General features: G+C 36.1%; 1 protein-coding gene across 2 annotated transcripts; it reads right to left on the bottom strand.

The window, feature by feature from the left end:
* Positions 1–31,680: 31,680 nt before the first annotated feature.
* CHD1 (chromodomain helicase DNA binding protein 1) lies at positions 31,681–110,668 on the bottom strand. 2 transcript variants are annotated; one of them, XM_014867161.3, is made up of 37 exons: positions 110,230–110,668; positions 107,988–108,187; positions 84,743–84,944; positions 83,568–83,684; positions 82,677–82,741; positions 78,028–78,177; positions 77,614–77,888; positions 75,799–76,024; positions 75,303–75,403; positions 74,906–75,084; positions 73,926–74,053; positions 72,710–72,926; positions 71,958–72,047; positions 70,717–70,907; positions 69,813–70,001; positions 68,326–68,488; positions 67,324–67,476; positions 64,663–64,734; positions 64,049–64,198; positions 61,262–61,410; positions 60,784–60,880; positions 60,574–60,669; positions 58,622–58,798; positions 55,196–55,356; positions 53,605–53,646; positions 52,351–52,481; positions 51,497–51,635; positions 51,125–51,275; positions 50,007–50,129; positions 49,065–49,193; positions 48,348–48,608; positions 47,855–47,995; positions 42,398–42,576; positions 38,168–38,264; positions 37,110–37,161; positions 36,379–36,589; positions 31,681–34,541 (listed from the first exon to the last, which is right to left on the bottom strand). In XM_014867161.3, exons 2-37 carry the CDS (start codon positions 108,038–108,040, stop codon positions 34,196–34,198), a joined length of 5,403 nt encoding a protein of 1,800 aa, XP_014722647.1. In that variant the 5' UTR covers positions 108,041–108,187; positions 110,230–110,668; the 3' UTR covers positions 31,681–34,195. The 2 variants fall into 2 exon arrangements, with proteins under 2 accessions (XP_014722647.1, XP_014722657.1); XM_014867171.3 differs by lacking the exon at positions 48,348–48,608.
* Between the last annotated feature and the right edge of the window lie 13,812 nt (positions 110,669–124,480).

Raw genomic sequence — 124,480 nt, 5'->3', positions numbered from 1 at the left:
ACGTGTAACAGTTCAGAAAAATGAAAAAGGAAAGTTATGTCAGCTGAACCCACAAAATAGGCTGACAGTCATAGAGCCACTGAGTACCTGGTGCTTATGTCTGTACTGAATGAACACTAAGAAGTCATCTACATACAATGAAGTCTATGCTTAAAAGGCAAAAATTCTTCAGTATGCGCTATTCATGTCTAGACCTCTAGCTTTTCAGGGATTGAAACTTGAGCAAAAGTTTTCAAAAATCTCAAGGGGAAGTCTTCATTGTCTTAAACAGCAAACAGTGATTTTAACAAACCCAAAGAATTGTGATTTTCTTTTTTTTTTTTTGGTAGCCACAGCATTTGGCAGTATTCTGTTGCCTGGAATCAGCTGGAATAACAGTCTTGGATTGCTGCAGTCCTTTCTGAGCAAAGATACTTTGCTACAGTTTTTTCCCCTGTTCCTATAAACAAATGTCTATTTGTACGTGAACCAAGGAACATCTCCTTCCCTCACAGAGAATGTAAGCAAGATGTTCAAGGAAGAGGAAGCAGTTCACAGTTTTTCATTTCACTGCCTGGCCCACCATGTTGTTTCTGCTTCCATCCATTTTCTGTATGTCTTCTAAATGGACAAGTCGTATTTGCACCATTATTAGTCATGTGCCACATAATGACGTTTCAGTCAACGACAGACTGCATATATGATGGTGATCCCCTAAGGTTAGTACCACACAGCCTAGGTGTATAGTATACTATACCATTTAAGTTTGTGTAGGTACGCTGTATCATGTTCACACGGTGACGAAATTGCCTAATGTTGCATTTCTCAGAACGTGTCCCCATTGTTAAGTGACACATGATTGTATTTAGATGGTATTTTCCTTTGAATTTACTGCTCTTCTTTTCCCAAGTACCTCTAGTAAGCAAGATGTTTGACACTATCAACTAAATAATAGAATATACACTCCTCCTTTGTACCCAAAATTTTATGTCTGTGAGGTACGTGCTTGGAGTAGGGATGTCTTTGTGTTTCCTCTCCCTTGTGAGCAGTGCGCAGATTTACAAGGAGACCAGGGCATCCAGGGTCCGGGAGCACACACTAAAAGATCTCCAGAGATGGAATGTATGCCCTGGGCCTCATTAGAATGATGTTCAAACAAATGGAATAAACCAGTCCAGGCAACTAAAATACGTTAAAGTAGATCCATCAGGCTCCAGCAAGAAGAAAGCAACAAGGCGATATTTTCTCACTGAGAGTTCTTCATGGGTAACAGTTCTGTGATTCATTTTTTATTTCAATAATGAAAACTCCCGACTCCAGAAGGAAAAAAAAGCCCTCTGCTACCGGATTGAATATACAAGACCAAACCACACCTGTATTAGCCGAGTAGGAATTGCACCTGCCACCAAGTGACGTTTTAAAAAAACAGAATTATCTCAATCAATAACGTCGCACTGACAAGGAAGATGGTGCTATTTGACAGTGCAAAGAGCGTCTGCAGCCTTCTAACGGGGAGCAGTAACGTAGGAGGTACTGACGGGGAGGGGAGGGGCACAATAAGTTTATTTTCTAGCAAGACCCTCTTTTGAGCTGCCAAATAGCAGTGCCATTAGCACATTGTTGGCCCTCGGTGAAGTAAGGACAGTAGGGAGAGCTATCGATTGACTTCCTCTAAGTACAAGGGATGGATTCTGGGCCATTGTCACCGCCCAACTGAATGTTCATCTTCCTTCTTGGGAAGGAAGAGCAGTGAAACAACTTGGGATGGCACAAAATATAAGACTCTCCGTGTCCTGTCAAACTGGAAATTTGGGTGGGATTTAGAGGTTGGGAAAGAGGCGAAAGTTTATCTGGGGAGCAAGAGGACAGGAAGAGCTCACAAATCGGAATGACAAATATGGAATGCATACTGATTCCATTTTAGGCCACAGGACCATTATTAAGGGTTCATTTGTGTGTAAATATTTATTTTCTATAGTCTACTTTAGAGGAGGTAGCATAGTGTTCAAGATTATGGATTATGAAATCTCACAGGTCTGAGTTCAAATCCACCCACTTTGCTAGTTGTGTCACCTTAGACGTGCAAAGCCATGTTGTCATCTTTAAACTGGAGATCTTAATAGAACTTGACACCTCATTCATTGTGAGAATTAAATGTGTTACCACATCTAAAGTTCTTAGCACAGTCTAGTGCAGACCGTGCTCAACATATGTTACTGAAAAATGTGCCTGAGATGGAGAACCGTATGTTCACTTTGGGGAACTGGTAAACCCTTGAGCTATTCCTAGAACTAAATTTGCATTTATGCCCCATTAGGGCTGAGTCAAGGTTCTGCAGATACCTGAGTTTAGACATGAGTGACATGAACTCTGTCCATGGCTCCTAGGAGAATGGGAAAGATCAAATAAAAAGCTTTACATACTGGGTGCCTCCTGCTTGCCTCCTCACTGCAGCTGCCCCAGAAATCTCAGCATCAACTCCTGAAGGCCCCTACTAAGAGCTTAATCCTGACTTGTGAACAACCCTTTGCCCTGGAGAGAACTTTGGGGATTAAGGGTGGCCTGGAGGTAGGAAGATCTCTGAAGAAAAGTGGCTACCAGTGAAATTATTGTTCGAGATTTCTGGCCACGTGTTATACACCTCAGCAAATAAGAGTCCCAAGGGAGAGAGCATCCGACTTTGGGCAAGGACACTCTGAAATGTTTTCCTAGATTGGAGTGCACATGGAAGGTTTGGAAGCAGGGCCTCCAGTGCTCACATCATACCTTTCACTCTCATCCATAGATCACTTCTAGTTGTTCAGTCCAGGCCTGTTATAGCATTCCTGTCTTCTCAGAATTGCTTGTAGTGGAAAATGGAGAAAGGAAAGAGAAGAGGGCTACCACGGCAGTGGACAGACTTAGATTCGCCCCATTGAATGAGTCCTTCCTCTTTCTAATCTTAGGAGTTTTTCAAATGTAAGAAGCAAGAAGAGATGAGTTGTGAGAAATTGCACCCAAACACTCAATAAAAAGCTAACATGGAAAAAAGCTAATGAAAAGAAAAGACGTTCAAAAAAGCTTACAAAAATAGTAGAAATGGGAAGGGGAAAGTGACAAAGAAGTAGAAGGTGAAGGTGGGATGATTGAGGAAAGTGGTACACAGCAAATGAAAACATGGCGGAGATACAAAAATGCAGGCAGCGCTTGATGTACTTAGGAGAAATAACAGTGGCGTTGACTAATCAGATATCTTCTGTATTAGGGTTCTCCAGAGAAACAGAACCAATAGAATATATACAGTCATGCACTGTGTAGCAACCTTTCAGTCTACAACAGACTGTATATATGATGGTGGTCCCATAAGATTAGTACCATATAGCCTACATGTGTAGTAGGCTATACCATCGAGGTTTGTGTAAGTACTGCAGAGGAGGAAGAAATTTCCTTTACCCTTCTAGGTTCCTCCAATGGGTCTAAGAATTAAATCAACATGAAACAGATTAACAGGAGAAAAACAAACAAAGCTTAATAACATGTATACGTGGGAGAAACCCAGGAGAACTGAGTAACTTGGTAAAATGGCTAAAGCCCTCACCTCAAATACCATCCTCAGCTAAAGACAAAAGATGTTGGGGGTGCAGAGAGTCAGCGTCTTCAAAGGGAAGGAAGGCAATTTGCAGGTAGGTGAAGAGGAGCAAACATTTGGAAAACAAGTGTTTGTTTGGCCACATAGAAATAGAAGAAGACAGAGGGGAGCCCAACAAACAAGTTCCTCCCTGTCTGTCACCTAGTTCATGTTATGCTAAAGTGCTAGCTTGTTTCCTGAGACAGGCTTTTTAATCTGAATTCTTTTAGGCAGTTAAGTGGGAGGAGGGGGGTAACAAGAAAACTTTCTGAGTCTTTTGTTTCCTCAAAATAATCAGCCTAAAATAATCCTCATGTTATAGGCATTTGGGGGCAGCAAATTTTGTTCCCCTTCAGTACACTCTATATACAACAAAATCGCCTAATGACACATTTCTCAGAACTTAGCCCCGTTTTTAAGCAATGCATGACTGTATATAATCTCATATATAAATATATACACATATATGTATATGAGAAGTATTTATATAAATATACATATACATATGTATATATATGAGAACTGTATACACACACACACACACACACACACACACATATATATATATGAGGAGGTTTGTTATAGGAATTGGCTCACGTGGTTATAGAGGCTAAAAAGTCCCAAGATCTGCCATCTGAAAGCTGGAGAACCAGGAAACCCAGTGGTGTAATTCAGTCTTGGTCTGAAGGCCTGAGAACTGGGGGACCCCTGGTCTAAGTTCCTGAGTGAAACATCAAAGAACCAGGAGCTCCAATATCTGAGGGCAGGAGAAGGTGGACATCCAAGCTCATGAAGAGAGAGAGAATTCACCCTTCCACCAGCTTTTTGCTCCATTCGGGTCCCGACAGATTAGATGATGCACACCCACATTGGTGAGGATGGATCTCCTTACTCAGTCTACTGAATCAAATGCTAATCTCTTCCAGATACACTCTCACAGACACTACCAGAAATAATGTTTTACCAGCTATGTGGGCATCCCTAAGCCTAGTCAAGTTGACATATAAAATTAACCATCATTTCCTCCTTTTATATAAGTATTTGCTTTTAAAATTTATTACACATCCCTCAGGCATAGGAGAGGGTGATAATTGATCAAGACTCTGATTTCATCAACAAAATCCGAGTTGAAGTACGTCAAGCACAAAGAGGGAAAAGAGGCATTTATCGTAAGGTTACAGAGTGTCTTAAGGAATGAAGGGCAGGAATGGAGCCAGGCCCACAAGGCTGGAAACAGAGTCTGGAAAGCTGTTAGGGTCTCATCTCTGCTTCTGACTCTACAAGCACTTTCTTCTCTCTCGCTCTGCAGGCTAATTTCTCTACTTCACAGGCACTCTTGGTGGAACATGGCGACCTTACCGAGTTATGGTTCCATCAACCTACAGAGAGTTCGTATTCCTAGGGGCATCTCTTTGGCCCAGCTTAGGCCAGATAAGTGAGCATAACAAAATAGGCAGTGGGCTTCTCCCTCACTTCACCACAAGCTTCTGTGAAATTTTGGCACCTTGGAGCTCTAGGACATTTGTGGTGTGGCCCACTTTATTCAGGCTCTGAGAGGCCCACCAAGACTACCCTATCTAAAATGATGGCCCCCTCCCTCACTCTCTACTCCTAAGCCCTACTTATTTATTTCTTCACTATCTTACAATATTTTGCCTTTCATGTTTATGTGTTTATTGTGTATCTCCCCTGCTAGCACGTAAACTCTGTAAGGGCAGAGATTTTTTTCCTATTCGCTGTTTTGTACCCAGAAAACACAATGGTGCCCACTATGTATTAATAGAGTATTTGTGGAAGGAAGGAAGGAGGGAGGGAAGAAAGGAAGGAAAGCAAGCTGAAATTCAACTCAGTGATGCCTCGTGAGTAGAACTCGGACTGAAATTAGAAGAAACAAAGAATGGAGGAGTCAAGAATAAGCTGACAGATGTGATTATTGTAATCAGAAAGACTTCAAGCTTATGGTAACCACTTTTTCTGAAACTTACCTATTAGGAACATCAAGATGGAGGCTGTGTGGAAGGGAAGGAGTTGAGTGTGGAACTGGACTGATCCTGCATCCAACAGAAGGGAAGCAAAGGGATCTAATATTTGTTGATCATCTGTTATGTTCCAGACACGATGCAGGCACCTTGCAAACCCTGACGTTTGAAGAAACTGAGCAGAGAGGTTGAGTAATTAGACTGTGATCACCAAGCAGTGAGGAGTGGAGCTTACATTAGCATCAGGCTCCCTGGGACTGTAAAGCCCATGCCTGCCATGGGAAACCATGCTCCAGCCCAATAACGTTTTACTGTTGCTGTGTGGTTGACATTACACTATAGTACCTACTTGAAAGAAAATGCTAACAAAGTCTGGATAAATAGCTTATTAAACAGACCTTCTTTTACGAATAAGTAAGTACTACAAATTACCATTTTAACAGTTTGCTAACAAGGCATCTAAAATATTTGAGAATATTGTCATAAGCAGGTAAATAGACCTATAATCTTACTTATTGAACACTTAGTTTAGTTATTATAAAAATAAACTTCATCTTTGAATCAGTGGGGTCAAAAATTAAAGAATGTTTAGCCTATTTGATGTGTAGATACCTATATAAACACATATGTATGTGGATAACATTAATAAAACCTTATAGAAGTTTCAGCATCCCTAATCAGCTTACAAAAATGTGCCGAAACTTGTCAACTCATCCAAACCAAATTCTTTGGCAATCACGGGATAGGATTATGAATTCAATTTATAAAATAACTCACTACAATTGAAGGGGGATCTCAATGAGCAGGAAAATTGGATTGAGTGTAATAAGAAAGGGAAGAGTTATTCGTTTAACAAACATTTATTGAGTACCTACTAAGTATAAAACACTATTGAATTCTAGAGATTCAAAGCTGAATAGTTATATTTCCTTACCTAGAGGAACTTCTAGTCTAGCAAAAAGATTACGTTCAACCCTCAGAGCTCAACTTTAAAATGAAATGTTTTAAAATGGGTTCATATGGTTTTTATATAGTAAGTGTAATTCATTTCTATAACGTCTGTCCACAATTTCAATAAAGTACTCTCTCTCATGGTTCTATGGATTTGTTGGGCTCAGCTGGGTGGTTCTTCTTTGAGATCTTTTATGCAGTGGTGGTTAGAGGTCACCTGGGGATGCAGTGATCTGAAGGCTCAATTGGGCTGGACATCCAAAATAGCCCTCTCAAAGGGCTGACAGTCAATGGTGACTGTTTGCTGGGAGGTCGGCTGGGGCTGTGAACTAGAATACTAGCACATGGCTTTTTCATGTGACTTTGACTTGGGCTTCTCATACGTGGCAATACAGCTCTAAGAGGGAGCACATCGAGAGTGAGCATAGTGTAAAAGCAGTCTTTTAATGTCCATGGAAGATAAATACAGCTAAGGGCTACCACAGAAACTAGCACAGCATCACTTCCACCGCATTTCATAGGTCAAAGCAGTCACAGGGCTTATCTGAATTTAAGAAAATAAAGAGATAAACTGTATCTCTTGCTGAGGGAGTATCAAGATCGCATAGTAGAAGATAAGGTGGGATTTGAGTTATCTTTACATATCTTTCAAAAACACCATCTGCCTCAGATAGAAAAATCATTGTTTTGATCGTTTTATTTCAAATTATTTTAACCTAGTATTAAAACTTTTAAATGCAGTAAATCATCATCCATCTGGGCAACAGAGTTAGCCTATCTATACTTTCCTAAGACAAAGAAGGAAATGCCTCATTTTGGGGGAAGAAATGCCCTCAAATGGTAAGACAAGTACTAATTCAGGTCTAAGATGTCCGCCTCACACCCCACACCCTACGCAGCACAGAAACAAGTCTTTGCTATTCATGGCAAGCTAATAAATCCAAACACAGTCTTCAGTGATAATAAATGTAAGTGCTTATCTTAGAGGGTCATATCCTTTGAGCTCTTCAACAATCCAAACAGAAATTAATCTTTTGAAACCATCTATATGATATTGTTAAGTGTTCTAGGCTGTATAAAAGCCTATAATCCAGAAATCATGTCTTCCTGGAATTTACAACCTACGCCAAAGGGCAGGGAATACTGCCGCTTCGTGGTGAGTTTCAGCAGCGGTTGACGAGTCCCTTATTAAGTGGTTTTGGTTTTTGGCTTTTTCCCCCAAAATGGCTACCAGAATAAGTTGCACAAAATACAGAATTCATTTTGAGTAGGCTGCCTTTTAACCTGCATTAATTTCAAAACAAGTTCAAGCATCTCTTGTTTGCCCATCAATAGAGACAAGATCACTGAAAATTCTCAACATTTTTCTGCAGTGCTCCATATAAAAGAGAACTATGAATAATTTTCACAATAATTAGCATAAATTAACTCTAGGAAAACTGTTACCAACTCTTCATGTTTGAATAGGATCATTAGGTAGGCTTGGAAAATCCCAAAAGATTCTCTTGATGCTCAACAATTTCTCAGTCTCTGTATGTTTTAGTCTTCTTACAAAGACAATTTACTTAAGGAAGGGCTTAGAAAACCCAAGATGGTAAATATACAGGTTCTGGCGTAGCAGGAAGAGAGAAAAGTATATTAGAAGGTTGCAGTTTTTCCTGACAACAACTTTCTCCTACCTCACCTTTTGGTACAATGGAGAAGAGTGCTACCTTCACCTCACATTCTCCACAAGCAAAGGCCCAGTCCCCTTACCTAACTGCCATCCCCAGCGTAAACCTTGCTGCCATTTTTCAGGATGCGAAGTCCTGATGCCTCCCAAGCTCTCTGAATGATGAGGTTACGAAGAAAGTAGCAGGAGGCTGGTTCACTGAAGGGCACTTTGAATCGATTGAGAACATGTGTTTGGTATGTGGGTTAATGAATTCTGGGAGTGGGCTCAGGTGGCTCAGTGAAGAAGGTTACTTCCTTGGGCTACGTTTGACCTGAAATTGTAGTTGGGATAATGTAGTTTTAACTTGATCTTAAAGTAAATTGAACAAGCCAATTTACAATGAAATGATCATCCCCAATGAAACCCATTTTTTACAGAAAATAGATGCACTTAGATCTTTGGAAAGAACTTGGTAGGGCCCAAGGTGGTGGGAGTGTGGGAAGAAATTTCAGAAATAAAGATAAATGCTTTGTTTTTCAGAGAAGTAAATGGATCAATGTTCCAAATACTCCATCTCATTAATCAAGTTGGCAGCAGCATCAACAAGCTCAATTGCTAGCAAATAATTATCTGATTAAAATGAGAAGAAGAATATGCCCAAATAGGTAGAAAGTGTGGGCCAAATTTTATCAGATTTAAAAATACTCAGTGCATTCTTTCCTGACTGTGTCAGTAGTATGTTATATAACACTTTTTTGCCAGAAAAACAATCTCAAAGATTTGCTGCTTCTTTACAGCTTACATTCCTTGTTCTCTTGAGAATCTTACTTACTCTACTTCTCAAGTTTACTGAACTACACTGATCCACCTAAAAAGCTAAACTGACCTTAGTTATCCTTGTTCATGCTGCAAAAAAGGAACTCCTTAAGGTCATATGGTGTTCTATTGTCCCTGCATTTTTTGTGTCATTCCCACATATCTCTAGGTACCTAACAATGTTTAGGGTAAATAAAGAAATCACTAAATGAAAATTGGGTGCAACATGCCCAAAGTTCAGAGAAGAAAGGAGTGTTCTTTTCACTCCACCCATGGAATGTGAAAATGATAAAGAGGCATTGACTAACCCGAAACTCTTGCTCCAAGGGCGGACAATTGACATTTCAGATGGGTACAGATGGATATCTAGGACATTCAAGCTCTAAGCCTTGGGCCTTCAACGCCTCTGGATGAGTCAGTACTACAGTCTGGTTTATCTGGTCCCCACTCATCAGGAGCTCTTGGTTAACTAATCTATAACACAACACTCTCTTATGTACAAGATGACTTTCCCAGCAACACTTCTGCAATCTCTTTCTCATGAAATATGTTGCAAGAAAGCTCTCCCTTTGACACCATACTCAGCATAATACTGTAGCCTGTGTAGATTAATATTCCATTTGTCCCAAGATCAGTTATCTGGCAAATTCAACCAAGCAGAACACAGCCAAGAATAAATAGGAAGATAAAAAGTCATTTGACCCACCAAAGGAATCTTACAGAATATGTGCACAAAATCTTGTGCATTTGACTCACAGAAGAATCTCTCTGGCAATCACTCGGGGTTTATTTCTATTTTAGATACAATTCTTACATGCTAATCAATCAACTTCTTATTCGACATCAGAAGAAAAACAATAAATATTCAGAGGGAAGAAAGAAGGCTACTGGAAGCAGACACACTGGCCATAACCAAAAATAAACCTGACAACTGCTTTGGATGCGGAAGCAAGAACTTCAAAACATACATCAGAATAAAAGATACATCACTCTAAATTGGAGTGTGGGAGCAAACAAGCCTATGCATCTCAACATCCCCTGGGGCCATCACTCATGTTCATCACAGTGGAACTGAGTCATCAAGAAAAGGTTACATTATATTTTGAATAGACCAGATAAGAAGGCAGAATGTGTATTGCCCATTATATAAAGTTTTTAAATAAAACGGCTGAAATAAAGGATTTCATTCATTCACTTATTAAATAGACATCGAGTGCTTACCACGTGCGAAGCTCCACTCCATCCTCTGCCTTTTGTTTTTAATTTTAGACCACTGAAGCCTGGAAGATAAGCTATCTACTCATTCCTAATGACTTTCTCAGTTACTCCTAGACTAAGCCAGGCCGTAAAGATAGTGAGTGACTGACCCGGCGCCGTGCTCTGCCTTCTGCAGGTTTGCTGCGGCCCCAGATTGCTCTCCGTGGATCCTTTATGATGCGGCTGAAGTGGATGATGAGACACAAGGCCAGTAAACCTGTTGCTTTGTTAACTACGAGAAACTTAGCGGAAATAACAGATATTAGGACCTGGGGATGCATTTCCCTCTGTTCTTAATATAAGGAATAATGCTCTCTCTTGCTTTTAAGTTACGGACTCTATGAATCAGATAACCTTTCCTATTTTGCCCTGGTACCAGAATGTTCAAAGCTAACACCGGGACCCACTTCTCCTCCCTGTATGGGATGTCGTGGCATTATTTTGTGTACTTCATTTTGTTTCTGTACCTTTTGTTGTGTAATTGCCTCATCCTTCTCACTTATCTTGAATTTACATGCCTTTGCTATATTGTTTGTTTTAGTTTTAAAAATTCATATGGAATTTATCATGTGCTAGGCATGATTCTAAGCACTTTACAGTATTAACTCACTTATTTCTCATAATTACGCTATGTTGTCGGTACTATTATATCCATTTATAGATAATTAAAAACTGAGGCATTGAGAGATTAGTTATCGTATGTATCTTTTAATCTACATAAAATCTTTTTGGAAAATAAGAAAATGTATAGCAGTCCATAAACAATTAATAAAGTCAACTGGAAAATTTACTTATATGTATAACCTTATTTCCCAGCAAGGCCAAATATACCAGACGTACATATATATATATATTTTTTATATACACTTAAATTCACGTGATTTTAAAATGTTTTCTGGATTCCTGAGGACCTTAAGACACCTCGTGATTTGATCAAAGCCCCCGGGTGAGAAATCTGGGCGGTGATCTGATGCTTCCTAGGACCCTTGCTCCGGGCCTTCTGAGGCCTTTCCCACCTGTTCCTTTAGCGGGCTCTAGTGCCTGGACATGCCCCGCAGCAGTGTTCACTCAGCATTCACCTTGTGTGACGTCACAAGAGTTAACGACCATCTGGTGAACTGCCTCAGTCTAGTCGTTCAGCTTCTTGGTTAATAGCACTGTCAGCTGCCTGAGAAGAAATAAGCCAAGTCCCCCCAAAACTCCTGAGAACCCAGGAGCAGCATTTCCGTGACTGTTTCAAGGCTCATTTCAGGTTTTTAGTGCGGCAGGCTGTGACCAGCTCCTTGCATTATTGAAAATCCCGGGACATCTGGGTGAATTCACTGAGTAAACTTGAGTGGGTGAGTGAGTCCTGTACTCCCCGCGCCCTTGACTTTGGCTCTGGAATTCCCAGGCTGACGAGGCATTGTCAGCTCAGAAAAGACTAATCTCACTACTAGGTCCCAAATGGCAAAGAAAATACCTTTTGACCCCTTATTCACTTTAAAATCAGCCCCAAAGTGAGAAAGAAAAGAGACAGAAAGTCAATTTTTGATGATACTAAAAGAAATCCATATTCCCTAAACCTCATGTAAATAGCAGTGAATTGGGGCTGGTCATTCATCTACCAGAGGGAAGCAGCACCCGGTGCAGGTAAGGGGAGAGGAAGATACGGTAGGAAGCAAGGCAGTGTGCTTGCAGCATGTCTGAAAGGATCCAGAATGGCAGGAACCAGGTACCAAGAAAGGCTTGGGTGATTCTGGCTGCTGAACCCAGAGAGACTATATATGAAGCAGTAAGACCCCAGGTCTCCACTCAGAAACTGGCCCATAGATACTATGGCTGGGAGAGACGGATTAAACTAACAGCTGCACACGCGCTGCCCTGTGGTGAAGCTCCCCACTGGGGTACTAAGACCCACTGTGCATCTGGAGCTTTCAATGAGCCTCTGAGTGCTCACACCCGAACATGAATGGGAGACCTAGGATCACCAGCAAGCCAAGGGACACCCCTACTTCGAGACCAACCCCAACCTCTATCCCCACCCCAAGCTTAAAAAAGAGAAAGGGAGAGAGAGACAGAGAGGAAGCAAATGGGGGCAATGCAGAGAGGATATCTTCAGATGTGTGAGGTATCACATCCACAGCCAAGGAATTGGATTTTATTTATTTATTTTTTGGTGAGGAAGATTGGCCCAAGCTAACATTTGTTGCCAATCTTCCTCTTTTTGCTTGAGGAAGATTGTTGCTGAGCTAACAACTGTTACTGATCTTCTTTTTTTTTTTTCCTTTCTGTTTTTTCTCCCCAAATCCCCCCAGTACATAGTGGTCTATTCTAGTGGTGTGTCCTTCTAGTTGTGGCACATGGGATGCCGCCTCAACGTGGCCTGACGAGTGGTGCCATGTCCAGGCCCAGGATCCAAACCAGCGAAAACCTTGGGCCACCATAGCAGAGTGCGCGAACTTAACCACTCGGCCACAGGGCCCCTCTTCCTCTGTTTGGTATGTGGGATGTAGCCACAAGGTTGGCTTGATGAGCGATGTGTAGGTCTGCACCCAGGATGTGAACCCGGGAACCCTGGGCACCAAAGCAGAGCACGCTAACTTAACCTCTATGCCATCAGGCCAGCCCCCAGATTCTATTTTTTTAAATCTTGAAAACAAATATGGAGCTCTGGGAAATTAAAAATATGATAGCATAACTAAAGATATCACTAGGAGAACTGGAAAATAAGTCTAGGGAATCTCCAAAAAGGTAGAACGGAAAAACAAAGTGATGGACAGTGGGAGAAAAAAGGGGTTTTTTTGGTGTTATTTAGAACATCAATCCTGGATGTGAACATTGACTCTTAGGAGAATGTTCCAGAAAGGCTGAACTGAAAAAGCAATTTGAAGAAGGGATCTGAAGAATGCCAAGCAAGTGAAAACAAGAGACAATTAATTCCTGGGGGTGTAGGGAGGGGTGGTACAAGAAAAGTCCTAGTGGCTACTTGGTCCATTGAAGAGAAACATTTGAATATACTAATGGAAACATTATATGAATTTAACTAAAACTTATCATACCATATTGGAAAAAAAGACACAGAGGAAGGAAGGAAGAGGGCAAAAACTGTTATCTGCTATTAGAAAAATTTAATAGAAAATGCTTAAAATTGATGAATTATGAGAAAACAATAAATATATAGAAATATGGAGGTAAATACCAGAGGCACAAAAGCTAAAAGTTGACAGTGGTTACTTTTGGGGAGCGGGATTTGGGTGTGAGAGGGTTATCAGAACTATGTGTGGGGTTTAAGCCTTTTAGTACTTCAAAAAATTTTAAAACAGGGATCGTGATTACTCTGAAAAATTAAAAATATGATTAAAACATCTACACTAACTTCTCAGATCACAAAATATAACTGTCCTTTGAGAAATGGCTGTTGTTCACCAAAAGCATAGGGATAGTCTGATGACACATCATGGTTGATCTCCTGGATGACAGAGTGAAATTTAAGGTGATTCAGGTCAGAATCAAGATCTGGCTACACCTGAGGTTGGTATAAGCTCTTCTATCACTTACATGTCTTCAGATTGTTAAAGTTCTACTTCTCTGAAGTGTAGCACAAAAGCTTTTAAACTCTGATGTAACTGCTTAGGACAGTGCTTTTCAAAGTGTTTTCCTCAGACCCTTGGTGGTTCCTCATGTTCCATGAAAGATCCTTAGTCTGTTTGGTAATTAAAACATTTTATAAAACTTGCAACTGTTTGCATGTGTTTCATAAATTGAAATGTCAGATTAATTATAATGTTTGCTAAAATCTCGTTATGTTCTAATCATTTCTAAGCTTTTAGAGGTTGTCCGTGTGCTATTTGGACTGTACTGATCAGAAACTCTTGCTTAACGTTCAACTAAAGTGAAATCTTGTCTCTTTGTTCATGGTGTTTTCAAGTCAATTGAGTATCATCCTTTAAATTTGTTAAATTTGCATTTTTCATTGTTATCCTGATTAAAAGAAAATATATCCATAGCTTAAAAGCAGTTCATTAAAGATTAAAAGAGTGATAAAAATGATAATGTGAATACTGTGACTGAAAATAAAAATGGAAGTATAAATAGGGAGCAGAAGTCCAGTGTAAATGTAGAGTGTGAATGAGCAAGGAAATCTGTGTGTAATGGTTTTGCACAAGCAGCCAGTCAAGAAAAGTGTAAGTAGATGATGAATATACAGTCAGTGAACTTTATTGGAAAATTGATCCACTGCCACTGGTGCCAGCGCGTTATCTGTTAAAACACTTGTCTGTAGGGGCAGATGGCCCTGGAGGATGTCACGCACAGTGACTGTTCTTATAAAATCAATCACAGTTTTACAAAACTATGCAAAATAACGCTATTCAATACACAATTGCTTAAATGTTTTTCTGAAGGCAGATAAATGGCCAAAATTCAGACTATTTATTCATATTTGTACACCGGCTACCCTTTATTGCTGTGAAGACTTTAAAACCAAAAGAGGCCAACATCATGCATTATTTTGGAGAGAAAGCAGAATAATTTTGAGGAAAAACATGTCCAAACAACATGTCTCACCAGATATTGATAACTTACATAACACCATAGCAATGAAAACAAGGTGACACTGCCTCAGAAAGAGAAAGATAAGCTAGTGCAACAGAATAGAGGCCAGAATAGAGACCAAAGCATACACAGGAACTTGATATATGATGGAAGTGATCATTGAAATCAGTGGGAAAAGAAGGAAGTATTTAATAAAGTGTGCTTAACTGTTGCTTATTCATATGGAAAAATTACCATTGTATCCTTACCTCACTCTACATGAAAATAAATTCCAGATGGTTTGAAGATATGTCACAAGAAAAACCTTTTTTTTTTTTTTAAAGATTTTATTTTTTCCTTTTTCTCCCCAAAGCCCCCGGTACATAGTTGTACATTCTTCGTTGTGGGTCCTTCTAGTTGTGGCATGTGGGACGCCGCCTCAGCGTGGTTTGATGAGCAGTGCCATGTCCGCGCCCAGGATCCAAACCGACGAAACAATGGGCCGCCTGCAGCCAAGCGCGGGAACTTAACCACTCGGCCACGGGGCCAGCCCAGAAAAACCTTTTTAAATATTAGAAGAAAATATAGATTGATTGACTGATTGATTGATGACTTTAAATTAAGTGAGAATTTCTTAAACAATATACCAAAAGCACAACAAGCAAACTACATGAAGAAAAAGGTTGATACATGTGAAATATTTAATTTTGATATGAGATTTTAGGACACATTTATGTACAAAAATATAACAAAATGAATCATTGTTAACTTGGGAGAGGCAAGAAGCGAAATAGATTCAGAGAAGGCATCCAGGGAGATTTCAAATATATCTCTAATATTTTCTGTCTCAAAAATATGTATAACTTAAGCATATATGGCAAAATGCTATGGTTTGACAAAGTTGACTTACTGATGTGGGTTATATTGTTTTCTATAATTTCTCTATTTTCTGCTTAAAATAGTTTTTGGTAAAAAAGATTAAAGAATGTGTAAGAGACATGGCAGATAGAATGTGAGGTCCATAATATATAAAAATAGGAGTTCCAGAAAGAAATGTTAGAGTGAATGGAAGAGTGGTGTATTTAAAGAGGTAATGGCTGAATATTTTCTAAAACTGATGAAAGACGTGAATCAGGATTTAAACACACACACAACTTCTTGTGAATTCTCATGAATACACACTTTTCTTAAAAAGCAATTGAGCTTGAGCTGAGATCTTTTTGGCTACGATTTGTAACAAAAGAATAAAAGCTGAGATGGAACAAATTTATTATGAAACTTGAATACCAATAATTAAATAGTCTGCCTGCCAATGAACAAATAAAAATTAAGCCACTGGTAAAATTGCTTTTTCAAAGGACACTGGTAGATGTTATATGATATAAATGGCATACAATGTGGAAGAGTAATCGTTTTCTTCTGTGTGCTGGTAGATAATTTACTTCATTGTTAATCACTGATGGTCAAGGTGTGTTCCAGATTTTGGCATCTATGCGATACATGTAAGGTAGAAGTATTTGATGAGTTATTTGTTTTGCGTGTCACTGAAAACCCAGACCCCATGAGAATAGACGTTCTGTTTTGTTGATTGGTTTTCTTCTTGAGACATCATATATACCAGGGGTCAGCGAACTACGTCCCACAGGCCAGCTCCAATCCACCACCTGTTAATCCATAATAGCTTTTATATTTTTAAATGATAAAAAAAAAATTGTATACAGAGTAAATTTCCTGATATGTGAAAATTATATGAAATTAAAATTTCAGAGTTCATAAAGTGTTTTTTAACACAGGTACATTCATTTATAAACTATTTTTTCCTACTTTGATGCCGCAAGGTCAGAGCAGTTGCAACAGAGATTCTAGGGCTTGCAAAGCCTAAAATATTAACTCTTTGGCCAGTTACGGAAAAAGTTTGTTGACCCTCTGATACAGACTATAAATGTGTGTCTCAAAACACTCCAGCTGATATGCAGGAAGGAAGAGACGTAAATTGCAAATAATTTATATATTAATGCCAATTTACACCCTACTTTATTCGCAGAGAACGGTTATGTAGAAAATATAACAATCGTGATTCAGCACTAAGTAAAATTGTGAAAATTATTCATATAATTAAATTGTGGTGATGTCTCTAACTCCTGTCTTCATGTTATGTGAAGAAATAATGAGTAAGTAAATGACTTAGCTTTTACATACCACACTAAACTGGCTTTTGAAGGGAAAGTTGCCTATGTGAGTTTTTGAAAGGAGAGATGAGATTAAAACACTTCATCACGACATTGAAAACGCCAGTGAAGATGCTATTTTTAGTTTCGTGTTGTGTTACTCTAGTGAATAGCCAGAATCTAACAGTTCAAGACCAAAATCCCACAAATTTTAATGTTAAAAATAAAATATAAATTTTCCTAAGAAGATAAAATTTGGTTCAAATTATTACATTGAGGAGTTTGACTCTGCAAGCCCTTGATTTTTTTTCATTCTTCAGAGAATAAAAATCAATGACATATTATTGTGCAAACTTTGTCTCCACCTAGATGCTAAAACAGAACATGAAGCAAGATTCCAGAGCTAAATGAAACCTACAAGTTCAGTTGTGTATGTGGAAGCAATCAACTTTAGAGGCTTTTGTTGTTGCTATTATTGTTTGTAGTGTGATGATTCATCTACAGGCTGTTCGACAAAGTGATGAAAGTTGCTTTCAGTGAGCAATCTCCAGCTTCGAGCTTCATATTCAATACAGACATGGAAAACTAATTGTTATCAAACAATTGTTTCCATTCTCAATGATACGTAAATGTGATTTTCTAGTTCAACTGAAGCAGGGATCAAGATAAGAAATCCCCCAGATGTGGACCGTTACTGTGCTACCTTCATGATGACAGCACACACTGCCATTCCTCTCCATGGCTTGAAACAAAGATTAGTAATGTTTAAGTATTGCTCCCCCTTTTAAAATTGTGATGAATTCTTGTTTTTTGATCTGCGTAAAAATCGGTGGTTAACTTTGCACGTAAAGTGGCCCGCAGTCACTGGAAGTTTGCATAAAATGTTCAAAAATCGAATAAATATCCTTTTTTTTCTTAAGAAGTGAGGAAAATGTCATGAAGAAAATAGGAAATCAAGTGGAAATTGAAGGACAAGTAAGACTTTGCTAATAGATATATTTCAGGGCCCGGAAAATTGTACGAGCAAAGGCACAGCAGAGTGAAAAGTGAGGTATGTTAGGGGTGGCGATGGACCAGTTCCTGGGAGGGAAAAATTTGTATATGGAAGATAGAAAATGACTGTAAAAGTAATCCAAAGGGCAGTTCTTTGTTTCCTACAGTGATGACATATAAAACTCCATTTATTCTCGAAGCTTTTGAGCTTTTTTCTATTCCAAAGCTCTCCCAAAGGTAGAAGCATATCTGATCTCAAAGAATTTCCAGACGAGATTGTGTGTCTGACACAATGGATTAATGGAGAAGGAGATAATAAATATGGACATAAATATGGACAAGGATTGGAAAGTAACATGTTCTGCCAAACCACATTGATTAGAAGAAAGGAAAAATGATTTCCAACCTAGAATTTTGAAGCCTTCCCTATTATCAATTAAGTTGGAGTTTTTAAAAAAGGACATTTTGGGAAACACACTCTCAAAAACTTAATTCCTATTCATCCTTTCTCAGAATGCTGCTGGAGAATATGCTCCACCAAAATAAGGGGATAAACCAAGGAGGAATATATGGGATCCAGGAACCAGGGACTCCAAGGTAGGAGGGAAGCCAGCAGAATCCCTAAATGAGGGAAAGGAAGATCCCAAGGCAACGGCTGCACAGCAGGCTAGAGGCACACCCATCCCATGTGGGGAGGTCAGAAGACTTTGGAAGAGACTTCTTAAAGAAGATGAAATTGGTAGATCACCTGATGTGTTTGAACATGTTAATTGAGGATTTATGCAACTTGGAGAGAGTTTGGAACTGAACTGAATACATAGAAAGCTATGTAAATGAAAAACAAGACACTGACAAATTCCAAGGGACACAAAATGCTGTGCAGGCGGGACAGAGGACTTGCAGGGTACCACCTGGCTCAGCAGCAGAGAGTGTTCACATGGTCATCATAATGAATTGTTCCTGTTAAAGTTATATCTCTACAGGAAGGATCAGGGCATGGGAACTGAGTGTTGGGTGCAGATAAAGGCAAAATTAAACTCAATTCTCATCTTTCATAATGGAAAGTTATTAGTTAATGCCTAAAACTGTAAGGTTGAAAAGTAGCAATGCACATTTTATTTAGGAGTATGTCCATTACAACCAAAAGATCAGGCGAGAGAATTAAAAGGGAAGGTAAACACTGCTAGTGGTGAGGTGGCTAAGACACAGGACTGCTGTGTTTAATTAAAGCCTTGTGGAGGTATCTCTGTCTTCATATTGTGTGTATTTTTAATTTCAATAGAAATTTAAAACTATACTTCAAACAGTTAAAATGCAAAATACAAAATCATATCTATGATGATATGAACAAGAATTAGAACAAGGTATGGACTAATAAACACACTGATTTGGAGGAAGAAATTCCTTCCTTGAGCTTTAAAGTCATATGTTTGTTTAGATAAAAGTCAAATTTGGAGTTTGCATACTTCTCAGTTTTCATCACATGTTCTCAACACAATTGATTTCAAAGGTCCAGAGGTAAGAAAAGTCCTGTGTTCTTATTTGTTTTAAGTTAGTTAGGACAATGACCTTCCCACTGGCTTACATGAAGACCTTCCGAGGGGTTTGTGCAGAGGCTCTCCAAACCCTCGTTTCCTATGTGGTGTTTCTCAAGTCTGCTGGAAGCCGTCCCCGGGGTTGAAGGTCGTGCTGGTTTCCCTTGCCCACTCGCCCTTCATGATCACCTTTCTCCCAGTTTACGAATGAAATGCATATCCCTCACCCATCCCTAGACTTACCATGAACAATTCCTGGATTTGAAAAACCTCTGGAGCAGCAAGCCGTGGGACGATTCAAAATATTGCTTAAGCAAGTGAATGACTCTAACAAAGGGTAACAATTACTGTACAAATCAAGTAGTTTTCAATTATTTCTTACAACAAAATAGGAGAATCAAACCATTCATCAACTAATAAATCATTCAAACATTTCTGATGACAAATCACGATGTGACTTTGGGCATGAAACACAGGAGGAGTTCAAGGAATTTTATGATATTGTCTGAACCAAACTCCTTCTATTTCCATTCACTTATTTATGTGATCAAGTTTGTCAGAATAATAGAAATAAAATTGATGCCAATTCCTTTCTCATCCTGAAATAAATACATCCTCATCCATCTCATTAATATCTACATTTCAAATACAATTTTACTTTTTTAGGTTTAATAATTATCAATGTTTATAATACATTTATGCTACTGTGATTAATTACATATTAGTAATGACTGCAATACTTGTGGTCACTTGAAATTCTTTAAAACTATATTTCAATTCATATACGTATTTTTGTTGTGGGGAAGTATGAGAGGGTTATCCAAAAACTCTACAAGTATATGTGTTGTGATGGAAGTGGAATTTATATACAAGTTAAGAAGAAAGTAAAAAGATACAGATTTTCCAATTGCTAAAGAAACCTTTTCCATATAATTTTTTTAAGGGTTTAAAAAAGGGGTTGTTTAATGAAATACAATCACGAGGCCAGGCCAGGCAGGGTATAGGGACATCACCCATGGAAACCACAGATCGCCTGGGGGCCTCCTTCCCCTGTACCCCACCATATAATTTTTAAATGAATGATGATGGGTATCGCATTGCCACGGTATTTAGATTCCTTTGGCTATATGGAAAAGGTCATATACATTTTATTTTTAAATAATCAATATTTAAAATATACCAGAAAAGATATCATTTGTTTTACAAAAATTATGTCCTAACATTGAAAATTTATAGATATCAACTTAAACTGTTTAAGGGGATTCATAGCTTTGAGATTATTTCCGGAAGTCCGAGAGCAAAGATTTTGTGGAACACCTGTCAAAAGTAAAGGTCTTTTCTGTGGTTCAGTTTATTGGATGGATTCATACTGCCCTCTGGTGGTTACAGTGATTGGAACACATGAAGTACAAAGTTGGACTTGTGGCGTTTTGGAAACAGGAGTTCTGCTTCCTTCTTGTTGCATTGAAAAACTAGCAACTTGTTGTAGAGATGACTGCGTCTCATATATTTTCACAAGTTTTATGAATTGTGGATATAGTAAAAGAATTTTGAAAATTAGGATTTGACAACATAATGGATCAAAAAATCAGCTTGTCCGCTTTTAATGCTTGTGATTTGGCGTTGACTAAGCTAGAAGATCTTTGCTCAAGAGTCCAGACATGACGCAGACACTCCATCAGCTGAATGCAAAATCGGCCTGTAGGTTCTAGTTGTTCTCAGTGCAATTGTGGAGACTTACCTTTGTCTGTCTCCCAGACTGCCTTCTCTCCTTGCTCACCTCTGCCCCCAGGGACTCGGTGCCCTGATGCTGGCTGTAACTAGGATGTATATTATGGAGAAAGCATGGCTTAGTGGAAAGAGCAGGGTATAAGGAAATTTGAAAGAACTATATCTGAATTTTATCCCCAGCCATCACTAGCTGTGATCTTGGGAGAATTAACTTCTCTTGGTCAGTTTCCTCAACCGTAAATTGGTTGAAATACTGGGCTCACAGGTGCCATGTAAAACTGTAAAAACTCATAGATAAGGTGCTCAGTAATAGCAACCAACTGTAATTATTGCTTTTTTTTTAACATCTGAAAGATGAGCAGGTCTATTTGGAGAATATAGTCACAGGGAATCACTTGTTGCGGCATGTTGGTGATTTTTATTTATTCAGTCACAGCAATGCCATCACATATTTCTTCCTAAGTGTTTTCTTTCCCATTCTCTGAACTATTTCACTCTTTTTCATCTTTATTAAATTTCCTCTTTCTTCTCCCTCTTGCAGGTGACTGGACTTGATTCATAGTAAGAAAAGAGATGCAGCCTCCAAAATGGCCAGGCTGTGAGCAATCATACCCATATGCTACCCTCACTTCTCTTACAATGGAGACTAATTATCAAGGACCAACTCCTCCCCATGTTCTCTGAACTCAATTATTCTTACCTTTATAAAGGCTTGATCCTTGCAATTATACCTTCTCCACTGCCATCATGTTTTTTCTCTCTACTGGATCATTACCATCAATGAAAAATATCCTCAAGTATCTGCTTCTCTTTCAAACAACCTCCACTCCCTAAAAACAATCTTCTTTGTACTTCACATGCCCCTGCAGATAATGACCTATTTCTCTGCTCTCCTTTACCATTAAACTTGAAAAAGTTTCTATTTCCTTACCTCACATGCTGTCTTCAATCTACTCCATTTGGAATATATCCTTCCACTTGGCTGAGACTTCTCTTGTCAAGCTCAGAAATTTAATTCTTTGACATGAAATCCAATAAAATCTTCTCTGTTCTTATCTTAACTGACTCTAGCACCTTTGGCAGTTGACCACTTAAATGAGAAAAAATATGGTGTGTGAAAATCGTGTCTTAGGAATGAGTTGGTGATACAGAATATAAACTCACTCAAAGTAACTTAGATAGAAAAGGATTCATTGGAAAAAATCTAATATCTCACAAAATCCAAGGGCAGGAAATACAGCCAAGCCCCGGAAGATAATTCCCTGGGCTGCTCCGGGCGTACGTGGTCTCTTGTTCCTGCTTCTCTCTGCATGTCGGCTTCGTTCTTATGCTCCTTTGAAGACTACCAATGTATAACTTTCTAGGTCAAGGAATCAACAAAGACCCACAAGAGTCTCTAAGTCCCTCACGATAAATTCCCATGAGAGAAACCTTATTAGTCCAGCTTTAAAGTGAGCATCTTTTCCCAATTAGCTATGGCCAAAGAGTGGCAGGGTCACCGTGATGGTTAATTTTGTGTGTCAACTTGCCTAGGCTATGGTGCCCGGGTGTTTGGTCAAACGGCAGTCTAGATGTTGCTGTGAAGGTACTTGTGGCCCACCCTAACTGGCAACACAAAGGAAGGGGGATTCTGGGGAATGTAATGTAGCCTTGCCAAGTTGACACATTACAAAGGTACCAAAACATGCCAGTCTCCTATGAAACAGAGTCTATATTATCGTGGTGTTACTTTTTTGTAATCTAATAAGATGGCCTTTGGGAAGAACACTGAAATATAGACATCCATCCTTATCAGACCCTTTTAGTATCATGTTTTGCAAAATACCTGCATCTGCTCAAGCATCTTACTATTTTCACTCAAAGTTATAAATAAGAGCATATATCACCACCAAACTACACCCTGAACTGGGTAAATATGCAGATAGTGAGAATGTACATTCTGAAAGCAGTTGCTTTTACAGACATATGTTTCTTGCTATAATGGCAAGAGACTTCTACCAAACTGCCATTCTCTAGCCTCAGTTTTGACCAAATTTATCAAAACTACTATTGTCGCCACCCAGAAGATTTAACCCCATAATGAGGGTCATGCAGGAACAAAGTAATGTGAAAAAGATTTGTTTAACATCTGAAAAACGCATGCTTCCAAATATGTTTTCTGTGTCGTAATTGAACCAAAGACTCAGCAGCAAATATACTATAGATATGTTCAGAACTATATAATAAAGGAAAGTTAAGAAATCTGTGTTTACTACTGACTTCACCAATAATTAACCTGTATCCACTTGGGCAGGTCAGTTTACCTCTTTGTGTCTCTATTTTCTTATTTACTTAGTGAAATAAATAAAGCAAATTCTATGATTAATTTCTCTGTCTGATTCTATGTAAATAAAAAGCTCTAAATGTATTCATATATTTAGTTCAAAAATACTTTAGGAGTATAGAATAAAACAATTTAAAATATAAAAATACTTCTAATTGCTCTGACATTGACATAAATATACTGTAAACATATCATACAAAGGCATTAACTATTTTATGATGATTTGCATAGACCAAAAAATATAAATCCAACCACAGAAATTTTGCATCAAATGTATCATAGATTTTTAATTTGTACAAATTAATTAGAAAGTTTAAGGCCTAAGTAGACACTGTAGAAAGAGGAAAATATGCAAATCCCCACATCAGCTCTGAGAACAGCAGGGGGTAGATGTGGCTTGCTACATAGCAACACTGTTGTGATATAATACAGTGTTCAGACAATGGATGATTGAAACAAAATAGAAAGACAAAATTAGACTCAGGTATACACAGGAACTTGATATATGTCAAAGGCTATGTACCATGAATCAATGAGAATAGAAAGGAGTGTTATTAGATTGTGTTAGAGGAACTGGTTCACAATATGGAGAAAAATAAACCTATATTATCATCTAAAACCATGAACAAAGTAGCTTCCAAATGAAACCTTAAATGTGAAATCTAAAACTATAAAAACTGAATAAAATATAATGTAGGAAAGTATTTTGTGACCAACTCTTTCAGAAAACAGAGGAAAGGAATATACTGCTCAACCCATTTTATATCAGCACTATCTGGACACATAAGAGCTAAAACTATAACCCTTCTAGAAAAAAACACAAGAAAATCTCTGTGACCTTAGGGTTCAACTAAGCTTTCTTGGATGGGATAAAAAATATATGAAATATTAAAGGAAAAATTAGAAAAAGAAAAAAATTTTTCATAAAACTTTAAGCTTCCACTCTGAAAATTACTGTTAAGGAGAAAAAGGCAGGTCATAGATTTGAGGAAAATATATATATATTTTTTAATGTTTTTCTTTTTTTTTTTCTTCTTAAGATTGGCACCTGGGCTAACAACTGTTGCCAATCTTCCTTTTTGTTTTAAGGATTGGCACCTGGGCTAACAACTGTTGCCAATCTTTGTTTTTTTTTTTTCTGCTTTATCTCCCCAAACCCCCTCTGTACACAGTTGTATATCTTAGTTGCAGGTCCTTCTAGTTGTGGGATGTGGGACACCGCCTCAACGTGGCCTGACGAGCGGTGCCATGTCCGCGCCCAGGATCCGAACCCTGGGCCGCCACAGCGGAGCGTGTGAACTTAACCACTCGGCCACGGAGCTGGCCCCCGGAGAAAATATTTTTAATACACATATCTGATAAAGGACTGGTATTCAGAATATATTAAAAATGCTTACAGAGGATGTTGATAATAGGGTAGGCTATGCATGTGTCAGGACAGGGGTATATGAGCAATCTCTGTAGTTTCTGTTCCATTTTGTTGTGAACCTAAAACTGCTCTAAAAAAATCTATTAAAAAATACAACAGAAAAAAAAAATGCTTAAAACCCAATAACAAGAAAACAACCCAACTACAAAATGGGCAAAAGATTTGACAGGTACTTTACATAAGACAAATGGCCAAAAAGCACAGCAAAAGAGATGAGTATCATTAGTTATCAATAAAATGCAAATTAAAACCATAATGTGACTGCATTACACAACTATTATAATAGCAAAACATTTGACAATAGCTAGTGCTGGCAAGAACACAAAACAACTGGAACTTTCATATATTCAAAATGGTACAGCTACTTTGTACAGTAGTTTGGCAGTTTCTCTAAAAGTTCCATAAGTACTTATCACATGAGACAAAAATTCTTTTCCAAGGTATTTACTCAAGAAATGAAAACGTTTGCACAAAAAAACCTGTAAAACAATGTTCATAGAAGTTTTATTCATATTAGCTAAAAACTGGGAACCCATTCATTAAGTAAGCAGTAACACAATGGAATATTACACAGCAATAAAAAGGAATGAACTATGTACGCAAATGCAGTGACACAAACTAATGTCCAAAAAACTCTGTTGAGCAAAAGAAGACAGACAAAAAAGAGTGCATACCTTATGATTTCATTAATTTACATATTAAACTCTAGTTAGATAAACCTAATATGTAGTAATTTAAAGCAGATCAGTAAGTGGTTTCTGGGCCACAGTGTAAATAGGAGGACAGACAGGGAAGGAGCACAATGTAAAGTTCTAGGGTGTCAGAAATCTTCTATACCATGATTATCTTAGTGTATACATTTCTTAAACCTCACCAAACTGGACAATTACAGTATGTGCATTTATTACATATATATTATACCCCAATAAAATTGACTAAAAACAACACCCATCTGAGAGTTTCCTTTCTTCTTAGGATGTAGATGGCTGTAAGAGAACATTCCTCCTATCCTAACTAGAAAAAATACAGTTAATCCAAAAAATCAAAGTTTTTCTTGAACCCATTAGAGAGCAGAGATCACCAGGCAACCAAGTGAGCTGATACATATGAACTGTATACTATATTTGACATAGTATGACAGGAAGAGAGCGCGCACAAAGCAGGTAAGAATAAATCAGTTAAATCTTAATGAATTCTTAAAGGCTGAGTGTGGGCTAGTGCTGTGGTTTGCAAATGCAGTGTAAACACAAGTTCGGCAGAAAATTTTAAATTTTCAAGGAAAACACGGTGATAATATCCATTGGTCCAAAACAACAGCAACGACCAGCTTGAGATAGTTCAGTTTCATTGTTAGATGCTACTACATTGCGAAGTTGTTTTTTGGTGGGTTCTTTGATAAGAAGCAAGTACTGTGAGAAAATCAGTGTGGAACAGGTAATGAGAGTGGCAGTCTCCAAGCTGATTCCACAATTTAAGAAGGTGTACAGCAGGTACACATATCTCATAAGTACTTATGGTTATTTTAAGAATAAAAGATATTTTTCTTTTAATACTCAGAAAACTAAGATTAGAAGGTCACCTACAAAAAACCTACGACTAATACCATACTTAGTGGTGAAAGATTGAATTCTTACCTCCCCCAACCCCACCAGGAAGATGGTAAAGACGCCCATCCTTACCAACATTAAACTAGAGATCCTGGAAAGTACATTAAAGCAAGAAGAAAAGCCATAAAGATTGTGAAGATACAAATAAAACTTTTTTTTTCCCACAGAAGATATGATGATCTATGTAGAAAATCTCAAAGGAACCTGGAACAAGCTATTAGAACTAGTGAGTTTAGCAAGATCATAGGATAAAGGTCAAATCCAAAAATCAACGAACACTTAAAGATTGAAATTTTAAAAAATCATTTATCATAGCAGAAAAATATGAACTACTCACAGGTAGATCTAACAATATATGTGCAAGATTTGTACACTAAAAAACCACAACACACTGATGAGAAATTAAAGACCTAAATAACGGACATATATACCGTGTTCATAAGCCGAAAGTCTCAATATTGTTAAATTGTCAATATTCTCCAAATTGGTTATAGATTCAATATAACCTCAATATAATCTCAATCAAAATCCCAGCAGGCTTTTTGGTAGAAATTCACAAGTTGACTCTAAAGTGTATGTGGAAAAGCAAAGGAATCTAGAAAGCCAAAACAACTTTGAAAAAAACCAAAATTTACAACTTACACTACCTGATTTCATGATTTACTATAAAGTACAGAAATCAAGACAATGTGATGTTGGCGTAAGGACAGAAATATAAATTAATAGGACAGAATAGGGAGTCCAGAAACAGACTCACAGATATATGGATAACTAATTTTCAATAAGATGAATTAAAAATTCACTGGAAAAGGATAGTCTTTTCCATAAATGGTGCTGGAAAAATTGGATCTCCATATCCAAAGAACAAATTAAAAAACCCACCCACACACACAACTTTGATCCATACCTCACATTATATACAAAAATCAACTTGAAATGAATCATAGACTTAAATGGAATTCCTAAAAGTATAACCTTACTAGAAGAAACCACAGAAGAAAAATCTTTGTGGCCTCAAGTTAGGTAAACATTTATACACACAAAGAATGAACCATAAGAGAAAAAAATGGATAAATTGAACTTTGTCAAAAATTGTAAAATCCTGCATTTCAAAAGACACTGTTAAGAAAAATGAAAAGAGAAGCCATAGGAGAAAATATTCAGTTTATCTGATAGATGACTCGTATCAACAATTCTGTTTTAAAAAATTGGAAAAAATTTCAAGATACTTTATCAAAGATAAGGATGGCAAATAAACACATTAAAAGATGTTGAATATCATTAAGTCATTAGGAAAATGCAAATTAAAAGTTACCACTACACACCTATCAGAATAGCTAAAATGAAAAAAAGCTACAATACAAAATATTTACATGGATACAGAGTGACAAGAACTCTTCAGTTACAGCTGGTGGGAATGTAAAAATGGCACATACATTTGGAAAAGTTTGGCAGTTTTTTATAAAGTAAAACATATACTTTACCACACAACCCAGCAATCCCACTCCAAGGTATTTACCAATGAAAAATTAGAATACATCTGCCCGGAGACCTGTACATGAATATTTACAGCATCCTTATTCATAATAGCCAAAAGACTGGAAACCCAGTTGACAAACAAATTGTAGCACATCCAATACAAAGACTACTACTCAGTAATAAAAAGGAGTAACTACTGATAAATGCAAAAACATGGATGAATCTCAAAAACAGGCTCAAAAGCCTATATTCTGTATGATTTCATTTATATGACATTATGGAAAAGGTAAAACTACAGGGACATATCAGAGGTTGCTATGGGCTAGGTGTATGGAAGTGGCATAACTTTTTTGGGGTGACGGAAATGTTATATCTTAAATACATTCTTGGTCGTGCAACTGTATAATATGTCAAAGTTCATCACACTATATACCTAAAAAGGATGAATGTACCTTATGTAAAAATTTGGGGGGTGTTGTTGTTGTTGGGGTTTTTTTGAGGAAGATTAGCCCTGAGCTAACTACCGCCAATCCTCCACTTTTTGCTGAGGAAGCCTGACCCTGAGCTAACATCCATGCCCATCTTCCTCCACTTTGTACATGGGACGCCTACCACAGCACTGCTTTTGCCAAGCAGCGCCATGTCCGCACCCGGGATCCAAACCGGGGAATCCCAGGCCACTGAGAAGCAGAACCTGCGAACTTCACCACTGTGCAAGTGGGCCGGCCCCCTAAATTTTTTTAAAGGGGAAAAAAATAGCAAGTACCAGCAAGAGCGGAGATTTTTCGCTATTTCACTTTAAAAACATTGGAAATGAAACATACTTCTCTTGCATCATAGTGTCTTTACAAGTTGTGTTCTTTACTTGTGACAAGGAAAAGATAGTGTATCATACCACCTAAAAACATATTTCTTTTCAAAAGATAAAGGGATAAAGTAATCACAGTTTTATATTTTCCTCTTACCTACCACATCTCTGAGTATCTCTTCGCAAAGTATCATCATATTACCTAAGTAATCATAAGTTACAGAAAATTTTTCATTTATATGTAAGCATAGGTGTATTATTCATAATAGTGGAATTAACCTCTGTATTATCCAAGTCAATAAAATAAATATTAAAGTCTTGTTACTTGGGGTCTTTCTCTGCCAATTCTAATTCCTAGAAATGAGACTTTGGAGTTTCTATATTTCTCAAGTGTCTCAGGTGATTTTTATTAGTCCAGTTTAAAAACTGGAAGATAGTAAACACTCTAGTAATAGATACTGATAAAGCATCCCAAAGTTTCTAATAATACTAACAGATCAGGTAATAATGGCAAGACAAAAAGTTTGGTAATGCTGGCCATTTATGGGACATAGCATTTCTGGGAAAGACACCAAAATAATCAAAAAAATACAGTTGATACATGAGGCACTGTTTTAGGTGCTGGTGATACAGCAGAGAACAAAATAAATTCCCCACCCTAAGGGAACTTACCTTCTAGTGAGGAGGCAATGACAAATGAAAAAAATAATAAAGTCAAGTGATGCTAACTGCTAGAACAAAAAGCACAATAAGGAATATAAAAAAGACAGGGGCAAAGTACTAATTTGGAGACCTGAGATTACATTTGCGCTGAGACCTGAATTAAGTGAGGGAACAAACTTTGTACAAATCAGGAGTAAAAGCATTCTTGATAGAGGGAACAGTAATGCAAAGACCCAGTAGTATCTTGTACAGTTTTCTAAGAGCAGTGGGAGTAGTTTGAGTGAGGCAAAAAGAACATAAACAGTAGAGGCAAAGTGCCATAGGCTAGAGAGCAATGAATGCCAAATCCATTTATTTATCAGAAATTACGGAACATTGAGAGTTTTTAAAATCTCACTGGTGGAGAAGGGTTGAGTCTGATTTTACATATTTTATGATTAGATACCTATTAGACAGGTAAGTGGAGATGAGTTCAGGGAGTGGTTGAAGCTGAAGATACTCAGCACAGAAAAGGAAAGAGAAGGAAATAGTAAAGCTGTTGAAACAGAGGACAGAAGTCGAAAGTCATCTGAAAGCAATACCATAGGAATTCTAGAAAGTAAAAAGAATTGGGCAAGAGGCAAGACCTGAGCAAAGAAAATAAACAAATAAAACACATCTAGACTCAGCATAGTGAAACTGCAAAACACCAGAAACAAAGCAAGGATTTGAGAAGTAAATAGAAAAAACAAGTAAAAAGTGCCAGTTCAATTCCACAGCTCACTCTACAGATTGGAAACCTAATAGTAGCCTATAATAGAGAAATTACAAAGCATCTCACATTTCTGCCAGATAAAGTATGCATAACATCCATGCAATCAATCCTTAGCTCATTTAACAGAATCGTTGAGCTGGTGGGGGGAGGGTTTAGACTGTTTACACCTCTTCAATTTAATATTTAGATCCAGACTCAAATGTAGAGTCGGCTGTGGAATTAAAAGCATCTCATTCATTTGCGAGTTTGAACTCCCAATCCTGTTTCGAATAAAGGTTATTTATTTATTTTCAACTAAAGGACAAGGTAGCTAACGGTCTCTTAGAATAGAAAATCTGGCACATGAAGCGCCACTGGAGAATTTGTACACTTGGAAAAATCTGAAAAGTATGTTTTTAATCCTACTTTACCAAATAATCTCACCTTGCATTAACATAGCAAAATATTTCCTATCCCTACGTCTTTCCTTACAAAGAATCCAAAGATTTTCTTTAATAAAATCAAACTATTAGATTCTAAAAAAATGAAAAGAAAAAATTAGCATGAAGTGTTCTACAAAAATCACTTACTATATATAGTCACTGCTAGAAGAAACATAATTTCAATTGAATTGTTTTCTTTTAAATATGTAAAATTAGATGCCTTAACGATTCTAACACAGGAAGTGTTGACATTTTGTCCCCAGATCTTTTGGTTGTTGCACTATTGCCTAGTTGCCTCCCCTTAAACTCGCTCCACTCATCACAAATCTTGCATAAGGTGCTGCAAGAAAATGTAATAGTTTTGTTTGTATTTTTAAACTGAGTCTTGAATTTAAGTAGTCTATGTTTGATAGATATCTATATTAATATGCTTAAGTATCTCAATTTACAAACACAAAATACTTTTTGCATTATTTGCTAAGTAATGAACTACTCAAAATTTTAACAATTAAGTCATATCTACCAGTTCACATTTAAGTTTCAGATGGTGGGAAAGTCTAAAAAAATCCCATATTTTTAAAGATCAGTTGCTTTTCTAACCTCCCCTCTACCTAAAAACTGTCATAGTTATAAATCTATGAGTTATTATTTATGGTCCAAAGATCATCTTCTAGTCAGAAACAAAGTTATGTGGTACAAAGACAAGAATTATGCCATTTACCCCTGGTGCATGTTCCTGATAAATCTCAAGGAAGTAAAATCTAGGTAAATCAGTATATAATCTACACGACCCTTTCATTAGACTACGAAAACATTACAAAAGGTAAATGATCATATATGTAATCTACTCTATTTTACACAACTGTAAATGATCTAATTTTATTAAGCCACTCACTCTGAAATTAATGAACAAATCATTCATACTCCAGTTTGCCACAGCTTTCCAGTCTGAAAATTATTTTCTAACATATCCTAAACAAAGAATATTTTCTTTATAAGCAAACAGGCCATTGCTTTTAGTAAGAATCATTTATTTATATTATTAAAGTGGAGGATTAATTGGTACAGTACTATGCATAATCTCTCATCCTTGAAAAATTAAACACAAACGGATAAAAGGAGCAAAGCAGAATGAGCATGTCAAAGACAAAAATTAAGCATATTTTTATAAAGAATGTTCCCTGGTATATCTATGTGCTAATACTAATGTTCTTCTCAACTGTGTCTTAATAAATGTATGGCTTGTTCCTTTTCTACATAACTGCTGGCTTCTTACAAATAATGAACATATTTTCCATCAATTAATTAATAAATGTTACATACAGTTTTAGATTTTTCATTCAACTCAGCTAATTAGTTGACTGAAATATTAAACTAAATGTAGCATTAAGAAAGTTAGAGCCCATTCCATTGTCTCAAAAATGTAATATTGTTCTTCTATGAAATTGACACAATAGGATATAATGCAAATGTCCCAGCTACAAAGTGAAGAATTAAAAATGCAACCCTGATCTGTTTACTCTTAATATTATGACTTCATTAAGCATTATAATGTTTCGTTAAATACTATCTTGTGGAATGAAATAATCATTTATACTAAATGTTGAAAAAAGTGAAAAAGCTTAAAAAATGTGTACTGGCACTAAATTGTTTTTATCACTTTTATATTTAATTATAAATTAGATGTTTAAAAATTGAGTTATTCCTCATGTTACCTGATATAGCAGGAAAAAACAGATTATCATGCTTCAGGGTAAATATCTAACAGAGGAATCACTGCTTTTTAAAAAAAACAAAAGTGGGGGGAGCTTTGTTTTGTACACATAGTGTAAATTTTAGACCTAACTGTATAAAAGGAAAATATTAAAAAATACATCTATGGACAAATTTCTGTAGACTTCTCCTATAACTAATCAATATGGGCACATTTAAGAATATTAAAGGAATACATCAATATACTTATATTTTTCAAAGTTAAAATTCAAATTTGTTACATCACAGCACACATCCAAGAATGTATGCCACACGATACAAAAACTCCCACTGAATATAACAAAATAAAAATCTGTGAATAAATATAAGGCATTCTAAAATAATATCTGCAGAAAACCAAAAAGAGTCCAACTAGATTTCTATGATCTTTTAAACTTTACTTCATAGATTCATATAGTCTTCAAAATAGATTTAATTGTAGTGCTACACATTAACAATATTCACCTGCTTACCAAAATATCCTTTTTCTGGCAGCTAAATGTTACTACTTTAAAAAAAAAAAAAGTTAAGTGCTTGAGGGACTAAGAATGCAGCAGAAAATTACAGGAGCCCACATATCCTTTTTTCTTAAATTTAATTTGTCATATATAAGGTTTTTATGTACAATCAGTGTGCATTGTAACAGTTTATATTAAAAGTCAATCAAGTTTATCTAAAATGTTACCTGGCTGCATAGCACATTTGACATTATTGCCCACATGAAAAGGGAAAACAAATGGATTTACAATAACTTTTGGCGGTTTTGGATTCTGAAAGTGTTCATACACCTACCCTTTTAAACCAAATGCATCTGAAAAAAAGGTTTCCAGAGCATGCAGTTTAGATTCTACATATTCTCTCACCATTTTGTTACTACAAACACAACAGTGACTAAAAGAGAAAAAAAAAAAGGAAGAAATAACACGTATCTAATAAAATAGTCAATATAAAAAGAGGACTAATGGAATTAAGTGGCCCCTTTCCCCATTTTTACATTCTAAACAATGATTCCATCAAGACAAATCATTAAAAAGTGTTATTACACTGATATTTTTTTTAAATGATAAGAAGGCCTGAGTTGGTAGGGAAAGGAACAGTCAACAAAAGCCTGAGAAGGGGAAGGAAATAAGGAAAGCTCATTTAATCCATTTACAATAATTTACAGCCATTTTTTGTGTGTGTGTAAAAAGGCATAATAATAGATCACAAACAGGAAATTCCTGGCTATTTTACAGATATAAGTACAGAATTTAAATATTCAAGCTTGTGATGAAAAGCGGCAAGGTGGTCGCAGTGTACAATGTAAACAAGTAGCTTTGGAAAGTGAACAAAGTCCTTGAGTGTTTTTTCTTTATTAAGAAAAGAACTCTCTTTCATTCCTTCCTGAAACATGATCACAGGTCAGAGTAAAGTTCATATACAAACATAATTTAAATGGAGGTCAGTCTAAAATCACTGACATAAAAACAGTTTTATCCAGCCTACATGGAAGGGCAGTGTTGAGGTCCCTATAATAGTAAACATTTTCCATTTCTTTAAAAAAGAAAAAAAAAAAGTACTACAATATTTGTAGTACAGTGCAGCATAATCCTTAAATATAAAAATATTTTCTCTTCTGTTGGGATAATAGACCTTGCATCCTGGAAAGAAGTAACAATACTGCTACTGATAGAAGATCTGTTTATATCTTTCAAGTCATGTAAGGCAATTACTGTGTTGGTTTATGATATATGGCTAAAAGAAAAGTCCAGAAAGACAAAGTATCAGTTTTTGTTATGTTTTCCGACTACTCCAGGTATGCTCAGGTGTACTTTTGTGTTCAATTGAGTGTTCAAATGGAGATCTGGAGCCATACGGAGACCTCTGATCTAGTGGTGACCTGGGGCCACTACTGGAAGCTCTGTGGTCCATTTGCCAATCTGAGTGATACCTATAATCCCTGGAAGATTTATGGTGCGTATACTCAGAACTCGACCGATGGTCTGAATGTAGCCGATGGTCTGAATGAGAACGATGGTCTGAATGAGATCTATCTTTTAAACTTCCTTCCAAATTTGACCTGTGATCTCTACTCCTGTGATCATCCAGTTTTCTGTGTTTCTCTCTATCACTGTAATATCTAAAACAAGAGAAATTAGGAATTTTGGTTAAATTAATAATGCAAATTAAATGCTTCCAAATAAATAAAATCTTATCAAAAAATAAAACACAAAAATACTTTAAAGGATACTCTTAACTGTATACAAACTCAGTGTCTTATTACAAAACTTCCTAAGTGAGCTCAAAAATCACTGGAAACACCTTCTGTGTGCCTTTGGAAAAACTATTTGATTCATAAAACTAAAGTAAACCATACAAAGCACCGCAGATAGCATCTAATTTCACATGCCCATTTTAAATTGGCTGCTACTTTTTATTCTATGCATCATGTGTATTAATGCATCTTAATTATCTGGAAATTGGAATTAAGGTAACTACATACAACAATCTAGAGTACCCTCAAAATCAGAGCCTTTTATGAGCTTCCAAACAGGAAAAAATAAACTCTCTAAAATGCAGACTATGAAATAATTTGTAAAAGAGAATATGCATTGATTCATGATGCCTTTTAAAAGCTTCCTTAAGTTTGACTAGTTGTATACATATAATAAGACTTGACACATGAATCATTATTGCAAAATTTACTCCATACATAAATGCGGCTGTTTGCTAAAAAATAATTATGGCAGTTTAATAAGTAATCTCTAAAATGTTGGTCTTTTCAAATAAAACACACTGAACGTAATTTGTTTTACAAAAGATCGTTATTATAAATGATATAACTATATTCTATAAGCCTGTGAAATTATAAATATTTACTATTACAAATATGGCTTTTCCTTTTCATCTTGTGCCCTTTTCTAATTTTAGGGGCCATTCTACAATTGATGTGTTTATAACGTGACAGTGCGTCTCAGAAGAAATTATTGCAGTGAGCACAACTAAAATACAAAAAAAACTATTACTTTATTCCTATCTTTACATTGTTTTCTCAGTTTTTTATTCTGCTTTTAGTAGTGGTCATTAAACTAATGAAAATATTCCTTTACTAATAAAAGAGTAAAATGTCTTTTTATTATATTCAGGTTAAGCAGTAAAGCTTAAAGGCTTCAAAAACAACAATAATAAACAGAGAAAACTTCCTGACTTCAGGACAATCCCAGATTGCTATTGCTATGATTAACTTTAACTTCAACGGGGAGTTTTCACATAAATTAATTTCCCCCATGAGTTTTTTTAATGGAACAGAATACACAATTCCCCCCACCAAATTTCAGCCATATTCCATCGAGCTTTTATTTGACTCTATTATTATATTTTGAAGAGCATTTAGGCCAATATTCTCCCAAACCAACAATGAATCCCATGACTTATAATTATAAAACTCCTTACACTAACTTTCATCTCTTATTGCACACTTAGATCTTAAATTTATAATTAAAAAAACATTTTTGTGTGTCTGTGAGGAAGATTGGCCCTGAGCTAACATCTGTTGCAAATCCTTTTTTTTATTTTCTTGAGGAAGATTGTTGCTGAGCTAACAGCTGTACCAATCTTCCTCTATTTTATGTGGGATGCTGCCACAGTGTGGCTTGACAAGCAGTGCTAGGTCTGTGCCCGGAAATCCAAACCTGCAAACCCTGGGCCACCAAAGCAGAGTGTGCAAACTTAACCACTATACCATCGGGCCAGCCCCAATTAAAAAAGCATTGTATAGAGAAATTCAATTCTTAATATTAACAAAAAAGTACTGTAACATTGGTTTTCCTTATTTATAAGCAAACACCTTATTTCACATAAGACTTGTTTTGATTATTTAAAAGATTGAATTGGCTGATAAGGTCAAATACAGCAAATAGAATCAAAAAGAGGAAGACATGAATGAGCAAAATTTCAAAACGGACTGCCAAGTTTACCTGCTGTCTTGCTTGTAGTGATCCCAATCACGATGATCTTTACCATTACTAAAGGAAGAATAGGGTCTTTTCCTTGAGTCACCCTTTTTGTAAGAGTCTCCCTGATGCCGGTCTTTATGATGATCATGATACTGAGATAAGTGTCTATCAGAAGAGTAACTGTCCCTGCTGCTGTCATCATGATTTGTGTTCTCTTTTAATCTCTCCACATCTGTTAGATATGAAAGAGTTCAACTTTTGTTAAAGACTTAAAAAAAGCCATGGTAAATAAAAGCCACTTTGCTGCTATATTACCAGAACTCCTGATTCAACTCCAGCTAAATAAAATCAGTCCCCAAATAAGGCAGTTAAATAATTTAGAAATAATCTATAAAAGCAATACTAAAGCTTACAACAAAAGGGTTACTTTCTTCTGAAAGGAGAAAAACTACAACCGAAAAAAATAAGGCCCATTTCCTTCTCAGACTATACTTTTGTGACTCTAGAACAGAAAGAAGGCACTATTATTCCAAAATAGTATTTTTTAAAAATACGTCCATTTTAACAATTATTCTACAATTTCGAGAAACTAGTAAAAGGTTGATTTATGGAAAGGTTAATGATAAGCTAAACAGGATTACTGTTTAAGATAATAGATTTGATATAAAAACATGGGTATGTATTATCTAAAACAAAACAAAAAAGAAAATCAATTTTTAAATTTACTTTCCAAAGCAATTAGTAAGACTTACCTGGATTTCTAATCACTTGAGCATTCAAGTTGCTGTTCTGGTCATTATTTTGCTAAAATAAATGCACATACATAAGAATCTTTTAAGTGGCTTCAAATATCCTTACAAGACAGGAAAAAAAAATCCCTAAGAGGAAAATTCTGATGCTGAAAGAAGTCCTCACATAAGATATTAGAATGTATAAATGTAACATTGGCAAATATCTTTTCTAAAGCATAACCTATTTGTCTCATGATTTTTTAAAACATTTGACTTTAAAATAATTTTAGACTCACAAAAGCTGCAAAAATAGCATCAAGTTCCCATTCTTTCACTCAGCTTTTCCTAATGTTAATATCTTATATGACCATAGTACAGTATAATGATCAAAACTGAGTAATTAACATTGGTACAGTACTAATAACTGGACTACAGACTTTATTCAGATTTCACATTTTTTTCACTACGGTCCTTTTTCTCCTCCAGGATCCAACCTGGAACTCCATATCACACTTAATTTTCATGTCTTCTCAGTTTCCTGTAATCTGGGACTGTTTGTTATTTTTTTCTTATCTTTCATGACCTTGACACTTTTGAAGAGTACTGGATATTTACTTTGCAGAATATCTCTCAGTTGGGATGTATCTGCTATTTTCTTGCGATTAGATTGAGGTCATGCATTTCTGCCAAGAATTCTGCAGAAGTGATGTCCCTTTCTCAGTGCACGTAACGGGGATTTATGTCTGCTATGTCTTATTACTGGTGATGTTAACCTTGACTTCTTGTTTGTAGTGGTGTCAGGCAGGTTGCTCCTCTATAAAATTATTATTTTCCTCTTTATAACTGATAAACATCTTGGAAGAGACACTTTCAGATTATGCTAATATCTTATTTTCTTGCCCACTAACTTTAGCTTCCTTCACAGGATCTTACGTGCAACAATTTTTAATGTGGTGATCTAATGGTGATTTTCTATTTCTTTCATTCTTTCTACATTTATTAACTGAATTCTTCTATAAGGAAAATGTCTCAGTTTTAATAATATAAATTAAAGGAAAAAATATGATGTGTTAATTTACCTGAGATTCCTGCCGTTTTTTAATTGCATGCTTATATAATTTATGTAATTTTCTTGCATCAAACTCGGTAAACTTAGATACAAAAATCCACAGGTTTCTAGAAGCAGAAAAGGCAATTAGTCTGGTGGAAAATATTTAGCTTTTTCATGGAACCCCTTCCCTCCAGACAGAAACATAGGTACACACATACTTGGCCCTCTGTGGAACAAAGTCTAAGGAGATTATTTTCAGTATTTTTTAAAATTGCATATATGGAAAAGACTCCAAATGAAAGCACATTATGAAGTTTTACTTTTCTTCCAAATCCCTTTATTTTATAATCTCTGGAGTGAAAAGTAGTAATCAATCTTAATTCGAAACTAAAGAGGTATAAATTTACAAACTCAAGAAGGGACTCATATTGTGATTCAGATTAGATATAAAAGGAACAAGCTAATAAAGCAGTTTGAGTAAAGATACCACCAGATAATATGGATTAAGCTTGTGAAAGAAGGGTCCCAAATAATGCATTAAAAAGCAACTGTCATTTTATGCTTGTGATGTAATGGTCATGAGAGTAACATGACCAAACACTATAAACCAGGGACAGCACGGTGTCTTTAGGCCTGTCTCACCACAGCAGAGATTAGTAATTGATCATAGTACTCTTTCATGATAAATTCAGATGCAGCCTATGAATCCTTCCCAACACAGCTTCCTCGGCAGCCACTGATAATCAGTGACAACTGCGCTGAAGTCCATCTGCCATCACTAAAATAGTAATGGCTTCTATATATTTACAATTTTTCTTAGACCACTAATTTTTCAGTAGGTATAAAGTATGATTTTGAATCTTGCTTATATGAACAGCATAAAGAAATTATTAGCCAATGATAGAGGTTAGTGGACATCAACATCTTTAATGATGTCAAGCAATAGATTTTCAAAAAAATAATAAAGCTCTGTTTATGAATAATGGCTTCCCAAAGGAAAGCCATCTTCCAGTGACAGTGATGGAAATAAGAAGGTCTAAGAAAGTGAAAACTCTTAACTAGAAAATAACTTGCATCTATTGCATATCACTACAAAGCATACATTAAGTTACAAAGCCTTGAATCAGATGTTATTGATACCAAGTACTTTATACAGCTTTTCATTTTCAAAACTCTTTTCTATTATTTAATTCCACAAATAGCCATCCTTTAGGTAGGCACAGCTAAGTGCAACAGACAATTTTTAAAACAAACAAACAAATGAGGTAACGAACCAAGTCACTTTCCTACACTCATAACTATTTAAGCAAAGCTAGAAGACAGGGCTCCTAATTCTTTCCACTAAGATGAGTAATTCCTAGCCTTTTGACTTTGGACGTTGATACACATGAAAAGCTGCTTGCTAGTAAACTACTAAAAAACTGCTATGTGTTAGTAAATTTTAGAATGTGTTAAGTCTTTGAGTTATGCATTAACTACAAAATTATCCCAACTTGTGTACATACAGAGGTGGTTATCTGATGATTTTCGAGAAGAATTTTTATCAGTGTTAAGTCAGGTGTGGCTTTCTCAAGTGCTTTCTTTCCTTTCTTTCTGTTTTATTAATTATAAATTACCATTATTATTATCAGTTTAGTTTATGAGAGTTGTTTGCTTAACTGCAGCATATAGTGATACTTATTCTTCATCAATATTTTGGCCTATAATTTTACAAAAACTAGACTGTAAAAATGCAGTTTAAAAAGCAGTCACCCATCACCCATCCCCTTATATTTAATGCACATATATATATATGCATCATACTCTCAAAATTTGCTTCTATAGTGATACTTCATAGCCTGTAAAATTGGGCGATTTAAATACATGACAGCATATCATCAAGGCATATCAAGACTAATATCATCGTCAGACTATTTTAAACTAATGGGACACTTTCATAATACATATGCATAGTTTTTGTTTCTTAATTTTTTTCATCATGAAAACTTTCAAATATTCACAAAGATGAAAAAATTTCACAGTGAACACCCATATACCTCCTACTTAGATTCTATTATTAGCATTTTACTGTGTTTGCTTTATCAGATATCATTCCATACATTCATCCCTCTGTCAATCCATCTAATTTTTGTTTGATGCATTTCAAATAAAAATGCAAGTATTAGTACAACCCCACTAAACACTTCAACATACATTAACTAGAGTCAATACCTGTTTGGTTTTTTCTTTGAAAACAAAATTTATATACAATAAAATGCACAATTTTTAAGTTTATACTTGCTGAATTTTGCAAATTAATATACTGGACAACCCAAATACATATCAAGAAAGTTCTGTTTTGCCTCTTCACAATGTCTAAGTTCTTATACCAAGAGTTTTAATATATGATGGAGGAGGTAAAAAAAATGGTCAAAAAAATTGAGCAATATTCTCCAGACTACAATACCCCATGTAACCAATTATCAGTGAAATGGAGGAAGGAAGAAATAGCTAATGCCAAGTTATGAAAGATAATTCTTTAAACAAATTGTAGGAAAGTTTGTTATTAGACTGCAGTTGGAAAAATTAAATCATTCAACAACTTCAATACTAAAAGCACTACGTAAAAATCTCTGTAATTGACATCTAATTAGCCAAATCCTATTATTATCTGGTATTTGCCATTAAATTAAACCAGCTTACTTTAAAATTAAAATGATGACTATATTGTTCATCAGGTTCTATTAGCATATGAAACAGTTGAGTATTTATTAAAGATAAATGTATTCTGGTTTTTATTTTGTTGTTACTACAACAGAAAGCTAAGTATGGGTAGAGGTCACCAGAAGACAAAAATATACACTATAGGTATGATATTAAACCTTGAAATAAAATTTAAAAGCAAACTTAGTTGAGAAAACTAATTGAATGATACCTGACTGAAATGAAATCCACAGTAGCTGAGAAAATTCATCTAGCCTTTAAGTGAATTTACAAACTCTAACATATCTAATATTCTACAGTTAACTCATAGGAGTAAAAGGTAAGAAATTAATAAACTTTTGGTTCATAATTAATTCCTTTTTAAAAATGCTTCTTTTTCCCTAGAGAAATATGATCAGGAATTAGATTCTGGTCCTAATGACATCCCCTGCTGAACTGGGTGATCCTGTGCAACACCAGAGCCAAGACTAGCGGGAGCATTCCCAGAAAGCTACGGGCGAGCACCACTTTCAAGTTGCTGCTCTAGGAGCCTCCTTTGCCATACTCCAGTCTCAGCCCTACAAAGCTGTTCACCTGAGTCATTGTTTCTTCTGTAAAATGGAAGTGATAACTGTTCAGATTTCCTAAACATGACATTGTTAAAAGGATGAGTTAGAATGAGGCATATGGAAGTACTTTGAGACAAATGAAACACAAATATACACTATATTATTATGGTTATCCCTTGATTGCAAGCGATCTTTAAATAAAAACTATTGTTGCATTTCCATACCAAATATTCATTTGGTCAATATATATGTATAAAAACTTCTATGAGCAAGCTATGAAGCAGATAATTATGGTTACGGTAAAAACCTGCTTAATGTCAACTGCTCCACTATTTTATGGGTCAAGTCTCTATAATTACAGGTAAAGTCTTTATCTTCTTTCATTTTGTAAAATCAGAAAACTGATACACTGTTATCCACAACTGGTTTGTTCTCATTATTTTCTACCTTGTCTAGTAGTTGGCTTAACACTGATCTGGATCTGGTAATCATTAAATGGTTTATATAATATTATAGCAGCTCAGATTTACAATTTTAAGATCACCTGGGTTGCTACTGCATCACAGGGGAAAATAAAAGTCTGCATTTTACAATGCTTGAGGATGTTAATTTTTCCAAGCCTTTATATTCATACCCAGAAGACGAATTGCTAAATTTATGTAACAATAAATTTGTTTGGCACAATTTCTAAAGATATTACCAAGAATAATTTGGTGAACTGAGATTTTTTAAAACTAAAATGCAATCTGAATTTTAATAAAACAGCTTTCACCATTTCTTACTTAAAGGCAGAAATGTCACCTGTGGTTTATATTGATGCATAATTAAGCAATCAATCATGAATAAAATTCTTTAAAGTAAAAGAAAAAGATGAAAAAAATCATCTTCAGGTTACCTCTTTAAACATTATTTTGTTGCCTAAGAAGTAGAAAAACAAATTGAAATACAAGAGACCAGATGATTACATAATTACAAACATACCACTTCCTGAAAGGCACATTACTTACTTTCTCCACTGCTTGATTTGATCAGGATTCGTATACTCTTTCAGACATTCCGTGATATGGTCTCCAATTTTTATTAAACACTGTCTAGTATGCTCCAGTTGTTCTCTTTCTGAAAGGCCTTTCTCAGGCCTATCAAGTTGTTTCAAAGCTGCTTTGACAGGTCTCATTCTTTCTTTACACTGTAAAATGGGAAAATAAGAATATAAATACATACATTAAAATTTTTACATGAACCACAAAGATCAACTTCTTTCAATGATATTTACATGAATACAGTATTGCTTGAGGATGAAATAAGCATTAAATCTCACCTCACAGCTTGTAGATATCAGTGGTTTTTCCCTCTTTTGTAAGTAAAAGCTTTGGATTTTACCTGCCTTCAGTATAAATTTTTACATTTTTTTTTCCCCCGAGGAAGACTCACCCTGAGCTAACATCTGTGCCAATCTTCCTTTATTTTTTGTATACGGGTTGCCGCCACAGCATGGCTCATGGCTGACAAGTGTTGTAGGCCCATGCCTGGGATCTGAACCCATGAACCCAGGCCACCAAAGCGGAGCATGCTGAGCTTAACTACTATGCCACAGGGCCAGTCCCTAAATTTTTACTTTTTATGGTTTTTACTTTTATAAATTTTTACTTTTTATACTGTAGCACACCATTCAAAGCAGTTTCAAACACAGAATATTAAAGATAATAAGCTATTTCAGAGTATAACTTAATATCCTATATTCACTATAATATAGAACATGTAAAAAAATAAGAATCTTTATATAATAAAATACACTGGCAAAGCTATTAAAATCAATACAGCCACAAGTATAAATTGTCTATTTGAAAATCTCTGAGACAAAACAAAGTAGCTAATGATGAATTTTGCTACTGTCATATTGTGGGTGGTCAGGGAGGTGGAGGTGGTTGATAGAAAGAGACCTTCTCCTTGGCCTGCATATCGCTGGCATGCTAATAAAAGGATGACATATCAATAATTGTATGATTCACATACAGTCTAATTTGTGTAATAAAAACTATAACTTTATAACAAAACCAGAATAAAGATTACCAAAAAAACAAATTGTAAATTTTATGTGCATAAATGCAAAAACAAACTTAAAATTAACAGTAATTATATACACAAGTAGCAAGTTGGGTTAGTTCCAGGAATGTAAGGATGGATCAACTAGAGACAATATATTTAGTTGATCCAACACTATTTAAAAAAAGAAATCTTCACATCACTGCTGTGAAGGGCCACTCTTACTATAACTTAAGTGTTTATCTAAGTGTGGATTTATTTCTTATTACTTTATTCTGTTTTATTAATCTATTTGTCAAAGTCAGTTGGGAAGTTTTCCATCTTTTGTCAGGAATAATTTAAGTAACCTTGGAATTAGGTATTCTTTAGTTAAAATTAGAACTCATCCAGGTCTGATGTCCGTTTTTTGTGGTTTTTTTTTTGTGAAGAAGATTAGCCCTGAGCTAACATCTGCTGCCACTTCTCCTCTTTTTGCTGAGGAAGACTGGCCCTGAGCTAAGACCTGTGCCCATCATCCTCTATTTTATATGTGGGACGCCTGCCACAGTATGGCTTGACAGGAGTGTGTAGGTCTGCGCCTGAGATCCAAACTGGTGAACCCTGGGTCACCAAAGTGGAGCGGGCAACCTTAACCACAATGCCACCGGGCCAGCAACCTGATGTCTTTTTTAAAAAGGCAAAAAATCTCTAATTTCCTTTCTAATTTTTATTATTATTCCTTTCTGTTCTTTACAGTTCCTGTTTCTTGTTCAATCTTGGTTGTTTATACTCTGATAGAAAATGATTTATTCAACATATCTAAATTGAGCACATACTAGTTCTAGGCATTGTTCTAGACCCGGGAAAGAGAGCAGTAAATACCCTGCTTTGATGGAATCTGTACTCTAGTATAAGACAGTCAATAAATAAATAGGACATCGTGTGGTAGATGGTTACAATTGTGATAAAGAAAAAGCAAGAAAGAGCAAGGAGCTTTCTACTTTAAGATTTCAGAGAAGGGTGATGTTTGAGCAGACATCTAAAGAAAATGAAAAAGTATGCCTTTTTTTGTGTGTGTGACAAAGATTGGCCCTTAGCTAACATCTGTTGTCAATATTCTTCTTTTTGCTTAAGGAAGATTGTCGCTGAGCTAACATCTATGTCAATCTTCCTCTATTTTATGTGGGATGCTGCCACAGTGTAGCTTGACAAGCAGTGCAAGGTCTGCATCCAGGATCCAAACCTGCGAACCCCGGGCCGCCGAAGTGGAGTATGCAAACTTAACCACTGTGCCACCAGGCCAGCCCCAAAAGTAAGCCATTTTGAGCAGAGGGAAGAGCAAGAACAAATGTCCAGTGTGGCTGGAACCAACTGAATGAAGGAAGTAGCAGGAGATAATGGGAGTAAATCAGGTGCTATATCTTTTAGGCCATTGCTATGAATCTTTTATCCTAAATAAGAGGGAAAGCCAATCGAGGGTTTTAAGCAGAAAATTAACATGGGGTGACTTTATTCCCCTTATAACAGTCATTATCACTCTGGTGGTTGTGTGGAGTATAAACTGGGGTATGAAGAGAGTAAAGGGTGAGATGGGAAGGGTAGAAGGAGTGAAAACAGCTATGAAGCTATTAAAATAATCGAGGAAAGAAATGGCTGTGGCTTGACCAGTGTAGTAGAGCCAATAAAGTCTGCTCGTTGACTGAATGCGAGTGGAGGAAAAAGAGAGAGAGTGATGACTAAAACCTATGCTAAGGGCAAGGCCTGAAGATGGGTATTGAGCAATGACAACTAACATTTATAAAGCACTTATTAGGTACCAGAGGCTATGCATTGCTTTAAATGCACCTCATTTGATTGTGACAATAAACCTTTACAATACTATATACCCTCTTTTATAGAAGAAATTGAAGCTTAGAATGAAATGACATCTCTCAAACCTAGGTCTGACCTCAAATTCTGCACTCTCTCTTGACTACTAAATTATACGGATATTTAGGAAGACAAATCAATAAGACACAAGGAAACTCAAGAGCTGTGAAATGAAGCAAATATGTCAAGGAAAATAAATATTGAGAAAAGGTCACTCAATTTCTTAATAATTGGAACTATTCCCAAGTAAACTTTTTATATAGCAGTAAAATCCTAATCATGCAAGCTCAGAAAGTCTGGCTCTGGAGTCCATGTTTAAACCTATTCCATTCTTCCTCTCCATAGTACAAGAGATTTTAAGATCATTTATGTAGGTTAATGGAGAAGAAACTTGTGCATGGGGCACAAATGGAAATTTTCCATTTCAGCAGTTATACAAACAAGTAAGAAGGCTAAGGAGAAAATGTGGGCAAAGAAAAGAGGCAAGAGCTGCAATTTCACCTAACACAGTAACGGAGCAGGTAAAGCAGGGGGAGCGGCTCAAGCAAAAGCACACCAAAACTCCCCCCACTCCCACCCAAAACAGAGAGGGTAAAACAATCAATAGAAAATGGATAGAGAGGCTAGATTAATATCGAGGTCACAAACAGAAAGGTTAGCCTTAAAAAGTTGCTGAGGAATCTCTGCATGTGAACCTGGAGAAGACATAACAATGACAGTCCAGAGATAAGACAGAGTTTGAGTAAATAAGATGGAAGGCAGGAGCAAGAGTAGCTTGCTTTAAATGTTCCCATATTCTTAAGGATTGAAGGGATGCCAACAGCTAAGAGTGAGCATACAAGAAAATCGTGGTAAGAACTCTTTTAAAGACCATGAAAAATATCTGAAGCTATATTAGCACATGTCATGGAAACGGTAGGAAATGAATAAACAGGTACATTAATCAACACTGTCTAGACAGCACACAAAATAGGAAAACATGGGACAAGAAGGTGACTGGGGATCTAGAACAGCATAGTAGGCCAAACAAACAATTTTAGAAGGTGAAAATTTTCATCTGCCAAGTATAGCATTTGATTAATATCAGTGATAAAAGTGACTTAAGATTATACCTAAGTCTAACAAGTGACAGAAGGATATTAATAGCTCCAAGCAGTATAAAAGATTCAGATTCGAGAAATCTCTAAAGACGAAATATTCTTATATGAATATGTATTTAAATATACTTGTGCATTCTATAACTATATATATATGTATCATTTATATATAGACTATAAATTTTCCCTTCAGTTGCTACCTGTAATTATGTATTTCTTTTTCAAGCTCTGATAATTCTTACCTGTCTCATATTATTCAGTCTTTTTTCTCTAAATTACTCCTTCCTGATTTTGCTCTATACCTGGCATTTTGGTCATCTAGCAATCTGCTGGCACGTCTGAATTCCGTAACAACATCTCCCACAACCACGACCAATTTTTTGAGCACAGCACTGTTCCAAAAACTTTACATGTATCAACTCACTGATTCTCATACTTTCCTACTACTAGCACTCCGGCTCCAGAGCCAGTACACTCAGCCACTACCCATACTGCTTTCCCACACTGCAACCTCATTATAAAGTTTTCCTCATAATTTATATCACAATTAATTTCACAGTTGAGACCACTTTGGGTTCCTGATTATATCCAATAAATAAACCGTTTGGAAAAAGGCCAAGAAAGATGTTCCCTTAACTTTGACGAACATAAAAGCACAGTAGCATTTAAAAATCAGTGTATTTTAGACTAGTGTTATTCAAAGTGTGGTCTACGAACCTATGCCAGCCCACAACAGGATAGGTACAGAAAATTTAGAAATCTATGTATCAATTTGATGGTATAAATTTTATGCTACTGAATCTACTAATAAAACATCAGAGCTTGTATTCTGTATCTATTTTTTTTATTTTCACTTTTCTAGCAAAACATTTTCACTTTTCATTTTTATTGTATTTTCTAAAAGGCTTGGTCTGTAAAAGACTGGAAAAGAAGCTAGTCGTTCAATGTAGATAAGAAGCACTGTTATGTAGATAATGGGTTCAGGAATTGAAAAGTTTAAAATTCTAAAGCTGGAAGAAAAAAGTTCACTCCCAGTACTCCCTAAATGCCTCTCCTTAAAGTCTTTAAGTTTTTCCAGGGTCCAGCCCGGAGCCCAGTGGTTAAGTTCGCGCGCTCCGCTTCAGTGGCCTGGGGTTTCACTGGTTCGGATCCTGGGCGTGGATATGACACCACTCATTAGGCCATGTTGAGGTGGCATCCCACATACCACAACTACAAGGACCCACAACTAAAATATACAACTATGTACTGGGGGGATCTTGGGGGAAAAAGCAGAAAAAAAGAGAAGTTTTTCCAAGCTGACTCTAAATTTAAGATATTATATTCAAAATTTAAATCTATTCCTTCTATCAATCTGAATGGCAGTTCTATCAAATTCAAATACATGTCTAAATTAAAAGATCCAAAAGATGAAATTAAAATTTAAACAAAACGTTATATGAATTATTAGTAATAACCAGCAAGTCTACTACTTACAATGCTGAATGTCTTCTGATCCAGCTCTTCGGATTCTTCAGATATGGGAACTGGCTCACCGCTTGCAGTGATATGCACTGGAGCATCCGACATTGAAGATTTCTTAGATCTTTCCTTGCTATCAGACTTGGATTCACTCAACTGAAGAAAAAAAGAAAACAAAAATCCAACAACAACAAAGGCACAATGATTATACTTCCAGAAAACAGTTGCTGTCTCACTTTATTCTACAATTGTTTATTCATTTAATATTCTTATCTATTTTATCTTTCTCCCAATTTTATTTGGGGAAACCAAAAATAAAGTGACTCTGTAATGTTACCCTATAGGTAACACATTTAAAAAAGGATTTTTCTCCTCTACTAGATATGCACATGTATTTTTAAAGAACTGAGTTATTCAGACTAATTTGGGCTGATAGGCATTTATTCTCCTAAAATGTAAATATGCTGATTGTGTCACTTTCTAAAGTTTTATATTACGATTTGCATACCTTTTCTTCCTTTATGTCTTTTTCTTTCTGCATAGCTTCTTTTACTTTTTCTTTCTTTTCTTTAAAATCTTTTTCCTTTATATCTTTCTTATCCTCTTTTTCTTTTATCTCCCTTTTAAGTTCTTTTTTATTCTCCTTTTCTTTTGCTTCCCTCTTTTCTTCTGGTTCCTTCTTTATACAAACATCTGGCTCAGGTTTTTCTTCACTGTCTCTTTCTGTTTTAATTTTTTTATTTGGATGTTTCACAGAAGTGATCTCATCCTGGAAAGTGCAAGTATGGCCAATGGATTACTAACCAAATCTTGACAAAGACTAACTTCTTTTCTTTGCATGACTATAGATTGCATGTATGTGGATTCTGAAAGAAATAACCCAGAATCCCATTATTAACGATACACGCAACGTTTATCTTCCTATAAAAACTAAGGTAAGCCAGTCCCATTCAAAATTCACAATAAAATTAAAGGAGACAGAACCTCATTTGAATGGCAAATGTTTGAAAAGGAAGGACCTTTGTTCTATCTCTCTAGTGATATGTAATATTCTATTGGATGGGTAGAATTCTGTTGTGTAAACGAGGCTACATAATGAACTATAAAAAAGAACGTCAGTATCTGAAAGTAAAATTTTCGGACTTAGTGTAAATTTCAAATGTAAAGTAAAACATGCCATGTCCCTTTCCACATAACAGATTGCTTTTCTAAAACACATTCTTACCTTATCGTCATCTTCATCAGACTTTTCCGAGGGTAGGGGAGAAGAATCACTCTTTATTTCTTCTTTCACTTTTATAGACTTCATTGCTTTATTCTTCTTAGCTCTTGCTTTTCTCCTCTTTGAACCTCCCTAAAAATAATTATTTTTATTTTAACCAACTCCACAGATTTCAGTAAAAGAAAACCTTCCTAAATACTAAGTCTAAAAGCTAAAAGAACACATATTCCTACCCAAGCCTTAGTTTATTGGTAATAAGCTACACTAATCTTAGAAAGTCAACAAAAGTGATACAACTTAATGAATCAAATACATATTAACGTGAATAATAAATACTAACCAACTATAATTAATTACTCCTTTAAAAAATGATTAAAGCAGAAGTAGAGAGAAATGGAGGGCTTTTCACCTTCCTAAATTATTATCATCTTCAACTAAATTTGATGCTGCCAAAGATAGCACTAGAAATTATTTTTAATGCTACAAAGGTAGTTATTGACATTATGGTCATGGGTAAACTTTTAAATGTTACTATAGTTTCCAATCACCTCTCTTTTAGTGTCTTTTCCCACTTTTTTGGAGCCCCCTCATCAATAAGCTCAGTGATCTTTAATGCTGTCCCTCTTGCTCTCCAATGTCTCCAAATAAAACAGCAAGAGGCTTGACCTCTCAAAAAGCACTGCATTCTAAACAAGCTGCCCTGACTTCCTCTCCAAATACTAGAAAAAAACTAGGATCCCACTTCTAAAAAACATGACTCACCAGTTTTGCCACCAATGCTCAGATAACTGGAGGCAAAATATTACCATATTCAATTAAAGCTACTAAATTACAGAAAAATACACTATAAGCTCATATTAATCACAGATGTCTATGGTGATTTAGTACACTAGAATTATCTTACTGAAAAGTAAACTGCCCTTAAGCATCCAAATTTTAACTTACTACACCAGAAAGTCTCTGAGCTTCTTTTCTTGCAAGATCTTTACTAAGTAATTTGATGAGGTAGTCTGCACGTGTCTGCAATTGTTTTGCTTGTGGTTTTTTATCAGGATCATCTGGAAGAATCTGAAAAGTAATTAATTTTTCAGGTTGTCTTTAATAAATAACGTGAGAAATTTATTGGCTAAAAAATGCTTACCCATTTAAAAAAATATATATAATTCACTAACATGTCACAATTCTTAAAATTTTAAGAATAAACAACTTAGAATGCAAATTACAATTTTTTATACCTTTGGCACGGCCAAAGACTTAATTTTCCTGGGAATGAATTCTAAATAAACACACAAGAAATGAGAATTCGACGTGTGAGGTTAGAAATTTCTTTTAAATATACAATAGCGTATTTAGCATCCAGTGTTATTAAACATCACAGTATTCTTAGATTTCCTTCCTCTCTCAATAACAGTATACTAACTATAATGTATACAAAAATTCCTAGAATACAAAGTATCATCTATCTAGAAGATGACCCAAAGCATTCATTGTGAGGAAACTTTTAAAGTGGGAATCTAAACTATTTAAGTTTTGCTTCATAGTAGCAAATGACAGAGCATCAATATCTGAAGCTTCCCGTTTGTCTGTGAAGAAGTAAAATATAGAAAGATAACTTTTAAATACTAAGAATAAGGCAATGCTTCCAGGTTTTCCATTCTAGGCAAAGAAATGATTTTAGCTAGTGTGCTAGCGTCAAATCACCAAAAATTCTAAACACTGTTTGATATTAAAAAAAAAATTTGAAGTGATTACAGAATCCTTTTTTGCCCTTCAATAATATAGTTAATGATGGAATGAGAGATTTACTTTTAACCTAATAATATGAAGAAAAACATACCTATGCCTTAATAACAAAAATATAATTTCAGAAGTAAAGCGAAATCTCAGAGATCATTTAAAGTCAATCCTTTCATAAAAACAAGATTCTAAAGAAGCCAAGGACACACAGCTAGCTAGAACCTTGGTTTCCTGACTCTCAGTTGAGTTTACATCTGACATAATTTGAAGGCAAAAATTAAATTCAACATTATAATAGTCAATAGAATCCAGAAATATATACATACCTTGTGTGTTAGACTGAGGTCAGGATCCATTTTAATCATTTCCCAGCTTCCATAGCCATACTCGTAGATACCAATTAACAAATTGGAATCATCTTCTTTGCCCCAGTCTATATCAAAATGAGCTGCCTTTGTGTGGCATGGGATAGTATACCTAGCATTAAAGTTAATAACCACTGTCAAGTTTATAATTGCCTTATTAAAAATTAATTTTGAAAAACACATTTGAGTCATCAGAATTTCAAAATACTATGCTTTATTTTTAAAACCATTTGATTCAAACTAGCCAGTAACATAAAAATCTTTAACATATATTCATATTTAAATTATTGAATAACCATAAATATTTTACAATGGAGAAAGTAAATAACTCACTGCTTTCTTTCTTCTGGATCTGAAGGAATGGATTTGTGCAATGGTATTAATTCTTCTTCATGGGAGATGACTAGTTTGGCATTCACCTGTACTCCTGATATTCGGAATGTTGGACCCTTCACTTTTCCAAGTCTACCACCTTAGTTTTTTTTAAAAGAGTGTAAAAAAGTATAAAATACATAATTCTACAAAATACAAAATAACATATGCTTTTACTTACATTAGTAAGTATTACTTATGTACCTACATTAATAAGTGTTATTTATTTATATTATCAAGGGGAGGCTTGCTGAAAAACCTTGAATTTCACAAGTATTTCAGTACACAATAGTGACTGTAATATAGCAGATGTGGATTCACAAAAAGCCTTTCACGTAATTAAGTGTTTTATCAATTGCACAAGATACATCCATCTATTAATACTATCAGCCTCTAAGTAACAGTTCTAATAAAATTTTTTTCCAGTACATCTGATTACTAAATCTTCTCTAAATATTTCTATTTAGGTAGATGAAGTGTAAAGTAATTATAATGAAGTAACTAGGCCCAAAACCAACATCACATATGTATGCTTATAATCTTTTCCCAGTCATCTATACTAAAAAGTAGAACTAACCATAATTCCTGATATATCTCCCAGCCAGAATACATCAGGTAGATAGATTCTACTGCCTTCGATAATACAATTCTGTTCCCCATTTCCTATTACCCAGGAATGGCCTTGCTTTGTTTTATAGAACATCTTTAAGACTGATGAATAGGTAACTTAAGAGACAGTACCTACCTAACTCAAGGAAAGCATATTTTGAAACTTCTATTTATCTCTCTTAAAACCCCTCTCATTTTAATATTACCTGTTCGTTCTGTTCCTGAAGAATTATCCTTTAAAGCTTTAATGCAACCATTATGTACCAATTCTCCTAGCCGTCTGAGGTCTGTCTCTGACTTATCAACTAATTCAGCATCTCGAGCAATTGCATCTAATCTGTAATAAAATAATACATTTTTCAGGTAAATATGCAGAATAAAGTAGAGTCATATAAGACAGACCAAGTTTCACTCTATCTTAAGCTCTACAAGTAACTATTGCATGATCTACAAATTCTAGTTCACATAACTGGCACAAGACACCCAAGAACCAGGATGATTAGGCGGGGAAAAAAATTCATTTATACATTCAAAGATAACAAAGTTGACCAATTCATTACAGAGCAAATGGTATGCTCCAAATTTGAAGATTATGTAACAATTCTATAAAAGCTTTTCATAACTGATTGAATCTTGAGTTCAAAAGGAGGTGGTAAAGTATCATAATAATTATAAATGAAAAGATATTAAGATTAAAGCTATATAATTTTTATTACTATGCACTGAGTAAATAATATGAAGAATGATTAATGTTCAAAACATTTTTTCATCATCTAAAATAATTATGAAAGTATTTCATTGTATTTCATGCAAGTCGTCTCAAAATAAAACAGAAAATACCTCTATCTTAAGAGAAGAGTTTGGGAAGAAAAAATAAAATTAAACCAATGTGAGTCTTTTGCCACTCTATACTCAGTGGGTTTGCCACAACAAAAGACAAAAGAATACTCAAATCACCAACAACTATTGAGATTAACTAATAACTTCAAAAAAACCTGACTTGACAATTTGAATTTTAATAGTTTGTGTAAACAAAGCTATAATTAGGAAAACTTCACAAAATTCCCCTAGTAAGGGAAAATAGAACTGGTCTTTAAGTCAAAAGGCTAGGTTACCAACTCAACTTTTCTAAGGATAAATCTCTAAGGATTTTAGAACTTTGTGATGAAAAAATGAGCCAGTATTTGAAAAGTACCTTATAATTATAAAAATGCAAAGTAATTTATAGACATGCATTGTATAGAAAACTTTATTTGTAGATAAAATTTTAGAGACTAGAAAAAATTAAGGATAGTACAAAAACCTTTCAGAAAAGTCTACTTGAAATTTGCTTTCTACAGAGTAATTATACTGTTAAAGCAAATTTAACAAAGTAGCTAAACTGAATATTAGTATAAATAAATAAAGCTGACAGCAAATAACACATTCAATAATTCTATGAGAATGATAAATGTATTTACCTTTCCAGGGGGCCACCAAATTTCTTGTAACTCTTGATAAACCTAACAGAAAATAATTGTTTGGTTTAAATGTGGGCTTAATTATCCATTAAATAATAGATATATTTATCAATGTATAAAAATAAGAAAATACTTGTTAGTGCAAAAATTAATTCAAGGGACTAACAAAAATGAATAAACTATGCTAGAAACAAAAATATTAAAAGGTTAAGATATACCAAGACAAGACATATTTTAACACCCAAGATGACATTTAGAAACCAATATAAATAAAACAATAGAAGCTAAATTTTATTTTAGAAATTATTTTATTTTTTTCACAAGATAAAAAAGGTTCAAGGCTAACACAGGAAGTGTCTCCAGACTTATCAATCATATTACACCTCCTCACATTCCAAGTGTTGATAAATGTTTACTGAATACAGCTTTAATTCAGATGTGTGGTATTATACCAACAATGGAAAATAAAAGTTTTACTTAAGAACAAAGCTACCCAAGTGGTTGATGGATGAGGGCAAATATCCAGAAAAAGTAGAAGTTGAAATGCTTCTTCAACTAAAGACAGAAAGTCCAGCAAATCAGGTGGTCATAAAAGCACCCTTAATTAAATCTAAGAGTGTATTTAGTTTTCTGGTAGAAAGAATGAGGAAGAACTTTATCAGTCAGGTCTATGATTTAAAAGAAAAGAGATACAATGACTTGAAACAAAAAACTCTCAAAACACAACAATGAACAACCTTTTTACAAACTTCATAAGCAAAAATATTACATACACAAAAATAAGCTGTTATCCCATTCTCCTTAAATAAATCTGACTATACAAACAAATATATTTTGAAAGAAAACTACAACTTCCCTGCATGGCCAATCTTATGTCGATTCCTAGCTTGACGGAGAAATGCTTTTAACATGGTTACTTTCAAAAAGCAAATCATCTCAGTGTTAAAAAAGTAGGAAAATATGAAACTTCCCACACAAAAATAGCAATGCTGGGAGTCATAAATACAATGAAAATTTTTAATAAATAAATCTCATGTACTGAAATAAACATTCATTATTCAAAAGGGCCACTATTCTGAACCACATTAATAAAACCAAAAAAAATTTAGCAGTCTGAATAAATTAACAATAAGTAAATAATGTGCAAAGATTAGATGTCAAACTTTTTTTTTCTTTTTCTTTTTTTTATTTTTTAAAGATTTTATTTTTTCCTCTTTCTCCCCAAAGCCCCTCTGGTACCTAGTTGTATATTCTTCGTTGTGGGTCCTTCTAGTTGTGGTATGTGGGACGCTGCCTCAGCATGGTTTGATGAGCAGTGCCATGTCCGCGCCCAGGATTCGAACCAACAAAACACTGGGCCGCCTGCAGCGGAGCGTGCGAACTTAACCACTCCGCCACGGGGCCAGCCCCTCAAACTTGGTTTTTTTCATAGTAATAATGAACACCCAAAAGCGGAACCACACAGTCCCTATAAAATTATATATTTGCCTCCTCTAAAACTTTCATCATAATAATTATGGGATTTCCACATTTTAGTTTCAACCTATTACAACAAAAGCAAGTTGAAGTAAAATGGTCTGAAGTCTCTTACCGCCGAATTTCTGCATCAGTAAATCCTTTAATAGTCTCTCGAGGGATAGTCCGTGGTCTTCCACGTTTCTTTGGCCTTTTCCTTTCTGAGATCGAATCACTATCAGATCCAGAGTATCTCCTACTTCTACTGCGTCTCCCTTCACTTCCATTGAAACTAATCTGGAATTTGAAAACAAAAAATTTACCCCACCTTAAAGAAGCCTTCTATTGAAAGAGCTTAAAAAAATACTCTAAGAGGAGAGCTTGACAGAATTAACAAATTCAGATGTTCTCCTATATGTCAAAAATGTTCTACAAACAAAATTATGGAAGCAAACAAAAGAAAAATATAGCATGTTAATGACAAAGAGTTATTAAAAGCCTTAATATTTAATGCATTCTTATAAGTCAGCAGGAAAACACCCATTGTCCTTTTGTAAAAATATGAGAAAGGTTATTAACAAGCAATCAAATAACATAAACACAGAATTATACAACCTCACTGACAAATTTTTTAAAATGTGAAGTAACAAAGAAACACAATTCTTTTTTTAATCCATCAACTTGAGTAATATCAACTAAGCAATAATAGCCAACATTGGTAATGGTACAAAAAATGGACAGTCATACAACTCTGCTCAGTATTTAAACTGGAACAGAAGGCAATTTGGCAATACTATATCAAAAGCTTTAAAAACTATGATTCTGCTGACAGAGCAACATCACTCCTAGGCATTTTTCCTGAGATCAGAAATGTACAGAAACACTGGCCAATAAAATAATTTATATCATAAAAGTAAAAAAAAATTGCAATTTACATTTTCATCAAAAAAGAGAATGGACAAATAATCTAGACAATGGAAAGTTAAGAAGCCATTAAAAATTGTGCTATAGAATAAATAACATTCATTATATACTGTCAAAGGGAAGAAAGTAAGTTCCAAATATGACTCCATTAAATCTGGCAAATGACATGTATTAAACAAAATACTGGAATTACGTACACCATAAAAATATTATTACTAGTGATATCTCCAGGTGGACAGATTGACTATGTGTCATTTTTTTCTGTTCTCCTAAATATCTACTTATGGGTATTCTAATTAGGCTGACCAAATATTTAAAAGAGAAAAAGGCCAGCTGAACCTACATAAAAGCCTATTTGTAACATCCATTAGAGTTCTTTAAGAGATGCATCAAAACATATTTTCTGTAAGTCTTTGGAATTTTTTTACAAAGTCTCAGTACATATTCTAAATTCCTAATATGCTGAAAATTAAGTGAAAGTCAAGGATGGTATTCAGTTCTTCCTCATTCTAACCTCTTCTCATCCATTCACAAGATCTAATACAATGCTGTGCCTCCCATGCACTATACAAGGAAACTATTATGGGGTTTAAAGAAGTAAATATGAACAAGGAACTACATACATGGTCACTTGCAGGCCAAACACACATTATTTGGCTTCCTTTTTGCTAGGATGTAGACAGTTGGTAGGCTGCTCCCACTCTAACAATAGATCTAATCTACAAAATCTTAACTTTTCTTAAATGCATCAAAATCACAAAGCAATCTAGTAGTCTAAAATATAAGGAAATATAGCATCTTGTAAGAAGAGATGGGACTTGAATGCTGGCTCACCTGTGAAGAGCATGAATGGTAGACATCAAGTACCATATGAGCAGGTAGGAGGAAGCTGGCTACAATTTTCTAAAGGCTGAGTGTGGGCTACCAGGAGAGTATAGGATCCCTGGGAACCAAAGACATAGGACCTGCACCTGCCCTCAGGCACTTCTCCACCAGGTGTTCAGGAGAAAGACTGGAAGCAGGGTGGAAGATGAGAGAAAACTTTCCTTTGGGGTACAGGCCTGGAGAATGGGAGTAGTCACCTTTGAGGAGACAGGCAGGAAGCCTTGCCAGACCATTCTTATCTACTGAACTGAGGGCACAGGTGAAGACTTGATATGGTTGTAGAAGAAGAAAAGGAAAACAAAAAACTCAACCCTTATCACGTTAAGCAAAACAAACCAGACAAAGACAAACACCACATGATTTCACTCATATGTGGAAGATAAACAAACACATGGACAAAGAGAACAGACTAGTGCTTACCAGATGGGAAGGGGGTTAGGGATGGGCATAAAGGGTAAAGGGGCACATACGTACGGTGATTAACAAATAATAATGTAAAACTGAAATTTCACAACGTTACAAAGTGTTATGACCTCAATAAAAACAATAACAACAACAAAAACTCTACCCCTGGGGGAAGGGTAGCAGGACAAGGATGAAGGTGAGGCAAGTCCCTCACTTGCTTCAGACTCAAAATTTAAGGAGGCACCAGAAAACTCAGTAATCAAGACAAATCATCTTGTAATGCAATATTCTACAAAACAAAAGTTAACGTAAAAAAATCTAGTATTAAGGTTTTTGTCCTTTTGCTGCAGGATCCAATATAGCTTGGCATTATACTGTTACCATTATTTAAAAATCTGATTATTTTGTTCATTTGGGCCATAAAATAAACATCAAGAAATTTTTAAAAATTCACATCACATAAGGTATGCTCTCTGACCATGACAGAATTAAACTAGAAATATTTGGAAATCAAACAACACACCTCCAAAAAAATCTATGGGTGAAAGAGGAAGTCACAAGGGAAATTAGAAAATATTTTTAAATGAATGAAAAGGAAAACAACAGATATCAAAATTTAGGAGATTCAGAAAAGGCAGTGCTTATTAAAAGGAAACTTGTAGCATTAAATGCTAATATTAGAAAAGTAATAGCTTGATTCAATGGCCCAACCTCACACCTTAAGACACTAAAAAAAGAGCAAATTAAAGCAAAAGCAAGAGGGAAGAAATTTTAATAAGAGCAGAAATCAATGAAAATAAAAAGTGGTTTCTTTGAAAAGAAGAAAAAAATTAACCTTAAGCTAGAATGATCAAGAAAAAAATTACCTCTATTAGGAATGAAAAGAGCGGAATCACTAAATATTCAATAGACACTAAAAGGATAACGGGACATTATGAATAACTTTATGCCCATAAATTCAACAACTTATATAAAACGGATAAATTCCTTAAAAGAAACGAACTCACCCAAGAAACAGATATTCTGAATAGTTCTATATTTACAGAAGATATTGAAGTTATACTCAAAAAATCTTCTAACAAAGAAAACTCCAGGCCTAGATGGTTTCCCTGACAAATACTGCCAAACCTTCAATGAAGAAATAATAGCAATTCCACACAACCTCTTCCCAAAAACAGAGAGGAAGGAACACTTTCCAACTCATTTTATGAGGCAAACATTATCAAATCAGATGAAGACATTACAAGAAAAGAAAACTATGTACCAACTGCTCTCATAACCAAAAAAAGATCAGCACAGGTGTGAATACTCTTAAATTACAGAAGTATCTTTTCAATTAAAAAGTCACCTGTTTTGCACAGTTTCTCATTCTTGGGAGCATATAAATTTCTTCAAGTTCTTTTTGTCTTTCCTCCTCTTCTAATCGTCTTCTTTGATCTTCTGGAATGATTTCTTCCCAATTCTTTGAATTTCTTTCGGGTTCCAACTCAATGTCATCCTCATCCATATTTGAAAAGTTGGCAACCTGATAAATTCCAGAATTTTAACAAAATAAGCACTGAAGAACTCATTCTTAAATCATATTTTTCTTCTTTAGGGAGAGAGTAAGTGGCATACTAGAATAAGACAATAAAACTTAAATATCCTCAGGATACTGAATATGACTATGGATTAAACCAATTATGACTACTAAACTATCTAAGTTCATTTCTTCATTAGGCCATGTAGATCAAACCAAATGAGGTCTAAGAATTCTCTTTCAAGAACAATTCTCTTTTGCCTTGCTGCTCAGCAAAATTATTACTACAACAGAATGAGAGGACGTCAACAGAACAACAACAAAGTAATTTATAGTAGTAACATGCTAAATCCCCTTCTGCAGGAAGTACCACACCAGTCCATTAACTACCAGGTGCTATAGAGCAATTCAATATTCTAATTTTTATGATCATAAAAATAGTACCCAGAGAGCTACTGACAAGACATAAAGAGCTCTGAGACCATAGATAAATTTATTTAGGTTCCGTAAACCCTAGTTTCTTCATCTCTAAAAGAAGGGGATAGTAACAGCACACTTACTTTTGTGAGGATTAAGTAAGATAATACACTTAAGGAATTGTGCAGAGTCTGGTATAAAGAAAACGCTCATTAAAGCTAACTTCCAATATTAGTACATTAAAACTTATAGTTAATTGGATGAAGACAAGAAAACTAGGCTTATGCCACATAAGGAACAGGGCTAAAATGTAGTGTTTATTCTCTCATGTCTGTCATTTAAATGTGATGATAGCCTTAAAGGAATCTGTGTATGAGTATCAACTCACTCGTATAAAAATAATCAGTATTTACTCTAGGTAACTTATCAGTGACTTTTTTCAAACTGCCAAATAGTCAAATTAAAAGCAAATAGTATAACTTGATGTAAAGAAAAAGAGCGAATTACATCACACGCAGAGTGAGTGCCAGTTCCAGAAACCTTCACCTCTGGTCAGGATGACTGAAATAGTCTTCTAACTTATCCCCCTGCTTCAACTCTTGCCTTTCTGTAGTATATCCTCCACATTACAGCCAGAGTGATCCATTAAAATTACACAAGTTTATTCACTGCTCTATCCCTGTGTGTGGCACGTTGGAGGTGCTCAATGCAAATTTGCTGAATGAACAAATGACATAAACTGAATTAATCCTCAAAAATCTTAGCTTGTAGAAAATGGCTAGGATATAGAGAAACCTGCTTCTTTATACTAAACAACTGGCACACAACTTACTCTATGGGGTCAGCTGACTTGTGTTGCTTTAGGACTCCTTGCAACCTTTTAGTCTTCACCAAACCAGGGGTATTTATAAATATTAATAGGAGCTTATTGCTTACTTTGTCTGATCTACTTGAGTTTTCTTAGTTGTGACACTGTTTAAATTAACCTAATGTCAAAAACTGCTCCAATAGAAATCATCTAAAAGCCTTCAGTTGGGGAAATCTAAATAACAGATCATATTCATTCCTTATCCAAATATCTGAGGACATGCTATTTGCCAAGCACTACTGTAGGTGCTAATTAGGAAGTAACAGCACTTCAAATCCCACTAAATGTAACTATTCATAAATGATTTGGTCCCTTTCAAATCAGGTTGCTACTGCTCTGTCAGAATAAGGGAGAAAAATTTTTATACAAAAATTATCTTGCTAGTTGTGCTTAAAGAACATATTTAATAAAATACTGAATGACAAAAAAAAAAAAAATCAGTCCCTCTCAATTTATATAACTACAAAGAAAAATTAAAAAGAAAAAGAAAATCTACCTTGAACTGGGAAAGTAATTCATCTCCTACTGTTAAAGGGCCTGGTTCATTTTCATGAGTTTCAGCCCTCTTCAAGATTTCATCTATATCCATTTCCTATAATCAGAAAGAAATCTTTATTTTAAATATACTTTAATATATTTTAAAGTAAGTATACTTCATACTTAGAGTTTAAAATAGACGACACATTTTGAGGCAAGTTATTTTTACCTGAGGCTCTTGTTCTTCTCCTTCAGGTTCCTTAAAAAGTTCTTCAGCACCAAATTTTAAAATGGCTGATAACTCTTCTTTATTGAAAGGAGTAGAACTAAAATCAGGAAAAACAAATAAAAATACTACATACTAACAGTTAAAAATTTAACATAGCACTTGTATTAATTATTGACACAGTCACCTTTACAAGAGTTATACGACAAAGATAGGTCAAGTACTATTCATATGCTCATTTTAAAACTAAAGAACTTGAAGCGTAGAACCTAACAGGACTTCTCCCAAGATTACAAAACTAGAGTGGTGAAACCAGATACTGAATGTATGCCTTTGACTAGAAATTAGTCCAGTGCTTAAAAAAATAAAAAAATTACAACACTAAATATAGTACAATGACCTAGTCACAGTATATAACATTTCAGAGAAATGAGTATGCTATGATTCTAAAATGACTTTTTTTTTATAGTAAAGTAACTACCTTGAGGGGGCAGAACCTGTGTGTAGCACTGTCTTCCCAGTTGTGTCCATTCTCTGAATCACAAGATGATCTAAAACCATCTTCTTTTTGGCCCTTTCAAGAATATCCTCTTCAACTGATCCCTTTGTAACTAGGCGATAAATATTCACCTGTAAAGATACATGTGATGAAACATACAATGCCGTAAAACAAGATTTGTTTTGCTAATCTGAAGTGCCCAAATATTGGTAAATAGACTGAAGATTATCTTAAATGAAGTTTTCACTGGTCAAAAGCAAAATGAAAATAAAAAAACATATAGCAATGTTTAAAGCTGCGTTTCTCCAATTTAAAGATTCTTTTGAGGGTATGCTCTTCCTTCTTGCATTTTGGATAGAGGATTTTATTTGCTTTTCTTTTTTTAAGGAATGACAATAATTTTTAAATTATCTTTTTAGCTGGGAAAGAAGGAAAAAAATGTTGAACTTACAACAACCTTACACCAGTTCCCTCAATTCTGATTAATGTTTCATCATTCCACATAATCCAAAATTCTCTGCACCACTCCCTAAATTAATGATGCCCTTCATTAGAAGAAAGCTTTCCAAAATAGACAAAAATTGATGTGTAGTAATTTTGCCCTATTTCTCAAGGCCAGCCTGGGTTCTATATCAAATAGTACCATCATATAGGGATATTTTGAAAAGTTATGGGGACAGTTTTAGTTGTCACAACAATTAGGTGGGCTTACCAGCATTTAGAGCGCAGGGACCTGGGATACTAGACATTTTATATTAAACTGGACATTCTGGCACAATGAAAAATTATCCTCTGTCTTTCAAGTCTTTAAAATGTTTTTTAAAAACCCTTTTTAAATATCTTGAGTCTAAATTCTAACTCTATTTTAATATAAACAAAAGCATTTTTACAAAGTTACAATACACACTAATTTTTTCAGGATTTCAACTATGGTATAAATCAGTAGATAACTGGATATTGTTTTATTTGCATCTTTATCAAGTGGTTGCCAAATGCTTATACTGACTGGCATCACCAATAAAACTCATTTGTATTAGTCATCTACGACGACTCATTCTGTAGTTGTTGCATGCAAATATTTAACATTAACATGAGATCTGAGACTCCTTTTTGTCAGATTTAAAACCAAATACTACTAAAATAGCAGGTACATGAAGCACAGGAATCTTACTATATTTCATTAATAATGAAATAATAAGGAATGTATCTAAAGAAACATTAATAATAAAAATGCATTTCATATTTATATCATGTTTATATTTAAAAAAACCTTTTAACATAATGGTAAAAAAATCGGTATTGCCATTATTTTGTGATCTTTTTCAGATACTTTTCCCAGGTCTACTACATAACTTTCTATAGTATCTTGTCTTACTGGTTCTTCTCCTAATGAATCCTCTATTTTCTATCACCAACTAGAAAATGTGGTGGCCGAGGTCTTTAAGTAGTATAAATGAAATGTAAGTCTCACTATGTGTTGAGCATTTCAGTACAGGAGGCATCTGTTCAGTGCAATTAATCACTATTCCCAATCTCATTCATAACACAGGGAGAGGGATATTTTGACTCTTCACATATACATTAGACCCAACTCACCTGTGAAAATATCACATTTCCTCACTTTCTCCTCTTTGATAGTCTGTAATTTATCTTGGCACGTTGTTATCCCTACTTCAAGTTTCCCTTTCTTTATAACGTACAAAAAGTCTGTTATTATCTAACCTAATACTAATTTTTATTCTTTTACGCACCAATGCACCCCTGCTCTTTTGTTCTTTTGTACTTATGAGTCCTGCTCTTATTCTCTCAACTCTAAACTTATTTTTTATATCCCAGTAGAGTGATATATATTGAAATATATATTACATGAAAAGACGTCTCTTTTTTGCCTAAATCATGGTTAGGGCATTAGACTGACTTATCAAATGACACATATTCATTTCAAAATAGAAAACAGGGTTCTAAGGGTAGTTTTCATAAAAACGGGTTCTGGGTCTGATGAAGTTAAGAACCACTACTCTAAATACAAACTTTCACTTATGGGTATGAAATGCTGTTCCAGAATATAAAAAAATTATAAGAAGATGTATGATATATTCCTGATGAGGCACAGTTTTATGAGAATTATTTGGGTAAAAAATTTATTTAGTTTTAAGTTATGGATATATGTTTCAGTAGAAAACATGAATGTTTAAAAAGGTAATATAAATGAGCTAAGTCTTTTTGTGCTACTTGTTCATATCTCCTGCTTTGGATACGTTTGAGCAACACTACTTTAGATGGAGGTAAATGAATTAAAATACAAAGACCAAGGCATTAAAAGGATGACAAATGGTTTTTCTCAAGGCCTGTTACAGAGAGCTGTATAAAGACTATAACATAAGAATGGCTTTTTTGCATGGAGAATCTTGTACACACATGGATAAAAAATACAGGCTAACAAAAAGGTAGCAATGTACTAAGCAAAATCTTTAGTTAAAATAAGCAAATGAAGACATTTTAAAGTTTATATATTAAATGCAAAACTTTGTACTCTACAGTTGTAAACAGAATGTATAATCAAAAGAGACTGCATAATCCTAGTTAAGTATAGTTATTTCAGTTCTGTCAGACTTCCCAGGTGATTCTGATACATTTGAGCTCCTCAGTATCCTATCTGTTAAACAGCAATATGACTGTTCCAACAATCTTACCAGGAGGGTAAACCAAATCACTTATTGATCATAAAAAAAGATTCTAAAAGAATAAAATAAGGGGAATAAAAAATACCTGTTTCTTTTGCCCAATTCGATGAGCTCTAGCCTGTGCCTGAAGATCATTTTGTGGATTCCAATCAGAATCAAATATAACAACAGTGTCAGCAGAGGCTAAATTAATTCCTAGACCTCCAGCTCTTGTGGAAAGCAAAAAGCAGAAATCCTGTAAGGAATTACAAATAGGCATGATTTTAAATTCTTCTTAACTGTGACGTTGGATGATCAATATGAGAATTTCACAACTGATTTTTTTAACTTAAAAAGTATTTTACCAATAATACTGAAAGGTAGTTTTTAAAAATACTAATAAAATACATAAACCTCCAGCAAAACCAATCAATAAGACTCCAAAATACAAAGAGATATGGGAATACTAGACACCAAATTCAAAAGAATTCTAAATGAAAGTGGGCTAATTCAGTTTGAAGAAAATTAACTCTCATATGCTGAAAAAGTATTCATAAGAGAGGGCAAAATTCTTCAGATTTACTGTAGAATACTGACTTAAAAACCTCACTTGCAAGTCAAAACTGGCTAGCACCGGTAAGATTTTTTTTTTAACAAATTACAACTATGACTAAAATAATGACTAAAACAACTTATTTACAATTTTAAAAGCAATCATACCTCTGATCCTTCAGCATTAAAATGATCTAGAGCTTGTTTCCTCAGCTCCCCTTTTATTGATCCATCTAATCTCTAGAATAAAACACATTAAAATACTGCATATAAAAGAATAAAAAATTTTAAAAGGAATTAAAATCAATTACAAAATTAAGTAAGTATGAAAATGCAGCACTGCTTTTGCTAAGACTGTTAAGAGTCAAAAGCATTTATTAGGCAGAAAAACAAAGCCCAGGCATTCTGTCTACAGAGTCTGTGCTCTTAACCACTAGGACTGCTTTCCCTAATAGTAAATAACAGCACTGTCGTCATTCTGCCTTAGAATCAGTGTAAGAAATACATTTTACATGTGAATGAGAACACAGCTGTATACCCCAAGCAAGTTTCATGATACAATGTACTGTGATATACCCTCAATATTTTATAATTTATTTCATTTTTTTAAAATATTGGTACAACCCATTAAACCAATTCCCAGATCCATTACTAGGTTACAGCCCACAGTTTAAAAAACACCTATTGAGTCCAGTATGGTTACTGGACCAACAGCATCAGTATCACCTGAAAACTTAAGAACGTAAATTATCGAACCCCATCCCAGAACTACTGAACCAGAAAGTCTGAGGGAGGGGTCCAGCAAAGGCCCTCTGGTTAATCAGTGACAATCAGTGATCTGGGACACTGCAGGCTCTAGTCAAACAGCCCAGATCTGAGTGTCTTGAGTATTCATGAATGCCTTGGGCAAGTGAGGTGACTTTTCTTCTTATCAGTTTCCTCCTCAGCAAATGGGCTAACAGTAGTACTTCCTTCATAGAATACAAGGGATTCAGTGAAAACAAAGTGAAACACTTAGCACAGTGGCTGACATATATCAAGTGCTTACTAACACTAGCTAAAACAGATGTTCAATATCGAAAAAAATTTTAAATAGTGTTTTGTTTCCCACTAAAAACTGCAATTAGTAAAAACTTTTAAACAATAATGATCTATCATTTATTGAGGCATGACCTAAACCAAAGAATGTTAAAAATGTTTCTCTCCGGGAAGCGGTCTGGGAAAGAGGAGGGATTAGGGGCAGAGAACTGTTGCTTATAACAGTAAACTGTTGCTTATCTAAAAACAAATCTACACAGGGCTGGGGTGGGGATGGGGGGAAAGGGTGATACTTAAAGGGTACAGTTTCTTTTTGAGGTAATGAAAACATTCTAAAATTGTGGTGACAGCTGCATGTATTTGTGAATATATTAAAAATCACTGAATTGTACACTTTAAATGGATGAATTGCATGGAAAGGAAATTCTATCTCAATAAAGCCGTTAAAAAAAAACCCAAACGGGGCCGGCCCCATGGCCCAGTGGTTAAGTTCGTGCGCTCCACTGCAGGCGGCCCAGTGTTTCGTTGGTTCGAATCCTGGGCGCGGACATAGCACTGCTCATCAAACCATGCTGAGGCAGCGTCCCACATGCCACAACCAGAAGGACCCACAACGAAGAATATAATACAACTATGTAAAAGGGGGCTTTGGGGAGAAAAGGAAAAAAAATAAAATCTTAAAAAAAAAAAAAAAACCCAAACAATGGTACTCTTTCTACTTTTTCCCCTAAATGACTACATATCTCTCAATCATGTTCATATCATCAAACACTTGTCTTTCACAGCACCTACCAGAGTTGTAATGTTGTATTTATTTGTAATTACCTGCTTAACGTCTATCTCCCACACCAGGTTGTAACCTCCAACAGAGCAGGGATTATGTGTGTTGGGGTTTATCACTATAATTCTACTTCTCTTTTACTGCCTGCACTAAATATACATCATTTACTAGCTGTACATACTGTGTTTGCTATGTTCCAGGCACTGTTCATAAAACTGTTGTAAGGACTAAATAAATTATTAGAGGGGGCCAGCCCTGTGGCTGAGTGGTTAAGTTCACGCACTTCACTTTGGCAGCCTGGGGTTTCGCAGGTTCACATCCTGGGTGCGGACAGGGCACCGCTCATCAAGCCATGCTGAGGCAGCATCCCACATGCCACAACTAGAAGGACCCACAACTAAAAATACACAACTATGTACCCAGGGGCTTTGGGAAGAAAAAGGAAAAAAAAAATAAAATAAAATAAAATAAATTATTAGATGTAAAGTACTGAGACTAGCACCTGACTCTAACATTAAAAAACTCATCCACAAGAACTTTAATTATACTGAATAAATTTCAAAATGAATATTGACTAGATAAAATATAAGCCCATTTTGGTCTCTGGTATCTACCCTAAAATCATCTAGTTTTATTCAGCAAACTATGCACTAGAATAATTATGAGCACATAAATGTTCAGAATCTGCATCAGTCCTGGTAACATTCACAAGGATTGCAGTGCTCTCTTTTTTCCTTCCTCAGACTAAAAGCCTAATACAGAAAGCTGTCCCTTTAGATTTGATCATAGAAAAGAAATACAGAATTAAAAGAAAATCAAAACTTAAGGTCAAGAAGAAAAAAAGGGAATAATGATGAATAAAATTTTTTAAATAGATATATTTTCTTAAAAGTAGAGGTTATATGAAAATCTGTATTTCATTTACAAAAGAATTTCAAAGGTAATTTTGTAGAATATGCTTAGGAATTGGATGAAATTTAAATCAACAGAGAAGAAAATGAAATGCTTACTTGAAAAGGGAATTGACGATATTTCAAATATTCCGCAAGTATATCTAACATCCGCACCATTTGAGAAAAAATAAGAACTCTATTGCCTCGTTCTCTTAGGCGAATTAACAACTTGTCAAGAAGAATCAATTTTCCGCTACTACGGATTAAGTGCTAAGGAAACAATAAATTACAACTGTTACAACACGTTAAAAGAACCAATCAAATGAAACGAATACCTCACTTAACACTTCAGTTTAATTACTTTAAATTGAGATTTTAAATTTTCATGATGTTGGAAAACATTTTACTTCAGTTTACAAAATTTTCTAGGACATTTATCACTTAGCTTTATGACTTAAGCTAAAAAAAAAACCTTGCCATTTAGCACCTCAGTTTTTGCTACATTTCTAGGAGGAAAAAAAGCACTGTTTTACACTATTTCGTAGTTATTACACTGTTTCTCCAAAAATCGTAGCTGAAAAACAATACACTGAATAAAGCAGCAACTAAAAATTCAAAGTTTTTAAAAGAGTAAGAAAATGTATTCTAATTTATACATACCAGTCACTGGTCCTAGCACTTCAAAGCACTAAAGTAGCTGGATGGCAAGAGTGCCTTCCTCATACTTCTGTCTTCCAGAAGTGATAGGAAAGGTAAGATCTGAGATCAAGATGTCCTTCTTAAGACTATCATTTGCTCTATCATGAATTCAGCATAACCATTATTAGTGAATTTTTTCCACCATTAAGAATACACCAAGGGATTTTTGCTGGATAAATTATGACAGCCCTCAGTGAGAGATCAATTTTTAGAAAAATGATCAAAATAATTAAGTAGATAAATTAAAATTTAAAACGTTTTTAATGAAGACTAAAAAATAAACACCATTATTTAAATAAACCATTAACCAAAGAGAACTTCTAACCAACATATTAATGCACTGTGCCATTTTCAGTTATAACCAAAATAAACATTTCTAGGATTTTGCTTTACCGTAAAGTAACATTTTAAAGTTCTTACTTGTAAGGCCTCCTGTTTATTATAGAATTCATTATTATCTGGTGGTTTAATGAGGTAGCAATGGTTACAACATTTCTTTAGCTCCATCATAATATTCAAAAAGCCTGAGGTACTGCCCTTGGAACCTTTGCTGAGGGCTTTGTAATTTCTAGTTAATATCCATCTGTTTAAAACAAAATCATGAAGATGATGTTTAGTAGAACAATTACCAGGATGAATTATAAAACTATAAAAAAGAATCAAGCACCAAAGCAAAATCACACTATTATGAAATTCACAACTTCATTGTTCACAACGGACCAAACCTCATTCACCACACTGATGAGAACATAAAACTTGTTATCTAAACCATTAACTAAACACAGTAAAGGCTTAATTAACAGAGTATAATGTATTTAACTCTTTTCCCCAAAAATTTACTTTAAAAATGGTCAACTGTATTATCTGTCTTAACCTTCCTACAAATTTCACATCAGGCAGCTAATGCGCAGACATAAAAGAAACCTCATGAGGATACTTGGTTTAGCCACACTGCCTTCTCTAAACTACAATTATACGATACATATACAACTTACAGAAAAATTATGGGTGTTTATTTTATTATTCCAAACTATACATAACCTTGCCTCTCACCATGATCTACTTTGTCTTCTACCACTTTTTATTTTCTTCCTTTTTACAGGGTTAGTCTTTGAAGGGACATGAAACAATTATCTCTCTGATTTGCCTCAAAATGATAGGGGGTGGGAGGAAGTGGGATGGCTAGAGATAAAATAAGACTGGCTATGAGTTGAAAACTAAGCTGAATGATGGGAGTTTACTATATTATCCTCTTTTTGTAGGTTTGAAATTTTCCATAATAAAAACCTAAAATTTATGCAATAAATGTATATTTTTAAATGTATGGCACTTAGAATTTTTACCATAAAATATGTTTGAGAATTCAAATGCACGTAGCAGTGTGTTTTATGCAATTAAATGTTTCAATGGATATTAAAACAGATATTCCTTTTTGATTCTTTGAAGTGTTACTGTATAGATCTGACACACAATTTATACAAAATATGATTTATTAATATTCTTCAAAAAGTAAGTGGGCCTAAAATTTTGTTCTAAGTTTCTTTTTCTGGCCTCTACCTCTGTCAATTATATAATTATCATAGTTACATAATAATGCCTTAGTATCATGGAAATCCTAATACTTAAAAGAAACCCTCTATAATGTAACAGAGTATGAAATAGAGAAAAGCAATTAATGATGTGTTGGAAGATAAATTATTTAGTCTTATGTCACCCATGATCTCGAACATGCTATTAAATCTTTCTTTTCCCCAGTATGCCATAGAATAAACCTATTCTAAAATTCAAGAATAGTTACTGCTCTAAGACCCTAGTGGCGGGTTGGGGGAAAGAGACTTTGATGAGACAGGAACAGGGGAGTTATTTAGAATTAAACATTCAGAACATGTGCTCTGTTTACAGCTTACTTGTAGTATTGTTTCTGTAAAGCACTCATTTCCATTCTTAAAATCTGCTCAACCTTGGCAGGAAGAGATTTTTCCACATCTTTCTTAACTCTGCGTAACAGAAACGGCTCAAGTTCCTTGTGGAGGCTGGCATAACCATATTCTCTGCCTTTGCCATGCTCTTCTTCAAAATCTTCCCAGGAAGAAAATCTTAAAAATTTAAGAAAATGAAAGAATCACTGGAAAATGTCAAATTGCATACGAGATTTTTCAGGGTAGTCACATGTAAACAAAATACAGATTTTTAGGGAAAAAATTAGCTAAAATTAGTCACTTCTAATAACTATCCTTCCCAAGAAATCCATTTTATATCTACCTAAATGTGAAACACAGGGAGTTGTTTTATAAAAATTATGATTCTCCTTGAGTTAAATAAAGATGGAGTAGTTTCAAATATGGGAATAATTATCACTAAAATATTTCTCAAAGAATATAATTCCCAAGTCCTGAATCTACTGAAAGAGAATATGTATGTGACCTTGGACAAGTTATTTATCCTTATGTAGTCTGATTTTCCTCATTTAGAAAACAGGATTACCAGCACCTTATCACTGTTCTTACTACTATTATTAAATACTAAGAATGATACTGGTTTTGTTTTTCAACAAGATATACTTTAAACATGGGCAAAATCAAGTGCTGCAATTTATTACAGGACTCAAATTTGTTTACTTACAAAATTCAAAAATTAATATTATATATGAAATATTCCATCCCATTTTTTTTTAAGTTTTTAATAATCTGTGGTCCAATGTTTTAGGGCAATAAAACCTCTTACTGACCGTATTACCTACACTAATTATTTTCCTGCTAAACTTAGCATAGAAAACTAACATTAAAAATTGTATATCCCAATTTATCTTACTTTTCTGGCATAATGAAATGTAGCAAAGACCAAAGCTCTTTGAGGGAGTTTTGTAGAGGAGTTCCAGTGATAAGGAGACGGTGATTGGACTTGAAGTCTATTAAAGTTTTATACAGAAGAGAGTCGTCATTCTTTAATCGATGTGCTTCATCCACACCTATAAATGCCCAATTTAGACCTCCAAGGAATGCCTTAAAATGAACAGAGGAACATAGTTAGTATTTTGAGAGAAAAACAGAATTCAAATTTAGTCTTCCCATTTGATGTGAATTCAAACTATTAAAGTGAGACTAATTAAAGACAAATTTTCATCTAATTTTCAGATAAAAATTAAGTATTATTTCAAGATTCATTGGAATCCTCAAATTAAGTAACTCAATATGCAATATAAAGTCCCTTCCGTTACGAATTTAGCCATTAAAAAGCAGAACAGAATATCAAGTGACAAGTTTTACCAGCTTACACAATGAAAATAAAGGAAGAAAAATAATAACATCATTTAAAAAGTTTACAAAAGAATTTTGGCTTAAGCCCAGTAGAAGTCTCTATTAATGCCAATATGGAGAAAATATGATAAAGATTTAGAACGGTGTCTTACTCCAAGAGTAGGTATAATTCAGCGTATGATTTTAATGAACTATAGATCTATAATATATAAATGGGGGTCTCTGACTCAAAATAGGGACAGGCCTGATTCTGCTACCTAACCCTCATATGACTTTAGGCAAGGTCATTAACCTCTGAGATTTGATCTTTCTTTCCAATAAAGTAAACATGGCCATACCTTATAAAGTAGATGGGGTTTACTTGAGGTATTAACTATAAAGACTTAAATAAGACAACAGCTATAAAGCATTTAGCACACACTGCTTCACCCAGTGGTAGCTTAATCCTCCTAGGTGTCTTCTCACTCTTTAAAGACCCTGCCGATCAATGGAAACTATACCAAAGTAGTTACATCTAAGTCAGGAGTGGGCAAACTTTTTCTGTAATGAGCCAGATGGTAAATATTTTAGGCTTTGCAGACAAACGTGTGATAGTCTCTGTCACATATTGTTTTTATAACCCTTTAAAAATGTAAAAATCATTCTTAGTTCAAAAGTGATAAAAATTAAGCCAGAGTTGACCCAGAGGCTGTAGTTTGCTGACCCCTGATTTAAGTTATCTTCTCATCCTATCCACAACATACAGTGAAAGGAAAAGTGAACCACGTCTAACAAAAAAATACAGGGAATACACACCTTGTCCTTCAATAAAATTTCATAAGTTGTTAGCAGTATATTAAATTTTAACCGTTTGGTCTGGGGATGCATCCATTCATGAGTTCTTATCTATTAAGAAATTTATAGGCAATTTTAAAACAAACATTACAGAAAGTATACTTTTACTTGAATATCTAAAATAAAACTCAAAATACATGAAAAATTATGTATATATGTTTATGTAATAAAAGTTTCTAAATTATTTTTTATATAGTCCAATAAACTACACTGATCTTATCATAAATAAAATGTAAATACCACAGCATATCAAGACCTTCTATAAAAAATAAAGCAGACATTTTTCACTGAAGGAAGTTCTCATTTAACAAAACACAAGTGATTAACTCATTTAATAACATAACATTCATGGATGAAATACGTCTTAAGTTTGCTTCACAGTAATTGGGAGGAAATTACCACGCAGAGGTACAGATGGGACACAACTGACAATGAGTTAAAACTGTGAAGCTGGAGATGGGCACATGAAGGTTTATTATACTCTTCTGTCTGATTTCATGTATAATTGAAACTTTCCATAAAAGATAGGAAAAAGTTTATATATAAAGTAACACTAAACCAAAAAATTGGTTTTTATTACAGCCAATTAAACATCTATTGGGCACTCTGTAGCAAGTTCTATTCTAGAATCTAGGTCTATAAAGACAAATAAAATACTTGTCCTCCCAAAATAAGTATGTCCAGATTTCTAAATTTGTGAAGAAACAACTTACCATGTTTCTGCTGTTAATGTCACCCAAATAAACCACAGCATTCATCTGAGAAGCCCATGTCTGAATTTCCCTTTGCCAAGAAGTGAGAGTGGAGAGTGGTACTACTAATAGAAAGGGTCCATATAATTGATGCTCATGAAACAAATAGTTCAGAAATGAGATCGTCTGTATTGTTTTTCCAAGGCCCATTTCATCAGCAAGTATGCAACTATTTCCTCTACAAAGTTAAAAACAAAAAGCACGCATGTAACCAAGATTCAAATTTACAAAGAAACGTTTTTACATAACCCATATGGAAGTTTATATGAACAGTTAAAACAATCTGATAGGTATAATATACCATTTTTATTAGCTATAAATAATAAATGTAAAGGCCTTTGTAACAGTCTTAGAGAAGCGGAGGAAGTCTACTATTTTAGGCCAGAAGAAGCTTAAAAATTGACAGTACTATCTTTAGTCAATTATGTAGCCAAGAACACAATCCATCTACAAGTGGTAGAGTTGAGCTATATTAAATAAGGAATAAGTAAGCAGAAAGAACATACAGTTAGGGTGAAGTTAAAAAAAAAAAATTGCACCCTAGAGTAACCTATATTGCCAAGAATAGAGTAGGGGACATAGGAGAGAGGGGGAAAAAATAGAGGCCTAAATGGGTATTAAAAATAACTGAAAGGGACCAGATCGGTGGTATAGCGGTTAAGTTTGCATGCACTGCTTCGGCAGCCCAGGGTTCACCGGTTTGAATCCCAGGTGCAGTCCTAGCATCGTTTATCAAGCCATGCTGTGGCAGGCGTCCCACATATAAAGTAGAGGAAGATGGGCACAGATGTTAGCTCAGAGCCAATCTTCCTCAGCGAAAAGAGGAGGACTGGCAGCAGGTGTGAGCTCAGGGCTAATCTTCCTCAAAAAAACAAAAAAGAAGTAACTGAAAGGAAGAGAAATAGTCTAGGACTAGTGTAGGACAGAAATGTATATATATTCTGATTTTAAATTCAGTAAAACTTATTTAAGTACTGCAACAATCAACCAAGCTAAACTCCAACTCCAGCGTATTTTCTTCTGAGTATGTAATATGTATTGTTTATATACTAGAAAATTCAAGACTTGCATATAAATAAAAAAGGGTCTTATTCTTAAGTTGGTGGAAATCTTTTCCAAATCCCGTATTTGTAAAATTCTTACCCTCTCATTATTAGACCATTTAGAATATACTTACTTGCACCAAGAGTGAGCAAGCCAATTTAAACCATTCAGTTGATAATCTCTTAATTCTAAACCCTCATGTCCTCCAATATAGGATGGCTGTTTCTTTAGTGCTACAAATCTTGGCCTTTGTTTTAATACCTTCAGCAGAAATAAAAGGTAATATGAAGAATTATTAAATATAAGAAATTATATTAAAGGTGACAATCTCAGCTTTTACCATAAATTTTGAAATTTCACCTCAAATCATCAAGCTCAGAAATTCTATAACTCAAAATACATCTAAGGATTCAGCCAAAGGAGAAAGTTTTCAATTACTATAGTAAGAATGTACAGTTTTGTCCTCTTTTTTGAACAAAAAGGATGGAGATAAGCAAGTTCCTGCTGAAATACTTGGGTCTCATGTACTTCACAAGCAAAAGCTATGTTCCATTCATTCATTCAACCACTGCACCAGGCATGATCTAGAAATAAGCCATAACACTGGCTTAACTTTCCACTTGATTTCTGATTTCTATATTACCAGTATGAATTTAATTCAGTCTTATAATAAGAAAACAAATTCTAGCAGTACATAGACCCCAAAACTATCACTTTAAATGCCAAATCTTAAATTAGGCAAAGCAGTCCTGGGTACTTTCTTATGGCTACATCCCTCTTTTCCTTTTCTACCTTCAAAGAAAATATTCACTGCCTTTTAAACCAAGCACATATATCTGTTTCCAAGGAATTTTCCCTATTTGGTCTCCCCAACCGACTTCCCACAACAACCAATGCCAATTTATCATCTTTCTGACACAGATTCACTCACCAGGGATAAAAGACTGTGCCACATCTTTGATCACACAGCAATTATAGGACCATTTTCTTACTACCAACCAAGCAATTCTCTCCCTTAGCCCATCTGAAATCAGGATCCAACTCTCTATTTGGGCTTACAAATATTTATGATGAATGAATACATTTTGAGTAACTAAAAATGTCAATACTCACTTTGCAGTCTTTAAAAGGAGTGGTTTTTGATTGATTCCTGCTAAAATACTCATCTATGCACGCTTGAAACTTTTTGGAAATGAGAGCTCCATCCTCCCAGCTGCACTCTGAGTATGGAAGGCCCTGCCATTTGCAATAATAATCAGGATAACCAGCTGCAGACTTTTGATTGGAATGAGCTGTGAGATAAATCAGGTATTTATTTTTTTACATTGAATCTTATCCAAGGAATAATTCTTGGTAAAAAGTACAAATGTAAAAATTAGTCGTCTGGTTTACAATACTCTAACAAGAACAAGCTACTGTATTTGATGTTTAAAGAGTAAATTTAAGATTTTTTTCAGATGATTTCAAGCATGGAAAGGTAAAAGTTGAATTAGAATCATTTATTACTAACCAATTATTCGCTCCACTATTTGATACTGCTTATGTAGATCATCTGTAAGTTCTTGCTGGCAATTATAATATTCCACATCTTCTGGAGAAGCATTTTTCAACCTGAAAGATTATTAATCCAGGAATAGACTTCAAAATCTCCCCTATATAACCTATCCCCCCAAACACTATCTGTAGCACAAAATCTCCCATTTTACCACTTATCATGTGAGCCAGTCTGAATAATGAAGAAAATGAAACAGAAATAAAGCATCATTAATTTTTAACTTTAAAAATTTGTAATTTGTAATATGTGAGACACATTCTATGTGTCTATTATCATGGAGAAATTTAGATATGGGTATTCCTAAGAAGTTTTACCTTGAGATGAAATACAAGTAAGTCTAGAAACAGTTATTTTAGGTTATCATTTGATTCCTGACTATGCACTCCTTATTAACAAAAAAGCTCAGCAATAATCTTTGAACTATTAAAAAATAAGTATAAGACATATTTACCATCTTTTTGTTTCCTGATCTTTTTTCTTATAATTATCTAATTTTTTCATTCCTCTAACATTCTGCTGCTTAAGGGTTTCTTCTGTCTCCCAAGTATTGTGGATATGGGACCATCCCTTCCATTTAATTAAATACTGGATCTCTCCTGGTTCCTTGTTTTTTTCAAATCCTGCATTTGGGTCACCATCTGCTTCAACTGCATAGATGGTTGTAGTAGCACCAGTAGCTGAAAAAGGAAGCACAATAAATTCCATGTATGTCTATTATAGGAGTATTTCCTTTCAAACTCAAAAATTGAAGAATATGAATAGAAAAATACATGCTCTCTTAAATCACTAAAGTATTAGGGTACAAGAATTTATGGAAAATTATATTACACACATATAAAAGAAACAGAATTTTAGAACAGAAAGATTATCTAATTTAATCTCATTGGTTTTAAAATGAGAAAAAACAAAATCAAAAGACAACAGTATACCTAACATTATACAAAAATTTATAATAACTGACGACTGCAACACTGATAACTGAAAACTAGAATAATGGAAAATCATTTTTTTTTTAAAGACTTTATTTTTCCTTCTTCTCTCCAAAACCCCCAGTACATAGTTGTATATATTTTTAGTTGTGGGCCCTAGTTGTGGCATGTGGCATGCCGCCTCAGCATGACTTGATGAGTGGTGCTAGGTGCCCCCCCAGGATCCGAACTGGCGAAACCCTGGGCTGCCAAAGCAGAGCAAGCGAACCTAACCACTCAGCCACAAGGCCAGCCCCTGAAAAATCATCTTTAAAAACTGCATGTTTGAAATCACTACGTTGAAGAGATATCTGCACCCCCATGTTCACTACAGCATTATTTACAATAGCCAAGACGTGGAAACAATCTAAGCGTCCATCAACAGAGGAACAGATAAAGAAAATGGAGAACATATATACAATGGAATACTAGTCAGTCATAAAAAAGAGAAATTTTGCCATTTGCAACAACATGGATAGATCTTGAGGGCATTACGCTAAGTGAAATAAGTCAGAGAACGACAAATACCAGATGTCACTTACATATGGAATAAAAAAACACCTCACAGAACAAGAGATCAGATTAGTAGTTACCAGCAGGGGGGATATGATGAAGCTGGTCAAAAGGAACAAACTTCCAGTTAAAAGATAAGTTTAAGTATTGGGGATGTAATGTACAACATGATGACAATAGTTAACACTGCTACATGGTATATTTGAAAATTGCTTAGAGAGTACATTCTAGAAGTTCTCAGCACAAGGGAAAAACCTTCTTTTTCTTTTTTTAAATTGCATCTATATGACATGATGGATGTTAACTAAACTTATTGTGGTAACCATTTTGCAATATTTAAGTCATTACGCTGTCCCCTTAAACTTACACAATGCTGTATATCAATTATATCTCAATAAAACTGAAAGAAAAAATGTATGTTAAGATAACTAAAAATAACCTACATATTTGAAATGAAAGAAAAAGACATTTTTAAAAAACCAAATCGTTCGTGAAATTTAAACTACTTAAATAAGAACTATTATTTAGGCATGGCGACAGAAAAACTCAAATACGCAGGATGAAAATTTTCTAATTATCTGCAGAAAGAAGTGGGATCAAGTGGATATTTTCTGGGAAGAAAACACTCAGGCTAATAAGCAAAGAATATTTTACAGCAAATAAGCAAAACAGAAGAAAATCCACTCTCTTGGCTTTCAAAATGGAAAAGTCTTCAAAAAATACTTTATTCTAGCAAATATTAGTGAAACAACCAAGCAATAAATATGCTTTAAAAAAAAATTCACCTCCTTTTCTCCCAATCCGACAATCCATAAACCGTTCTATTGTTTCAAATTCTTCTTCCTCAGGTTGAGGAACATCCTCTCCACAGACTTCCAGTAGGTCATCAGAATCTGTTTTCATTTCTTCGTCTTCCTTATAGCTAACATTGACAGTTGCTTGGCGACGAGAGCTCCTTTTATCATTATCATAATCTTCATCATCGTCATCTTCCTCCTCAGATGAATCAATCTGTCTCTTTTTTTGTCCAAGAATCTTCTTTCCATTTTTTGACTTAGATCTAGGGAAGACCAGGGACAGAGAGGTGTTCTATAGAAACACTGGCATAAAACAAGATTTGAGAAAGTATATACAAAAAGGATGAATATCTTCTGTAACTAACATTTTTCAGCATCAAACAGAGAACATACTATACTTACCTATTTTGAGGTTTTCTGCTTTTAACTTTGTTTTTTGGCTCATAATCAGATTCTGTTTCATCACAACTGCTTTTATCTCCATCTTCTTCAGATTCTGAATCTGAACCAGACTGAGATGGAGATCCTGACCCAGACATCTGCCAATCTTCACTGTACATAAAATATATAAGGTATGTTTGTTTATACATATATCACATAGTAAATTTCATCTCCAATAAAATACAAAAATAATCAAATAAACTAAATTACATTCCAGTTAATATCAAAGATATTGTTGCTTTCACCTATACTAAGAATATTAAAATGTCTGTAGAATAAGAAAAATACTGGAACACACTCCTGTTATCTCCCCCATAACTCTAGAGTTTTGTTAATCATTTAGTTATTCCTCAATTATCAGCAAATAAGTAAATGTTATTATTACTATTTTTTTGTTTTTGGTGAGGAAGATTAGTCCTGAGCTAACATCTGTTGCCAATCTTTCTCTTTTTGTTTGAGGAAGACTGTCACTGAGCTAACATCCATTTCACATGTGGGATGCCGCCACAACATGGCTTGATGAGCAGTGTGTACATCCACACCTGGGATCCGAACCCACGGAGCGTGCGAACTTAACCACTATGCCAATGGGCCAGCTCCAGTAAATGTTATTTTGATGATCATTATGGATGAAAATATAACAGGCTAATTTAAAGTGTTTACAGGATTTAATTTTGAAAACCGTATATAGTTGTCATACTTACCCTCTCAAAAAGAGATTCTAATTCCTTTCATTTTAATTTTCTGAAAACTGTGATTTTTAAAAATCTACCCTTCAAAACTGATTTTTAAAAAACGACACATTCATTAAGAAGCTTACAATACAGTATATAAAACTGTAAAAAAAAAAAATCAGTCCACCTTAACCAACATTAAATGATTACCTTACCGTTCTTACTATTTTTAGTCTATTTAGTCTGTTTAATTCCAATGAACATGTAGAGGAGAAATACTGCATACACATGTTAACATTTTGCTATAATATAATCTTCAAATGAAAGCTACACATGAAGTTCTTATATATACACTATATCCTACCTCACAGCTACTGCTGCTACTCCACTGCTCTGTATCTCTTGCATAAATTATAACTATGTTAAGGGTTACATAAGCAAGCACATATGATAAAACCTGGCTTATGATAAAAACATATCAGAGAAGCAAATTCTTTTTTATCTTGAGATCTTTTCAGAATTTGCACATTTAGAAGTAGCAATAGGCAGGATATATCAAAAAGTCTCCATTTTATATTTTTATAATATAAACTACAATGATTTTTATATCCAAGAAATACTACCCATCATCCCAAATTAGTCTTGTTTTTAAAAACATTCTTTGCACTTGTGCTAAATTTAGAAATTACTAACTCTGTGGAAAAGTTACATAGCTGATGAGGCACAGTAGTTGAAAATGCACTTAGTAAACTAGAAGACAGATCTAAGGAAATTAGCCAGAATGTAGCATAGCAAGAAAGGTATAAAAAACATGATACAGTAAGATTCACAGAGGATAGGATGGATGATCCAACAGATACAAACAACAGATATGATCCAAAAAGACAGGGATACCTCAGAGATACTGCAGGTTCAGTTCCAGACCACTGTAATAAAGTGAATATTGCGATAAAAATAGTCACACAATTTTTTGGTTTCCCAGTGCATATAAGTTATGTTTACACTATACTGTAGTCTACTAGGTATGCAAAAGCATTATATCTAAAAAAAAATTTACATACTTTAATTAAAAAATACCTTACTGGTAAAAAATTCTATCATCTGGTAGAGGGTCTTGCCTTGATATTGATGGCTGCTGACTGATGAGTGTGGTGGTTACTGAAGGTTGGGGTGGCTGTGGCAATTTCTTAAAAAAGACAACAATGAAGTCTGCTGCATTGACTGACTCTTCCTTTCATGAATTCTGTGGTATGCAATGCTGTCTGATAGCATTCACCCACAGAACTTCTTTCAAAATTGGAGTCAAGCCTCTCAAACCCTGCTGCTGCTTTATCAACTAAGTTTATGTAATATTCCAACTCCTTTGTTGTCATTTTAACAATCTTCACAGCATCTTCACCAGAAGTAGCTTCCATCTCAGGAAGCAACTCCTTGTCTGTTAAAGTTATCATAAGATTGTAGCAATTCAGTCACATCATCAGGCTCACTTTTAATTCTAGTTCTCTTTCTATTTCCACCACATCTGCAATTACTTCCTCCACTGAAGTCCTGAAGCCCTCAAAGTCATCCACCACAGGAGTTGGAATCAACTTCTTCAAACTCCTGTCAATGCTGATATGTTCACCTCTTCTCATGAATCACAAATTTCACTAATGGCATCTAGAAAGCTGAATCGTTTCTAGAATGTTTTCAATTTACTGTGCCCAGATCCATCAGAAGAATCACTATCTATGGCAGCAATAGCCTTATGAAATGTATGTCTTAAGTAACATGACTTAAAAGTTGAAATTATTGCTTGATCCACCAGCTGCAGAACAGATATTGTGTTAGTAGGCATGCAAACAACATTAATCTCACTGTACATCTTCATCAGAACTCTTGGGTGACCAGGTGTATTGTCAATAAGCAGTAATATTTTGAAAGAAATTTTTTTCGGAGCAGTAGGTCTCAACAGCAGGCTAAAAATATTCAGTAAACCATGTTATAAACAGATGTGCTGCCATCTAGGCTTTGTTTTTCCATTTATCGAACACAGGCAGAGCAGATTTAGCATAATTCTTAAGGGTCCTAGGATTTTCAGAATGGTAAACCAGTGAGCACTGGCTTCAACTTTAAGTCACCAGCCTCACTGCATTAGTCCCCAACAAGAGAGTCAGCCTATCCTTTGAAGCTTTGAAGCCAGGCATTGACATCTCCTCTCTAGTTAGGAAAGTCCCAGATGGCATCTTCTTCCAGTATAAGGCTGTTACATCTACATTGAAAATCTGTTGTTTAGTGCAGCCATTTTCATTAATTGTCTTAACTAGATCTTCAGCATAATTTGCTGTAGTTTCGACATCAGCACTTCACCTTGCACTTTTACGTTACGGAGACGGCTTCTTTTCTTTAAACCTCATGAACCAACCTTCGTTAGGATCAAACTTTTCTTCTGTAGCTTCCTCACCTCTCAGCTTTCACTGAATTGAAGAGGGTCTTGCTCTGGGTTAGGGTCTAGCTTAAGGGACTATTGTGGCTGGTTTGATCTTCTATCCAGACAACTAAAACTTTCTCCATATCAGCAATAAGGCTATTTTGCTTTATCATGCATGTGTTCATTGGAGTAGCACTTCACATTTCCTTCAAGAACTTTTCCTTTGCATTCTAAACTTGGCTACCTATTTGGCACAAGAGGCCTAGCTTTCAGCCTATCTTGGCATTTGGCATTCCTTCCTCACTAAGCTTAATCATTTCTAGCTTTTGATTTAAACGGGGACATGTGACTCCTCCTTTCACTTGAACACCTAGAGGCCACTGTAGGGTTATTAATTGGCTTAATTTCAATATCGTTGTGTCTCAGGGAACAGGGAGGTCCAAAGAGAGACAGGTATAGAGGACCTGTCAGTGGGTGGAGCAGTCAGAAAACACACAACATTTACCAGTTAAGTTTGCCATCTTATATGGGTGTGGTTCATGGCACCCCAAAACAACTAGAACAGTGACATCAAAAATCACTGATCAAGATCACCATAACAAATGCAGTAATAATGACAAAGTTTGAAATACTGCAAGAATTACCAAAATGTGACAGAGACATGAAGTGAGCAAATGCTGCTGGGAAAATGCCACTGATACACTTGCTCAATGCAGGACTGCCACAAACCTTCAATATGCAAATAATGCAGTATCTGTGAAGTACAATAAAACGAGGTAGGCCTATAGTACAGAGAGATTTACAGAACAAAAAAGAGAAAAGGTCTGGACATAAAATGACTGAATTTTCAGAAACTAATAAAACACAGAAACTTTCACATTAATGGTGCACAGAACAAAGTGCAGAAAGTGGAATAAATAAATCCAAAGCTAGAACAGCAAAGTAAACGTGCAGAATATCAAAGACAAATAGAAAAATAAGAGATAAGACAATGGAACAATGTTTCTGAAGAAATAAGAGAGAAAAAAACTCAGATCATCTAAATATCTGAATTGGGAATCTGAAATACTCTTCAGACTTTGTGGGTCAAGATCTTTAGGAAACTATAGTGAGTTTCTAAATGAGTTCTACAGAGGAAATAAATTTCAAGTGTAGATGAATAGTAAGGAAAGGTACTGACATAAATTAACAGAACCACCCAAAATTCATCATCCACTGGTCCTTACACTCCTATATAGGTTTCCCAAGTTATTAAGATTTTCTGATATTATGACTATGTAGATCTTTGAAATTTAAAAATATGTAGGGGAACAGGGTTACAGGAGACAAACAAGTGGCAGAAAAACCTCGGGTCACCACAGAAAAATAAATGTTAAGGATTAATGGTTTAAATTAACCTAATAAAATGCCATGAACCAAGAATTCACAAAAGTCCGCTTTTGGCAACAATTTTTCATAAAGGAAGAAATATAAAATCATTAGGATTTGCCTGCTATGAAGGTAATCAGTTGAACAAAATGACATACTCTTTATGTTTTTTCCTTTTGATCTCACTTGATGAATCATCAGAATCTTCACTGCTAGAGGAATCCTGCAGAGAAAAATAAAGTTAATGTTATTAATGATTAGAATTTAACCATTACATAAAATTTTTGCTTGCCATACTATTTTTCGCTTTGCTAATAAGAATAACTGTAAAGCCTATTCTCTTATTCCATATTGTTATATTTACACCATTAATTAGCACACAAAGTAATAACACTTTCATTGCAAATTTATAACCCAACCAGTGAAATTAGGTAAATATCACAATGTCAGAATTTTGTACAAAACTTTAAAATCTACCATCTCTGGGAACCATTACTGTTGCCTAGCATGGCCTTAAAAAGGAATCATCATTTGTCAAATTTTACCTATTATTTTTCTTTCCCAATAGACAATTTTTGATATAGTTCTTCCTGAATGGTTTTGTGCAAACACACATGCATGTGAGGTCATGTGCACACAGGAACTACAATGTTTACAGCTGCAGCCTATTCTTTTAAAACTACATTGAGAATTCTATTATTCTTCCATATAAATGATTTAATAGTACAATATTTCTTCATTCATATTATGTGTGTGCATACATTGTCTTCGTGTATGTATATTTCCTTTGTACTCATATTTATTTCTAGCTTTGCTATTATGACTAAGTACACACAAATTACCATTGCTTGTTTTGGATTAATCCCTGAAGGTGGAATTATTGGATAAAAATGTGTCTATATTTTAAGGCTCTTGACACACATAGTTAAATGCAGTTATTTCCTATCTATTCTTTCAAAACACTTAACTGTTTCTAATAATTTCATATATACCTACCCAGTACAAAAGTGTCTTCTTTTAAAATAACAGCTTTCATAATGAAAACTCACCTCTTCTGATCCACTATTAGATGAAGCTTGATGTTGTTGCTCCTGCTGCTGCTGCTGCTGCTTCTTAAGCATTGCAGATCTTTGAACAGCCAGAATGCTAGGGCTAGATTTCCAAAACTTTAACAGAAATATTAATCAGTGAAGGAGAAAGGTTTGAGAGAACTGAAAAAAGATTAATTTATTGAAAAGCAGTATCAACTTTTTCACTGCCTCCAAATAATGAATTAAAACTATTTCAATATTCACATTATATGTAACACACTATTACTGCAATATAATTAAAATGCTGAGCTTTAGTTGTATATAAAAAATTTATGGTGTGGTGAGTTTCACAGACAGACAATATTAAGCAGTATGTTCTTTGGTGGTAAGAGTATTATTTTCAAAAACAAAGTGATAACCTGAAATACTAGTGCTACTCAAAGTGTGGTTGCCTACTTTTTTAACTGGTGTGAGATGAAGAGTTTGAGTGAGAAAGCAAATCAACTATGTCACTAAGCACAGTTTTAGTTCAGCTGACTTTCTTTTTTAGTAACAAGATTTTCTCCATGAAGGAAGTTGTGTGTTCGTTTATATTCTGGCCCAAGCATCTTATCATTACTGGTACTCTAAGTAACATTACTGTATATTATTATGAGGTACAGTCAAGTTTTAGCAAATCTCGCAGTAGCTTTTTTCAAACAGAATGGCCCTGAGCTTATTATATCAAGTATCTCCAAGGAAGCAGAGCTCTGTGGAATCTTCTGCTATTAGCAATCAAGTGTCTCCTTTGAAGATCTTGAGAGTAGAGATCAGACACTGTAAGACTAACAAGAAGACCTTAATGGCCTTTAATTTTTATCCACGAGACACTGAATATTTATGAAACTCAATTTCTGCCTCAGAAAGAAGAAAAAGTTTTATTTGTGTGTGTTTATTTTGTACTTGCTGTTACGAAGTTACAGACTGCTTCTCTTGCAAGCCAATCAGCCCATACATATTTAACCACAAGTTTGAGAATAGTTGAAATGCTTAAAATTAATGTTTTCTAAAAGCTAGATTAACAATGCTATAAACCAATGCTATAAAAATGTATACGGGACAGAAAGAATTACAAGTAACACAAAAGTATTACAAAATATTACAAAGCAATACAAGTAATACAAGGATCTACTTTTCATTGGATACTTTATTACCTCAGCTCCATCAACTTTCGGGGGTTTTGCTTGAACTTTACTTTCTCGGGAAGTGTCTGACTCAGACTCTGACTGGCTGCCCGATTCTGATCCAGAGTCAGAGTCACTGCTACCTGACTGGCTACTGCTTCCATCACTACTGCTTCCAGAACTCGAACCAGATCCAGAGCCTGAAGCTGACCCAGAATCATCATCCGACTGGCTACAATTTGAAAATAAACAGATTTCAAACAAAATTCATCAGGAATTTAATTTTTCTTAAAAGTCAAAAGAAAGCTCCAAATCATTAAACTTTGCATATTTCATATTTCAACTTTCTATAGCCAAATAGAAACAGGAACTAATGTTAATCTACACTAATAACAAATACTTGATAGATTCAGTACAGTTTTGGTTAAAACATTAGCAATCAGATCACACTCTTCCTCCAAGATAACGAGCCAAATCTATCAAGTACAGAATCTTGGGCTAGAAACTTAGAAAGAAGTTTAAGCCACAGTCCCTACTCTTAAAAGGCTATTTAGCTGTAGTAAATAAAAAGTAGGAACCGTGTAAAGAAAAGGTTAAATGTGTTGAAGATTCTCAGAGTAACAGGTAGAAAAGAAACTTATTAGCAGTTTCTCTTTGTTTTCAAGTTTATACCTATGGTCTATCATTCCAGCGGAAGATAATTAATTAAGCTATGAGAAAATACAATTTACCAAAAAATAAAATCAGTAATTGCTTCTCTGAGAAAATCACTGCATGGTTCCACAGTAATAAATCTAAAATAATAACGGGTTCTCACAACCTTTCCTAACCTCTACACATACACGTGTGGAAGTTCATTGGGAAACTACCCTTTTCTCCATTACCCATTTTCAGCCCAAGGTAGCCTAGAAAAGGTTTGGACTGAACACCTAATTGTAAATTGCTATTATCCCCAAGGCCATTTGTTCACATGGTGTTTACATTTGAATTGTTGAAAACTACGGCATTAAATTTTTGATACAATGGTAGACTCAGCTTTTGATGTAATTTCATCTGGCTTTATGAGAAACAACAGGTAATGTTTTATGTATATACAGCAAAATTAAAGCTTCATGTCCACTGCTGTAATTTTCAGAAATACCACCAGATGGAAGTATTACTCTAAGAAAACATCACAATATTAAAAGTAGTAATTCCTTTCTAAAACTAATTTCTCTTTTTCTAGAGCAAGGAATTAATAGTTTCTTCATGAAACACAGACATAAAAGTTTGAAAGAAGACTTTTGATTCCAAAAGTTACATATAAATTAAATGCTTAAAGTGTGAACAAAAACAATTTTTTTTTCTTTTTAAAGATTGGCACCTGAGGGGCTGGCCCCATGCCCGAGTAAGGTCAGTTTGCACAATCCCCTTTGGCAGCCCAGGGTTTCGCCAGTTCAGCATACTACAACTAGAAGGACCCACAACTAAAAAAATATACAACTACGTACCAGGGGGATTTGGGAAGAAAAAGCAAAAAAACAAGATTGGCACCTGAGCTAACAACTGTTGCCAATCTTTTTCTTCTCCCCAAAGCCCCCTAGATAGTTGTATATTCTAGTTGTGAGTGCCTCTGGTTGTGCTATGTGGGATGCCACCTCAGCATGGCCTGACAAGCAGTGCCATGTCCATGCCTGGGATCGGAACCAGTGAAACCCTGGGCCGCCGAAGGGAAGCACACAAACTTAACCACTCAGCCACGGGGCTGGCCCCCCAAAACACAAATTTTTAAAATCTAGGGATCTAGTGTAAAAAACGTTTTTCTTCTTAGAAACAGTAAACAAAAATTTGCCTCTTAAAGACTACAATATCAAGATCATTTTTGCCATAATTTCTACCCTCTGGTCACATGGTTCTGAGTTCCAAAAACAACATTGTGCCTTTTAATTTAAAAAGAAAAAACACTACCATATTTTACTTGGGTCCCTGGAGAGAAATTTCAGCAAGAATATTACAGAAGATATTTTCCTGACACACAATTTTATTTCTCCTTAAACCCACTAGGTAAGAGACATCTTTCATTTATTCAATAAACTTTGAGAACTATTAGGTATTAGGCATTGGAAGACTGAGATGAGACAAAATCTCTAACATTAAAAGAATTTCTGGGACCAGGTTGGTGGCATAGCAGTTTAAGTTCATGCACTCCGCTTCGGTGGCCCAGGGTTTGCAGCTTTGGATCCTGGGCACGGACCTACGCCCCACTTATAGAGCCATGCTGTGGCAGGCATCCCACATATAAAGTACAGGAAGATGGGCACCTATGTTAGCTCAGGGCCGATGTTCCTCAGCAAAAAGAGGACTGGTGGCGGATGTTAGCTCAGGGCTAATCTTCCTCAGGAAAAAAAAGAACTTCTAACCTAGTATGGAGAGAGAGTCATGTCAACCACTAAATATCATTCTGTGCTATGTTTAAGATAATTGATTCAGGTGTATGGGGAGCACTGAAGATACAACCGGTACAGCAATCGAGGAACATTTAGAAGAAGGTGCAGTTGAACTAATTCTTTAGGAAAGAAGAATTAAGCAGAAGGGGTATCACTTTAATTGCTTATAAGCTTCTTGAGGGTACTGTTTATTTTTTCCATAGTACCTACCACAGTACCTTACACAGTGGTACCATGTAAGTGTTCAATAAATATTTGAAAAGTAATGAATGATTGAATTTAGGGGGCTATCTTGGGCCTATATTCTTAATTATATCATGATTAGTCATTCCAGATGAATAGCTAGCCAAAAGTCCTCGTCAATAAATCAAAATTCTTAAGTGAGGGGCTGGCCCCGTGGCTGAGTGGTTAAGTTTGCACACTCCGCTACGGTGGCCCAGGGTTTCAACGGTTCGGATCCTGGGCGCAGACATGGCACCGCTCATCAAGCCACATTGAGGTGGGGTCCCACAAGCCACAACTAGAAGGACCTGCAACTAAGATAAACAACTGTGTATGGGGGAGGTTTGGGGAGATAAAGCAGAAAAAAAAACAAGAAGATTGGCAACAGTTGTTACCTCAGGTGCCAATCTTTAAAAAAAATTTAAAAAACAATAAAAAAAATTCTTAAGTGAATGTAGGAATCTTTCCTTTCATAGGTTCTTTCAAAGAACCTTTCAGAGATTCTGCTTTTTGGGAAGTAGTAGTTCTGGCTGAAGACAAAAGCAAACAGCCGAAGTCCAGGCTACTCTAATGGCACAGGTTTATTGTTAGAATGGCTTTACATCAGGTATTAGAAGCATAAAGTCTTTACTCCCTTTATTTAGTTGTTCTTAGTAGGATTAAGAATATACAAGGAATAAGTAAGGTATCTTATATACTGCCGTAGAACGATCTCCAAGATATAGTTAGGTAAAAAAAAAAAAAAGCAAGATACAAAACAACGTTTATAGTATGCTTCCTTCACATAAGAAAGGGAAAATATTTATACACACTTGCTTATACTTTTTTTTTTTTTTTTTAAAGATTTTATTTTTTTCCTTTTTCTCCCCAAAGCCCCCCGGTACATAGTTGTATATTCTTCGTTGTGGGTTCTTCTAGTTGTGGTATGTGGGACGCTGCCTCAGCGTGGTTTGATGAGCAGTGCCATGTCCGCGCCCAGGACTCGAACCAACGAAACACTGGGCCGCCTGCAGCGGAGCGCGCGAACTTAACCACTCGGCCACGGGGCCAGCCCCACACTTGCTTATACTTTTAAAAAAGCAATAACAGCAGCATAAACCAACAATTAAGTTAAAAATGGTTACCTACAAAGGGAGGGAGGAAGGTAGAGAACGAAGAGAGGGCATGAGGATTGAAATGAGTGGTCACTTTTAGAACCATGTAAATGTTTTACAGAATTTATCTTAAAAGAAATTCCTAAAAATTCAAAGAAAGATATATATAGGTTGAGGAGAAAAAAATCTCTATTGACATAAAATTTTGAGCTGAAACAGGTGAAATGTCTCTCCCTGATAAAGTAATTCTATTTCAGCTGCTGCTCCTAAAGTTCTTTCTAGAATAAAAATCTGAGAATGGGCTAACTTTTTAAGACGTCAGTGTTTCAGTAACAAAGTTCAAACATCCATGAGGCCATGCAGGAATTTCTCTGCCAACCTATCTCCAACCAGTTTTCCACTTAAACCCTTAGTTCTAGTGATGGCAAACTACTTGTAATTCTCTGAGAGCCGGTTTCTCTTTCCACTTCCTGCTTCTGCACAATTATGTCCCTCCTCTGCCCATTATAAAATTCTTACTTGCGCCTCACCTCACATGCACTTTTCCAACAAATTATCTCCTGACTCCACTCTCAATCCAACCTTAAATTAGGCATCCTTCCTCAGCGCTCCCAAAAACATCCTGTGCATACTACTATCTGAGCTGTGAGCACACCACGTAAAAATCATTGTAGTTTTGTTTTGTTTTTTGGTATCCTACCTTTGGTATTCTACCTTATGTTCCTAGACTGCTGGGGTCTTCACTTGTTGCCCTTTGTATGCTGAGTATTAAATCAAGAACTCTATGTTTGAAGGGTGGATGGATGTATAGATCAACAAACCACAGATACATACGGGTACAAATTCTTGTATAAAATTCACAAATATAATTTGGCTATGAGAAGTATTTCTGAGCTCCAACTAACATTTTATTTATTTAAGTAATAATCAATACGACTGATCTTCTATATAACATAAGTATCGAACACTACTGAAGAGTTATCCTTATTAATTATATTAAATCTTACTAGCACAATAAAGCAAACACTGAATTCTTTTCCTCATCTTTCTCAATTCACAAAAGAAAACCCATCATCATATTTATGGGTACTTTGATAAAATTACATTGTTTTCTTACGGTAAATTAAGTAGAAATATCACAATTAAAAGATAAAACAGCAATTCAAATTAAAGTTTCTTTTCAAGCTTATTTTTACATTCAATTTCAAATATAAACAAGACAGTGATACAATGAATTACCACATAGTATCACCCAGCTTCACAATCATCAACTTATACCAATCTTGTTTCAAATAATCCAGCTTTCCCCCCCACACAATCTCAGACATTTTAAAATTTCATCCAGGGCCAGCCATGGTGGCCTAGTGGTTAAGTTTAGTATGCTCTGCTTTGACAGCCAGGGTTTGGATCCCAGGCGTGGACCTACACCAATTCTGTTAGCCGGCATGCTGTGCTGGTGGCCAACACACTAAAAAAGAGGAAAATTGGCACAGACGTTAGCTCAGGGCAAATTTTTCTCAGGGAAAAAAAAAATTTTCATCCATCACGTATTTCTTAAGTCTTGTTCATTAATCTGACAGTTCCCTCTCCCTCTTCCCCCACTCCGCTTTGCAATTTATTTTATGGAAGAAATTAGGTAGTTTTTCCTGTAGACTTTCCTGCTTTCCAGATTTTGCCGACTGCATCTCTGTGGTATTATTTAAGATTTTTTTCTGTCCCTTGCATTTCTTGTAAACTGCTGTTTAGATCTGGAGTTCAGCGCTTCTTGGCAGGAATATATTTAAGAGTTGTTGTGGACTTCTATCAGAAGGAACTTAATGTTTGGCTGTCTCTTTTTTGTGAGGTTAAGTTTGATCTGTGGGTTCAGGTACTTTCAGCCTTATCCATCCCTTATACAGTTCCCCATAAGCTCTATTCTTAATGTTTTTAGCAGCCACTGATCACATGGCTTCCCATACTATTCATTTGGAGGCAGTAAAATGGTGATATTATATCATTTCTTCACTAGTAACGGTGGAATCCTTGTATAAAGAGAAATTTTCCCTTATCATATTTGTTATCCTGTCACTGTTCACACAGGAAAGGCATTTTCAATCTTTTCCCTTATTTCCTAGTTTTGAAAATGAGTTAAATTGCTAGCATCCTTTCAAAATAGACACATAATTTTTAAAGTCTCATTATGAACTCATGGATTTGAAATTATTTGATGAGATTTAATCCACTGTCAGTATCATTGGTGATTCCCAAACTGTCCTATCTTTAGCCAACAGGAAACCCTTTATTAGTTCCTGAGTCCTTCTGACAAGACCTCAAGTACTCTTTAATAGCCTCCTCACTTTCTGGTCTGACAAGATGAACCAGGCTCATTTTTGTATTTCTTGTCTCAGACTGTAACACAGACATTTCATCAAAAAGTCCCGCTTCTGTGTAAACTGGAAATTTTAAACTGCAATCTGAGCACTAGGTGAGCTGCCTACTACTACTACTACTGACTCGGTCATTGTCTTTTTTAAACACATGGCCTTTTTTTCTTTTTAAAGATTGGCACCTGAGCTAACAACTGTTGCCAATCTTTTTTTTTTTTCTGCTTTTTCTCCCCAAACTCCCCCAATACATAGTTGTATATTCTAGTGTGGGTCCTTCTAGTTGTGGCACATGGGACACCACCTCAGCGTGACCTGATGAGCAGTGCCATGTGCACACCCAGGATCCGAACTGATGACACCCTGGGCCGCCAAAGCGGAGGGCATGAACTTAACCATTCGGCCATGGGGCTGGCCCCTGGTATTGTTTTTAAGATTTTTTTTTAAGGGAATGAGCTAGGATATGTGTATTTTTACAGACAATGCATTAAGAATTTATACTAGTATTCCCAATTCAAACTCATTGGTGTTTTACTTCTGTGATTTTATATTTATAGCATCACTCGGGTTCAGTTGCTTGGTTCCAAATGACACTAATAAATTTGGTTTATCTTAGAATAAAAATATAATAATTTCAAAATAACAATACTATTATTATCAACAATATGATTACTGAATGGTAAGATTTCTTTACAATTCTTTCTGTCCTCACACCCATAATCAAATTATTGCTTTAAATTCAACTGAAACAATTTATTTCTGCATGGCCAGCAATTTGGATTAACTAGGGTCATTGCATTTTTTCATTTTTAGGAACTGCTTTTTACTCATTTTGATTTAATGTTGTTTTATTACTTACTTGGATCCAACTTGAAAGCTACAAAAATTATAGTCAAAGTCCAGCTTCCATCCTTGTCTGCTCTACACTATGTCTTCTCTCCCCTACAATAATTATTTTTAAAAGTGTTTATTTTCCCTTCCTTCAACACAAGCAAATTATGAATAAGAATATATGTTTATATCCCCCTTTCATAAATAACCATTAACATATTTAGACTCATATAAATGATATATTATACACATATTGTATCCTGGAGATCATTCCACAGCAGTAGATATATTCTCCTTTCCTTTATGCAACTGCATATACTCTATTTTATAGATACATCACAGCTTCAACTTGTCCCTGAAAGATGAACATGCTTTGTTTCCAGTCCTTTGATACTACAAACAATATACAAAAAACGGCCCTTTGGATATCTTTTGGTATTTATGGCAGTGTTTCTCTTGATTTGCTATTTACCAACCAAAGTAAACATATCCCCTTTGAAGTTTTAAATTTATAACCACCTAGCACCCAGATCTCGATTTCTAAATACTATCCCACACTTAAATAAACTAGGAGTCCTTTGAGACATGGCAGATTCCAGGGCTGGAACAGGAAAGGTACAAGACGAACCTAAACAATCTTGCTGTGCTAAAAAACAAAATACTTAAAAAAAAAAAAAAAAGATGAGGGCATGTCAAAAGGACACAGAAAAAAAAAAAATAGGACACAGGAGCCAACTTGAAGGGGCTTCCACTGGCCAAATCTGAGTTCAGCATCAAAATGGACAGTGAAGGATTATTACCTAATAGAAAACAGGAACCCTTGAGTCCATACTGATGATAGGTAGTCAGACAGACAGACAGGGGAGGGCTCTCATAGAGCTCTGAATGCCAACTGGTAAATGTGGACAGGGTGATAGTGTTAGAAAGTTATCATTTTGCAATCATCATCGAAATACTGGTTTAGGCAAGAAACATCAAGAGATGTTAAACCTAGGGGAAGAGTATGATGCGTAAGATATCTGCACAGTCTTAAAGTATCTTCTCACAAATTGCTTAGTAGCTACAATGGGTAAATTAGAAACTACAGTGGAACTACAGACACCACCTTGTCGTGGTGATCAAAACTAATGTCACCAAAAGGGACAGATAGACAATATGAGCTGCCAGATATGATACATTTGAGAAAGAAATATCAGAATTTACACAGTACTCCAGCCAAGGATCCACAGGGTAGCGCATGCACAAATTGAACTGAATCATAAGTGAACAGAAGACAAACCCAAATTGAGAAATATATTCTGCAAAATAACTAGCCTTACGGCCTTCAAAATGCTAAAGTCATGAAAGACAAAGAAAGGAACTGTTCCACATTAAAGAAGATTAAAGAGACAGGACAGTCAAATGCAATGTGATCTTAGACTGGACCCTGTCCTGAAAGATGACTGGGATGACTGACCAAACTGGAATACAGACTGAAGGTTAAAGTACTGTTTCAAATGTAAATTTTTCCGAACTTATTAACTATATAGGGTTTTGTTCTTAGAAAACATATGGTGAAGTATTAATGTGTAAAGGGGCATGGATTTTTGCAACCTACTCTCCAATAATTCAGGAAAAATAAATATATCATATATACAAGTATATAAAGAAGGAAGAATAACAGGGAAATGGGGCAAAAAGTTAAAAATTAATGAATCTGGGCAAAGGTATTAAATAAGTTCTTGGTACTGTTCTCGCAACTTTTCTGTAACTTGAAATTAATCCAAAATAAAAATGTTAATGAACAAAAAAATTATTCTTCCAATACCACATGCTTTTACTAATATTCAGTATTGTGAAATCTCATTTGCAGGTAGTAAAAGGTATAAAGAGGAAATTTAGAAGCCACAAGTCGAATATGAAACACGCAAGTAGATAAACAGTGATGTGAAATATGAAAGCATCTGATGTAAAATCAGTCAATAACATGGTCAACCTAGACAGATGAAAATATACGAACCGCACAGAACTTTTCCTTAAGGGACCTGAAAAGGTAAAAATATTAAGGAAGGGAAATTAAAGACCAACAGTATACAACAGCTGCCCAAGAAAATGCAGTTGCCTAACTTAGCATGTCTTCTTCCTTTCCTTAGTAACAGAAATCCCAACATCATGGTCACCCCGTATAAAAGAGTACATAGCACAAACTCCCTGCAGTTAAACATGGCCACCAGCTTAAGTTCTACAAATGCGACAAAAGCAGAAATGTTGGGTTGTACTTTCCAGAAGACTGTTCAATGGGGGCTGACTCAGCTAGGAGATGCTCCCTTTTTTGGTCCTTCTGATTTGCCTTCAAAGTTTGCAGCTGACAGGAGGAAAAGATGGGAAAATTGCTCAAAATTTACATCTCCACAGGTTCTTCTAGTATAGAGACCAATATTCTTTTCCAATATTCCCAAGGTTATTATAAGTCAATGTTCTTAATAACCTGAGTGACCAGAAAAAATTAATATTCTGTTCAGTAAGACATGAAAATCCATTTTTAAACTGTTTTTTCAAGTTAAATTTCTAAGAACTTTAGTGCAGCTTTGATCAATGGTTTACTTCCTCATTAGTTTAGAGAAATGCTTCTCAAACTAACCAACATCAAGATCACCATGCCTCTCCAATTGTTTAATTGCATATGCCTGGGCCCCATCACATATCCCGTGGTGAAGCCAGCAGTAAGGCTGAGCTTGAAGCTTTTAAAGGTGTATGTTCATTCTTGGGATAAAATGACTAAAATCTGATCTCTGCCTGCTTCTCCAACTCCATCTTAAAACCACTCTCCTATCTCTATGCTGTACCCTAGCCTGACTGACTTCCTTCTGTCCTTGAATTTGCCAAGCTTTCTCCCCTCAGAACCTTGGTATGAAGCAGTTCCCCTACCTGGAAAGCTTGTTAATCCCCACTCCACCTTCTTCCCTAGTACTCCTACTCTACTTCTCTCTCACTTCTCAAATTGAGTGTTCCTAGACCACCTCCTCCACACTAGAGAACACACTCAGCACAATGTCTGGCACTTAGGACTTCCTTAACAGAAGCTAGTATGAGCACAGGGGTGTTTTACTTAACAACTGTATCCCTACTTTCTAGCACTCTACCTGACTCTGAAAATATATTTGTGGATTAATAAAAGGCTAATACCACCTCCTCTTGCTTTTTATTTGAAAACACCACAAGCCTAAGTCTTTCACAGAAATCTCCTTGTTCCTTCCTCCTGGTTTGCCAGCCTCTACTTTTCTTTTGGGTTTTTTCTTCCTCCAAATCATCTAATTTAAAATTGCTTGGGGTAAAATAATTTTAAGAAACTTCTTTTGAAAAAAATCAGAAAATCTGGAAACACTGGGTCCACTTCCCACATGGTCACAACTGTCTATACCTAAAGTAGCACTAGGGGCCAGCCTGGTGGTGTAGCGGTTAAGTTCACACGTTCTGCTTTGGCCACCCGGGGTTCACTGGTTCAAATCCCGGGTGGAGACCTAGCACCGCTTGTCAAACCATGCTGTGGCAGGCATCCCACATACAAAATAGAGGGAGACAGGCATGGATATTAGCTCAGGGCCAGTCTTCCTCAGCAAAAAGAGGAGGAGTGGCAGCAGATGTTAGCTCAGAGCTAATCTTCCTCCAAAAAATAAAATAAAATAAAGTAGCACTAGTTCTTTTCGAGGATGCAAATGATCTCCAATTCACCAGTCGTCCCCCTCAAACAAATGTCTCCTACTCAGACAGCTTCATTTATTTATGTTTTCTGCTTGGCCCTTATGGCCCTTTCTCTCATTTATACTCTAAGACAAAATTTAAAATAGCTCTTTATAACTTTCAAAATATTTTCATACTGCATTCTATTTTATCTTCATAAAAAAAGAATGTTCTTGAACGCACATATAGGGAATTTTTCTAGACCCCTTTTCAGAGGAGACAGTCCTTCCAGGGTCCCAGCTTTAAGGAGACTTAATTTCACAGTCAAATACTTAGTTACAATCCCAACCCCGGCTTCCTTCCTGAGGGCCTGTATCCCTCCAAATATCCCCTGTGCTGCCATATGTGCTTTGAGCTTACTGTTCGGACTTTGAGTTCCCTTTTGTTCCTGGTACATGGAAGTTTGCTTTCAAGTTCAGCCATGCACCTACTTTTTTCCCTTTACTCTATCTTATTTAGCATTTTCACGTGTTTGTGGGGAGGAAGTGCTCCAGGAGTGAGTCTATGCTAGCTTAGCTCAGAATATGACAGAATAGCAACACCTCCTTTCTGTGTACCCAACTCTCCACTCAAATCAGTCCTTTGAACTAAAGAAAACACTAAGACCTAGTAAGGAGATGAGAACGATATAGTCTCAAGTGCATAAACAAAGATTCTTCCATATTACAAGGAAAAAAAAGTCTTCAAGTATTCTTTGCATTTTTGTCAACTGGAAACCAGTCTGCAATGGAACACAAAAGAAGAATGAGTAAAATAATGAGTGACCTTCTAAGAAAATGGTAGCAATGGGCAACTGCTTTCCCTATGACGAGATCATGAATAGAAGAAACTAGCCCTGATAAATCTTGGAATAGACTGAAAAAGTCAAGAAAGTGATATAGGAGTGGGAGTGGAAGTACTAAGGAGGAATGGAAAGAATATCTCAAAACAGTAGCACTAAAGAAGGAGGAAAAAAGACTGTGTATTTAAACATTATATGTAAATCAGACTACCTACATCAAAGGTTTAGATCAATGATTTCTCATTTTAATTCTATTAAACAATGCATTCATTTATTTACTTCTTTTTGCCCCTAGTACATAAAGATTTCCTTTCCCACTCCCCTACTTTTTCTTAAACTGGTAGCAGAATTTGGATGGATTAGACTCTGGAGAGAAGGAGGCGGCATGCTATAGGATACACTGATAGAAGGTATATTGATTTTCCACAGAAATATTGTAACAGAGAATTACGTGCCTGACAAATACAGTAATACATACAGGAATTGTATTTACTATGTTAAAGAACGAGCATACTGCACTAAATTCTCACTTTATACCTTGCACCCTTCCCCTTTTACTGCTCAAGTGTCAATGCCATTCAAAAGGACTTCTTTAGGGGAGTTTTTCAGAGAATTTTTTGAGAGACACTTGGGGGGGAACTTCAGGGCTAATAATGGTGTTCTAACATTTAATCGACTTATTTCCTCCTAGCTTTCTAGCCCTCTCTCCGCATTGTAATTATATTTATACCTGTACACCCTTTAGATGAGCCTCAGGTTCCTGGCATATGAAAATAATAAACATACTTAAGGATTACTGTGAAGATTAAAAGAGACATAGAGCATACTGTACGATATACAGTAGTTACAGAGTTCAATATTGACAGCTATTAGAAATAAAAAACCATTAATCTTTTTCCTGAGTTCAAGATCAGAATTATTACTTCAAAGTTTGCTTTAGGTGTTCTTTGGACTATCATAACTATAAGTACAAATATATGCAATATCTATGAATAAAACCTGAAATACTAAAACTTTCAAAACAAATTGTTTAATAAAAAAAGGAAGACACGGTGATTACTATGTGCCAGACACTGGGGTTGTCATTTAATTCTTTCAGTTTCATAGAATAAACAAATAAACTGAGGCTCAGAGAAGGCAAAGAAAACAAATATCAATACTATGATAAGTGTACAAATTATGAATACATATAAAGAATTGAAAGAAAATTCAGAAAAATGAGAGCCACCAATATCTTAGGATGATAAGAGTGATTATTTCAAAATAATATCCCTTTACGTTTGTGCCACATATATGTTGTCTCCTTGCCCCTCCTCATTCACTCAGTATCCATTTTCTGTTTGCCCCTTAGTATTATATAACCATCCCTCCAGTTTTCACTGGCACATGCCCACTCAGCTAAAGATTAGATTTCCCAGTATCTCTTTCAGCTACATGTGGCCACATGAACAGTTTCTGACCAATGGAATATGGCTAGAAATGATATGGGATTTCTATGTCATAGCCTTAAAATGGAAGTGGCTTGTCTTAAATGCTCCCCATTCTCATCTTCCTCCTCCTGGCTGAAAATGGACACCACTGAAGCAACGGAAGCCTTATGTTAAGGATAGTAAAGCTGTCCCACTAGTCAGAGTACTTGGATAACCTCAGGGGTAGAGCTCACTTAACTCAGAGTGAATAAGAAATAACTGTTCTGAGACCCTGTGTTTTGTAGTCTACAACATACACAGCACCTTAATTGGTTCTCTAATATACTATAATAATGTTTCTGCAACAAACACTTTTGAAATAAGTTTTGTATATATATAATTTGAATCCATTTGCTCCTCTTCAACTAACAAGCATTGAGCAAGAATTTCTATCAGGAACAAACTGCCATGGGAAAAAGTAAAACTTAAGAGAATCAAAGATATAAAGATGGATAGATTCCTGATTTAGGAACCGGAGGTCGAGGAAATGGAATGGGGGCAAGGCTTCATGGAGGAAGTGATTGTTAGTATTCTCCATACTTTTCCCTCTAGAGAATCCTTTCTTTCTTTTTTTTTTGCTGAGGAAGATTCGCCCTGAGCTAACATCTGTTGCCAATCTTCCTCTCTTTGCTTGAGGAAGATTTGCCCTGAGCTGAAATCTGTGCCAATCTTCCTCTATTTTGTATGTGGGTTGCGCCATAGCATGGCCGCCGACAAGTGGTCTAGGTCTATGCCCAGGAAGCAAACCTGGGCCACCAAAGAAGAGCACACCAAACGTAACCACTAGGCCCCAGGGCTGGCCCCAGAACTCTTTCTGAAGAAACTGATAAAACTTCCCACTCTTCAAGATTACTCAAAAATATCATATCCTTTATGTAATCTTTTCCATTTTCTCCAGGCAAGGTCATTGTTCCAGCCCACGTGTTCACAATATTTTGCTTATATGTTAGTAGTAAGTCCTTTACAATATTACAATTAATTTTATCCATGTATCTCTCTTCTAACTATACCCTGGAATTCTTAAGTTGGGCATTTATTTTACTTATTTTTATAAACCATTATCCACTTCCGCAGGACTAGAGAAACAATATGGAAATCAGTAGGTATTGAATAAACACTTACAATTTAAAAAATGAATTAGTGACCAAAGGCAATGGCTTTCAAACTTTTTGGACTATGACTTATATAATAAATACATTTTACATCATGATGCAGTACACACACATGCACATGTAAGCATAACAAAAGTTGGATGAAATAATACTCTACAAGAGGAACACTCTATTTCCCATTCTAGTTTACATTATTCTCTTTCACTTAAAAAAATTTTTTTGATCATGAAACTCTAATTGTTGCAACTCACTATTTAAAATATATTTGCCTTGAACAAATCATTTGGAAAATAAGATGCGTTCAGCTAGACGATAACTAAGGTCAGACCACCTTTATATTCTATAAAATTATATTGTATTAAAATTTGTTATCCACCTTATCTTTTACTACAAGCCTTAAAAACTATTAAAGGTTTCAGAAAATCCAGAAAGTATCTATCCATCTGTATGGTTCTGAAAACCAGTCAGGAGCAATGATTTTTTAGGCACTAAACAGCAAGCAAACAGTCCCTTTTAGCATTCTAAACTACCAATCCAAGACAAAATTCTATTACAAAGTAAAACCTTCTTAAAGTAAGTTGATTCTATCAATCACTTAAAGTGTCCGACTGAATAAACGAGAATAAAACTGCTAGAAATAGATGCTGGGAAGGGTTAACATTTAGCACAACTAATTTCAAAGATGATTATTTGGGTTTAGTCATGTTGAATCTGAGATAAAGAAAGTAAATTCAAAAGTTTCTTTAGTAAGCATTCAGACAATCAGATGAAAAACAAGGACTACATATATATATACACTCGAAAGTCACTAAATAATAGTTTCATAAAACATTTGCAATTTGTTATAACATTAATGACCTGATAAAGATCTCTAATTCTGTAGAATTTGTAATTTCCAAACTACATGTAATGTAATTTATAATTACAAGTAGGTAAAGCTAATGATACTCTCCCCTCCATTAGAATTACCTATCATGCAGAAGTCTAACACATGTGGAAATTATATATCTAGAAATAACCTTCAAAGTAATTGAGTGAGGGAGTGTTATAAGATAGAATTTAGACATAAAACTAGATTGGCCATGAGATGAAATATGCGGAAGCCAGATGATGTGTACAAGAGGGTCCGTTTTACTATTGTCACTATTTTGCATATACTTGAAATTCTCCACAATTTTCAAGTTAGCACAAGTAGTGAAGTATATGTCTATATTTAAAAGTCTAATTTTAAGGAGATTATCCATTTGATTAATTTGATTTTAAAAAGGTTTTTAAAATATTTACATGCTTTTAAATTACTTTTATGAATACTGTTGCAAAAAGACAAAGTTCTCAGCAATACATGCTTTACTTTCTAACAAAATTATTTGTAATTTGGTATTTCACCCATCTGCAAAATCCTTGGGAGTGTACTGCACACAAGAACAACCTCCAACTACTGTGAGTCATTTAGCAAAAAACGAAAAAGTGAAATAATCAACACAGAATGGTATGACAGAGATAAGCTACTGCACACTAGGTCAATCCTTAGGTATAAAACACACGCTAAAACTGGAAAAAAGAGGAGGTTATTTACATTTTCAGGACTCATGTACAGCTAACTGTAATTCTTATTTTCTTATAAAATTTCCTTTCAGATCAGATTTCTTCCTTTTATTAACATAATCCAAGATTTAGTCATTTAGAACTGGGAATACTGTGGCAGTTGCATCAAATGGCAATAATCATATTATCTACCTCAAGCACAAAAACAAGAACAGTCTTCTTTGAGGGAATTTAGACTGTAACTCCAGTCTTCTCCAATGGCCCCATTCCTTTATATTATCTCTTCAGCATAGTATTTATTGCCTTCTAACATCATTTTTCCTGGGTATAAAAATTTCTCTTGACTTTTTGCCTAAGCCTGTCAAAATATCTCACCATATCATAAAAGTCACATTACCAGGACTTTAACACGCACATAATTTAAGATTATCAGCATTTTGAATGATCTCTTAAAAAAAATTCATTCTGATAGTGGGCTTGATGCAGAAATTAACCATTTGTCTTTGGATCAAACTTCTCTGTCTCTTCCTTTGAACTGCTGTAGACTGCATCTTTCTGTATTTACCATATCCACCTGATGCTACAAATATGTAAGGCTTAGGTCTTTTTCTTGATTTAGAGAAGAATCTCAAATTTTAGGATTTCATGGTATTTACCATATAGCAGTTGTTTAATCATCTACACTAAATAACTATCTGAGGACAGAGAACTGTAGTTCTGAAAGTAGCAATAGGAGAGATGTGAAATAGCTAACAGAAGGTTTTTGTTAAGAAAAGAGCTCCCCACTATTTTTGTGCCTTATGCCTCAGCTCTGAGACATACTGCAGACATAAGATCCCAAAACCCAGTACTGCTTAGCCAGAACTTTGCACGTTTGTGTATTTTGATCTCAATGATAATTTAAATCTCACTTAATCTATCCACATCAATGAAACTTTTCGAAAGCAGTTGAACAAGGTGACTTTTGACTAAGCAGTCACCTCATATCACAGTGACAGATAATACTACATCATTTCTCATCATTATGAAGATTACAAAAGTTAAAGAGCTCCGTGAAAACTTCCATATAGCCCAGTACTTTAGTCCAGTAATTTGCCCAATTCCATTTTCTTTCACCTCACTTGCATACCTACGTGGCCCCATGAATTGGAATATACTCACTTTCTTGACTGTGTATTTAAACCCGGCTATTCCATTATCACCTCTAGATCATAATACCCTTTCTCCAAGTTAATTTATAGTTTTAAAAGATGGCAAGATACTAAGTGACTCCAAGTGAATAGCTTCATATATATGCATATGAATTTAATATGCATAGAAATCTCCTGGGAATATTGTTAAAATGAAAATTCTGATTTAGTAAATCTGGGAGACACAGGGGAACTTTTAGATGAAAGAATCATTCTGACAGTACTGGGGTGGAGAATAAATGATTCTATGCATTTGTCAAAACCCATAAAACTGTCTATCACAGAGTAAATGTAATATATGCAAGTTTAAAAAAATCAACCCATGTGACTGAGAATCCTAGGATGGAATGCAAATTGTGATAAAAGAGTAACTTTATTATAAATTTATGACATCACATACTGAAGGGGGTGGGGGGAAAGATGCTAACTGGAGTAACTTTGGAAAACAGTGTTTGACTAGAAATTCTAAGGCTAAATATAATAGGAACTGTACACTGTACATCAACACTGTATTCTAGTTGGTAAATTTGTTTCTTCTGTGACAATGGCCTAAAAATTCTGAAACTACTTTATCTGTATGCTGAGGGTGAGGTCATGGATGGTGGATGGAGGATGGTGCGAGCCAGGTTTCTCTCTGTTGGAGACGGAAGTTAATAAAGAAGCAAGAAAGGAAGGTTAGGATGAATCCTGTAGTACAGGATTACCGTCGGAGGCATCAGTACAAACCCAAGTTTACGTCAATATATATACAGATGAACAGATACAGAAACAACTGTAGATATGTTGATATACGTGGTTTAGTATATATACATATATTACGTAGCTCTGTCTGCTTTGTCTGCTGAGAGGGCCTAGAAGCAATGACACCTGAGCAGCAACGAGCATACTCAGCACCCAAATCTGCTTTCTAACATCCTTTTCTCCAATAAAAGGAACCAGGGCTCTTTGGAGAAATGAGTGACTCTAGGACAAAAGAATGGGAATGTGTAAAAAGTACACAGAAGCCAACCTGAAAGAAAGCTCACAATGGGCAAGGCTAGAACAATTTGAGCAACAAAATAAATAATTTATTGGATTATAACCCAAAGTATAAAATACATATACACAAGTCCAAGCTTATATAAATGAATGATTGACTAAATGGGAGATAAATGACTTCTTTACAAAAGATTCCATTTAATATATGTAGATACTACCTCCCAGAAGGAGATGGAACTTAATTCCCACTCCCCCCACCCCCTTGAGAGTGAGCTAGACATAGACATTTGCGGCCAAAGAAGACAGTATGGAAAGGGAAAAACAAACAGTAACTTGACAGTGGAGAAACCTGGCAAATGCTGCCTTGGCCAAGTGATAAAGGTTATCATCATCAGTAATGTCATGTGGATATTAGGCTCCCCATACGATGTGACTAGAAGAACATTTCATCTGTGTGATATTCTTTCTAAAAACTGATAACCCTAGTTTATTCTAGTTTAACAAAAACATCAGACAAATCCAAACTGGGGGCATTCTACAGGACACCTGGCCAGTACTTCTCAAGATTGTTAAGGAAATCAAGGAAAGAGGACGCTGGGGAGAGTTGACAATTAAATGCAACATGGAACTTTGGGTTGAATCCCGGAACAGAAAGAGATCATTAATGGAAAAATCAATGAAATCCAAGTAAAGTCTGAAATTTAGTTAATAGTTTTTTAAAAAAAATTCTTTTAAATGGTTATAAATCTGGTTTCCTCGTCTGGAGAGTGGGAATCATAATACTGCGTATATTACGGGAGTTTTGCGAGGATGAACTGTGATAAATTCACATAATGCACCATGTACTGTGCGCCATGCCTGGTTCAGAGTGAGAGCTCAATAATTATTGGTTACCATTACTATTGTTTCTAGAGAAATGAAATGTACCCAGCTTCCTGTTGGCATGGCCTATGACCTGGTTCTTTGGGGCTTCCCAGAAAATAAAAACCACACATAACAACAACAACATCAATAACATAAAAAGTGGCAAAGTGCTTAATGACTCCATGCAAACCACTTCATATACATGTGCATTAATTTAATATGAATATGAATTACTGGAGAATCTTGTTAAAATGAAGATTCTGATTCAGCAGGTCTGGGGTAGGGCCCCAGTTGTACATTTTGAACGACGTCTTGGAAAGTTACATCATATACAATTCTCTTATCCTTATCAGTTAAAAAAGTCTAAATACTTTATAGTAACCTAGACTAACCACAATCCTTAGGAAATCCTGTGAAAATTTTAATTTGGTAAATTCTATTTGGAAAGAGAGTATCTTATTACTAAAGCTCCTGCTGAATAGTTTACTGAGTTGTCAAAGGATAAGAAATGATCTTAGATGATCTTGGATTCAGTAGCATATAAAGGATATTTCAGAGAAAAATAGGAAAAGATGAAGAAAGCACACAGTGAACTGAGAAACAGGGAATAACAAAAAACGAGATGTAAGAGTCATACTTTCCTGCAATGAATGACATCACAGAAAATTTTAAAAATCAGTTTCCTTAACTCAATGATTTCTAGCCGTTCTGGCTTTGTGATTTCACATTTTCCCATCTTCCTTAATATGTTTCTTAGCACAAACTTGAAATTTAAAAAATGATATTTGTTTTGAAAACTCTGAGATAACCGCAGAGCAAGCTCAGCAAACACCATTTTAACTGGTATTGACTTTAAAAATTGTTCAAATTTATTTAGTGAAAGAAACTAACATTTTGATGGCAAGAAATCTTTCTGGTATGTGTATACACAAATGCAATGTTTCCAAAAATAGTATATCACAGTAGAATTCAACAGGACACTAACAGATACATGGTGAAAATTGTGGCCTGTGTTCAAATTAACTTTGAATTGGTTCTCCTTACACTTAACAGGTCATTTAGACTCTAGGGCTTCTCAAAGCCTTTAAAAAGCCTTTTAAAGATTCTGATTTTCTAAAAAGGAGATTTTCATTTAACCATTTCCAGTGATCATACTCCCTACTCACTGCCTACCCAAAACACTTTAAAAGCTGAGATCCAAAGATTCTTGAAGCATAACACAATAATTAAATATTTTCTATAAGCCAAGGAAATTTAAGCGTTACACAGAGGTCTTCTAAGTAAATAAAAAATTTACACACATATATATTTAAAACATATATGTAAATATATTAAATCAAGTACTGTTAATGCTATAAAAAGCTATAATGAAACAAAAAAGAATTCTAAGAATCAGGTCAACAAAGCTCATTGCCAGCTATAGATTAATTCTAAATGGTTAAGACCATTATAGCACACCACTAACAATTTTCCTCTATAAGAATTTTTCAAGAGCATGATATATAAAGACTAATTAAAGTGATTCAAATAAATTCTCAAATTTACATGGACAAACTTACACTACTGAAAATTTAATCTACAGGCAAGCAGAGAAATTCTGAGTATTAAGCACGTATCAATCATCTAAAAACTAGCAAACTCACCATATATTTCTGATCTTTACCCATAAATCTAGTTCTGGAGTAAATCATCATTCAAGACAACTTTAAAATAAATAACAAGGATTTGAAAAACTTGGTTGCAAATAACAACACATCTACACAGCTGGGAACTGATGCTTTGAAATCTTCCAACAGTATCTTTAGAAAGCTTAACTTCAGTTATGTAATAAACTTTGTGCTGAGTTGAAACTGATGTACAGGTGCATCCTGACCCAAATTTCTTAGTAAATAAGTTTCAAAACTGTCAGTTATAGCACAGCCAAAGAGACATTTTCCTATCAATTCTTCTTCTTCTTCATGGTTATAGAGAATTTTCCACATGGAAAGAATCAAAAAATGATTTTTCAGTACAAAGCTAATTATACCAACCAAAAATGCCAAATGACTTCTTGCTTAAGTCTATTTCATTTCATAAACTTCCACAATACAAAAGAGAAAATTTAAAGCCAAAAATACGTTTAAAAATTTTAGCCAATAAAAATCAAATTTTACTTTAAAAACTATTTATGATGTACATTAATTTTAAAAGTAGGGTATATTTCTCCTCTCACCACTCTATAATAATATTCATAGTAACAGTAGCTTTTGTTTTTTGCAAGAAAATCCCTTTATGTTTATAAAGTTCACCTCCCGGCCCTTTTAACTAGGCACAATCTCCCTTCTCTGTACTGCCTTGTTATGAAAGCTCTGGGGTAGGGGCCTGAGGGTTAGTAACAATGACAGCAGAGCAAAGGAAAAGGATAGCATAACAGCAGTAAGGAAGAAAATGAAAGCAAAATAGAAGCAGGCCTCCCTCCTTCTGATAAACATCAAGGCAGTTGAAAGAACTAGATAACTCGACAATCATACTTCTCAGAAGCACATAACCTGCATAGTAGAAATGATTCAGAATAATTAGAGAATATGCTTTGCAATTATTTCAAATAAGTATGCATTATAAAAGATTCCTTTAAGTCAATTTAATTTCACAGAGTTTAATTTTTTTCATCTATACTATCAAATTTGACTTACTACTCCCCTTTGCTTTAGATGTGGCAGTGAAATATAAGAAAATTTCTGGAAAAGGTAAGGAATCAGAAAGTAACAGCATGTGCTCTCTCTGCATACTCAACGAGAGGATTTACTCTCAAGAGTCTTATTTCCTATTTTTGGGATAGTTTGGTTCCTGTGTTTCCTCTAGATATTTCTACCTATTAACCACTTCATTGCTCACTAATGAATAAGAGAATGTGGACAATGTGACTCTCCTATTCACTTACTATAGCCAATAAACCTGTAGAGATTTCAATCAAAGCTGAGATTCTAATTCAAAAGTCTTCTAATTTACCTCTCAACTCTGGTGATTCTAGCCAAACTCTATTATTTGAAACCTTATTATACAGTGTAAATTAAGTGGTAGGATGAAACTTCAAAATCACTTAGTTCAACTCTTATTACTTTACAGTTGGGAAATCATTCAGAGAAACAGTTAGTGGAGAGATGGTGTCGACTCAGGTTTTGTAACTCCAGACCAATACTTGTTCCACTAAATCAAACACATATCTCACTGCTTCATTTTCTACCCAAGATTTCTTCTGAAACCCTCCTAACTGCCAAAACTTTCCTGTTTCTTGTCCATCACATTACTCCATCACTGTAATTAATGCTTCAGTTATGTAGTGTCCTATATTACATAAAACACAATGCTAATTATAATAAGCAAATATTAAGTGTTCATTATATCAAGAAATATTTTAAGCCCTTTATATATAGCATCTCATTTAATCCTCAACTTCAAATAAGATAAATAATACCGTAATTCCCATTTTATAAGTGCAAAAATCAAAACCTCAGAGGTTAAATAATTTGCCCTAATTCACACAGCTAATAAGAAGCAGGACCAGGATAAGTAATCAGGCAGTCTGACTCCAATGTCCATATTCCTGATATCTACATACAACAACTGTACCTAACTACATGGACTGTATTATTAATATGCAGATAACTCAAAATTTGGGGGCTACAGAATTTAAAGAGAGTTTATATTTGAAGAGGCTTCTTTCACATTTTCACATTAAAATAGCTTAATGTGGCTTATTTCCATAAACGATATCTTCTTTACAGAGACATGGCCCAAGTAAGAACCCTTAAATTAAAACTCAAATTAAAAAAACAAATAGAGGAAAAAAAGAGTTACAATACTTTAACAAATGCCCAGATCAGCACTGTCAAAAGGACTTTTTGTAGTGATAGTACTGTTTTCTATCTGTGCTGTCCACGACGGTAGCCGCTAGCCACACGGGACTATTCAGCACTTGAAATGTGTCTAGTGTGACTGAGTAATTCAATTTTTAGTATTTTGTAATTTTAATTAATTTAGATTTAAATAGCCACATGTGACTAGTGGCTACTGTACTGGACAGCACAGGTGCAGAAAAAGATGAGGGAAGAAATTCTTATTGCCTTTATTTAGAGAGTGCACTATCAGTCAAATCAATTTAAATGTCTTTTTTTACTGGCTCTAGCTCCAATTATTATTTTTTTTTAAAGATTTTATTTTTTCCTTTTTCTCCCCAAAGCCCCCCGGTACATAGTTGTGTATTCTTCGTTGTGGGTTCTTCTAGTTGTGGCATGTGGGACGCTGCCTCAGCGTGGTCTGATGAGCAGTGCCATGTCCGCTCCCAGGATTTGAACTAATGAAACACTGGGCCGCCTGCAGCGGAGCGCACGGACTTAACCACTCGGCCACGGGGCCAGCCCCAACCAGCTCCAATTATTAACCCAAACAATATAAACCTCCAAGGAGACTTAAGTAACTCAAACTTTCTATTATTTAAATTCTTCTTTGTCTATCTCAAAGGAAAAAATAATTAAAATCCTCTTATTATCAACAAAGCTTCATATATTAGAAACTTTTTACTGTTTGGGTAGCTAAGAGGAAGAACTTGAACCTGAAAACTCCCTACCTATTAAGAAAACTAAAAGAGTCACAAAAGTTTTCAATTCTCTTCGCAATAAATACTTGATAATAAGTGCTTACCTTGATTCTCCACTACTGTTTCTAACACTTTCTTCATCACTGTGTCCATTCATTGTAAATATCAAGAAGTTTTAAAATAAAATATAAATCTTCCCAGTTTAAAAGATGAATATAAATACTGACTCCTCCTTGAACATCAAAAATTCACAGATGAATTTCCTTCAACATTCACAGGTTTCCTGGGACCCTTTTTGATTCACCTAAAGAAAACACAGTAAGAAAATAAGAAAATTTCCTGTAGAGAAAAAGACAAGTCTGTTTAGAACTTATACAAATCTACCTAGGCCAATTAGAAACAGCTAGGCTTCTATTAACTATATTCCTGACTACTTATTAGAATTTAGCACACCACTGCTTATTTTTGATAGAAGAAATTAAAATATGTGTGGAGTGCTAAAACTTTTAGACTAACTGCAACTATGTAGCGATACATATATACACACTTTGGATAAGTAGATAACTAAAGCACACTGGTAGTATATAACATATGCATACATTCCAAGAATAGAAAATGGAGTCTTATTAGATACTTGGTCAAACGAAGTAAGGGGGAAAAAGGCTACCTTTAATCAAGCACTAATTCCTATCACCAAGAACTTCATATACTTGAATGAGGGAAAGTTTTGAAAATGATCACATGAGAACAGAAGAATAAAAGGCTATCATATAATCCTGGCAAAAACTCTATAGGTCAAAATAGATGTGTACTTTCACAGGTAAGCCAACAGGGGAATGATAAAATTTAAATAACATTTATCCAGTTTGGACTTGTGGAGATTCCATTTAAAAAAAAAAAAAGGTAATGAACATCCACTATGATTTCTTAAGCAAGCGGTTTGGGGCAGAAATCATGGACCAAGACACAGCATTTCCACCTTTCAAAGATTTCAGCACAACACTGGAGAGTCACCTACAAGCCATCCGCGAATAAACAAAGGAGATCTCTGGCAGGGGAGGGAGAGGAAGAAGCGGGGGAAGGAGACGTCAGATCCTTCCCCAGCCAGAAAGTACCGAGATAGCCGACTGAGAGCAGAGCTGTCCTCCGACCTCAGCAAAGAGAACTCACTCCTACGACTATTTCCATTCCACAAAAAAGAGGGGAAATAGGCTGTTGCCAACTTAATCACAGCAAACACTGCATCTAGATCGGGATTTTAATTCTCCAGAAACTAAGAGCCGGTAGACTCTGCAAGAACTGGTTATCCAAAAAGTAACTATTCCACGCAACATTTATTCCTCTTGTTAAATATTAATTCCAACTAGTCAAAGAGCTTTACTATTAAACAATTAAGTCTTGAAAAATCTAGGTACTCTAACAAACCGCCTCTTTCCCGAAACTCTGTCAGCGTTGAGAAAGTTCACTCCTCGTTTCGTTCTTTCCTTTTCACCTCCCTTTCGCCCCTCAAAATGGCTTTCTCTGCACATTGTAACTTCCTTTTTCCCCTCATCTTCCCTCTCCGAGTCAGTCCTCTTTCTGAGACCCTTCTCACAAGCGTCAGGTCGGAAGCCGCGAGCACACGCAGCTCCTCGGGCCTTTCACGCGTCCTAACAATGACTCTTCCCCAAGTCGCCGACCCTGTCCCCCCTCCTCCCGGCCCGGCTTTCAGCAGCAGCCCGGCTCCTGCTAAGTTTCCGAGGCGGTCCTCGAAAGGAGGCTGGAAACCTTCCTCCTCCCTCAGCCGTCCATCGCAGCTTCGCTCCAATCAGTCTCCCATCCGGACGCACGCTCCCACCCCCGGCCCTCCCAGGGCCTCCATCCCCGTCCCGCAGTCTCTCTTCCCGCCTCAAACTTCCCGCAGACCCGCTCCGCGCCCTCCCGGGCTCGCCCGGGCCGCCGCCGCCCCCTCCCCCTCCCCGCCGCTCCCCACGTGCTGGGAGGCCGGGTCGCGGCGGGACCGACGCGCCGGCCAAGGGCTCGCCGCTCGGGCTCCGCAGCTCTGCCCTCGCGGCCCAGCGGTGCCCACGCCGAGGAGGCCTTGGCTCCACCGCCCAGCTGCCCGCCCGCCCAGCGGTGGGATGCGCTCCGCGGCACCGGCCTGCGCTCGCCACTCACACGCCCCCCGCGCGCCCAACCCGGCCGCCGCCGCCGCCGCCGCCGCCGGCCCTCGCAGAGCCGTCCCGGCCTTCGCCCGGCGCCCGGCCGCTGGGCCGCCGCCCGGGCACCGCGCCGCCCCCGCCCTCTGCCCGGCCGGCTCCCGTCCTGCCCGCCACATCCTGACCCGCCCGCCGCCCCCTTTCTTACCGGCGGACGTGCAGGCTTCGCGGGGCGGAGGGAGCCCACTCCGATCAGCGGCCTCCCCCGCGCCCGGGCCCGCGGTCTCCGCCGCCGAGTGAGTCCTCGGGCTCCGGGCGTCTCGGGGTAAGCAGGAGTCCGGGAGGGGGAGGGGGACGGGGAAGGACGCGGCGGGGAAGGGGAAGCCCCGGCCCGCGGCACCAACGCGCGATCCCCTGCGGAGCGGATCCAACAATCAATTCATTATTGAAGCACCAACGGCGAGGGCAGCCAGAGCCAGAAGTAAAGAGCCGTCGTCGTCGCCGCAGGCACGCGCGCGCTCCCGCTCCCGCCGCTTATCGGCTCCCGGCAGCCGCCATGACGCCGAGAGAGCGAGCGCAACCGTCTCCGTCGTAGCCGCCGCCGCCGCCGCCACCGAGGTCGCCGTCGCCTCCGCCTCCCGCGCGACGTAAGCTCCCCAGCTCACTCCCCTTCCCCACTGGGCGCGAGGCGGGCTGACGGGCGGGCGGGCGCGCGCACGCCGAACCCCCTCCTGCTGGCGCGCGGGCGGCGGGAGGGGCTACGTTGGGGAGTCGTGGGGCGTAGGAAGAAAGCGATTGGTGCTGAGGCGGGGCGGAGAGCGAGTGCGCGCACGCGCACCGATGGGAGCGCGCACGCCGGCGGCGCGGAGCCCGCTGGACTCTGGCTATAGCTGTGGGCTGCTGATCTTTGCTCGGGCGCCCTCTCTTAGCAGCCGGAGTTGAATTCCGGGAAGTGGGAGCTGCAGGCTCGCTCCGTGCGGGTATGGACGCTGCTGTCACTCGGGACGGTTGCGCAAGGACTTCGCGGTGGAGAGACTGAGAGGGAACCGGGGAAGCAGGGGCATGGGGAGATGCTGAAGACTGTGATGGGGCTCGAGGAACCGCAGAAGGGTCGCGCTGGATTAGCCCAGGGAGCCGGGTCGTGCACGGTGTCCTGTCGCCCAGGCCTCGGCCCGCATCTTTTCTCCGGTCCCCGGCCCCGTCTGAGTGCCTGTCCGGAGGGACAGAGAGGGACCCGCTGCGTCACACCAGGCAGCCTGAGACCCCAACTGTTGGGCAACTGTGGTCACCTCCGACCGCCTCCTACTCTTAGGCGACCTGCGACAGAGGCTCCCTTGGGGCCTCAGGCCTCCTAAGGGCGGGGCAACTGAGGAGACGGAGAGAAAATAGAGACGAAGTTGTTGACATCCTGTGACACTTCTTGATTCATCTGTGGGTTCAGAAAAAACTTTTACAACCTTTCTAGGTCCCTCCCTGGAGGACGGGTGGAGGGTGCGGTGCCGAATCGCAACAAAAAAGCAACTCGAGGGACGTTGGTGACTGTCCATGTTTAACGTGCTGCAATTTAGTTGACGGTTTGTTTCGTAACTGTAACTGCGGGCCGCAGTTACAAGCCTAGAGATGTGTGGATGGAAACTCTGTCTTTTCAAGCGTGGTGGTGTCCCTCTTCACTCTTTTTGAAAGCGTTTTTTTATTTTTGGATCAACATTGTTTTGCACTTCATTATTTTTTCCGGTCCACAGATCAGTCTTGAATCATTCTGGGTTAACGATAGTTTTTGAAACTTTCGAATCCCATTCTTCAGTTATTTGATTTGGTGTAAAGGCCCGACTTCCGAGTTCAATGAGTTTGAATGGGGTAGCTGCATTCCCAAAATAATTCTTTTCGCATGTGGAAATATTCGTTTTAATCTACCAGCTGTTGAAACAGTTTGATTCAAAAAGATCTCAAAACATAACTCCAAATATGAGTTCATTTTATGGAAGGGTATATTCACCTTTGGGGAGTAGGGGAAGGCAAGCAGGTACACATGGGCTACTGAAAAAGAATGTGTCAGTGATCAACGGAAGAGGGAAACAAAATGGAAAACTACCATAGTTTGCAAAGTGATCTGTGCTCCGCCTCTTTTTTCTTTGCTTTTTTCCTAGTTATTAAATAACTGTAGTGCTGGGTTGTGAGGAATAACAAGACCATAGAAATCTCCATCTCTGAAGCGCCTAAAAGTAGGAACCAAGTGCTAATTTTTAATATGTTTTAAAAATATGATAAAAGTGCCTTAATGATAGGAATTTCCTGTGCCTCTAATTTCTTTTTTGCATTGCTAGAGTGGTAAGTAAAAGATAAAAGCCCCAGAAAAACAGTAACTGTGGCAGATAAAGAATTTTGTGGTCAGAGGTGTGATTGAGATAATAAGAGCCCTTAATTGTAACTATACTACCTTTTATTGTCGTCTTACAAAAAAGAACTACTGTATGTTCTTAATCTATTTTATATGTTTTCTGAAAGCACACGACACACGTTTTTTAACTACTGACTTGCCATTTGGATGAGATATGCTGCATATAAATCCTAGACACTTTTTTGCAGAAAAAAAAATCTTGCCAAATTTGTAATAAAATATTGAACCTTGGAGATTTATATTTCTGGTAAAATCGTAGTATACTTTATAACTCCATAGGATTTTAGAATGACTGTTGAGAATGTGGAGAAATACAAGGTAAGTGGAAAATTGGAACAATCTTGCCAGTTCAGTTTTTAAAGTCAGTTGATAAATAAGGCAAAAGTATTTGTTTGACCATTTGTTATCTGCGTAGTTAAATTCTCAGTTTCACTTTGTTTGAATAAACTGTCTTTATCTCTACCTATGAGTATTAAAAACAATAGACAAACAGTTGATAATCTCAACACATGACTAGCAAAAATCTCTGAAAAATAACAGCAATCAGGAAGTTTTTATTCTTAGCTGATTTCCCATTTGGGACATTTCATATTCTTTGGAAACTATATTGCTTTTATGAAATCAAGGACAGCACTTTGTGAGTCCTTAATTCTAACACATCCTACTAGGTGGGGAGAGATTGAGAACCACTTATCCAGAATTGTGAGATGTGTAACATAAAGACAATGATAACTCTTACTTTTCTGTTAATGTTTTGGATGCCCAGATGGGATTTGAATTCCATAATTAAGTTCTTGTTAATTAGAGGATTTGCCTACTAGAAGCTGCTGAAACAATCAGGACCGTATTAAACTACCCTAGAATCTCAACCTATGACATCATCCCTCAGGATGTTGCCAAACAGAGGAACAGCTTTCCAAATATACTTAAATTTACGAAGTCCTCTATAAATAGCACCCATGAAATTCTAAGTCACCTTACACTGAAAATGTATTATACATTTTCTGTTTTCTTAATCATGAAAATTATAGGAGAGGAGCTGTCATTCCCAGTGTTGGGCAGGGAGCAGGAGTCAGTCACCTAGGAAATTTTTTCCTAATTACACATGCCTGACATTCTCATTCCTCCCCTCTCCTGATATGCAGAATTTATAGGTTCTAGGTAGTGTTTGAAAAAATATCCTAGATTGTTCTGATATCCACCAACAGCTCATCCACCTCTCTTATGGCCACTGTATTGGGATTTTTACTGATAAATTCTTGAATCACAATAAATTAAGTTTTAAATGGAAAGTTCTTAGAGATGATACTAAGAGGCAGCTATGTATAAAAGCTAATAGACATTCAAGTCTGGACACAAAGATTCTACTTCCTCTACTTACAAAATTAAGTGTGCACACAGAGTAAGAAAAAAGTTAAGTAGCTAATCTCAAAATATCAAGTTGGTGTCTTGATGCTATGTCACTCTTCCTTCCCCTCAAATCCTTTATTTACTGCCCATTTTACCTCGTATCTGTTGTCATCAGCCTTTCTTCTTAATCCCCACTACTTTGTTTATTTGGACCCTATTTTCTTATCATTTCCTCCAGCTCACCCTGTAGGCTCCTTTCAGACTTGAAATCTAATGAAAGCACTCTCCTGCTTTAAATACGTATATTTAAATATACCACATATATTTGCATACATACATAATATTTTAATTACTTAGTCTGTTCACTCTCTGACCCCAGCATCGCCTCCCATCGTTCCTAGCAGACACTTGATACTAGCTACGTATTTCTTCAGGCCATTGGAAAGGTATCTTTCTCATTGTTAATGGATACAGTCTGTCTATCCTGTGAATCAGTCTCTTGTAGGTTTGTTTAAGTAAGTCATCAAGAACTTTTGAGTGCCCTGACCCAATTGGACTGACACCCTGTGGGACATGACCGGCAGCCCTCTCACTTCCCTTTTCAGACATCAAATTGTGTATTCTGTAAGTGCAGCTTGTCTTTGTATTGTAATAAACCATTTTCTTCCATACTTCATTATGAGCTCTTTGAACACAGACTCTCTGTGTTCCCTATTTATTATGTTGACATTCATTCAATAAATTGCATACCAGACACTCTGCTGGGGTGGAGGAGGGGAATTAGAGTAGAGCAAAAACAGATACTTTCAAGAGTTAAAGTCTAGTGCAGAAAGCAATCACTGCAAAGTCAGAACTGAGAAAGATGGTATGAAGAAGCATACAGTGCTGTGAGAATTCACAACGGAGGAGCCTAGTCAGAAAAGTCCTTTAGGAAAGTGACATGATCAGAGAACTGAAGAATTAAACAGACAAAAGGGATGTGAAGAGCTCCTTTCCAGGTAAAAGAAAACATGGGCAAAAACTCTGGGGCCAGAAAGATGTCAGTTTACATCCCAGTTTGGCAAGGATAGACTTTTTTTTACTTTCTGAAGTGATTTGGATGATCGATTACATTGCCATCTTATCTATAAGGGACTACAAGAAACTCAGTACTGCTGGAGCAGACAGAACTCAGGAAGACGAAGCTGCATAGAGGCTAGGCCATTCAGGGCCCAAAGGCCAGGAAAAGAAGTAAGGTTCTTCTCTTGAAACAATGGGAAACCTTTGAAAGATTTTAAATCGGGTGGTAATGATGGGATTTGCAGGTTGAAAATTTTGCTCCAGCTGTAAATTGCAAAAAAGGATTAGAGGCAGGTCAAATTAGATACAATATTCTTAAATGAATTAGGCAGGTACAGCGGGTAAAAGATTAGAAGTAACTTGATGAAGCAGGGTAGCGGTACTGAGAAGGAGAGTAGATTTGGAAGGAAAAGTCCACAGGATTTGTTGATGCAATTGGATTCAGGGTTAGGAAAAGGAGGGAAGCTGTACATACAATGGAATGGAATGGAACTGAATGATGACATCCACTTGAATGAATATGGTTGGAGATGAGTAGGTATAAATATCATTAGGACTTAATGAGTTTCTGATGCCTTTGAGTCATCCAGGAGACTTTTGGATAGAAGTCTAGAGCTGAGAAGTGAGATCTAGACTGAAAACAACTGTTAAATACGTAGGGAGAAATTAAAGTCTTGAGCACACATGTGATAGACTTGGAAGACAACCTAGGAATGTGCAATGAAGAAGTTCAATTTTTGGCTAGATAGAGCTAGCTGGATAAGGAGTTGCAGATGTCAGAAAGGTGGTGTGCAATGGAGGACAAAGGCTTAAGTGCTTCAAGGAAGGAGTGGTGAGTAGTGTCCAATGCTGTTGAAAAGTTACTTGAAATAAGACCTGAATAATATCCATTAGATTTAGTAACATGGCAGTCACTTTTAACCTTAGCAAGAACTATTTTGTTGGACTAATGGGACGAGAAGCCAGATTGGAGTGTGATGTGGTAAATGAAGAAATGGAATCGATGAGTCTAAATTTCTCTTTCACATGGTTTGACTTTGACTTGGGAGGGAATATGAATTTTTTGTTTGTTTTTTGGGGGGTTGTGGGTTTTTATTTGTTTGTTTAGGTGAAAGATTTAAGATGTTTCAGAGACAATGGGAAATGTCCTTTTGAGAGAGGTTGAATATATTAGAGTTAGCTGTACGAATTAGCTGGAAGGATTAACACATATTAATCATTTTCTTTTTCAGTCAGGAACCAAACACTAGATATCACTGTTTGTAATTATGGGCTATAGGTGGTCACTTAATTGATGTGATTTGAGGTTTCTGTGAGCCTTTTACTCCCCAAATACATGCCTCATGCTCTACTAATGTTTGAAAATTCAATGGTAGAAATCTATTTTAAAGCGTATATTCTTGGGGAGAATAATACGTTAAGAAGGTAGTTCTCAGCTGTGCCAAAATTTAGAATTACCTGAGGAGCTTTAAAATAAAATTGCTCAAGCCTTGCCTCAAGAGATTCCATTCCATTGTTCTGAGGTGGGGCCTTGGCATATGCCTTCTTTAAAAGCTTTCCTTTTTAAAAGATGATTCTAATATGCCATTAGTATTGAAAAACTAGGGACATCATTGTATTAACAACTGCTTGACTCATAACAGTTTAAATGAAGTGTGGAAGGCTGGAATATTTAGAAAATAGTGGTTATTAATGGGGCAGTGGCAGGCAGAGATTTTGCACCTGTGGATATTTGGGAAAATCTGGAAACATTTTTGGTTTTCACAATGAATTGGGGGTGGGGGGTGCTACTGGCATATATTGGGTGGAGGCCAGGGATGCTGCCAAAGATCCTATAGTGCACCGGACAGCCCCCCACAACAAAGAATTATCTGGCCCAAAATGACAATACTGCCATTGTTGAGAAGCCCTGTTAATAAAGGCAGGTGAGCTAGGTAGTATATTTTTAGTGAAATCTTAATGGATGGGAATTGTGGTTTGGTAAGGGTGCTAATGAATGAGGAGGGTCTATTCTACTTAACAACTTAGCCTAAACTAAGCCTTACTTATAGCCAACAACAAAAGAGCTTCAAATAAAATACGTTTGCAGAACTAAGAAATGACTAGCATAATAGTCTGATTATATTATATTCCTGTTTAAAAAAAAGACTATACACCTTATACCCGTTAAAATGGCTAAAATAACCAAAACAAGAAATAACAAATGTTGGAGAGGTTGTGGCTAAAAAGGAACCCTCATACACTGCTGGTGGGAATGCAAACTGGTGCAGCCACTGTGGAAAACAGTATGGAGATTCCTCAAAAAATTAAAAATAGAAATACCGTATGACCTAGCCATCCCACTACTGGGTATCTATCCAAACAACTTGAAATCACCAATTCCAAAAGGCCCATGCACCCCTACGTTCATTGCAGCAGCATTCACAATAGCCAAGACGTGGAAGCAACCCTAGTGCCCATCAACTGACGAATGGATAAAGAAGATAGGGTATATATACAATGGAATACTACTCAGCCATAAAAAAGGATAAAATTGTCCCATTCACAACAAAATGGATGGACCTTGAGGGTATGGTGTTAAGTGAAATAAGCCAGATAGAGAAAGACAATCTCTCTATGGCTCCATTCATATGAGGAAATTAAACACGTGGACAAAGAGAACAGATTAGTGGTTACCAAGGGAAAGGAGGGGGTGGGGGGTGGGCACAAAGGGTGAAGTGGTGCACCTACAATATGACTGACAAATAATAATGTACAACTGAAATTTCACAAGGTTGTCAACTATCATAATCTCAATAAAAAGTAAAAAAAAAAGAAGAAAGGCCATGTTCTTCATCTTTCTAAGAAAAAAAGAAGACTATAGTGCAACTGAAAGTATCATTGCTGGTGGGGGTGTAAATTGGTTACAGCCACTCTGGAAAATTGACAGGCAGTGTACATTCTAGTTAAACTTATTCTGTAATTCGGCAGTTTCAGTCCTGAGTGTATACTCAAAAGAAATGAATACAAGTGTCTCCCAAAAAGTGTTGTATAAGAATCTTCATAGCAGTTCAATTCATTTTGGCCTCAAACTGGAACAAAGTGAATTATATTCATACATGGAATACACAGCCATAAAAAGGAATAAACTGCTACACATAGTAACATGGATTGTGTCGAGTGAAATAGACAAAAGAATTCATATTATATAATTCCATTTATATGAAATTCAAAGACAAAATTGATTTATGATGATAGAAGTCAGGATGATAGTTACCTTTCTGGGCATGGGTATTGACTTGGAAGGGGCATAAGGAAGACTTATAAAATGATGGGAATATTCCATATCTTGATCTGAGTGGTGGTGATATGAGTGTATACATATGAAAAAGTTCATCAAACTGAACATTTAAATTTTGTGAACTTTACTGTGCATGTGCTATACCCCAATTTTTAAAAATCAAAAATTAGGGGAAAAACAGAAACCCAATTTTGAACGAGTTGAAGTCTTTTTTTTTTAAGATTGGCACCTGAGCTAACAACAGTTGCCAATCTTCTTTTTTTATTTTCTGCTTTTTCTCCCCAAACTCCCCCAGTACATAGTTGTAGATTTTAGTTGCGGGTCCTTCTATGTGCTCTGTGGGACACCGCCTCAGCATGGACTAATGAGCGGTACCACGTCCACGCCCAGGATCCAAACTGGTGAAACCCTGGACCACCGAAGCAGAGCACGCGAACTTAACCACTCAGCCACGGGGCCAACCCCTACTGGCAGCATGTGGAGACTCAGAAGCGTGTTGTAGAACAAGAATAATCTCAGATTACTTACCATGTCACTCAGTGTTCTAAGTGTTCTAACTCTGTGAGGTTGGTACTATTATCCCTACTTTATTGGTAAGGACAGTGAGAAGCTTGACTAAATTAAGTAAGTGCTAAGGCTAAAATAAAACCTAGGCAGTTTGAATCCAGAGTCTATGCTTTCATGAAGCAATGCTGACATATCAGACACAGATATAATAACCGCCTTGGTTCCTGAGAGCTTTCCAGTTCCTGATCTCAGTCCTTTGAGAAGGTCGAGGCTGCTCCGTATCTTTGAATTATTTATCATAATACAATTTCATGTCTTTGCTTAAACAAGTTTAAGTGAATTTCAGCCAATTGCAACTGGAAGAGTCCTGCTCCAGTTTGACTGTGAATGGGGTTGGAAATAACAAACCCCAGAGAAAGTGAAACTGGCTGAATCAAGGTAGAGTAGCAGGCAATAAAGACTTTCCTGCCCTAAAATGGGAACTTGTTTTTTGTGTGTGTGTTGTGAAATAGTAAATCATTTACACAGCTTTCTCCAACACTGTCTTAGAACTCAGACTATATAGCACTGAAGTAGGGCATTAGAGAACTTAGTAGCCAAATATAAAAAATGTGAAGTGCATCGGTTACTACATGTGGAGTTTTGAAAAGTACATTAGGAAAGAGAGGAATTCTAAACAAAGTTCTCAAATGAAAGTAGATTGGAGCGAATATGACAATTTGTGCCAAATTTAGCAAATTTGACAATTATTGGCAGCCAGTTTGCCTTCGGTCTGAGAATATATAACCAGGTCAAGAAATTACTCAAGGGGCTCATTTAATTGCAAAATAAGTTTTTTGCCACCTTGTTTCTAACACCAAAGATTTTACGTTGAATGCCAGAAAGTGAAATTTTAGTAATAGATATAGGACTCACAAGGAGGAGCAAATGATATTAAGGGACTCTAATTCCTCAGCTCCTTCCAAAATATTTTCCACTGTCCATCCCCTTCCATGCCTCACAAAAGTGGATGATCCTTCACAGTGTCTGTCAGTAGTCCCTAGGGTTGGAATGCACTGTGTGTCTGGAGATATTACTAAATGGCAAACTACAAGCTGCCATACTCACTCTCTTGTTTGCTTTAAGGCCAAAGCAGAGAACAATGAGGATGGGCAGAGTCCCAGCTGTTGCTAAGAAACAGAAGTCCAGAAGAATTGACAACTTAAAAAGAAACCTGACCCACTAAGGTCTTCAGCATTAGCTAAATACAAAAGGAATCTCCCTAAAAGAAAATTGGCAGGCAATCCTCCACAGTGGAGCAGTTGCATGCCATAAAACCCGAAGTCTGCAGTTGACTCAGACCACAGGCTATCTCAACTCCTCAAGCACCTCCTGTTCACCAGTACAAAAGAATCTGCACCAGCCATAAGTGGGTACCCTTGCCCCAAATGAAGAACCTTAGTGTCCCTTGTCAGGAGTGTCCCTGAAGGACTCTAAAAAATGAATCCAAATTGGGTGCAGCCAAGTTTTCTACTAACTGAGTAGGATGCAGGTCAGTTAACTCATGCCTTATAAGATTTCAAGAGGCTACTATTTACTATCCCACTTCTGCTGGATACAATATATACTTTAGTTGAGTTGGTTAAATCGATATTTAGTCCACAGACTGCAGAATTAATTCAAGTATTTCTTGGATGCTCTTTATATGCCTATCTTTGGGCTAGGTACATGGAAAACAGTGTAAAGATGGAAAAGGATTTTTCTCACTTGGAGTTGACATTCTAGTTTAAGGGAGGGGAAGAAAAGAGACAGATAATAAAGAAATAGAGTTACAAATTGGGATGGGTTCTGTAAAGAAAAGGTAGGGTAATGTCAGAGAGAGTAAAGAGAGATGCTTAAATGGAAAGAGCAGTAGGGTGGTTAGGGAAGGCTTCTTTGAGCTGGAACTGGAAGAATGAAGTGGAGCCTATTGTAAGAACCATGGGAAGAGCAGGAAGGAGAACAATTGCGAAGACTCTAAGGTAGGAAAGGGTTTCCTACTTGCAAAGAACTAAAGGAGGCAAGTATAAGTGAAACATTGTGACTGGGAAGTTGATAGTAGATTGAGGAGACAGTCAAGGAACCCCCTTTGCTCTGGAACCTTGTGGCCAATGGAAAGCATTTGGGGTTTAATTCCAAACACAAGAGAATGCCATTGAAACTTTTTAGACCAAAGAATGGCATAATCTGATTTACTTTCTACAAGATTGTTGGGAAATGGAATGGAATGGAAAATGGATAGTAATAGCAAGGGTGGAAGTGGCTTTCCACACTCTAGCTCTCCACTTGGAAAGCTATTCTAGTACATAATGGCTGTTAGGATTAGAAGAGTAGCTTTGGCAATGTAGAAAAGATGGAATCGAGATAAATTTGAGATGCAAAAGTAACATTTGAGTTGAGGTCCTCGTTTACCATACATTTGTATCTAAATATGTTGACAAATAGCAAATGGAATAACCGAAGAAGCAAAATATTGAGCAGAAGAGAAAATATAGGTGTCAAAAGTTAGAATTGCACATAATAGGAAAAATGACACTCAGTTTTAAGAGAGGAGGCTGGGGAGTGAGTACAGATGCAGAGAGATTTGAACATTTGTTGGAATGAAAATGAAGTCAATCCTCTCTGATGGTTTCTGTACTCACAATGAATTGTAGAGTAGGATCTTCTGCTGAAAATGGCTAGAGTGAGGAGTTTGAGATCACAGGGGAAAAAAATGACATTTTTACCTCAGAGAATGTAAAGATGAACCTCCTAGGGAAGCATAGTAGGATTGCCAGGTAGGCTTGAACACTCATTTGTGGTCTGTAGTGATGGATTTAAAGAGAAATCAGTCAGCTAATCATATTTCTTTATTAAGTTGCTTAGGTTTCTGCACAAAGAACCATAACTGAGTTCAAGCAGGTTTGGGATTTTGTTAAGCGAGTTCAACAGAGAGAGATGGGAGCCAAGGCGGTTGATTGTGCTTGAAAAGGAATGCTTACAATGATGGACCATGAAATCCAAGCTGGGTACACATTGGAGTAAATATAGATAATTAAAAAGTAGTGTGTGTGTGTGTGAGGGGGGACAATGCACTGGAGGTTTCTAGGAGGCTAAAGACATGGTCAAGCTTAAGTGAGCTGGATGGATAGGAGGTGGTGCACTGAATAGAATGTTCAGAATTGATATTTCACAGGTAGTGCAGATATCAGTGCTTACATGGGCCGGGGTTAGTCCAGAGTGTGAATTGAGGTTGCGTAATAGTCTCTGGAGGCGATGAATTTAAAAGAGTAAGTTTTTTCCAGTTCTGAGTATAGGGAGCTTGGAAGTCACCACTTTATCCTAACAGACTGAAAAATCAACAGCTCTTCTTGGATCCATAAGAGAGGAGAGGACACAGGGCAAACTGCTGTCCCCAGGATTAGAGAGATAGACAGGCAAATATAGGGAGCAGCGCTTACCAGAGCAGAGACTCATAAGCAGAAACCTCCTCCGGAACCGGTGCCAGGGTGGGAAGGCCTGAACTGTAACTGACAAATAGCTAGAGGCTCAGAGGGGACAACTCTGATAGTTAAAACTTCAGGGGACCCAGTCACAGGGGGGTCCCCACTCCTGGAGGTGAGATTTACCTCCAGGAGCTCAACTAGGTTCCACAGTAAATATCTGAGAAAAATCCCCTTGTGCAGAAGCAGAGGGTAGAGGGGACCATTCTGAAATACCCCAGAGCACTCTGTTCTTCTAAACAAGGCCTATCCTCAGGGGAAACTAGTTAACCAGAGCTTAACCTATTGGAGTATTATCAGAGCCTAACTGACCTAGGGAAAGGGAAATACCGAACTCCAGCCCATTCTAGTCATCCTGTCCCACCTAAAGGGGCAGAAAAAACTGAGAAAGACTGTGAAGTTCTCAGTCCAGAGGCATAGGCTCACTACAAGACTGAGACCTAAGCACAGGACTATAGAAAGCTTCCCCTCCCCCACACCTCACTGCCACATCACTAAAGGCCTATTTACAGCAGGTCCTTTTACCCAGTGCATCATGTCCAGCTATCAAGAAAAATTACCAGGCATATCAAGAGGTAAAAAGACACAACTTGAAGAGACAAAACAAGCATCAGAACCAGACATGGCAGGGAGGTTGGAATTATCAGACCGGGAATTTAAAACAACTATGATTAATATACTAAGGACTCTAATGGATAAAATAGATAGCGTGCAAGAACAGATGGGCAACAAAAGCAGAGAGAGGGAAATCCTAAGAAAGAATAAAAGTAAATCCTAGAGATTAAAAAAAAAAGAAAAACAACCCGTAACAGAAAAGAATTAAGAGACTGTGCTGTTGGATGGGCCATCTGCATATATTTTGAAAGTCACTGAGAATGACTACATATAGTTTTAGAAAGGGAAAATATTGTAGTAAACGGGGAAGCTAAAGTTAGCAATAATAGGAGAATGACTATAAGTGGATGGCTATAGAGGACTGACCAGTAGTTGAGCTAATGAAATTAGCTTCAAAAGAGCTTATATTCTTGGGGACAAGGAGGAAAGTAGCCCCACACCCTGACCCTGAGATTGATAATATAGAAGCCAAGAAAGTCTTCACTTGGAAAGGATATAGTTGAATCATTGTTAGTTTGACAGCCTAGACTCAGTTAATGCTAAGAACATGAGTCAATTTCATAAGAGCACATTTTATTGAACAACCATATGTTGAACATCTGTGTATCATGCCATTTGTTTAGGTGTTTGAGATAGAGCAATCAACAAAAAAACAAAGTCCCTCCATTTTTTGGAACTTATATTCCTGTGAGGGGAGCCAGAAAATAAACACGTGTTGTATCTGGTAGAGGTAAGTGCTATGAAGAAAAAATATGTGTCTTGAGAAGGATAGAGGGTGATGGGGAAGGTATTTTAAACAGGTCACAGAGAGCTTCTCTGATAAGGTAATAGACATGTGAACCAAGACCTGGATATGGTGAAGAAGAGAGATTTGCAGATGTCTGGCAGGGGCAGGGGCAGGGGCACTCCACTAGAGGGAAGAACGAGGACAAAAGCCATAAGACCAGCAAGGAATCTAATGGGACTTCAGTAGATTGAGCACTGGTGTTAGCAGCTTGCTTCAATTGATTATTTATTTTTTTATGCTAATGTTTGTATTAACACTAATTTGAGAAAGTAAGAATGCTCATTTAGCTAGAAGCTGCTCCGTCTCTTTTCCTATTTTAAACTCTCCATAGATCTTAATTTTTTAAAGTGACATGTGAAGTATTTGGAGACTTGGTATAACAGTGATTATAATCACTTTTTTTTTAAGATTTTATTTTTTAAAAAAATTTTTCCTTCTTCTCCCCAAAGCCCCCCAGTACATAGTTGTATATTTTAATTGTGGGTCCTTCTAGTTGTGACGTGTAGGACGCCACCTCAGCATGGCTTGATGAGCCATGCTAGGTGCATCCCCAGGATCCAAACCAGTGAAACCCTGGGCTGCCGAAGCGTAGCGTGTGAACTTAACCACTCAGCCACAGGGCCGGCCCCTATAAGCACTTTATTTTTAAAAAAATTAAAGCTCAATTTGATTTTATGGTTTCTTAATATTATTTGGTATTGTGGATCACCTATTTTTTCCCTCTGATTAGTTAATATCACTTTAGTTAGAGAAATGTAATTAAAAATTACATGAAACTGTTGTTTCATACATATCACGAACAAAACTTCCAGAGGAGATGGAAGGTGAGCCTAGATGATTCATCTGAAATAATTAGCCAAGACAAACAGACATATTTGAAGGGAAGGGAAAATAAGTGCAAGTACTTTGTCTAAGTTTGGTGTCCTATGGGTCTTCGTAGCTGAATTAACATCTCATTTTAAA

Source organism: Equus asinus, chromosome 9 (genome assembly GCF_041296235.1).
Source record: "Equus asinus isolate D_3611 breed Donkey chromosome 9, EquAss-T2T_v2, whole genome shotgun sequence".
NCBI lineage: Eukaryota > Metazoa > Chordata > Mammalia > Perissodactyla > Equidae > Equus > Equus asinus.
The sequence above is the reverse complement of the archived record's forward strand: the minus strand, read 5'-3'. Positions and strand labels throughout refer to the sequence as shown.

Excerpts from the sequence above, each read along its gene's own strand:
- CHD1 (XM_014867161.3), bottom strand. The coding sequence starts at position 108,040 with ATGAATGGACACAGTGATGAAGAAAGTGTTAGAAACAGTAGTGGAGAA. Across the intron at positions 78,178-82,676 it reads AAAAGGAAAAAACATAAAGA|TGAAGATTGGCAGATGTCTG; the intron begins GTATGTCATTTT and ends TTTTATGTACAG. Across the intron at positions 58,799-60,573 it reads AATTACTTTCCCAGTTCAAG|GTTGCCAACTTTTCAAATAT; the intron begins GTAGATTTTCTT and ends GGAATTTATCAG.